The sequence below is a fragment of the Pseudorasbora parva genome, chromosome 7, assembly GCF_024679245.1.
Source record: "Pseudorasbora parva isolate DD20220531a chromosome 7, ASM2467924v1, whole genome shotgun sequence".
Taxonomy (NCBI): Eukaryota; Metazoa; Chordata; class Actinopteri; order Cypriniformes; family Gobionidae; genus Pseudorasbora; species Pseudorasbora parva.
Window position 1 is genome coordinate 4,127,109 of NC_090178.1, and position 144,179 is coordinate 4,271,287.

Below are 144,179 nucleotides of genomic sequence, written 5' to 3' on the forward strand. Positions count from 1 at the left end.
AGAGTGTTCGTATACAAAAGAAACTAAAATTAAACAAGCAGAAATGAGCGCAAACTGGACACAAGTCGAGACCACGGAGCTCCTTACTCTCCGCGCTGAAGCTGAGATCGCTCGCCGTTATACGTCACATCCGGGTGTCACGTGTCAACTCGATCCGGGACCGTTACGGGTTGTGTGTGAAAGCGCACATATTACGGTATTTCGCTGGCTGTGTGAATGGACCAAATCTAGCGGCCCGGGAACAAATCAAACCAGCCACACAGACTGATCGACTCCATGCCATGCCGCATGCCATGCCATCAGTTATAATCATCAAAGTAAAAAAAATAAACATTTGAAATACATCAGTCTGTGTGTAATGAATGAATATAATATACAACTTTCACTTTTTGAACGGAATTAGTGAAACAAAATCAACTTTTTGATGATATTCTAATCATATGACCAGCACCTGTATATTATTTCAAATAAATGCTGTTCTTTTGAACTTTCTTTTCATCAGAGAATCCTGAAAAAATGTATCATGTTGTAACATTTTAAGCAACTGTTTTCAACAATGATAATCATAAAAGTTTCTTAAGCATCAAATCCTCATATAAGAATGATTAGTGAAGGATCATGTGACACTGAAGACTGGAGTAATGATGATAAATTCAGCTTTGATCACAGGAATAAATTACATTTTACAATATATTCACATAGAACACACTTATTTTAATTTGTAATAATATTTCAAAAATTTTTACTGTATTTTTGATAAAATAAATGCAGCGTTGTTGAGCAGAAGATACTTCTTTAAAAAAACATTAAAAAACTGCAAATTTTGTATGATAGTGTCTCTATAGCATGTATTGTTTCCTGAGTTATAAATGTGTTTCTGTGTCCAAATAGACATCATTTCACACCATTTTTCCACCCTCTCTCTGATCCTTAAAATGTATCTTTTTTTGCATAATCACTTCTAAGATTAAAAATGGCCTTATTGTGACAGAGGTTTGCTTTTGGACTTATATATTTTTAACTGCTTTATTCTTTAACAACAGCCTTTTAAAAAAGCTGAATCAAACTGTGACCAATTCATAAAACAACTGGTACCTAAATATGCCTTTTCCATAGTATATCACTGAAAATGTGATTCCTGATTATGTTTAAAGCATATTGAGTTTGTGATTGATGTCACCTGGTCCAGTCCGATGCTGCTCTGACGGTTCTCCTGCGGTTCTGCCCGCTTTAGGGACGATCCTGAAGTAGTAAGTGTATTTTGGGTCGAGTCCTGAGACGGCTGTGTGTCTAGCAGAGGCCGGCATAACTCGGATGGTGCAGAAATCTGACGTGATGTTGCCCTTCACTTGGATATCAAAGCCTTTAAAAGTACAATGACACTTTTAATAAACACTGAAATGCAAAGACCCTGTTAAAGGGTTAGTTCATCCAAAAATAAAATTTATGTTATTAATGGCTCACCCTAATGTCGCTCCACACCCGTAAGACCTCCGTTCGGATCTCCAATGTCACCTGATTTCAGCAGTTTTACACACGATCCAAACTGCTGAAATCACGTGACATTGGCGATCCGAACCATTGATCGATTCACTGATTCATAACCATTTTAATCTTTATTTGAGGAACACAGAAGAGAAGACAATGCTGAATAAAGTCGTAGTTTTTGTTATTTTTGGACCAGAAATGTATTTTCGATGCTTCAAGAGACTCTAATTAACCCACAGATGTCTCATATGGACTACTTTGATGATGTTTTTATTCCCTTTCTGGACATGGACAGTATAGTGTGCATACACTTGCATACGCTCTCGGACTAAATATAAAATATCTTAAACTGTGTGTGAAGATGAACGGAGGTCTTTCGAGTGAGGAACGACATTAGGGGGAGTCATTAACAAATTTCATTTTTGGGTGAACTAACCCTTTAATTACTATTCAAACAGAGCGAGAGACCCGTGATTATTTTGCATGTACCTGTAATAACAGAGGTGAGAGGAACCTGCCACGCTAGAGATACTTCTGTCTGATCATCACTCAGGGAAACACTTGAATTTGAGATTTGAGGGCCTTTAAAAGATCAAAATTGCATGTTTTGAGATGAATCACATCTATCATTGTTTACTATAAATGAACAGAATAATGAAGAGAATTCAAAGATATGCACTGCCGTTAAGTTTGGGGTGAGATTTTTAATGTTTTTGAAAGGCTACTTTTATTTGATAAAAAATACAGTAAAATTCTGAAAAATTATTACAATATAAGCCATATGTTTTCTATGTGAATATATAGTAAAGTGTAATTTATTCCTATGATCAAAGCTGAATGTATCATCATTACTCCAGTCTTTAGTGTCACATGACCCTTCACTAATCATTCTCATATTAGGATTTGCTGCTTAATAAATAAATAATTATCAGGGTCTTTATATTTTGTGGAAACAGTGACTAATATATATATATATATATATTTTTTTTTTTTATGGCCCCAAACATCTGTCAATATATTTAGTTCCTATATATGGGCCTATAAAAGTTCACAATGCATTTGCTAAAGATTTTAGCGCAACCCATTATTGCTAAGGATAAATTTGTACCGAGCAGCGTCGTGTCCACAGTTGTGTTCCCCAGAGGGTTGACGGCAGTGCATGTGTAGGTGTCCAGGTCAGTAGAAGTGGCATTAAAATCATGAATAAACAGCTGAGTTGTGTTTGCACTGATCTGGTATTTGGACCCAGGTTGCAAGCGCTCTCCACTCTTGATCCAGCGCACAAGGGCTTCCGGTGTGGCTTCAGCAGAACAGTGAATCTCAACCATCGTCCGTTCATCTTCACTCACGCTGGTTAAAACTATGGGCAGAAAACCCACAGGAGCACCTGCAAATAAACATCATTTAAAAGAGTAGTTCACTTTAAAATTAAATTTACCTCATGATTTGAATACAGAAGGCGGTCTGGATAAAGCTAGATATTTTACTTTATAAAGTTTTAAATATTGATATTTTTCTTATATATATATATATATATATATATATATATATATATATATATATATATATATATATATATTTTTTTTTTTTTTTTTTTCCTCAAAAGAAAATTATTGATTTATTCAAAATCTAAATGTATTGAAAAACACACAATTAAGCAGTGGTGGGTGTAACTAGTTACTAAGTAATTAGTTACTGTAATTTAATTGCTTTTCCCTTAAGTAAAGTAAAGTAAGGGATTACTCTTATTTTTTCTGTAATTTAATTACAGTTACTTCTGATGTAACTGAACTAAATACTAAATATAATTATACATAATTAAATAGTGGACTTAACATCAACATTTAAAGTCTAACTTTAAAATGCATGTTTTTATGTATCCTTCTCACATTTGTAATACTTTGGTCAGTTTTTTGTAGTTTTATATTATGTATTTAAATTAATTAAGAGCCGTTTCATGTCTAACCTTGAATTGCTTAACTCGAGGGTTGATTTAAAAAGTAATTAAAAAGTAATTAGATAATTATTAAATACTTTTTGGACAGAGTAATTTGTACAGTAATCTAATTACACTATTAAAGATGTAATTAGTAACTAGTAATTAATTAATTTTAATAATAAAAATTAAATTAATTTTTTAGAGTAACTTACCCAACACTGAAATTATGCAATGCATATGCAGTTGTATTCTTATTAGGGTGGCTTAGTAACACACTTATAACAAACTGGCTTGCCATTATTAAAATGTATTTCATTTCTCTGTGCACTATTTAAACAACACTGAAAATCAAACACTTATCAGGTTACATTTCAGTTAAGATGCAAGAGAGTGATGTCTAAATTTGCTATATTAATTATTTTGTTACAAATTAATTCAGCTTGATATATCTAGAACGTCCTTATAATTTTAGAAGTCATGATGACTATTAGGTATTTTTTTTATGAATAACATTTACTTAAGTAATATTCACCATGAAAAACTTCTATAAAATAAAATAACTACAGAGCATGACCTACGGGGAATGACAGTGCATTGCGTCTGATTCAGAGGATGCTCAGCTTTACAGATGATTTCTTGTCCATGTAATCTCTGAATGTCATTTATAGTTGTGCTGTAATTGCCGTATCCACTGGTATTATGGCTCAGGCCGGGGAACGACACTCGTGCTTCTGGAGCGCCTCCTGGCCACAGGCAGAGGAACTGCAGCGCTGCGCCTTCATTCACAGCCTGAACCGAACAGGACGGCCCGTCTCTGGGAAGCTCTGCCATCATGAAATGAGATGATAAGACATTATGTATTGGCTAACATATGAACAGACAGGTTTGACTTTACATTACTTGCTTAATAGGCTCAGGGAAGCGGCATATTTAATTTCTGACATGAATGAAAATGAGAATATTTACATGCACAACATCCCAACATGCTTGTACTCCATATTATGCTCATATTAAATCTGAATGATAAACTCGAAGGGTACAACGGGGCTAAAGGCTCAATGGGGGTAAAAGGATCCCTTGATTTTATTTACCTCAAACACTAGATGGCACAAAAACTTGCCTCAGCACTGTCCAAAGCATCTGCTTCTCAAGATACACGTTGAAATTTGTGTAATATTAAATATTCCTGTATAAGCATGCTTCTATCTCATGTACGAAAATACATTTTTAAGATGTTTAAATAAAATCAACCACTTTTAGGATTTATTTTCACACAAAATCTGTTCCTCCCTAAATGCTACAAACATATATATTCTTTCCTGTATATCATACACTATAGAAGTAGTGAAAAGCACATTTTTCTTTAGGTGTGCTTTTTTTCTCTCCAAAAAGCATCTTAAGACGCATCTTTTCCAACTGCACCTGACCAATAAAGACTAGCACTTAACTATCCAATAAAATGTTCAGTTTGTTTGTCTAAAAAAAATAAAAATTGTGTACTGTGCTCGATTAACTGAGACTTCTTACAGCACTTGTAGGTTGTTGGCCTTGTTTGTTTCGCTGCTTCTATTGCTCTCCTCTTTTTATAAGTTGCTTTGGATAAAAGCGTCTGCTAAATGATTAAATGTAAACGTAGCCCCGTTGTACCCTACCATAGACAGTTACAGTGACGTTCCTCTCAAGCGTCGCCTCAGTTCTGGTGTTGACCATCACACAAGTGTAAGTGCCACTTTGACTCGTCTTCACATTGGTGAGATGGACCGCTCCAGTTGGAGACGCTGCAATAGACTCGCCGTTGAAAAGCCACGATGTGGAGGGGGCCGGTTCACCCTCGGCCTGACAGGAGAGGAACAGAGACTCTCCCGAAACAAAGACTGCTTTTGTGGGACTGACCTTGAGAACTGGCATATCGGGTCCATCTAAGGGCAGCCGAAGAGGGAAAATAAGATGTAGGAAATGAAACGGGCTACTGTTGGGAAAGTAGAGCTTCTTAATAAGTGTTGGGGGTAACGCATTACAAGTAACTTGAGTTACATAATCAGATTACTTTTTTTAATAACTAGAAAAGTAGCGCATTACGATTCAAATTTACAACAAAGTTACTTTTTCACATTTATTTGACTGACAGCTCTCTTATCCCCATGTTGAGATAAATCAAGAGTAAGTGCAAAGATGGTGTGTGTAAACAGGTTGTTGTAGTTCTAGACTAAATGTGAGCATTTATGTGAGCATCTCACTTGCACAATACAGTTTAAGTACTCCTCAAAATGAATAAAATCAGTCAAATGCAAAATCAGGAATACTATGCAAACCTCTAATATTTAAATATTAAATAAAACAAATATTTTTATGCGTTTAATCTACCTTAATTGACCAATGTTTTTCTAACTTTCGATGATTTAGTTAAAGCAGCACTGGGTAACTTTTGCTCTCGGGGTCAGACTGGGAAAAAATAATGTCCTCAACTACTGTCGTAAGCTCTGTCATCCTACAACAGGGGACGCCATCACGCGTGCATTTGTTGACATGACATCCCTGATAGCCCTGAACTAGTGATGCGTGGGTCGTCTCATAACCCGCGGACCCCGTATGTCTATTTAATGGTTGCGGGTGCGGGGCGGGTTGTAAAAATATATACAGTGGTGCGGGGCGGGCCAAATAACTTCATAAAAGCGGCCCGCGGGTTGGTGCAGCACTAACAGTTCCCCTGAACACTGCAGGAGGAGTTCACATGCAGGTGTTCTTCTGGCGGCGCGTGTGAAATGTCTTCATCCCAGGTACAGTCAGTGGCATGTTTCAGCATGTCATATGAATATCATTTCATGGGTTTTATTTTTTTCAAACGCCAAATAATCACGATGCTCACGTTTACAAGCCAGCGTCATTATAGTAGTCTATCGGTTAGCGTTTTCCAGAATCTATATACTTCAGTTCAATGTTTGAGTGGTAGATAATCACCGTAACAAGCAGGACAGCATCGGTCGGGCACGCCTCCTTCAGCTCACGCCGACGAGCAAACGCTGGTCACATGTTGATCCTCGTCCTGCCATTAATCACATCACTTTTTCGTTTCCTCTTATTGCTTTCCTCCAACAAAACCTTTTCTTTCTTATTTGTCTGTGCTGCTTCGGACATGACTATATTATCCGACGAACAAAGTTGGGCTCGCACGTCCGAATGTAAGGAAGTGTGTGTGTCGGTGGAAGTGACGTATATGCCGTAAAGCAGTCGAATTTTGTAGTTCTTTTTGTTCTCGGGTTACTACCCGAAACCCGAAGTTTAAAAGTACGATTAAAAACGATACAGACCCCATCAGGCTATGGCAGACGTGTCACTCAACCTATTGTAAGTCGATGTATCATCACAAGAGTCTTAAAAAATATATTATGAAGGTTGAAAAGTTACCTGGTGCTGCTTTAAACCAAAAGCAAAAATTACTTTAGATCTATTGTTTTTATTGGTGAAGTAAGAGTGTTCAACTTTTTGCTCTTGCATCCTACTCTTCCATTATCCAGAATTGCAGCACAGCTGAAAGGTTTGCTACGCCCTCTACTGTACCTGCGTGAATTTACATTTTTACCTCAGCCTGAGAAAAATAGAAAAATAAAACTTTTTTTGTTATAAAAAAAACAAAGGTGAAAAAAGGTAATGCAAAAGTAACGTGACAGATTACTTTTCTTAAAAAGTAACTCAGTTAGTTACATTTTAAAGGCCCACTGAAGTGCCTTGGAACGCGCCGCATTATTCAATGTGTTGACGTAATTTCCCCTGAAACGGCCTCAGCTGTTACCAGCTCCTCCCCTTTTTTGAAACAGCTAATTGCGTTTCGTTAATATACAGTTTGACTAGAGCGCAAGAGCGGACCTTTCTCTGTTTGGTAAAGCAGTTTCCTCTAACACTGTTTACCATCATAATCTCCTCCCTTTCGCTTTGAAAAACAGCATTCTGTGCAGAACTCAAATGGATCTATATATTTGTTCTCTGCGCTGACTTGCGCATAAGATCCGCGCTGCGCTCTCATGTCTGTAGTCTAGATTTAGACCAGAGCCGTTCACTGTAAAAAAATATTTAGAAAAAAAGTTACCTGGTTGCCTTAAAATTTTGAGTTAATTGAAATTAAAATTTTGAGTTAATACAATAAACATTTTTTCGAGATTCAACTACCTTTATTAAAATATTAATAAAAGATTTTGTAAGCATATTGGGTAATTGTGTGTGTTTTATTTCTGATGACACAGTGAAACACGCCAAATAGTGCTATTTTCATGATTTATCACATTTTTTATGTGGTTCAGATACAATAATATTTTGAGTTTCTACTTATTAAACAAATTTCCTTCATTGTATCAACTCAAATTTTTCATTTCAATAAACTCAAAAATTTAAGGCAACCAGGTTACTTACTTTTTTAAGTTAAACCAACAAAAAACAACATTTTTTTTTTACAGTGTCGGTGTGTGTGCGCTGCTGCGGTGCATGAAACTAACCTGAAAACAGACTTTATTCGCCTCAAATGAAAGCATATTTACACTGAATCGTCTCCTATCACATATATAGTGTGCTATGTGCCTTTCACCAAGTAAAAAATTAGTAAATGTGTGTTAACAACTCCTGACCCATTTCAGCCTTAGCTACGGCAGTGTAGGGGCGGGCTTTAGATTCTAGAGAGCATTTGATTGGACAGAAGATTTGACGAGAAAGTGAAGTCTGCGATGATGTCACTAAAATCTGAGATTCATTTTAACGGAAGTGGGAGACTGTAAATTTTGAATGCTTATATCTCCTAAATGCAAATTTTGTCATAGTTTTGGAGTATACCAGCTTATTCATAACTTTAAGGCTAACACAGTCATACTAAAAGCTAAAAAACTTAAATTTTGATTTCAGTGGACCTTTAAGGTTGTAACGCAATATTGTAACGCATTACTTTTCAATGTAACTTTACTCAAAACTGTTCTTAATAACATTCTGCCTAAAGGTAACAAGATGCACAGTAGGTGATTTAAACAAATGTCATCCACATTTATACTCACACAGCACTGTGATGTTCCTGTGTTGCGTCTCAGAGCTGAACGGGTTGGTCAGTAATACAGCGTAGCGACCTGTGTCATTCCTACTGGGCTGGTTTATCGTGAGTTTCCTTTCGCAGATAGAGTAATGAGATCCATTTTTTACCTGAAGCCCATTAAAAAACCACCTCACCTCTTTGGCGTCCCCTCGCATTGTGCTGTAATACAAGCTGACCTTATCGTCACCCTCGACGGGGTCATCTGAATCAGTGTGCAGAGATGCATTCATCATGATATCTATTGAGAAAGAGACTCATGGAAATGAATCAGAGTTTAAATCAAAGAAACATATTAAATACTCTTATATGCACGTGTTATGAGATCAGGAACAATCGCTAAACTAGTACATTAAGCTCAATACAAGTACTTTATGACAATTATTGCTTAATTTTATACATGAACACATTAGGGATGCACGATATATCTGCCAAAATATCAGTATCGGCCGATATATGTTCATTTTTAAAGGTGCACTATGCAAATTTTCGTCCACTGGAGGGCGCCTATTCTAAACAAAGGCGTAGTTTGATGACGCCAAGTGTGAGCGCAGTATCTTGGGACATGTGGTCTTCACATCACAGCCGGTGGAAAATAGGACTCGGGCAGAAATCACGTTCATTGCTGCGGTTATTAAAGGTGCACTATGTAGTATTTTTGCAATAAAATATCCAAAAACCACTAGGTCGGTGTTATATATTTTGTTCAGTTGAGTACCTACAATATCCCAATTGTTTCCAACTATTTGTAAATTGTGAGAAAATTGCTATTTTAACTAAGGACCGGGACGTGTCAGCATAGCGTTTGAGGGAGTCGCCTGTCAATCGCGTCATATCTGCGTTCCCCTCGGTTTCGGCTGTTATTTGGCAGGAGCGCTTTACTCTTAGCAGTGTGAACAAGTGAACGCACGGAGTAATGTCAGAACATCATTTTAAACACACTTAAATGTATCTAATATGATAAACAGTGCTGCTTTACCTCATAATCATAACCGGAAGAGCGGATCAGTGCAGGCGCCCGGCGACTGTGTCCCGTCCCGTCATAATAAAAGTCCCGGTATTTGTGAGGCGGGTATTTGTTTAACAATCGCTCCAGCGGCCGTGCTCTGCACCACAACACTCGGTCCTGCTCTGCTTTAGACTACAGTAACGTTAATAACCGCATCCATGAACATGATTTCTGCCCGAGTCCTATTTTCCACCGGCTGTGATGTGAAGACCACATGTCCCAAGATGCTACGCTCAAACTTTGCGTCATCAAACTACGCCTTTGTTTTGAATAGGCGCCCTCCAGTGGACGGAAAGTTGCATAGTGCACCTTTAACATTACTGTAGTGTGAAGCAGAGCAGGACCGAGTGTTGTGGAGCTGAGCACGGCCGCTGGAGCGATTGTTATACAAACACACGGATCGTGAGCACCGGGACTTTTATTATAACGGGACACAGTCGCCGGGTACCCGCACTATTTCCACGTTTCCGGTCATGATTATAAGGTAAAGCAGCTCTGTTTATCATATTAGATACATTTAAGTGTGTTTAAAATGATGTTCTGACGTTACTCTGTGTGTTCGCTTGGCGCTCCTATAGGGTAACGAGGGTAGCGCAGATATGACGCGATTGACAGGCGACTACCTCAAACGCTATGCTGACACGTCCCGGTCCTTAGTTAAAATAGCAATTTTCTCACAATTTACAAATAGTTGGAAACATTTGAAATATTGTAAGTACTCATCTGAACAAAATATATAACACCGGCCAAGTAGTTTTTGGATATTTTACTGCAAAAATACTACATAGTGCATCTTTAATGTTATCGTATCTACCTGATAAGAAGATTTGGCCGATATCTAACCATCATTTGCTTAAAATATGATTGGAATCACTTCAAAAAAGGAAAATACAGTTCAGTGCAACATACTATTAGCCCTTTATAGGCTACATAAAATCATAATGAAAACATCATAATTGTGTGTTTGGGACATGGCTTTTAATGGTGAGACTTTTGTTTTTGTAATCAGACTCTCAAAAATTATATAAAAAATTGGATTTAGATTTATTGGCCAATATATCTGTTATAAAATATAAAGAATTATCAGTTATCTGCCAATTTTCATATCGGTGCATCCCTAATTAAAACACGACAACCAATTTCAAATGTAACAAAGAATCTGCAAACATTATAATGCATTTTAAATTTGTTTAGAATTATTTTCGAAAAGATATAATGCATAACAAAGTAAATTATGAATATATTGCATTATACATAAAGGCTTCAAGTAAAGTGTTACCCATAATTATATAAAATAAATGCTTAATGTCATGAGTTCATGTACAGTACAGCACATGAGATTCATATATTTCACATACACATGAACTACTGATCAGTTAATGAGTGTATAGTGTTGTTAATGACATATTATTAGGGCCCAAGCCCTGAAAGGGCGAAGAGCCCTATTGTTCTTCTAAGGATTATTATTATTATTATTATTATCTTTTCGCCTTTTGGGCATTTTTGGGGCCCTTCCCATGCTCGAAAACTCTTGAAACTTTGCACACGCATCGGAATGCGCGGCCAACAGGGTCGGGCAGAGGCCTTTGACCCGGGCGTGGCAGGGGGGCTCAACAGCGCCCCCTTGATAAACTGGGTCTATATATTAAACACACTTGCACGTACATGTATGAAACTCGGTACACTTATAGATCTCATCGGGCCAAACAACTTCCGCACTCATAGTCATAAGCTTTGCCCAACAGGAAGTGAGCTATTATGGGTTGTTCGGAAAACGCATGCTCTGGAATTTGCGATACTCCTCCTGGACGATTCACCCGATCAGCACCAAACTCGGTCAGCATGAAGTCAAGACACTGAGGATGCTAAATTGCAAGCAACTTTTTGATATCTCAAACGGTTTGGCCGTGGCGAAGAGACAAATTTATGGCGAGAAAAGGGAAACAGGAAGTGTGTTATAACTTTTGCATACATTAATTCATTTTGATGAAACTTCAGCTGTGTGTTCGTTGTAAGAGGCCGATCACATGGATATGACTTTTGTGAGTCAAAGTTATAGCGCCACCAACTGGCAGCAGGAAGTGTGTCACTTTTGTCCAAAGTGGGGGGGTTAGTTTTATCTACATTCACCAAACTCAGTATATATATTGTACATTTCGAGCCGGACAACTTTCTAATTTACAGTCATTAGCTGTGACCGACAGGAAGTCAGATAATTTGGTTGGAAGATAACAAGAAGTGGCAAAGCGAGCTCTGAGTTTTTACCTTCTCCTCAAAAGCAATTCATTCAATCTCCTCCAAACTCGGACAACATGAAGTAAATATACAGAAGATGCTAAAATGCAAACGGTTATTGGATATCTCAAACGGTTTTCCCGTAGCAAAAGCCTAAAAAACACAAAATAAGAACACAAGTGCCTGGTTCATAAATAAGGCTATACTCCCACCTGCTGGTTATTCTATATATCACACTGTTTTTTTTTTTTTTTTTTTTTTTTTCAACACTTATGCTCTCACTTAAATGACCAGTAGAGGGCAATATTGTATAAGTTTTCAAGCAAAAAAACTTACCTCTGTGTGTGTGTGTGAATGGTTTTCTAGCCTGGTGGGGACTTAAACCTGAATGCACACAGACTCATTGGGACTTCCCAATGGGTACAAAAGCTTATAAATCAGACAGAATGAGTTCTTTTAAAAAGGTGAAAATGCAGAAAGTTGTGTGATGGGAAGGTTTTGGGGCAGGAGCAGTGTAGAAGGACAGAATATATGGTTTGTACAGCATAAAAACCATTACATCTATAGTGAGTCCCCAGAAAAAGATAGTGAACCAGACATGAGTGTGTGTGTGTGTGTGTGTGTGAGGGGTGGGGGGTGAAGGGGGGTGTTGTGGATGGGGGGATGGGCTGAGCTGATTTGAGTTGCCTGCAGCATACTTCAGCATTACTACTGTGTGTGTGTGTGTGTGTGTGTGTGTGTGTGTGTGTGTGTGTGTGTGTGTGTGTGTGTGTGTGTGTGTGTGTTGTTCTAGCCTGGTGGGGACTTCAACCTGAATGCACACAGACTCATGGGGACACGTCACTGTAGGGGCCTAAATTGAGGTCCCAATGGGTACAAAAGCTTATAAATCATACAGAATGAGTTCTTTTGAAAATGTAAAAATGCAGAAAGTTTTGTGATGGGTAGGTTTAGGGGTAGGGGCAGGAGGACAGAATATATGGTTTGTAAAGCATAAAAACCATTACGTCTATGAGTCCCCAGAAAGATAGTGAACCAGACATGAGTGTGTGTGTGTGTGTGTGTGTGTGTGTGTGTGTGTGTGTGTGTGTGTGTGTGTGTGTGTGTGTGAGCCAATCTTCTGTCTAAAAAGATTACCTCTCAATGCTGTGCTTTGGCCTGCATTAAAGGATAAAACATATTATTCTGGGTTTGAATAAAAAAATAAATGTATAAAACCAGTTTATTTGTAGGGCATTGACAATATTGTTTTATATAATTAGTTAAATAATTGTGTTAATACAAATAATTATTAATAAAACATAAATATAAATAAAAAAAATTACTAACAAAGGAAAAAACACATTTAATTGTCTTTTTCAACAAAAAGTAATTGGTGTGTGTAACTTAAAAATGAGAAGATTAATGTTTAAAGACAAAAATGATAACCAATGAGCTACCGGTATATAGAATAACCAGAAGGTGGAAGTGTAGCCTTATTGAGTAACCAGGTTGGATATGTCCCAGGGAACACTGTTTTGAAGATTAAACTATTGTTGTTATTGGAAAACAGTGTTTCCAGACAGTGAAATAAAAACAATGATCTCTCACTGTTTAGATTTTGTGTCTGTCATTCCCCTCCCCCCTCACTCTCCCTCTCTTAGGATCACTATGTGTGTGTGTGTGTGTGTGTGTGTGTGTGTGTGTGTGTGTGTGTGTGGAGGGGGTCTCTCTCACTCTGTGTGTGTCGCCTTGTTTCTTGTTTTTTTCATAATTTAACCCTTTCATATCATAGGCTATATCAGCAATTTCTATCACTTTATTGTGAAAAATAAGTTTTAAAAATGTATTATATATTATATATATATATATATATATATATATATATATATATATATATATATATATATATATATATAACACTGGTCTTCTGAACTTACAATATTTTGAGCTGCAAAAAATGCATTTGCACATAATTGAAAGTGACCTTTTATATCCTAATACTTTTAATTGTTTTCTATAACATGGGCTTTAAAGAAGGTCATGTGCTGTGTTTGCAAAGATCACGTATGACACCTCTTTAAACTAATTATTTATTGATAGAATTCAAATGGATAAAAAAAAAATTCACATGATCTTATAAAAGTGGCTGTTTATAATAAACTTCTATAAATTATATGCACGCATATTACTCTTACCTGACACTGATATTAAAATCATTGTTGCGGTCCTTGTGATTTGGCTTAATTTATTTTTAAGAGAAGTGTAAGGATAATACAACTTCAGCATTTGGACAGTATTCTGCACTCATTTTGAAATTGACATTTGACATCACCTGACATAAAATTAAAGAATAAAATGTAATTGATCTCATAGATGTGACTGTTGTGGTTCCTGGTCATAGCAGCACCAGTTGCTGCAGTTAATGAGGTGAATTCAAATGACTTTGACATAGTCCCTTTATTTATTTTTTCCCATATTAAATGCCTATTGGCCTGCTGTGCACAGTAAAGCTGATGCCACCGGGGTGGCGGTGCCACCGGCTTGGGCCCGTCATCGCTGCTCGCAGCTTTAATTACAAGTTATTATATATTATATTACCAGCCGACCGGTTTGGGCTTTTTAAATGGCGAACAAGGATATAATGGTTGAAAAATAAAAGGTTTAACACTCAGTTTACACAATACTTGCCAAAAATAACAAAAGAAATACAATGCTAAGTCTATTGACAAGGCTGCTAGTACAAACCACTAGGTTTTGTTAATCAGTTATTGATCATATATTATATTATTAACTAACTTCATTATATATTAACTAATCTAAAAATATAACGGTGTATTGCTAATTATAATGTTACAACACATACTGTATTCTCAGCAATATTCTCCATTCTCACCATAAACAAAGAGGTCAAATGTAGCGCTGACCTTTGCCTCCCCGATTTTTGTCATTTCCACAGTGTATGTACCATTATTTCTAAGAGACACGTTTCTGAAGGTGAGGGATCCGTCCTGTTCGGGTCTTAAAATGTCTGAAACACCTGAAAGTGAGCCGTCACCAATGGTCCATCTGGCGATCAGAAGGCTTCCCATAAACCACATGACCTCAGGCTGAGAAACACCAGCGTGAGACACAACGAGGGTCACACTGGTTCCCAAAAGAGCTTCAACTGATACGTGTCCCGTGGGTGAGATGGTCAGAACACACAGGTTACCTATAATATTAGGGGACAAAAAAAGAGAGCAATAATTCTTCTTGCAAAACTTTGCCATGATGCTACAATGTTTTGGGTGAAAATGTACTTCTTCAATGTACAGAATAACCCTGAAATCTACATTTAATAACTTAACCATCACATCCCGATTTGATTTTTGGTGTTATTTACTAAAAGTGGGGTAAATGATTACAACATATGTTGAATTAGAACTGTCAAACAAAACCCAGACATTAACTAGATATTGACTAAATGACTATATTACGATTTTTGTTTATGGATACTAAGAGAAATATATAACACTTTTGAATAATGGTCATTAGTTGACATCAGTGAATGTATTAACTAACCATGACCAGTGCATTTGTTACTGTATTTTTTCATCTTTGTTAACATTAGTTAATGAAAATTCAGCTGTTCATGGTTTGTTTATGTTAGTTCACAGTGCATTAACTAATGTTAACAAGACTTTAATAATGCATTAGTAAATTTTGAAATTAACGTTATCAAAGATAAATGTTTTATAAGTGCAGTTCATTATTAGTTAATGTTAACTAATGTAGTAAACTAATGTTATTCTAAAGTGTTACCAAGAAATATATTAGAAAGGCATTCATGAAATCCGAAACAAATTAACCAAAATGTAATTTAAACTTTAATTTAAAACTTAATTAAATTGATCATTGGCTGACATTCGTTGAAAGTAACAGTAATACTACAAAGTTCACTATCAAGTTATTTATTAGGACAAAAATGAAAAAGAAAGAAAAAAAACCCTAATACAATTATGATAGCACACCACACAAGGCCCTATGTGGTTTTACATGAAATATGCATAGTCTCAGGAAAGTTATTTTCATTGTTTAATAATACATTCATTAAACTTTTTCCTCATGGTTATGTTAAAGACTGTAATTTACAATAAAATGTATACGATTTTTATTTATAAACATAAATGATGAGATTTAATTTTCTCTTACCTGCAACGAAGAACAAAAGAATACAAATCAAACTAAGCATCGTCTGCATGTCGACAAACAACGTAAAGCTAAAGGTGTGGGTCTTTCACGGGTTTAATATTGGATGATGATATTCCTTGTATGTAGTTGTGAAGTCTCTCAACATCCCTGACGAATCGCCAAACTCCTCAGTACAGGTGAGATTTACCTGGAGTCAGAGAAAATATCCCGTCGCGTCATTTTAACTCATATAACCGTATATTCTGTTTACTCAGAAGTACAAATGTCGATTTTAGGTGTCTTTTCACGCGGTTCTTTTCAAGCAGTTTAACTGAATTGCACCTCATGAAAACAGGGGAATAATTACACGATATATATGAGTGGGCGGGGCTTAGATTCCTGTTTTTAAAGCGATAGTTCATCATGGCTCTGGTTCATATTAAAGGGATAGTTTACCCCAAAATGAAAATTAGCCCATGATTTACACACCCGCCTCAAGTCATTCTAGGTGTATATGACATTCTTCTTTTAGATGAATACAATCTGAGTTATATTAAAAAATATCCTGACTCTTCCAAGCTTTATAATGGCAGAGAATGGCAAGTCCATAAAAGTGCATCTTTCATCATACAAGTTCATCTATCCATCATAAAAGTGCATCCATCCATCCATCATAAAAGTGCATCTACCCATCATAAATGTGCATCTATCCATCATAAAAGTGCATCTATCCATCATAAATGTGCATCTATCCATCATAAATGTGCATCTATCCATCATAAGTTCATCCATCCATCATAAAAGTGCACCACTTTGCTTCAGAAGGCCTTTATTAACTAGAGCCATGTGGCGCACTTTTATAATGGATAGATGCACTTTTATAATGGATAGATGCACTTTTATGATGGATAGATGCACTTTTATGATGGACAAATGCACTTTTATAATGGATAGATTCACTTTAATGATGGACGAATGCACTTTTATAATGGATAGATGCACTTTAATGATGGACAGATGCACTTTTATAATGGATAGATTCACTTTAATGATGGACGAATGCACTTTTATAATGGATAGATGCACTTTAATGATGGACAGATGCACTTTTATAATGGATAGATGCACTTTAATGATGGACAGATGCACTTTTATAATGGATATTCACTTTAATGATGGACGAATGCACTTTTATAATGGATAGATTCACTTTAATGATGGACGAATGCACTTTTATAATGGATAGATGCACTTTAATGATGGACAGATGCACTTTTATAATGGATAGATTCACTTTAATGATGGACGAATGCACTTTTATAATGGATAGATTCACTTTAATGATGGACGAATGCACTTTTATAATGGATAGATTCACTTTAATGATGGACGAATGCACTTTTATAATGGATAGATTCACTTTAATGATGGACGAATGCACTTTTATAATGGATAGATGCACTTTAATGATGGACAGATGCACTTTTATAATGGATATTCACTTTAATGATGGACGAATGCACTTTTATAATGGATAGATTCACTTTAATGATGGACGAATGCACTTTTATAATGGATAGATTCACTTTAATGATGGACGAATGCACTTTTATAATGGATAGATTCACTTTAATGATGGACAGATGCACTTTTATAATGGATAGATTCACTTTAATGATGGACGAATGCACTTTTATAATGGATAGATGCACTTTAATGATGGACAGATGCACATTAATGATGGACGAATGCACTTTTATAATGGATAGATTCACTTTAATGATGGACGAATGCACTTTTATAATGGATATTCACTTTAATGATGGACAGATGCACTTTAATGATGGACGAATGCACTTTTATAATGGATAGATTCACTTTAATGATGGACAGATGCACTTTTATAATGGATAGATTCACTTTAATGATGGACGAATGCACTTTTATAATGGATAGATGCACTTTAATGATGGACGAATGCACTTTTATAATGGATAGATGCTCTTTTATAATGGGTAGATGTACTTTAATGATGGATAGATGCACTTTTATAATGGGTAGATGTACTTTAATGATGAATAGATGCACTTTTATAATGGGTAGATGCACTTTAATAATGGACGAATGCACTTTTATAATGGATAGATGCACTTTTATGGACTTTATATTTCAAAACAGAAACAGCCATTCACTGCCATTATACAGCTTGGATTAGCCAGGACATTTATTAATATAACTCTGATTGTATTCTTCTGAAAGAAGAAAGTCATTTACACCTAGGATGACTTGAGGATGAGGAAATCATAGGCTAATTTTTTTTTTTTTTTTTGGGTGAACTAACCCTTTAAATTGTAACTTCGAATCTGTACAACTTTTCACAAAAAAAGTATAGCAGATTAGTATAGTATAGCAGGAACTGACAGCGAACACCTCCACGTTCATCAAACAATTTGGTAAAACTAGCATGATAAATTTTAGAATTTGAGTACTTAAAAAATAAACAAACAACTGAAAAAGTTATGGAGGCTTTGAATATTGTTGTGGAAAATCGGGGAACGTGGGAGTAAAAAAAAAAAACGAATTATGAATACACAATTATTATTTTAGTATGCTTAATATAACGTTTTTAAATAGTTATTTTTTAGTTCGATTTCTGAAGAGCAACACTACAGTTGTGATGCCAAGTTCTCTCAATGCAGCATAGACAGAATGGCTCTGAAAAGTAATCATACACCAAAAAAAATTGAATTAAGACACCAAATTAAGAAGAGAAGTGACCCACTGTGAGAGATTACCTGATGTCTTCATTCAGCAGAGCCCACATGCTTCCCAGCTCTTCCTTTGTTTACCAGTAAACCAGAAAGCCTGGACACCTCAGTGTTTCCAAATCATTTTACCACACAACAGGTTGGACAAGGTCAAATCTTGACATAAATGGACAAAAACCACAACAGCATTTATCTACATGTCTTCTCTGTACAGTTGTCACAGCACTTGGAGAGAAAAAAGCAGCTTTAAGAGTGGAAAAACAAAAAAGATCCCAAAATGAATGAGACTTACAATAATGATATGCATATGAAAAAGACAACTTTTTATTGTCATCAAATGATACTGTACAATCAGGACTCATTTATGAGGCGCTTGTGGTAATGTGATTTACTCTTTCTTTGCTGAGAGACACTGTCCGGCTAAAAATGATGCTGCACTTTAAACATCAATAAACTCTAAGGCTGGTTTTTCATGACACAATAAAATGACAGGAAGCACAGACAAAGTGCGTCCAGATATGATTCTGAGGGACAAAAAACAACAACCATAATGGCTTATTAGTGCATTCAAAAGTGTTCCCTAGATATTGATGTACTCTTTCTTTAAATGCATAGAAGAACAGGTGAGCCCTCGCTGGGACGCATGGGCATTGATGGATCAGTGTCTCTCAGCATCCACATGAACAGAAGAGTCAGTAACACAGATACTATAAACTACACAGGTCTGGTCTGGATTTGTGACTGGCCGATGCAGACTTTACTGGCCTCAAGGTTCGGTTAACAGTTTGCTCCATCAGCAGTTATGAAAGACCTACAGAAAACAATAAAAAAGACAAAATACAATATGAAATACAGCTGCATGTAGGCATTAAGGGGTCAAGCACAAAGAAGGAACGATAAGTCATGCCATCATGGCTGGGAGCATCAGACCAAATGCAACAATGAGCAATAGGCAAAATGGCTGGAAAATCATACAGTTACTAGTTCATCTGCGTGTTTGTGTGCATTTGTGTGGGAGAAAGAGCGCATGTGCTTTCAATAGATAATGACACAGTGTTTTGTGTGAAAAACATGGAAATAATGTGTGGTTTTTATCCTATTGTTTAATATATTTCTTTTCTTGGTCAGGGTCGCTGTGGGTTTTGGTTCTTTTGCTGTTGAAAAGACATTTGATATAAATTAAATCATTTGGTGGAGTGATATGTCAAAACCTACTGGAACTACTTTGGAAAATAATAGCACACCTTAATGCTCGTCAACCAATCAGAATCAAGCAATCAAGAGCCATGTAATTTAACAGAAGTTAACAAACAGTTTTAAAGTCTTACCGTTTAATTTATTATTTATTTGTGCAAAACATGTTTGAGAAATAGGTAACTAAATGTCATATAATAATATCCTTACCTTCAGTGTTAGTCTGCATCTATATTCTTCCAGCCTCTTTGAGTTTTCCCACCAGATCCGCGACCGTCTCCACTTTTACTCCAGCTAGTCTCTGAGCAGGTTCGTCCACATTGAGCACCTCCAGCCGTGAGCTCACATCCACTCCTAGGTCCGCAGGCTTCACATTTGCAATCTTCTTTTTCTTCGCTTTCTACGGAGGCACAACCAAATAAAACTAATGCATGTCATATGGTACGCTTTTGCAGAATGTTTTCTGCCATGATTTCCACTAATGTTGGTCAAGGTTTCTTTTACGAAATGACTGATATTTGCCTGTAATGCTGTGTAGCTTGCCATTTAAAGGGGTTTGAAAAATTAAGTTTCGTCGTCAATTTACTGTTAACCACAGAATTTAATCAATTAAAATTAAAAAGTGCTTTTACATCTGAAAATCTGGAGGGAATTTGTGATTTGAAAATGCTAATTCTCCTTAGAAAATTAGATTATGCTTGCATTGAATCGTGAACATATAGCACAAAAATCCAGCTAAACCAATGACAGATCACTAAAACATCTTATAGTTTATATATAAATATAGATTTAGTTTTTCTATTTAAAAAAAGGAATCTTATACTCACCAAGGCTGCATTTATTCAATAAAATTAATAAAAAAACAGCAATACTGTGAAAGATTAAAATATTAGCACATTAATATGACTTCTGAAGGATCATGTGACTCTGAAGACTGGAGTAATGATGATAAATTCAGCTTTGATCACAGGAATAAATTACACTTTACTATATATTCACATAGAAAACAATTATTTTAATTTGTAATCATATTTCAGAATTTTTGATCAAGTAAATTTAGTCTTGGTAAGCAGAAGAAACTTATTTTAGTCTTACTTAGACATATTTTAATTCCAAACTTTTAACCAGCAGTGTACAGATTGACAAACCTGCATTTAGCAGACGGTTTTCAAAGTAAGCATTTGATCCACTCATGCATGAATCCATGATCTTGGTATTGCTACTGCAAAAAATGTACTTTAATCCCTATGGGCCTGCAGTGTTGCAATACTGTACCATGATGTTGGGCAGCGTGGCATATCTGGGAGTGTTGAGACGGAGGTCGGCGGTCACCACGGCTGGCATATTGATCGTAATGGTCTCCAATCCACCATCAATTTCTCTCACCACCTTCAACTTGCCTCCTTCGAAGGTCACCTCAGATGCAAAAGTTCCCTAGAAAATGACAGAATTATTGGGGGGAATTATTGATAACACTCAGTCCTGAAAGAAATGTGACGGGCATTCAGTTTGTACATTTTCTGAAGAATGCTGCCCATGCTAAAACCACCCCCATGAGTCTAGTGTGTTCAAATCAAGCCTGCAGTCTCCCTCTCATTTACTGAAGCTTTCGTGCCTCGATCGCCCCCCGTGACCGGTCCCAGTATAGCCACCCCTCTGTGTTTTCTAATGGACGCGAGGCAACCAAAACAATAAAATTTCACTTCAAATACACCCCCCCCCCCCCCCCCAAGTTAGTTTATGTCACTGAAGGCAGTTACCATCACGCTGATTTCATTTCAAGTGTTCGTTTTTAAAATAAGTTTAGCTTTAGTTAGTTATTTGATGCTATAAAAACGGGGTTTGTGACGTCATGATTGACAGCTGAGACTGACGGCTTCTCTGAGTGACGTTGTCACTGAGGCACTGACAGACTTTTTTGGGGGTTTTTGGGAGCAGATTGGAGCTTTAGCTTTAATTTCTACATTTCCATAACTGTTTATTTCACACCAACATAATTCATTGTTCTGCATCTGTGAGAGTGTGGATGGGCTTTTGATATCGTGACTGTACTTTCTGCTCTACTTCCTGCTCTCTACTGCGCAGACTCTGTCCCAAGATGTCAACGCCGTGCAGGCCGCCTGAAAGCTTCAACTCTGGCAAGCGGAAACGGATGATGTCGAGTCGTCCATATGTTTTAACGGTCTATGGTTCAAATCCACGGTAATAGTGATGCTTTCCTTATCTAACAAACCTGTGGCCAGTCCAACAAGGCTGCGGTCATCTGTCCAGTTTGATTGCAGTCATCATCTATGGCCTAAAAGAGGAACATCACACGATATCATGAAATCAACTGATGAATATCCAGTGATTTGTTGTACAACATTGTACAATAATTAACCGTCAGCTACCTGTTTACCCAGAATAATCAGATCGGCTTCCTCTTTCTTAGCCAGAGCAGCCATAATCTTGGAGACCTGGAGCGGACCAAGCGTGTCGTAGTCCTTTCCAGACACCTCCACATGAATGCCTCGGTCCGCACCCATGGCGAGAGCGGTCCGGATCGTCTCCTGCAACACGGATATTAATGGAACACACCCAGAAATTAATAACTGGGATTTAATATTCTTTCCTCATGTAGTAAAAAACATAAACACATGAAACTCTTAACATTTTAGTTGTCAAGTTGGAACTACGTTATCAAAATATGTATAATAAATAGTTTGAATTAAACTAATATATATATATATATATATATATACAAGAACTCTCCTATACTCCCAAAGGCTGCATTCATTTGATAAAAAAAATACAGTAATATTGTTAAATATTACAATATTTCTATGTGAATATATAGTAAAGTGTAATTTATTCCTGTGATCAATGCTGAATTTAACATCATTACTCCAGTCTTTAGTGTCACATGATCCTTCACTAATCATGAGCATATGAGGATTTGTGCTCAATTAGTAATAACGGTTCTTATTATTATCAATGCTGAAAACAGTTTATGCCGCTTAATTATTTTTGTGGAAAACGTGATACATTTTTTTCAGGATTTTTTGATGAATAGAAAGTTAAAAACAGCATTTATTTGAAATACAATCTTTTGTAACATTCACTTTTGATCAATTTAACACATCCTTGCAGAATAAAAGTATCAATTCATTTATTTAAAAAATATATTACTTGCCTCAATCTTTTGAATGGTGGTGTACCATTGTTTCCACAAAAATATTAAGCAGAACATTTTTTTTTCAACATCAATAATAATAAGAAATGCTAGCCTGGATGCCAGCCGAACTTAGCCCCGCCCACAAAATGTTTAGATCAGGCGGTTCGGTCTGGCCTCGCTCCATAGAGGAGTAATTATCCCCGAACAGAAACTGTTCAGACCAATGAAATCATCAGGGCGGGCTTTAGACGATGACAGACAGATGATCAACAGTAACGTAATCATCACGTCATTAAAGGGACTTGGATTATATTTTTTTGAATCCTAAACGGAGAGCTTGTTCGTATCTGCATTCACCATCACAATTTCTCTCAGAAATGATGATCATGTTGGGTAAGTACTCTGTGTATCATTCAATTATTTTACAACACTGGTAAAGATTGTGTATTCCAGCCTGATTTCAGCGCGTGTGCAGACAGGGTTGCCAAGTTTTTACAACAAAACACGGCAACTACTAAGGGGGTTCTCCGGTGAAATAATGGCGTTTGGGGAGTAAAATGTGTGTTATTTTGGCAAGGTTGCCTGCTAAAATTCACACTCCAGGGTCTATATATCACATAATAGTCGCTTCAACCCGCTGACATAGAAAAGAACCCGCGGAAAAAACGCGGACTTGGCATCATAGTGCAGTTGAGCTCTGTTGACATTTGACAAGTAACGTTATGCGTCCCTTCGTTGCTCTGATTGGTTGTAGGTCTGTCCAATTGATGTTTTTCCTGGTTCAGTTGAAACACGCCTCATAATCACAGCCCAATGGAGCATCAGACTCATATTCTGACTAGAATTGAGTATGACCACGTCAGGCTAAAGAAATGCAATAAATCAGCATAAAGGATCATGTGACACTGAAAACTGGAGTAATGATTATAAATTTAGCTTTGATCACAGGAGGACATTTACATTTATGCATTTAGCAGACGCTATTATCCAAATAAATGACATTTTACTATATATTCACATAGAAAACGGCTGATTTACATTTTAATATTTCACAATATTTACTGTATCTTTGATCAAATAAATGCAGCCTACCCCACACACACACACACACACACACACACACACACACACACACACACACACACACACACACACACACGGCATGTCATGCAACTAAAATATTTCAATCTAATTTATTACATCTGGCAATCAATTAATAGCAGATTAACTGCACATCAAATTTGGCTAACAAATTACACCAAAAAATCATTTAAATTCATTAATTTGTGTTAAATGAGAAAAGCATCAAATAGACATTACAAAAAATATTTTATTTAATTCAACATAGAAATTATTACACACACTCTTAGGCTACAAAGGCCAAGTTGTTGTTTTGAGAAGCTGCCTCTGAATTGGAAATTATTCAGATGCATAAATAAAGTCATACAGGTTTGAAATAACATGAGGTTGTTGGGAAACTATCCCTAAAATATGAACTTACGTTTGAATGGAATGATACTCTAAACTCCCTGCCAGTAGGTGGCAGTAAAAGTCTAAATGAGTCATTCATTCGATTGGTTCAAATGATTGATTCATTCAGGTATTAAGTAAATAGGTGAGCTTAACCGGGGAAAAGTGTCAGAAGAACTAGTGTATTTCTTACCTGAACCTGCTGAGGGCCACAGCTGACGGCCACAATCTCCTTAACAAGCTTCTTCTCCTTGAGTCTGACGGCCTCCTCCACCGCAATCTCACAGAACGGGTTCATCGAATGCTTGACGCCGTCTGTAACCACTCCTGTGTGGTCCGGCTTGACTCGGATCTGAGGTCGGACACAAAAACACAGAGACAGTGGTGTGAGAGTGTGAACAAAAAACACAAAGCCATCATATGAGCTTTTATCTAGGTCAGCTCATTATCATTTATAACAACACTGCTGGATCAAGACGGCGACTTTCACAAGGCTGAACTGGAGGCTGTCCAAAAACATTCACGGTAAGAGGCAACGTGTTTGACCTCAAATGACCTGTGCTCATACTATGCCAAGGGTGGCATGAAGGACACAGATTTTGAAACCATGGAGGCTGTTTAATAATCCACAGCATGCAGACGACACAGCTGATATTAGCAGTATGGAGGCCACACACTTCCGGATCAATATCCCTATAGGGTCGAGTCAGATCAGCGGTTTCATGATGTCAAATTACACCAAACAACATTTGACACTGAACAATCTGATTGGAAATGATCACAATGACACAGATTTGGGACATTTGATAACCAACCTGATCAATATGATCTGACAAATCAATAAATTACAACAGGGCAACTCATTTGTTATCTGATTACTTGATAATGGGCAAAACAAAAGGTCACAAGACCAAAGATTACAGACTAAACCAGAAATTAAGTATTTAGAAATTTTTTCAAAATGCTATTATTTCTTATAGAAAACCACAGATACTTTAAAACACTTTAACTGCAACTATACATGATTTGTGTGTGTGTGTGTGTGTGTGTGTGTGTGTGTGTGTGTGTGTGTGTGTGTGTGTGTGTGTATATATATATATATATATATATGTATATTATATATATAGGTTTTATTTTATTTACTAAAATGGTTTATTTATTTATTAATTTACACAAAAGGCAGTTTGATTGAGTCAAAAATATAGATGTTCACAGCTGATATTTCATTCAGATCTGAAATTAAAGATGACATACATTTTCGCACATTTTTGCAAATGTAGATCTGCATAGTTTATTAAACAAAATGTTACTAATTGAGTGAAAATAACTTTGTTGATGTAAAAAAAAAATCAACTTTTGTTTTCAGTTTTCTTATAATATTTTGTAATGAATGTTCATATAAATTCTGTATACAGATAAACTCACAAGTCTGTCCATTCTTCCCCTATATTTTAAGTAATTAAACAAATAACTTTAGATAAAAGTATCTGATAAATGAAGCAATTCTCACATATTAAATATAAAACTGAGCAAGTGCATATATAATGTGCATATGTATATAGACAACAGATGGAAATAAAAATAAATATGTCTATAATGGTAACCCACGAGTTTTGACAAGGGACATTAATAATATTAACTTTAACGAAATCAAAATTAAATATAAAACATTTTCCCTACATTATCACATTAAAAGATACGTATTTTATTTTACTTTTTACACTTTCATATGTATTATGTAACGAAACGTGCATGTTTATAAAACTACAGCTGGGCAGGTGATTGTGGAATAAAATAGCTCATTATTATGATCCCACGGCCATAATTGTAAGGAGTTTTATCAGATATTATTTAAGACAACAATATTAATAACGCTGACCTTCGTCAAACAACCCTGTTTACAAAACGATTCTCATTCGACAGAACAACTGGCCTATGTTCAGCTCTTTTCCGTGACAGAAATAGTCCAAAGAAGGACAACACCGTGTTTATTCATAATTAAAAGCATTAGCGTGAGTTTTATCGGATGTATACCTTGACAGCATAATCAATGACCCGTTTAACTCCGACCAGAACCCGGGCGCTCATCGTGGATCTTGCTGTTTGACACCGGGCATGAACTTCAGCAGAAGGATCCAGCCGGAGCGGTAGTGGAGTGACACCATTTGGGGCGGGGTTTAGCGAACGCCCATTCTGTGAGCCAATCGAACTGCTCAGATCAGGGAGCTGCCAATCAAAAGCAGAGCTGTGGCCAATCAGCGACTCCGTGTGCTCTTGCGCTCGAGCGCTCTGTCTGACTGAAACCTGACTGAAACAGACTTAAAATTTGTTCCTTCATAAGTAGGTTAAAGGTCGTGTGATTGTTGTGATTAAACGCAGCATATCTAGACCTCGATCAATATTTAACAAAATGATTACAACAAGTGGTGAGAGAAACGGAGTCTTTTTAAGACTTAGAAACTGATTTATATTGACAAACTGTTTTCTCAAGCACTCGAAAGGAGGACATCTGCTGGTCACAAGGAACAATTCTAAAGACTTAAGTCAAAAGTTACCACAGTGCCCTTATTTTTTTTTATGTAAAAGGGTTACATTTTTGTGTAATAGTATTTTGATTGTAGGCGAGTTTAATTAACACACATGTAGATTTCTTATCAAGTTGTTTATAATTATAAGTGTACTGTCAAAACGACTAATCACATATATAACAAAAAAGTTTGTGTGTATATTGTGTTAATATTGTGTTGGTCCCACTTTTGCTGCCAAAACAACCCTGACCGGTCGAGGTATGGACTCCACTAGACCCCTGTAGACGTGCTGTGGTATCTGGCACCAAGATTTTAGCAGCAGATCATTTAAGTCCTGTAAGTTGAGAGTTGGGGCCTCCTTGAATCAGACTTATACAGACTTATTTTGCTCAGCACATCCCACAGATGCTCGATTGGATTGAGATCTGGGGAATTTAGAGGCCAGGTCAACACCTCAAACTTGTTGTTGTGCTCCTCAAAAAACATTCCTGAACCATTTTTGCATTGTGTCAGGTGCATTATCCTGGTGGAAGAGCCACCAGGAATACCGTTTCCATGAAAGGCTGCACATGGTCTGCAACAATGCTTAGGTAGGTGGTGTGTGTCAAAGTAACATCCACATGGATGGAGGACCCAAGGTTTCCCAGCAGAACATTGCCCAAAGCATCACACTGCCTCCGCCGGCTCGCCTTCTTCCCATAGTGCATCCTGATGCCATGTGTTCCCCAGGTAAGCCACACACACACACCCGGCCATTCATGTGATGTAAAAAAAAATGTGTTTCCTCAGACCAGGCCACCTTCTTCCATCTGTGGTCCAGTTCTGATGCTCATGTGCCACTGTTGGTGCTTTTGGCGGGGTCAGGGGTCAGCATGGGCACTCTGACTGGTCAGCGGCTTTGCCGCCCCATATACGCAACAAACTGAGCTGCTTTGTGTATTCTGACAGCTTTCTATCAGAACCAGCATTAACTTCTGGAGCAGTTTGAGCTCCAGTAGCACGTCTGTTTGATCGGACCACACGGGCCAGCCTTCGCTCCCACCGTGCATCACTGAGCCTTGGCCGCCCATGACCCTGTGGCCGGTTCTCCACTGTTCCTTCCTTGGAGCACTTTTGATAGATACTGACCACTGCAGACCGGGAACAGCCCACAAGAGCTGCAGTTTTGGAGATGCTCTGACCCAGTCATCTAGCCATCACAATTTGGCCCTTGACAAACTCACTCAAATCCTTACGCTTGCCCATTTTTCCGGCTTTTAACACATCAACTTGGAGGGAAAAAAAGTGAATTTGCTTCCTAATATATCCCACCCACTAACAGATGAAGAGATAATCAGTGTTATTCACTTCACCTGCTATAATGTTATGCCTGATTGATGTATATTGACATATTTCACAATATTACTGTTTTTGCTGTATTTTTAATCAAATAAATGGAGGCTTAATGAGGAAAAGAGACTTCTTAAAAGTGTAATGTATATATATATATATATATACAGGGAGTGCAGAATTATTAGGCAAGTTGTATTTTTGAGGATTCATTTTATTATTGAACAACAACCATGTTCTCCATGAACACAAACAACTCATTAACATCAAAGCTGAATATTTTTGGAAGTTTTAGTTTTAGCTATTTTAGGGGGATATCTGTGTGTGCAGGTGACTATTACTGTGCATAATTATTAGGCAACTTAACAAAAAACAAATTTATACCCATTTCAGTTATTTATTTTTACCAGTGAAACCAATATAACATCTCAACATTCACAAATACACATTTCTGACATTCAAAAACCAAACAAAAACAAATCAGTGACCAATATAGCCACCTTTCTTTGCAAGGACACTCAAAAGCCTGCCATCCATGGATTCTGTCAGTGTTTTGATCTGTTCACCATCAACATTGCGTGCAGCAGCAACCACAGCCTCCCAGACACTGTTCAGAGAGGTGTACTGTTTTCCCTCCCTGTAAATCGCACATTTGATGATGGACCACAGGTTCTCAATGGGGTTCAGATCAGGTGAACAAGGAGGCCATATCATTAGCTTTCAGCTTGTGTGTCTTGTTCAGTGGTGGTCGACTTTCTGCCTTTCTTACCGTGGCCATGTCTCTGAGTATTGCACACCTTGTGCTTTTGGGCACTCCAGTGATGTTGCAGCTCTGAAATATGGCCAAACTGGTGGCAAGTGGCATCTTGGCAGCTGCACGCTTGACTTTTCTCAGTTCACGGGCAGTTATTTTGCGCCTTGGTTTTTCCACACGCTTCTTGCGACCCTGTTGACTATTTTGAATGAAACGCTTGATTGTTCGATGATCACGCTTCAGAAGCTTGGCTATTTTAAGACTGCTGCATCCCTCTGCAATATATCTCACTATTTCTGACTTTTCTGAGCCTGTCAAGTCCTTCTTTTGACCCATTTTGCCAAAGGAAAGGAAGTTGCCTAATAATTATGCACACCTGATATATGGTGTTGATGTCATTAGACCACACCCCTTCTCATTACAGAGATGCACATCACCTAATATGCTTAATTGGTAGTAGGCTTTCCAGCCTATACAGCTTGGAGTAAGACAACATGCATAACGAGGATGATGTGGTCAAAATACTCATTTGCCTAATAATTCTGCACTCCCTGTATATATATATATATATATATATATATATATATATATATATATATATATATATATATATATATATATATATATATATATATATATATATATATATATATATATATATATACACACACACACACATACATGCATACATATTTTAATATAATATATTTCATTTACACACTCCAGTTGGTGGCAGTAATGCTGCCATTAATCCTCCGAAGAGAAAGAAGAAGAATCTCACATGACTGGAGTGTTTGTTCCCGTGATCAGCTGTGAGAGAGTCCGAGCTCTGATGGATCAGCTGCAGCTCAGCTCACACTCTTCACCCAGGTAATGCTTTACACTGCCAGCGGCTCACATTCACACACAGAAAGAGCTATGACAAATGTGCCATGCATACAGGAACACACTGTAAGTTTGTGTAGAAATTATATCTTTAATAATGTAATTTGATTGTGCATCTTCTGCAGTTGGGTATACACACTATACTGCTGGTCCATAGTTTTGCATTTATTTACAGAGACCAACATCTGAGAAGTTAAACAGTTTGTGATTGTAAAAAAGCTGGCTTTCAGGGTCATCATGTACTTTTATGTCACAGGAACAAGATCTACAGTCACAAAAATCAAGAAGGCAAGGCAAGGCAAGGCAAGGCAAGTTTATTTGTATAGCACATTTCATACCCAATGGCAATTCAAAGTGCTTTACATAGAAATTAATTAAAACAGTGGTAACAAATAAGAACAGTTGTACAACTGTCTTAAGAAAAGACAGTTGTACAAATAGCTGAAGGTACGTCTGTCATTAAGTCGTGTTCATCACATGATGCTTTTTGTAATTGATCAAGACATTTGTTCCATGATGCATGCTTTATTTGTGACGGGTACTCTCTTTTCCTGATGTTCTACTTCCTTTCCAAGATATTTGCTTTAGTTCTGGGTAGTTGACATACGATTTAGCAGTTTCAGCAGTATGATATGCTATAATACATCTAAAACGTGAACATGTTGTTTTGTCATATTTACTGAGAGACTTATTAGTACTATTAATGATACATAATATAACCTCAAATTATTTGAATGTGTATGAGCTTTATTAAATCATCATGTTACATGTCTGCTGTGTTTTGTTGTTGCAGGTGTGGCAGTGGATGGCAACGTTCACTATCAGTTTCACACAGAAAACACTGGAGGACAGGTGAGTGTCGCCATAGATAAATCATATTATTATAGTCAAGCGTTTTGAGAGGAAGATTAAACCGATGTCTATGCCAAAGACTTTGACTAGCTGTGTGACATAGTTCATGGCTGGATGATTTTTGTCATTTTGTCTCTCTTAGTGGGAAACTCATAAACTCTTTTTTTGTTGTCATTTTTCTTTTTTTGTGTCATTTTACCCCAAAATGTATATTTCATTACTTTAATGCAAAAAAAAAAAAAAAAAAAAAAGAATACAAAAAATTGGTGATAGTATTTAATTTATGCTTGCTGATTAAAAAACATTAAAAACACATAATAGAACTTATGTATTAAAGTATTTTTTATACTTTTATACAGCCCTTGAGAATAATGGGAATAACATCGGGAATGAGAATTTAATGTAAAATAAACTTTATTTTCGTTTTCTTGAGTTTCTCCTATTTGCAGGAGCAGTCATGTGATTCTAATCTCTCACTGGGATTGGCACTGGGCCTGTGTCACATGTCAGTCAGTAGGCAGGTCACATGACATGATTTTTTGGGGGGGGGGGGGGTGCTATTAAGGGGCATTTACAAATGTGTATTCTTTCAGTGAACAACTGTGTCGTTCTAGACCTTTTAAATTAGATCATGCACAGCTCTCTGCAAGGACTGGAGGGATGATTATTAAACGGATGAATGGAGAATTCAGACAGGGGATGCTGGAAACTCTCCCATGAACACTTTAGACATTTTCCTTGCATTTTAGGTCAGCAAAAAGCTTCAGACTCTCTTGTTTTTGGGATGTTGAGATATTGCGATAATTTAATCACATCATATCTTGTGGTACAATATCAGCTAAAGTATCGTTTTAACAGTGTTTGTCATTTGAATGCTTGTTCCTTATTTTAGGGGCTGAATTTGATGGGAATTTTTATATTGTGCAAGTGTAAAAAAATACAAATAAACAAAATGAGAGTAGAATAGAATGTTTCCATTGCAACTAATTGAAATAAAATAAGCACTAAAATGACTAAATCTAATCTAATATATATATATACATTTACAACTTTTGAATGCAGTACAATATCAAATTGCATACTCTAATTTTAGTATGTTTAGTAGAGCTGCACGATAGTTAAAAGATGGCCATCTTGATTCAAACACCCACACAATCTTATTCGTAAATGACATTCTACTGTGTCTATTATTATGACAAAATCACACCGAAATCATGTATAGTATTACACAAATTCACAAACACTCTTATCAACCACTCAGTATCATTAATTAATATATAATATAATTAATAATATAATTAAAAGTTTACAGTTCGGATATCATATCATAATATAATTAAAAGTTTATAGTTCGGATATAAACACTGATGTCTTTGGAAGTGATCAAAATAAAGTAACATGCTGCTTCAAATAATGATTATATCGATTACACAGTAATGTATTTCAATGAATCATAAAATGGCCCTGATAATTATGCCACTAGACATTAAAAAATCATGTTAATTTCAAATACTTCTCTCACTGACAACAGTAGTCCGGCCAGGATATTGTCATTCTAAAGTTGTTGTTGAGGCCCTCAACTGATGTTGATGTTGACGTGTTGTGTTTTTGCCTGAAGCTCCGCCCTCCATCAATCGACCAATATCGAAGTCAGTAGTGTTTAGGCATCCGGGTTGCCAGATCTGCTCTAGTTACCACAGCTAGAGATCTACAAACGTTCCTGCTGATCCTGCAGCCAATCTGGCAACCTTGAGTCAGGGGGAGGGGGAGGGGGGAGACACCTGCAGTACCAGTTGTTTCAACCCAAATTTGGGTCAAATTGTATTGATAAACCCAACTGTTGGGTCTGTCCATATAGGTGCACCTATAGGTGGGTGTACAATGCCTGCACACTCTGATTATTACACACACAGGGATGCACAGGAGCACACAAACATGCCAAATATTAAAAATAAAAGGATTCCTCTCTGGAGAAGTGTTCAGTCTTTCCGCTCCATGTAAATACACTACAAAAAAATGCTCTTCTTAATTTATATATTATATACATTTATAAATGCTCTTCTGCATTTACTATGTAAGTAAAATGACATAAGATATTTTTTCTTGTTTTGTTGAAAATAAAATCAAAATGAAGTGAGTTTTTGCTTAAAACAGGCAAAATGATCTGCCAATGGGGTGAGAAAAAGAATCTTGTTTCTTGTTTTCGTCCCAAACAGAAATAAGATTATTCTTCTCACCCTATTGGCAGGTCATTTTGTTGTGCCTGTTTTAAGCAAAAACTCACTTCATTTTGATTTTTTTACCCAGAAAACAAGAAAAAAAATCAAGGCAAGGCAAGGCAAGTTTATTTATATAGCACATTTCATACACAATGGCAATTCAAAGTGCTTTACATAGAAAGGAATTAAAATAGGGCTAAAAAATGAAAACTAAATCAGTTATAAAAAGATTTAAAAAAATGATGCATAGATAAGATAAGGTGCAATCAGTCGGACGTACAGCGCTCAGAGCTCATTCAGTAAATGCACAGCTGTACAGATGTGTTTTCAGTCTGGATTTGAATGTGGCTACTGTTGGAGCACATCTGATCTGTTCAGGAAGCTGGTTCCAACTACGGCTGCCATAATAGCTAAAGGCAGACTCTCCTTGCTTTGAGTGAACTCTTGGTATTTCTAACTGACTTGATCATGCTGATCTGAGTGATCTGTTGGGTTTGTATTTAATCAGCATATCTGCGATGTATTGAGGTCCTAGCTCATTGAGTGATTTATAAACAAGTAATAGTACTTTAAAATCGATCCTAAATGTAACTGGAAGCCAGTGTAAAGACCTGAGGACTGGTGTGATATGGTCATATTTTCTGCTTCTGCTCAGCGTTCTGTATGAGCTGCAGCTGTCTAATGGTCTTTTTAGGAAGGCCAGTGAGAAGGCCATTACAATAGTCCACCCTACTGGTGATGAAAGCATGAACCAGTTTCTCTAAGTCTTGCCTGGAGACAAAGCATCTAATTCTTGCAATATTTTTCAGATGATAGTATGCTGATTTAGTAATTGCTTTGACATGACTACTAAAACTCAGGTCGGACTCCAAAATCACACCAAGATTCCTGACTTGATTTTTTGTTATCAGACCTTTCACCTCAAGATATGCGTTCACCTTGAGAATTTCATCTTTGTTTCCAAATGTAGTGATTTCAGTTTTGTCTTTGTTTAACTTATGAATCATGTCATTTTACTTATCTAGTAAATGCATCTTGATTTAAGAATAGTTAGATATTTGGACTGGAAACAAGAAAAAAAAACTAAATAAGAAGAGCATTTTTTGTAGTGTATTGAATCTGTCATGGTGTGAGCACAACTGGCTTTTAAAGGGAAAGTGAGATGAGACTAATTGGTTTATTGCACGTTCCACATAAAACACACCCATGAATAGGGACGACCCTGCACCTGGCACGGCGACTGTTTTTTTCAGTCGTTAAACTAGCAAAAGTGGATTCAGACACGCCCTAAGTGTACCTACGCCGTGTGTTTCAGACCATGTGCTCAGATCGTTAAAATCGGGCCCTCTGTGACATACATATTAAACCCCGCGGCTTCCGTCGAAGAAGGTCAAAATACCGGCGCGATCATAGGTATATTTACATAGAAGCCTCAATCGACCGATCCACGCAGGCTCTTATGAGGAAACTCTCTCTCTCTCTCTCTCTCTCTCTCTCTCTCTCTCTCTCTCTCTCTCTCTCTCTCTCTCTCTCTCTCTCTCTCTATATATATATATATATATATATATATATATATATATATATATGATCGCACCGTGATATTGACCAGATTATTCTACAGAAGTAATGGCGCTGGGAATACTAGATGAGATTTGTCTGATATGAGGTAAAAAAATACCATAAATACTTTTCTGTTTCTCTCAGAAACCGATCGTTTGGTGTCTTAAGACATCAATGTGTCTCCACGAGCCGTAGGGTTTAATATGGATTCGTATGTCTGTGTGTTTTTCACTCTCATAGAATTACACCCCATTGACATGCATTATACGAGCAACGGCTGAGTTAAAAATCTTCATTTGTGTTCTCCTGAAGAAACAAACACACTGTGATAAAGTTCGTTTGTGTAAGGAAGGAAGAGGACAAGGGGGTCGGTTTGACTGCTGACGCTTCTCTTTATTAGAACAAAAACTCAGTCTCTTCACACGGCTATTGCCCGTGTGTATCTCTCTCAGTCACTTCCGGGTTCCGGTTAAACGTTCCGCTTCCGGGTCATCGTGTCTCACAACTCAATGTCCGTGAGTGTGTGTGTGTGTCGCGTCAGCAGTCCCTCTCTCTCTCCTGGATCTCCGGTTCCACCTAGGTTTTATCCCCTCTCCGCGCTCATTACTGGAACGAGAGACAGGTGTTATTAATCTGCTTCCAACCCACTCACTTACCGCTCGTCCCGCGGCTCTCTCTCCCGCTGCAGACCTCGCTGAACCACGCCCCCCTTGCCACATACCCCCACCGCCCGACTCAGGCCGGGGAGCCGTCCGGCCTGCAGCCCCCCCCCCCCCCATTTCTGGAGAGGAAATCGGCCACAGCCATCTGAGCACCCGGCCTGTGGACCACCTTGAATTTAAACGGCTGAAGAGCTAGATACCAACGGGTGATCCGCGCGTTGGTATCCTTCATGCGGTGGAGCCATTGGAGAGGAGCGTGGTCCGAACAGAGGGTGAACTCCCGCCCCAGGAGGTAATAGCGGAGAGTGAGAACGGCCCATCTGATGGCCAAACACTCCTTCTCTATGGTGCTGTACTTAGCTTCCCTCTTGGAGAGCTTACGGCTAATGTACAGCACCGGCCGCTCTCCCCCCTCCACCTCCTGGGCCAGGACTGCGCCCAGCCCCCTGTCCGACGCGTCAGTCTGCAACAAGAAAGGGAGAGAAAAGTCAGGGGAGTGTAAAAGCGGCCCGCCACATAGAGCAGCCTTCACTTGGGTAAAAGCCTGTTGACACGGCTCCGTCCACTGGACCGTATCTGGTAGCCCCTTTCTAGTAAGATCAGTCAAAGGGCTGGTGAGGTCCGAATAATTTGGTATAAACCGTCTATAATATCCCGCCAGCCCCAAAAACTGTCTTACCTCCTTTTTGGTCTTGGGCCTCGGACAGGTTGCAATTGCGGCAGTCTTATCAATTTGGGGACGCACCTGACCATGACCCAAGTGGAAGCCCAGATACCTTACTTCCACCCGCCCAATCGCACACTTCTTTGGGTTGGCCGTGAGCCCCGCTCCCCTCAGCGACCTCAGGACCGCCCTCACATGCTGCATATGCCGCTGCCAATCGTGACTATAAATCACTATGTCATCCAGGTACGCAGCAGCATACGCAGCATGGGGGCGCAAAATCCTATCCATGAGTCGCTGGAAGGTTGCGGGCGCTCCGAACAAGCCGAAAGGAAGCGTGACAAATTGGTGTAATCCAAACGGCGTGGTGAAAGCTGTCTTTTCTTTGGACAATGGAGACAAGGGGATCTGCCAATAGCCCTTTGTTAAGTCCAGTGTCGAATAAAATCGAGCCGTGCCTAACCGATCAAGCAACTCGTCAACCCGCGGCATTGGATACGCGTCGAATTTCGACACAGCGTTCACCTTGCGGTAGTCCACACAGAACCTGACCGAGCCGTCTGTTTTGGGGACCAAAACTATCGGGCTCGCCCAGTCACTGTTGGACTCCTCGATTACTCCCATGTCGAGCATTGCGCCTAATTCTTCCTGAACTACTTTTTTCTTATGTTCAGGCAAGCGATACGGCCGGCTGCGAACTACCACGCCCGGCTCGGTCTCGATATGGTGCTGAATCAAGTCGGTACGTCCCGGTAGGGGCGAGAACACGTCAGCGAACTCCGCCTGCAATTTTGATAAATCAGAGAGTTGTAACGGTGAGAGGTGATCTCCCCCAGGGGCCAGCGCGACTGATTGCGCTTTAATGCTCGCCTCTGGCCCGAGATCATCCTCTCCCCCGATCACCGTTGCCAACAACACTGATTCCACCTCATTCCATTTTTTTAGCAGGTTGAGGTGGTATATTTGACGTGCCCCGTTCCTATCGGATCGTATCACTTCATAATCGAGCTCTCCTATCTGTCGTGCGACCTCAAACGGCCCCTGCCACTTTGACATTAATTTTGAGCTCGACGTAGGGAGTAGAACGAGCACTTTCTCTCCCGGTGTGAATTTGCGTAGTTTTGTACCCCTGTTATATGACCGGCTCTGGCGGTCCTGGGCTTGCAACAAATTCTCCCTAGATAGCCGCCCCAAGGTGTGGAGTTTTGTTCGCAAGTCCATGACGTACTGAATTTCGTTTTTGGCCAAAGAAGGTCCCTCCTCCCAAGTTTCTCGTAGGACGTCCAGCACCCCCCGTGGCTGTCGTCCGTAGAGAAGCTCGAAGGGGGAAAACCCCGTGGAGGCTTGTGGAACCTCCCGCACGGCAAATAAGAGGGGTTCTAACCACCGATCCCAATTTTTGGCGTCTTCCTGTACGAACTTACGGATCATGGATTTAAGAGTGCGATTAAATCGTTCGACCAAGCCGTCCGTTTGTGGGTGATAGACGCTTGTTCGAATGGATTTAATGCCCAATAATCCGTAGAGTTCGCTCATCGTGCGTGACATAAACGCCGTGCCTTGATCAGTGAGGATTTCTTTCGGAATCCCCACTCGGGAGATCAGACGAAACAGTGCGTCCGCAACACTCTTCGCGGAGATGTTGCGGAGAGCCACTGCCTCCGGATATCGTGTTGCGTAGTCCACGATGACTAACGCAAAACGATGTCCGCGTGCGGATCGCTCCAATGGCCCGATGAGGTCCATCGCAATTCTCTCGAAGGGGACCTGCATTAATGGAAGGGGGCGCAATGGCGCTTTTGGGGCGGCCAGTGGATTCACCAACTGACATTCAGGGCAAGACGCGCACCACCTGCGCACATTGTCATGAATGCCTGGCCAAAAAAATCGGGTCATTAAGCGATTCAGTGTGGCCGCCTGCCCCAGGTGGCCCGCCATCGGGTTCGAGTGAGCCGCCTGGAAAAGCATTTCCCGGCGGCTCTTTGGTACTAATAACTGGGTTGTATCCACTTTTGTCTGAGTGTCTTGGGTCACTCGATACAACCGATCCTTAATTATGGCAAAATAAGGATACGTGACGGGCAACGCGGGTTGGAGAGACTGACCGTCGATAGAGCGGACCTGCTGAAATGCATGTTTTAGGGTCTCATCTTGAGACTGCTCCAGAGGGAAGTCATCGCGGTCCGAGAGAATCAGTCTCTCGACCCCGCTCGGTTCCTCTGAAGCTGTTCCCAAGGGTCCCGTATCAGTCTCGCCAACCTGCACTCGCACCGCCCCGTTCCTAGCCTTGTTTTCCCAAGCGGCATCCGCGCATAACGACCCCAATAATGCCGAAAAGGCGGGCCAATTCGTCCCCAGAATTAGCGGATGCCGGAGGTGGGGACTAACCGCCACCTCAACACTATGCTTTTTCCCCCTAAACTGTATCGTGACTGGGACAACCGGATATTCCACCACATCCCCGTGCACACACCGCACCTTAACCATGCGGCTTGTATCCAATGCCCCAGGCTGCATCAGGCTTTGATGGATCGAGGTTTGGTTACATCCTGAATCCACCAAGGCCTGATATGTACCCCCCTTGATACTTACAGGAATTTGGTACTCTCCTGCTTGATCGGGGGTGGTCCGCTGGACGTCCGGGATCCGGATCATTGTCCCGATGTCCATCCTCGGACATCGGTCCACAAAATGATCCGGATCACCGCACCGCCAGCAGGCCAGCCCAGGCTTACCCGCCACCCCTGCGGCGGGGAGTGGGTTGGAAAATGAGCGCGGGGAGGGTGTGCAACCGGAGCCATTATCACCACCCGCCCCCAGCGGCCCCGCCCCCCTGGGCGGAGCCCGCGAACTCCCGGACGGTCCTGGGCCCATCCCACCCCGACCTCTGGGGGGAACGCGAGGAGGGCCTGGAGGACGGGACCTGGGGAGAGGGACAGGGCGAGAGGGAGAGACAGAGGGGGGAGAGAGAGAGTGAGAAGTTAGTGAGGGCTCGCCGACCCCCGGGCACGCCACCAGGTGGTCCTCCGCCAGCTGGATGGCCGTCTCCAGCGACGTGGGCCGGTGGCACTGGACCCACTCGGCGGTCTTTCTTGGGAGCCAAGTGATGAATTGCTCCAGCACCACCAGATCGATGGTATGGTCCACGTCGCTTCCGCCGGCCAAGAGCCATCTGCGGCACGAGTCCCGGAGCTGTTGGGCCATAGCGAAGGGTCGGCCGGCCTCGCCCCATTCCAGGGAGCGGAACCTCTGGCGGTGTTGCTCCGGGGTCCGACCGACCCTCTGTAGGATGGCCCTTTTTAGATCCTCGTACTTCAGGAGGTTCGCTACCGGCAGATGTTGGGCGGCCGCCTGGGCTTCTCCTGTTAGTAATGGAATGAGGCGCACCGGCCACTGTGCCCGGGGCCAGCCGGAGGCCTCCGCGGTCTTCTGGAAGAGGTCTATGAAGGCCTCCGGATCGTCCTCTGGCCCCATCTTGTGGAGGGGCATGTGGACCGATGCGCTAGCCCGCCCGGCGGCTTCGGCGCGAACCTCCCAATCCATCCAGCTCCGGAACCGCTCGCGGTCCTCTTGCTGGCCGCGGACAATCGCCTCGAAGCGGCGCTCCTGGTCCGCCCGCAGGTCCAGCATTGCCTGATGTTGGTCTTGGTGGAGGACCGCGAGGGAGGTGATGATGTCCGCAAATGGCGAGGCGGAGGGCGTTGTCATGGCGGCGGCGCTGTCCTACTTCCTTCCCGGGTTTCGGCACCAGTGTGATAAAGTTCGTTTGTGTAAGGAAGGAAGAGGACAAGGGGGTCGGTTTGACTGCTGACGCTTCTCTTTATTAGAACAAAAACTCAGTCTCTTCACACGGCTATTGCCCGTGTGTATCTCTCTCAGTCACTTCCGGGTTCCGGTTAAACGTTCCGCTTCCGGGTCATCGTGTCTCACAACTCAATGTCCGTGAGTGTGTGTGTGTGTCGCGTCAGCAGTCCCTCTCTCTCTCCTGGATCTCCGGTTCCACCTAGGTTTTATCCCCTCTCCGCGCTCATTACTGGAACGAGAGACAGGTGTTATTAATCTGCTTCCAACCCACTCACTTACCGCTCGTCCCGCGGCTCTCTCTCCCGCTGCAGACCTCGCTGAACCACGCCCCCCTTGCCACACACACCTACATCTCTGAGGCCCTGGGGGTCAGCAGATAAACATCACAGGCTCATTTTTGAGTGAACTATCCCTTAATTGTTACTTCAGTCAAAACAATTAAAACAAAAAAGTAGCCTTGGCCAACTGCATGTATAAAAGTCTAGTTCCGCCACTGGTCTGTTCAAATGTATTTTCATCTTTGGATGAACTATCCCTTTAAGGTTTATGCATTGTGAAATGTTTTACGCCTGTTTTCTCCCAGACAGTAATTCAAAACTCTTTCAGTACTGGAGGCGGTCCTGCTGGAGAAGATGACGGAGAGGAGGCACGATGTGTATATTTCCCAGCATCCTCTGTGAGCGAGGGAACCGCCACGGCCATGTCCATGCAGACAGCAGCTGACCACACATTCACACACGCGGCAGGTACGCACACGATTTAGATCTGCCACCACACACACATATAGAATCACATGCAACTTAGATGGAGTAGTTACATGTACTGATTGTTACAGTCATTTCACTTCAATTAGAGGAAGTGCTCAAAAACCATGGAAAGTGGAAGAATGGTTCTAACTATTAATGATCAGAATGTAATGTAGTTGATTAGTTTACTGTTTTTTTAATTTAAGGTGTGTTGTTATGGTTGTTATGCATTTCACCACGATTTTAAACACAGTTCATGCTGTCTGGTGCTTAAGAGTCTGAAATATCCATGTGATGATACCAAACCTTAGACAAGCCAGACCCACATCAAGATGTTTGGTCTGGAAACTCACCATTGACAGCTCAATCTGAGGGGCGGATAAACGGTCGTCTTTCAAACTCCCTCTGCACGCGATAGGATAGCGCTACACCAACCAGAGCAACGTAGGTGAAATCGATGATAGATTAAACATTCGCCGTATCCGGCCAGCAAAACTCAGAACACATCTTCCCTTTTTAAGAATGACTTCAGTGCCGTTCTTTGTTCTTTTCTCAGAGAAAAGCTTAACTCCAAGTCTTCCAGAGTCGCGGTCAAAGCTGATTCGAAAGACCGCCGTTCGCCAGTTTCTGTGTTTACTAGAAGCACGTAAACGCAACTCGGCCGTCGTCATTATGGCCCCGCCCACCGACTCTATACACGACGTGATTGGCCAGACCAGATTGTGAGGAAGGGTATTGAGAGTTCCTAGACGACACTTGCGGGCAGAATAATTTGCTGCCGCTAGGGTGCGTCTAGATTTCCAAGCTAACCAAACCTCTTATTGATTTGTTTTAAATAATTTGATAATGAATGAATGAATGAATGAATGGTGCTTTAACTCATTTTTTTATCTGGGAAATATTTAGTTAATTAAAAATGTCAGGGTTATTTGAATAGGAAGGTCAACGAACAGCATCCTTTGGAACATTATACATGTTTTATGATAAATGTGTCCTTGCTGAAATAAAATATTACTTTCTTAATTTTTCTTACCTTACCGACATATTTTTTTGGTAGTGCATCACATTTTCCTATATAATATTGTTCATGATAATAATGTTTCTTGAGCAGCAAATCCTCATATGAATGATTAGTGAAGGATCATGTGACACTGAAGACTGGAGTAATGATGATAAATTCAGCTTTAATTACAGGAATAATTAAAATATATATTCTTTTAAATGTTAATATTTCAAAATGTTATTGTTTTTACTGCTTGCACAGTTTTGATCAAATAAATACATTCTTGGTAGGCTTATGAAAGTTATTTCACAAAAATTGAAAACATTTCAATTATTCTTTGTTGTTTTTTACTGGTAGTGTATATAATAATGACAATTATTAATATTATTATTATTATTAATATATGCGTGCATATATATATATATATATATATATATATATATATATATATATATATATATATAAAATTTTATAATAGAATTATTCATTATGTATGTTATATGAATATAAATAATATTGTAGTCATTCTGTCTATCGCCTTGGTTGTGAATTACAAACGCTGCATAATCATACAATACATTTTGAATTAACAGTCTGAATACTCAATTCTGATTGGCTGGATGAAACTGTTTAATGCACAGATGGTTCCACGTCAGTTTAATCACTTCGTATCGGGCGGTTCTTTGCCTCCACATCGTGCATTATAATCGTTTAATGCACAGCTCTCCATGGATTATCCCTTACATAAATTTAAAATAGATTTGAATTTAGTATGTGCGGCAATACAACATCTGTCGTCTCTCTCGTTTAGGTCAGTTCTACGTGATGATGACTCCTTCAGATGCTCTGCATTCTGCCTCTCAGCGGACTATAGCTCCACGCACACATACGTACACTGTGTAAGTAAGTGTTATGTTTTTAAGCTCATAGGATTGTCCCTCAGTCTACAAAAATCTTAATTTGCATTTACTACCTTACTGACAGCATGCCACAGGTGTCCATTAAAGGGTTAGTTCACCCAAAAATGTCAATTCTGTCATTAATTCCTCTCCCTCATGGTGTTACAAAACTGGAAGACCTTTGTTCATCTTAACAGCATAAATGAAGATTTTTCTAATGAAATCTGAGAGCTCTCTGACCCTTTATAGAGAGAAATTTAAGACCTTTCAAGGTCTAAATATTTAAGCTTAATGTTATGAAGTGACGAGAAAACTTTTATGTCTTCACTGCTGTTTAGATTCTCAGATTTCATCAAAAATATCTTTATTTGTGTACCGAAGATGAACGAAGGTCTTAAGGGTTTCAACATTAATGAATAGCAGAGTTCACACCATCTATAACGATAAAGGCAGATATAATCTTTGGAATCACTTGCAGAACCAGGTGACCAATAAAAGAAAAGTGTTTTTAATACAAAAAAAAGTCAACCTTCAAATAATTATGTTCAGTTATGCACTCAATACTTGGTGGGGAATCCTTTTGCAGAAATGGCTGCTTCAATGCGGCGTGGCATGGAGGCGATCAGCAGGTGCTGCTGAGGTGTTCTGGAGGCCCAGGATGCTTCGATAGCGGCCTTAAGCTCATCCAGAGTGTTGGGTCTCGCGTCTCAACTTTCTCTTCACAATATCCCACAGATTCTCTATGGGGTTCAGGTCAGGAGAGTTGAGCACAGTAATACCATGGTCAGTAAACCATTTACCAGTGGTTTTGGCACTGTGAGCAGGTGCCAGGTCGTGCTGAAAAACCAAATCTTCATCTCCATAAAGCTTTTCAGCAGATGGAAGCACTTGCACTTGACTGTGGGTACTTGACACAGTCTTCCTCCAGACTCTGGCACCTTGATTTTGGCTAGGCAACGTGGGGGAGAGGACGCTGGCGTTGTCTGTTCGCCGCTTCTCCACCCACAACAAATCATGTTAATGTACTATTAGATTTACATTTTATTTTATTTCCTTATGTTTGTGACTAGTCTAACAGTCAGAGCTACAATTGGGACTGTTGCTGATTGCTGGCAGCCACTGAGAGGTCGTTGTTCGTCGTTTCGCCGTTTTCCACCGCTTCTCTGATGTTTACGTTTGAATTGCTGCGGTTGGTTTCTGGTTTGGAGGACATTTGATGTTTCTCGCCGCGGGTGCTCACTGGTGGTCTCCCTTGGGCTTAAGCTGCATGGTGGCTGAAGTTTGGACCGGGCTAGCGTCATCCGGGCTCTCGTCGTCGGCGTCCGGCATGATGTTGGGATGTTCTGCTTCTCGGCTGCGCCGCTGTTCCGTCCTGCATTGCGACCGTGGAGCGACATCTGCGCCGGCCCCGGTGTGTCCACAGAAGTGCCCGGAGGAATGTTCTGCCTCCTGCATGGTGCTGCAGCGATCCCCATCGTTTGAATCATCATGAAGAAGACCCATCATCTGGTCTTCAGCTGTCGTGCCTCGGCGATGTCATCGGGACACTGCCGCTGGGAGAAATCTGAAACATGGACTGGACCACAGTGTGCTGCGGAGCTAACAGAGACTTCCACTATCAGCTGTTTTCTGTCCACCATCAGCTCTGTTTCTGTTCTGTTTTCTGTGTTGGTTGATTGTTTGTAGTATTCTATATTTTTACTTGTTATTCATTTTTTGTTGTTATTCCACCCCCCCCCCCCCCCCCCCCCCTTTGTTGCACTTTGAGATTCTTCGGAATAAAAAGTGCATTATAAATAAAATCTATTATTATTATTATTATTATTGATTTCTGAATGACATGCAAAATTTGCTTTCATCCGAAAAAAGTACTTTGGACCACTGAGCAACAGTCCAGTGCTGCTTCTCTGTAGCCCAAAAGTGTCTTGACCTGGGGAATGCGGCACCTGTAGCCCATTTCCTGCACACGCCTGTGCGATTATGTTTACAGTGTGCAATATAACATGAGTTCATGTTTCGCGTGTAAAAAAACTGTATTTTTCACACAATTGACTTATCTGTACAGCGTTGTTTCCTCTGTCCTAAAAACGGCCTGATGATTTCCTTGTTCTATGAAGACCCTCCTTCAGAAACACGTAACGCGCACTTTGCCTGGAAAGGTCCCGCCTCTTACCATAAAGGATAGATGCAAGCACTGAATGTGCGTTCTTCTCCCCGTGGGGGAGCAACAAGACCACGCCCCCTATTTTGTGTGTTCTTGTGCGCGGAGGGTTAGTCAGCAAACGGTTCTAGTGACGTCATTAAAGCAGGAAGTGCAGCGGTGTAGTCCAAACCGGCCGTTCTCTGTAGGCTTTGAAAGGGAACTTCTGTTAAATAAAATATCTCGCTTGGCATTGAACTTTGAGCTTTATAATGTTACAGGTATTATTTATGCTCTAACAGCAACATTACACACTAACTAAAGTTTGAAAGATGGAATTGCAAAGAACGGAACCTTTAAAACACCGGTAACACTTTAGCCAGAAGATATTAATTGCCACACATCCAATGTTCCAAATGTTTATTAAGCCCGCACACACACACACACACACACACACACACACACACACACACACACACACACACACACACACACACACACACACACACACAGACAGACAGACACACACACACACACACACACACACACACACACACACACACACACACACACACACACACACACACACACACACAGACACACCACACACACACACACACGCACACACACACACACACACAGATTACGTTTACATGGACAGCAGTAATCAAATTATTGACCTTATTCTGAATAAGACAATATTCTGATTAAGGTGTTTACATGACTTGCTTTTTGAATAATTATTCACGCTCATAGCGTGACTTTGGCAGGTCTGTTCAAATGTAATGGTCTCGGGAAACCCGCTGTAACTTCACCTGTGGGTGTCGCTGTTGGACAGTGTTACTTTGCATTAAAAAGTATAAAAATCACTTGTTTTTATGTTTTATATACATTCACATTATTTTATTTTTGTAATATCTAGTCTCTTTCAGTATTTATGAAGAGACTCTGTCCCTCTTTGCTCCTTATTGACAGCCTACATTTAGAATAATAGCTCTGATTAATGATGAAAAAGGTTTAAAAATCGCGACTGTTTGGATTGTTTTTCCTGCCGTCGAGCCACAGCGTTCACTGAATGACCCATCTGGTTCGCGATTACAGATACAAACTTATTATATTTTACTTTTTCAACGAGCATAATAATTAGAACAAAAATAAAAAATATAGAGGACGCAGTGTTCAAAATGAACAGTCAAGCAAAACACACACCGCTCATAGCAACGCGCGTTATGGCAACGACATTTCAGACTTACAGATACGTAAAAGATAAACTTTAAAAATATTATTGATAATTGTTGAAAGGGGCAACTTTTGATTAATTTTCAAAAAGGGCAGGGCTCGAATCCTCAAAGCCCTCCCCTTTGCACTAGTGTGTGCGTAACGTTATGTGTGCTGTCACAAAATGCGGCGAAATCTCCGACACAACGTTAATAGTTAATTAAAGGTTTGTACATGTCTGTAATGCTCTCCGATAATGAGACTAAAATAGGCATACTCCACGTGTCTTAATCTGATTTGCGTTAAGTTCGATTATGACTTTAATCGGATTAAGGTCATTAGAAATCGTATTGTCTTAATCAGATTAATATCGGAACATTGTTGTCCATGTAAACGTACTCACTCACTCACTCACTCACTCACTCACTCACTCACTCACTCACTCACTCACTCACTCACTCACTCACTCACTCACTCACTCACTCACTCACTCACTCACTCACTCACATACTCACTCACTCACTCACTCACTCACTCACTCACTCACTCACTCACTCACTCACACACTCACTCACTCACTCACATACTCACTCACTCACTCACTCACTCACTCACTCACTCACTCACTCACTCACTCACTCACTCACTCACACACTCACTCACTCACTCACTCACTCACTCACATACTCACTCACTCACTCACTCACTCACTCACTCACTCACTCACTCACTCACTCACTCACTCACTCACTCACTCATGTGTGTATGTGCTTGGATCTATAATTGCAGATTGCACTTGGGGATTCTCTCTGGGTTTCTTAATCCAGCTCAGCCAGATCCAATGGAAAATACTTTTTGAAGAAAGCACTCATTTTCGTGTCTTTAGTACTTTCTGAAAAAATAAGAAAATAAATTATATGTTATTAGAAACATCACTGACCACAGAACTGAACAACTAGTTGTTAATGACGTTAAATGCGGTCGTCACTCCTGAAACTTTACAGTGTGTGCGTGGCCATTGTGATGTTGCATCTCAAATGCTCTGTTGACATTCACCTTCTGGGCCGTTGATTTCAGGAGAAGCATCACTAACATCAACCTTCCAACCAGACACAGGTTCAGTGTCAGGCGCATCCAACGGGAAATACTTTTTGAAGAAAGCCCTTATTTTCTTCTTTTTAGTACTTTCTGCAAAAAAGAAGAAAACACATAATATGTTATTAGAAACATCACTGACTGCAGGTCAAAAATGAATAATTAGTCCAACTTGAAAGAAATTTCTGTTTGCATCTCATTCGTTCTGCACACACAGTTCAGTAATGTACAGCAGTGTCGACCACATTTACTCAAACTATACACAGTGTGTACGGACAGAACTGATAGTTGTTAAATGACGTTAAATGCAGTCGTCACTCCTGAAACTTTACAGTGTGTGCGTGGACATTGTAATATTGCATCTCAAATGCTCTGTTGACATTCACCTGTTTTTGGGCTGTACTTTTCGATCCCACTGCTGCTCCCTTGCCAGCCGACGCTAACCAGATCCATTTCAGCTGTTGGCTCTGGAACAGCCGGATCCAACCCAAAAAGCATTTGGAAGAATTCATTAATCTTTTTCGCCATCCACTCTGTGGTAGTTTCTGAAAAACAAATAATGTGTTATTAGAAACATCTCAAACCACAGATTAGACATGAATAATTAGTCTGACTGGAAAGACATTGCTGTTTGCTTCTCATTGTAATGTTGCATCTCAAATGCTCTGTTGACATCAGGGTTGGGAAGGACACTTTTAAAGTGTATTTCACTACAAATTACAAAATACATGCTTTAAAATGTAATTTGTAACATATTTCATAAGATAACACAAGCTTTGTAACTTAATCTAAATAAATACTTTGGCAATATTTGCGTCACTGGAGTAATTTTTCCAGAAATAAAATGCATAAATCTCTCGTCTCAGGGGGATGTGAGAGGGGGGAGCACGGTCATTAGAATATACTCCAGGGTTTCTACTGATAGAAAGCCATATGCTAATCGCTGAAGTAACGCTTTAATTAAGGCATGTAACACAAAGGGACCACCAAACATAGGACTGGGTTTTCCTCTGCAAATTATTTTAAACAACATTAGTTGTCCACAATATTTCCGGAAGCAAAAAAATGCTGACAATCTTAAGAAATAAAATAAAATAAAAATACTGCTCAAGAAGGCAACATGACGCATTACGATCTGGGGTGTGTAAACTTTTTGAATTGAATTTCTGTTTGCATCTCATTTGTTCTGCACACACACAGTTCAGTAATGTACAGCAGTGATGACAACATTTACAAAAACTACACACAGTGTGTACGGACAGAACTGAACAACTAGTTGTTAATGACGTTCAATGCAGTCGTCACTCCTGAAACTTTACAGTGTGTGCGTGGACATTGTGATGTTGCATCTCAAATGCTCTGTTGACATTCACCTTCTGGGCCGTTGATTTCAGGAGAAGCATCACTAACATCAACCTTCCAACCAGACACAGGTTCAGTGTCAGGCGCATCCAGCGGGAAATACTTTTTGAAGAAAGCCCTTATTTTCTTCTTTTTAGTACTTTCTGCAAAAAAGAAGAAAACACATAATATGTTATTAGAAACATCACTGACTGCAGGTCAAAAATGAATAATTAGTCCAACTTGAAAGAAATTTCTGTTTGCATCTCATTCGTTCTGCACACACAGTTCACTAATGTACAGCAGTGTCAACCACAAACTATACAGTGTGTACGGACAGAACTGAACTGATAGTTGTTAATGACGTTAAATGCGGTCGTCACTCCTAAAACTTTACAGTGTGTGTGTGGACATTGTAATATTGCATCTCAAATGCTCTTTTGACATTCACCTCCTGGGCCGCTCATTTCAGGAGGAGCATTCACACCATCACTGACATCCACCTTCTGATCTTCTGCAGACACAGGTTCAGTGTCAGCCGCATCCAACGGGAAATACTTTTTAAAGAAAGCCCTTATTTTCTTGCCTTCAGTACTTTCTGAAAAAAGAAGAAAACAAATATGTTATTAGAAACATCACTGACTGCAGGTCAAAAATGAATAATTAGTTCAACATGAAAATACATTTCTGTTTGCATCTCATTCATTCTGCACACACACAGTTCAGTAATTTACGGGAGTGTCGACCACATTTACTCAACTTACACACAGTGTGTACAGACAGAACTGATAGTTGTTAAATGATGTTAAATGTGGTCGTCCCTCCTGAAACTGTACAGTGTGTGTGTGGACATTGTAATGTTGCATCTCAAATGCTCTGTTGACATTCACCTCCTGGGCCGCTCATTTCAGGAGAAGCATTCATGTCATCACTGACATCCACCTTCTGATCTTCTGCAGACACAGGTTCAGTGTCAGGCGCATCCAACGGGAAATACTTTTTAAAGAAAGCACTCATTTTCTTGCCTTCAGTACTTTCTGAAAAAAGAAGAAAACAAATAATATTTTATTAGAAACATCACTAACTGCAGGTCAAAAATGAATAACTAGTCAACCATGAAAGAAATTTCTGTTTGCATCTCAATCGTTCTGCACACACACAGTTCAGTAATTTACAGGATTGACGACGACATTTACAAAAACTATACACAGTGTGTACGGACAGAACTGAACAACTAGTTGTTAATGACGTTAAATGCGGTCGTCACTCCTGAAACTTTACAGTGTGTGCGTGGCCATTGTGATGTTGCATCTCAAATGCTCTGTTGACATTCACCTTCTGGGCCGTTGATTTCAGGAGAAGCATCACTAACATCCACCTTCCAACCAGACACAGGTTCAGTGTCAGGCGCATCCAACGGGAAATACTTTTTGAAGAAAGCCCTTATTTTCTTGCCTTCAGTACTTTCTGAAAAAAGAAGAAAACAAATAATATGTTATTAGAAACATCACTGACTGCAGGTCAAAAATGAATAATTAGTCCAACTTGAAAGAAATTTCTGTTTGCATCTCATTCGTTCTGCACACACACAGTTCAGTAATGTACAGCAGTGATGACCACATTTACAAAAACTACACACAGTGTGTACGGACAGAACTGAACAACTAGTTGTTAATGATGTACAATGAGAGACCTAAGAGATGACAGATGATAAGACCAGAGATTTATCTCGTCTGTATGTGCAGTGCAAGAAATCCTAGGGAAAGTGGTATGAGCCTTGACTTATTTGTGTTGCCAGATCTTGCAAGCAAATCAGCAGAAAAGCTCATAAAAAAACTAAATAAATTAAATACTGCAACCCACACCAGAAGACATTAATAATGGCATAAACTCGACCGCTGTATGAGCCAAGCTTAAATAAAATGAAATAAAAACAGCTTGGACATGGCAACACAGCGAGAGTGCGCTCTGAAGTTTCAGGAGTAAGTTGTGGTCCGTATACACATGGAATGATCATTTTGGGGACTCACTCCTGCATTTAAATGTATTTATAACTCCTGAAACTTTACAGTGTGTGCGTGGACATTGTGATATTGCATCTCAAATGCTCTTTTGACATTCACCTCCTGGGCGGCTCATTTCAGGAGAAGCATTCACACCATCACTGACATCCACCTTCCGATCTTCTGAGGACACAGGTTCAGTGTCAGGAACGTTTGCATCTGGGACACACGATTCCTTGGGTTCAGGCAGATCCAATTCAGGTTCCGTCACGGGATCAGACAAAGGCTCAGCCGGGTCGATCGGAAAATACTTTTGTAAGCAAGCACTCATTTTCTTAATCACTTTAGTAAAAAGAAGAAGAAAACAAATAATCTTTTATTAGAAACATCACTAACCACAGATCGAAAATGAATAATTAGTCCAACTTGAAATACATTTCTGTTTGCATCTTATTTGTTCTGCACACACACAGTTCAGTAATTTACAGGATTGACGACCACATTTACAAAAACTACACACAGTGTGTACGGACAGAACTGAACAACTAGTTGTTAATGACGTTAAATGGAGTCGTCACTCCTGAAACTTTACAGTGTGTGCGTGGACATTGTGATGTTGCATCTCAAATGCTCTGTTGACATTCACCTCTTTTAGGGCTGTAGTTTTTGTTCTCTGGCACTTCTGCTGGCCAGCGGACAGTAACCAGAGTCACTTCAGGTTCAGGAGCCGGATTCATCCAAAAGAGTGTTCTGAGGAATCCACTAACTTTTCTCCCTATCCACTCTGTGGTAGTTTCTGAAAAACAAATAATGTGTTATTAGAAACATCTCAAACCACAGATTAGACATGAATAATTGTCAGAGTCTGAGAATCCCCAATTGCTTTCTACATTAATTGCCGTTACACTTTAAATTAATGTTTAAATGAAATAAATGACAAGCAATCACTGTGGCAATCTAAAGAAAATATTGGATGTGACATTAACTAATTTAATTACCACCCATTTAAAATATAAATGTTGTATTTTAAACACATAATTAAGTTACACCCCGAACCCAGGTTGACATTCACATTCAATTTATATTTATTTGTAGATGTGTCTACATTACAATTTAGATTAAACTGCTATCAGAGGTGACTGTGTCTAAGACCCTGTTTACACCTGGTATAAAGATGTGTTTCCGTCGATCAGATCACAAGTGGACGACACTCATTACAGGTGTAAACAGTTTGAGCTTGTCCATTTTTGACCACTTCTGGAGGTATTCAGAAACACATCTGTCCTGTTAGCATTATGGGAAGCGCAGGATTTAAACTTTTGAGTGGAGACCGAAGCTTGGTTTGAAGATGAAAAAACATACCAAGCACAATTCGTCGCGGCTGTCAGAGCAGAAATGAAAGCTGCTGCTCTGCGAATGTTCTTTGGTTTTATCTGGTTGGTTTCATATGTAAATTGTGTGAGCATATTTCATCCAAAACCCGCCCACAGACCCTCCCCTCAAAGAAATCAGGACAGAAGTGGTTGAAACAAGTGGACAAAAGAGACGGATTCAAACACGGTGCAAACGGGAATGTGTCTCCCTCGTATGACGAATGACCAGAACGCATCTTAATACCAGGTGTACACAATACAAATCATGCAGTTTGCTAACGTCATGTATTCATTTAAGCAGAAATAATGATTTCATTAAAAAAAGTTGTGATCATCGTAATGATTACAGCAAGTTATATGGAAAAGTTGTGAGTGGTGCATATTGAGCATTCACCTGTCGAGTTACAGATTATGTCGATCTGCAGATCCTCGCCCTCTAAAGCGGCATGACTGACTGACATGCACTCATCGTCGTCCACCTCCAGCTGTGCGGTTATGTCGCCTGGTAAGCACCCGAGAAGATCGTAAATGCTGTCGGTGACCATAAAGTCCACCTGCAGATTCTCCTCATCCGGGATCCAGACACTGTCAATTAAGAACAACTCGCCGTTTACGTAAACCTCCAGAGGTACCTCTCTGTAGTTTGAGATTGAAGCCATAGTTTTGTAAGCTGATCAAATCAAATTCAACGGAAACGGGTGATATCAGATCAGATCAGATGTCCAAAACTGTATGTGTGATGCACAGCACACTGTGTGTGGCTGTACAGTGCAAGTCTATATTCTGTGGGTATGCACGCGCTGAATGTAGACTCTATATAAAAAGATGGTGCTTGTAAAGTTGTTTCTGAAGTTAATATCGGTAGGTTATTGCTGTAAAATAGTCAGATGTGTAGCTCAAAATCGCTCGGATTATCGCTGTGCTGAAGAATCTGCAAGTGAGAGTCTTTATAGTAAATGCCGTCTGTGACGCAAGTGCTGTCTGTGACGCAATCATAGATGACGCTCCACGGTTGCCATAGAAACGGATTGATTGACAGTAGCAGGTTTATGTTGTTACCGACTCACTAATGATCATCTATATATTATTATTAATGTAAAATAAATAATTTAACACAATTTCCTATACTCAGATTACATTTACTGACTGGATTTCAATCACCTTAGGGGTGGGTAAATAGAAAATGTAACGTTACCAGTTTTCCAGTCAGTGTTTGCGATGCAGACTCTCCCTCCAGCGCCACCATATTTAAAACACAAAAAAGAAACAAAACATTTATTTACTAGACTTTTTAAAGGCCGAATTGTGAAGGCCGAATTAAATGGGATGATAAAAACATCGCGTAAATCAATAAGTTGCCTTACAAGTTGTCCAGTCCTCCTCGCGAGCTGCGTGAACACCAAAACAAACAAGTGTAGTCCGATTCACGAGCAAATGACTCATTTGAGCAGATTCTTTTCATGACTCGTTTTATTTTCACTCACGTAACGTTACACTGGTTTTAATCTTGAATCAGCTCTAACGAATACGAAACGAATCGTTCTGAATGAACTTAAGGAATTCGTCAAAGCGATTATTAAATCAACATTTGACACACTGAACCGATTCGCAAGTTAAAGAAAGCTCTTTCACACCACAACTACAGATAGTAACGATACAGTTCTAAAAATCTCTCTCAACATTAATGAATAGCAGAGTTCACACCATCTATAACGATAAAGGCAGAGATAATCTTTGGAATCACTTGCAGAATTTTTTTTTTTCCAGGTAAGAAAAAACATTGACAATCGAATCCATAACGACCTCGAGCATTTAAAGCGGCAGACAAGCAGAATGAACAGAATGATATTGTCCACGGGTGAGGACGGAAATACAGGTCCTTCTCAAAAAATTGCATATTGTGATAAAGTTCATTATTTTCCATAATGTAATGATGAAAATTAAACTTTCATATATTTTAGATTCATTGCACACCAACTGAAATATTTCAGGTCTTTTATTGTTTTAATACTGATGATTTTGGCATACAGCTCATGCAACAAAACAATTAGCATATTTCATCCGACCAATTAAAGAAAAGTGTTTTTAATACAATAAAAGTCAACCTTCAAATAATTATGTTCAGTTATGCACTCAATACTTGGTGGGGAATCCTTTTGCAGAAATGGCTGCTTCAATGCGGCGTGGCATGGAGGCGATCAGCCTGTGGCGCTGCTGAGGTGTTATGGAGGCCCAGGATACTTCGATAGCGGCCTTAAGCTCATCCAGAGTGTTGGGTCTTGCGTCTCTCAACTTTCTCTTCACAATATCCCACAGATTCTCTATGGGGTTCAGGTCAGGAGAGTTGAGCACAGTAATACCATGGTCAGTAAACCATTTACCAGTGGTTTTGGCACTGTGAGCAGGTGCCAGGTCGTGTTGAAAAAACAAATCTTCATCTCCATAAAGCTTTTCAGCAGATGGAAGCATGAAGTGCTCCAAAATCTCCTGATAGCGAGCTGCATTGACCCTTGATAAAACACAGTGGACCAACACCAGCAGCTGACATGGCACCCCAGATCACTGACTGTGGGTACTTGACACTGGACTTCAGGCATTTGGGCATTTCCTTCTCCCCAGTCTTCCTCCAGACTCTGGCACCTTGATTTCCGAATGACATGCAACATTTTTCTTTCATCCGAAAAAAGTACTTTGGGCCACTGAGCAACAGTCCAGTGCTTCTTTTCTGTAGCCCAAAGTGTCTTGACCTGGGGAATGCGGCACCTGTAGCCCATTTCCTGCACACGCCTGTGCACGGCGGCTCTGGGTGTTTCTACTCCAGACTCAGTCCACTGCTTCCGCAGGTCCCCCAAGGTCTGGAATCGGTCCTTCTCCACAATCTTCCTCAGAGTCCGGCCACCTCTTCTCGTTGTGCAGGGTTTTTTCCCACACTTTTTCTTTCCTACAGACTTCCCACTGAGGTGCCTTGATACAGCACTCTGGGAACAGCCTATTCGTTCAGAAATGTCTTTCTGTGTCTTCCCCTCTCGCTTGAGGGTGTCAATGATGGCCTTCTGGACAGCAGTCAGGTCGGCAGTCTTACCCATGATTGCGGTTTTGAGTAATGAACCAGGCTGGGAGTTTTTAAAAGCCTCAGGAATCTTTTGCAGGTGTTTAGAGTTAATTAGTTGATTCAGATGATTAGGTTAATAGCTCGTTTAGAGAGACTTTTCATTATATGCTAATATGAGCTGTATGCCAAAATCATCAGTATTAAAACAATAAAAGACCTGAAATATTTCAGTTGGTGTGCAATGAATCTAAAATATATGAAAGTTTAATTTTTATCATTACATTATGGAAAATGATGAACTTTATCACAATATGCTAATTTTTTGAGAAGGACCTGTAGTTCTTTATAGTTCTCTTTAAAGATATTGTTCTTGTGTGAACCGTTGTTTCAACGATGCTCGTATCAAAAGAGTTTAGGGGAGAGTGGGACACAACCTATAGCCTAGTTGACTGTTTCAGTTTGTGAGGGTTCCGATCATTTTCCCCCACATTAATTTCTCAAATATCTAGTTCAATTGTGTGGTTTTGTTTTATTAATACAGTGTATACTTGTTTTCTTGATTTACCCAAAAGAGTGGAAGTGAAATAGTGACATGCCTCATAGGCTGGAGTAGGTTGCCTACATACAGTAAAATGAGCATATGACAGCTTAAAACGTGATCTGATATAATCCCAGAAATATCTAAGACAAACTTAAATATTTTGTTTATAAAATACAATTATTATTATTTTTTAAAAGTAAAGTAATAGCATTTTAAAATAATTAGCCTAATAATAATAATAATAATAAATAATAAGATCCATTTCATTTAGTAGAGATATCAGTCTTCCTTCAGTATTGGTAGTAACAAGTAGCAAGACTTTCAGGGCATCATGCGTATGTGCAAGAGCTCTTGTACCTCTCACTTTACCTCTCCCACTAATGTACTGCACATTTATATAGTGTACCAGTAGGTTTCTGTCAAAGGAATAGTTCACTCAAAAATTCTAATTCTGTCATAATGTACTCATGCTCATGTTTGTAACAACATGAGGGCGAGGAATGAATGACAGAATTTTCATTTCTTGGTGAACTAACCCTTCAAAAGCCTAATCCATAACATTCATTAGTATTGAACGAGACATGTTTACACATTTTATAGGTCAAATAATAACACGTCAAGGGTCTGGGTTTTGTATTTTGGATGGTATTTACCCAGGGAGTGATTGCGTCCAGGCACCTTTTGCATATTCTTTGTGCCTTGCTCTCCATTTAACCTTGAGATCCTGCTCCATATGAAAACAGGGCTGTTTGTCACGATTCTCTTTTTTGACAGGATCATGCGCTCAGATTCAGTCATAATTCATGGGAGAGCGTGGTTTGTTGTGCTTCCTTTTTGAAGGTGCCGTTGTGAAATTGGGTGACGCTCACGCGTTTGTGCGGTTGCAACATTCTCATCCTCCACAATAGGCTCAGTAGAAATATTCTGCTGAAGAATCGCATGTCAGAGGTGTTTGTTTCAGTTTATTTCCTTCTTTTGGACACACAGCTTTTGCAGCTCACACATAATGAATTGCACAAGAATCCTAATCTTTCTTTCTTAAATTAGACTTTCAAATCCCTCAGGTTATTAGTTCCTGGGATATAAGCCACTGTAGTTAGAGAGTGTGGGTTGCATGCCAAATAAAATGCTGATCACACAGATACACAGTACTTATTTTAGTATTATTTATAGTATTTACTAATTAATTAGTTTTTGCTCTGTGTTTTTTCCTTTTTATTAGTTTTTTATCATTATATTTTGTGTAAAAGGGCCTCAGTTTTTCAAAGTTTGGTCAAATATGATGTTTTTTTGTACCGTTGTACACCCTGAGATTTTAACAAATGTAGTATGTTATTTAAATCATCCACGAATAAACCATTTTCGCTACTTTAAATACTATAAAAATTGTAGGTGGCATGCCATTCCAGTATATTTCTTGAAGGATATTTCTGTTCATGTTAATATCAGTCAGATTTACTTTTTTAGCAAAGATGGTAACCATCCAATCAAACACTTCCTGCAATGTCATTCATTTTGTAATCAAAGCATGGATTTTTGAAATGTCTGAAATAAATGTGCCCCTTTTCTGCAGAGATGAACTCAACACAAGACAGCATGAAGGTTTTAACTGGTGAGAAGAATTTTTACATCCCCTTAAGACAAAGTAAACCCAAAGAAACCCATCATTTCTGTGCCACAACATTACCGCCTGATGGCCCTTACCTACGAAACAAATGTACGTCAGAAATTTGAACGCATGGGCATTTATCAATATGGAAGTGAGCGGTGGGTACGATCAAATCTCATGCCTGTCAGGTTAGCATGAAGCATATAAAATCAGCTGGAGAATTGTAATGAGAGAATTTTGTTCATTTAGATTATTTACCTGTCAAATTAAACAAGGATGTAATATCTTTATTTATTTATTTTTCATTTCCCCCCCATTTCATTATTTAGTTTCCTTATTTTATTCTAAGTTTTTCTATTTTATTATGTTACAGTATATTATTCTGTTATTTTATTATTTCTTCTATTATTTTCTATTTCATTTTATTTATTTTGTTTTATTTTGTTCTGTTTTATTATTTTATTTCATTATTTAATTAATTACTTTTTAATTATTTTATTTTTAATTATTATTTTTTCAATTAAATTTTATTATTTCTTCTATTCTATTCCATTCTGTTTCATTTTACTTATTTTATTTTATTTTGTTCTATTTTTTATTTATTCTATTTATTTTATTACTTTCTTTTCTGTTATTTTAGTCTGTTATTTTATTGTTACAGTATATCATTCTGTTATTTTATTTTTTGTTATTATTATTATTTTTTTTTTTATTAGATTTGATCTGATGTGATTTATATCTGACAACTGATGCTTTTTAACCGATCATTATCCGTTAAATGACGATTATGTCAAATTAAAATGAAAATAGATGGGTCTGTGACCCATTAAAAATAGGCCTACCACAAAAGTTTTTTTTTTTTATTCCCCCAAGGGTTTAAAGCAGCACTAGGTTACTTTTCAACCTTCATAATATATTTTTTAAGACTCTTGTGATGATACATCGACTTACAATAGGTTGAGTGACACGTCTGCCATAGCCTGATGGGGTCTGTATCGTTTTTAATCGTACTTTTAAACTTCGGGTTTCGGGTAGTAACCCGAGAACAAAAAGAACTACAAAATTCGACTGCTTTACGGCATATACGTCACTTCCACCAACACACACACTTCCTTACATTCGGACGTGCGAGCCCAACTTTGTTCGTCGGATAATATAGTCATGTCCGAAGCAGCACAGACAAATAAGAAAGAAAAGGTTTTGTTGGAGGAAAGCAATAAGAGGAAACGAAAAAGTGATTAAAGGCAGGACGAGGATCAACATGTGACCAGCGTTTGCTCGTCGGCGTGAGCTGAAGGAGGCGTGCCCGACCGATGCTGTCCTGCTTGTTACGGTGATTACCTACCACTCAAACATTGAACTGAAGTATCATATAGATTCTGTAAAACGCTAACCAATAGACTACTATAATGACGCTGGCTTGTAAACGTGAGCATCGCGATTATTTGGCGTTTGAAAAAAATAAAACTCATGAAATTATATTCATATGACATGCTGAAACATCTGCCACTGACTGTACCTGGGATGAAGACATTTCACACGCGCCGCCAGAAGAACTCTGAACTCCTCCTGCAGTGTTCAGGGGAACTGTTAGTGCTGCACCGACCCGCGGGCCGCTTTTATGCAGTTATTTGGCCCGCCCCGCACCACTGTATATATTTTTACAACCCGCCCCGCACCCATTAAATAGACATACGGGGTCCGCGGGTTATGAGACGACTCGCGCATCACTAGTTCAGGGCTTTCAGGGTTGTCATGTCAACAAATGCACGTGCGATGGCATCCCCTGTTGTAGGATGACAGCTCTTACGACAGTAGTTGAGGACATTATTTTTTTCCAAACTGTAGGGGGACCCCGAGAGCAAAAGTAGCCAAGTGCGACTTTAACAGCATAAACAACATTTTACACACTTCACCTTTAAGTTGCGCTTCTTTAGTTTACCATGGCACAGCATTCTGTTCTGTGCATTTACTGAAGTCACTTCCTCTGTATAAAGCTTGTTTATATAAAAAGACAGAGAAACAGACTTCCTGCAGAGTAAATGAAAGCATCTTCAGTTCTTCACTTTTTATTTGTTTGCATTAGAAAGCCTCTGACTTCCTTCATGCCGTCGCTTTACCTTACCCCGTGTTGCGCGTTCTCTCTTCTGCGGTGTGACAGACGCGCCGCTGCGGAGTCGTGACTTAATTAAGCGGACCTGAGGGAAGACTCCACGTGGAGAACAGTTGTGTGTGATTAGGCTGAAGTCGGGCCTTGTCGCAGACGGCAGCTGTTTGCAGCACTGCGATCTATAACCTAATGAACACGGCCGATGCCGAGACTCCCCCGAGATCACACGCGAAGGGCAGAGAGACCTTATGGAGATATCTGCCAATCCACACTAACACCAGCTGCGACCTTACTGAGCTTCTCATACTCGTCCCGGGACATACTCACGAAATAATATAAAAGCAAATGAGATCCACACAGCATTACTTTGTTATCATTACTTTACTATGAAATGAACACCTTAAATAATATGAAATAATACTGACTGATTAAAAATGTTTTGCAAGTAATGGGAGAAAAAAAATGCATTGACTGTCTGTAGCTTTTAAAAATATATATATTTTAAATTATCATTATTTATAAGACATTTATTTTTTTAAATGCATTTATTATCCTTATTAATACCCCAAAGCATTATTACTTAACAATTCTGAATAGTATTTTGCAGCCTCAACTTACAGAAATATTTTATTTATTATATATATATTTTATTTTATTGTATTGTAATTAAATTTTATATATGTTTTTTTGTCTTTTTAGTGCTTGTTCTTTAATTATATATATGCATGTATTTATTTACTTATTTACACACACACACACACACACACACACACACACACACACACACACACACACACACACACACACACACACACACACACACACACACACACACACACACACAGCCCCTAAACCTACCCATCAAAGGAAACATTCTGCATTTTTACATTTAAAACACAAACATCATTTAGTATGTTTATAAATCCATTTACATTGTGGGGAGCGCTGGCTGCTGATCTCAGGTTTATATTACATTGTGGGGACATTTGGTTTCCTGCAATGTAATATAAACAAGTACACACACACACACACACACACACACACACACACACACACACACACACACACACACACACACACACACACACACACACACACACACACACACACACACACATATTAGTTTTATTGTTTGTAATTTTTTTTTAAAGATAATGTTGCAGATGCTAAGCCTTTAAAATGCCTTTATTGAGATACTAAACCAAAGAAATATATGAAATAATGCAATATGACTTTTCTTCTCCATTATAATTGTAGGAAAATGGACAGTCCGCGCACCCCTAGAGATGAGAGGAGAAGAGCACAACATAATGAAGGTCAGTGTGTGAGTCTATACTCTGTAAATGAAAGCAAAGCAACAGACGACTCTCGGTGACTAAAACTGTTCCCATCCCAAAGTCTCAGCAGGCATTGATGTACAGTAGATCAGCCTGCAGGTGTCAGTAGAGCGTTGATAGACTGAACACAGATTGCAATCTTAGTCAATATGGCCCAGATTTTGCCTCTGATCTCCTTCTTCTTGTTGTTGATGTGCAGTTGAAAGGCGGCGGCGAGACAAAATCAACAACTGGATTGTGGCGCTCTCCAAAATCATCCCAGACTGTGGTATAGATGGTACCAAAACTGGAGCAGTGAGTTGCAGGATACATTTTCACCTAAATGACAATCTGACCTTATTTACAATACATGCTTTGAAACGGCATCCTCTCTAAAATGCAGTGCATGTTTTTATTGCTCCTCCAGAGTAAAGGTGGGATCCTGTCAAAGGCGTGTGATTACATTGGCGAGCTGAAGCAACACAACCAGAGGCTGCAGGAGAGTTGGAGAGGAGTGGAGAGACTGCAGATGGACAATGAGCTGCTCAGACAGCAGGTACGCCGCTCATGTGTAGTGAGCTTTGTTACGAATGTCATTGGCCTTCCTATTCTATATACCTATAAGCTGTTTTTCTCATGGGGACCAAAAAATGTCCCCGCAAGGACAAGGATTTCGGATATTGCTATCTTTGTTGGGATGTTTTGTCCCCATAACGTAGGGCAGTGGCTCTTAATCCTGGTCCCCCTGGGCACGGGCTCCGCAGGATCAGGATTAAGAGCCACTGACAAGGTATACCTGAAACACACGCACGCACGCACACACACACACACACACACACACACACACACACACACACACACACACACACACACACACACACACACACACACGTCTGGTTCACCATCTTTGTGGGGACTCTCCATTGACGTAATGGTTTTTATACCGTACAAACCGTATTTTCTGTCCCCCTACACTGCCCCTGCCCCTAAACCTACCCATCACAGGAAACATTCTGCATTTTTACTTTCTCAAAAAAACTCATCCTGTATGATTTATAAGCCTTTTGAAAAGTGGGGACCGCTGGCTGGTTCCCACAATGTAGGTGATCTCAGGTTTTACTATCCTTATGGGGACATTTGGTCCCCACAATGTAATATAAACAAGGGCACACACACACACACACACACACACACACACACACACACACACACACACACACACACACACACACACACACACACACACACACACACACACACACACACACACACTCATTCTCACGCTGTCCAACATATGAAAGCCACATAGGTCACTAATAAGCCCAATCACACACACGAACCCGTCACTGGGCTGAACATGCCAAACAGCGCCAGAAGAGGGAGCTAAAACATACCTGTCAAATAAAACAAGGATGAAATATCTTTATTTTATTCATTTCACTTTATTTATTTTTTATTCTATTTAATTACTTTTTCTTTTCTTTCTATTTTATCATTTTATTTGTTCTGTTTTATTTTGTTCTATTTTATTTATTCTGTTTTGTTTTTTCTATGTTATTCTATTCTATTATTATGCTGTTCCTTTTTTGTATTGTATTTTATAAATTTTTTAATGTTATTATTTTATGTTATTAAATGCTATTTCATGTATTGTATTAATTTATTCTATTCTATTCTATTCTATTTTTATTATTTTATTCTGTTTTATTATTTTATTTGTTTTGTTTAATTTTGTTTTGTTTAATTTTATTATTTTGTTTTATTATATTCTTATTCTTACTCTGTTCTTTTCTTTTCATTTTATTTTATTCTATTTTGTTTTATTTATTGTATTATATATATATATATATATATATATATATATATATATATATATATATATATATATATATATATATATATATATATATATATATGTTATAATATGTATAATATGTTATTTTATATATTATGTTTTTCATTTAATTTATTTTATTCTATTTTTTATTTTATTTATTTTGTCCTATTTTATTATATTATATTATTTTATTCTATTCAATTTTCTCTATTTTATTTTATTTTATTTTATATTATTATTATTATTTTTATTTTTATTTTTTTTAGCTCAAACAGTAGAGCACGGCTCCAGCAATGCCAAGGTCATGATTTTCAGCCATAGGAATGGATGAATTTCAAAATTAAAGTACACCTTTATCAATGTTCATGAATGCTACCGTCAATATTATACAAAGCACATGTCTCTACTTCTTCAGATTTAATAATCAGCTTAAATGTTGTTGTTTTCTCAGTTGGAGGAGCTGAAGAGCGAGAACGGCCTTCTCCGAGCGCAGCTGGAGCATCACGGCATTGACATGTTCACCGCGGCTTCGGCACAATGAGCTTCATGCGTTCTGGGAACAACATTCTGGCCGTTGACAAAAGTCCTTCAGAGAATGACACAGGACTGAATGGGCCGAATTACACATGTTGATTTGTGCTCCGTCTGTGCTGAATCGAGAGTCTCTCATTGGCTGGATGCTCTTCAGTGCTGTGTGTCTGATACACTGAAGCCAGCCTTGCTGCAGTGAAGGTCAGAGGTCAAGAAGTTTTCAATAGCACCGACACAGGACCCTACGATCCTGAAAGCAGCTATTTCTCTGCCTTATAATACACCCAGGACATTTTCCTTGTGCTAATTTTCCAGTTTTGTTGCTTACCAATTTTGTCTTCATTCTTTTTCCTGAAGTATTAGTTGTTTGTTCAGCGCCTCATTTAATTTAAAATTCTCCCGGAGAAAATCTGCCGCTTTGTGGTGTTCTGGAAGGTCGTTACGGGATGAATGAAGCCGTGAAGAAATGTCATTAGCGGTTCCGGTGAAATTTACTGTTAAAATCGGAAACAAAAGCACCTGCACGTATGAGTCCCTCTAAAAGAAAGCACGAAAATGAGCTCCGTCTGGGATTATTAGCTTCTTATCTCGGATCGCCTTTGGAAGACATCACCTAATCTATGAAGCAAATGAGAAAATATTCACAAAGCTATCGAGTTTGCTTTGTAGCTAAATGCTGGATGTCTCAGGACTGAGAAAATGCTTGTTAATGTGTGTTAGAGTTTTATTCTGTTAACTTAACCGATTCATAACACGATGGACTGTGAGTTGGTAATCCGCAAATGTGTCAAATAGCCACTTTGTTCTTAGTTTTCTTGGATGAAAGTGGATGATGAACTTTTTGTGTCATATTTATATAAACTACTTTGATTAATTTTGGTTCAAGTCATTATTCACTCATTTTTACACGGCTCTGTGAAATACTTGATTCTGATTGGTCAATCGCGCATTCCAGCGGTATGATATTTCCAGAAAACACCCTCATACGGGTACTACGAGTTATCTTGACCGGTACTACTTCTGTGCTTAACGCTGGCGCCATCTTGTGGCTGAAACAGCCGTGGGTTTCAATGGAAGACTTCAAGGCAGGTTTCCTTTATAATGTTTTTAATATGGATATTTTTCTTACACAAACGCATCGATTCGAATCAGAAGGCTCTATTAACCCATCGGAGTCGTGTGGAGCACGTTATTTGACGGACAGCTGCATTTTCTTCAAAAAATGACTTCAAACACAACTACAACTACTGCTAGGATTAACGTTAGCCTGGACTTTTTAAATATAACTCCGATTGCATTCGTCTGAAAGAAGAATGCCATATGATATACACCTATGATGACTTGAGGGTGAGTAAATCATAAGCTTGGTTTTATTTTTGGGTGATCTAACCCTTTCAGCATTCATTTTCAACATTTAGCAAGGGCATATGGCAAATCTTCAGCAATAGATAAAGGCTTATTAAAGCAGGTTGGAACTGTTTTTTTTCGCGGAAGATTTGCGTAAGAGCTAATAAAATATTTAACCTCAAGACAATATTTTGTGTCTAATAATTATTTTTTTGAGACCATGTAATAAGCGGGATAATGTAAACCCAGCTGGTTTTTATCGCCGAATAAACCTCTTCAGAGAGTGATGCTCCGCTTCGCGTCGGGGTCCTGATCACTCTGAAGGGGTTTATTCTGCGATAACAACCGGCTGGGTGTACATTATCCCTTACTTAACCAAAGCTCAGATGGCAAGAGACGTGCAAAGATGACAAATTTAATGTGATGCATTTAAAGGCTCCATATTTGATTAAAAAATGTCGATTCTATACGGTCCATTCTTCCGGTAAATATGCCGTTCAACATGGAATATGATCAATATTTTTTTTTACATTGTTTGTTTTATATTTATTTTTATTGACAAACAGACATACAAACCATAATAGTGCATTAACTGACAATCAAGTAATTACATAATTCTAGAAAAATAAAAGTGTATAAATGTATAGGTGTGTGTGGATGAGTGTAGTTGTGAGTGTGTATTCATGAGTAAATTACCCATTTACTATTTATTATATTATCACTACCATCACTCCTCATCACCATCATACTGCCATTATTGTCCTTTTTTTTCTTTTTCCCCTATGTAGTATTTACCATTGTCACCACTTTCAATGGATCAATTAATTTGAGATATTATGATAATAATATAAGATAACCCAGTGTTTTTTTACAGTGTTTTTATGGTGTTTTTGTCCTTTTTGGAGCTTGACAGACTATTGTGATCATGAAGATTCTTCACTTCTCCTTTTGTGTTCAATTGAAGAAATGACAACATACGGGTTTGCAACGACAAGGGTGAGTAAATAGGTTTTAATGTTTATTATTGGGTGAACTGTTTCTTTAAAGTGCCCTATTATGCTATTTTAAAGGCTCCTCATTTTGTTTTGGCGTGTCCTACAAAAGGTTTACATGCGTTCAAGGTCAAAAACACTTTCATTTTCTCATTATACATTGCAGCATCAGCTCTTTCCTCACAGTGCTTGAACCGATCAATAACGAATTCAGGCTCTCCAAACTCCATGAGCCTGCTCTGCTCTGATTGGTCAGATGGCCCAGTCTTTTGTGATTGGTCTACTCTGCTCTGATTGGTCAGATGGCCCAGTCTGTTGAGATTGGTCTTTAACGGTTGTGCCCTTTGATCTCCAGCACTTTGGAGACCTTTTTACATTCACAAACTTTATTTCACTGCATGAAAGGTATTATTCGAAAATGCATAATATGGGCACTTTACAGCGAATGAAGCAAAGAAACAATAAAACTAAAAATAACATTTTTGTCTACCGTACTGATTACTATGCAGGTGTAATATTAGACTGCAGCGTCTGTTTTATGTGAACACTTCATTTTTGCAAGATAAATATCACGCCTCCTCTAAAGGTCTGTTCCCAGATTGCTGCCTTATGATGATTATTTTGCAATAAATGTTGCACTTATGCAGTGATTACCCAAGTGGCCTTACAGTTGACCAAAAAATAAACAGTGAAAAATAATTGCCGGCATTTTAATATTTTCGTAATCCGTCCTCAGAGAGGCAGTGAAACTGTTCAGCGTCACTTTCACGGTCACTTACTAAACTTTGTTTCATAGTAATGGTCTGTGAAGGTCTCATAATTGACACTGATATTAAGCATGTTTCATTACAGCTAAGGTTATTTAAACATCTCCTTGAGCTTCATTTGCTTTTTACGTTTGAAATCAGCAGCCTAACAATTTGCTCTTGTAAAAATGAAAAGATTGTCTACAGACTTTGATGATTTTGAAATACTGAATTTATTTCTGTTATCTATGAACAAACATTATGAAGAGCAGCCATTCAAATGACTAAAGCCCTATTCGCACGGGACGAGTATTATCTGGGGACCTCTGGTGATTTGTAATAATTGCAGAGAATGTCTGCGATCTTAATCCCGTGCGAATCGGCCATGTCTGTAATTTGTAAATTAAAAAGTCCCCTGCAAATGACCTACCATATTTCGCTGAACACCGAGGTCCTGTGATGATAATATTAGTCCCGTGTGAATCTGCATCTCTGTGCTTTGGCCACGAAAAGGCGGATGGTATATCATTTTTGCAAGGTTTTTGTTTCCTGTGCGCATTTCTATATTTCACGAAGAACGGCTGCATTCATAATGTGCAACGTTATGAATTCCCGCGTGGCCGCACGGATTAAACTTCACAATGAGTACTAATTTGGGAGAAAATTGCTTGAATTGTGTGTTTAATAATAATAGGCCTACACTGTAAACAATTATTTAGAAAAAAGTCACCTGGTTGCCTTAAAATTTTGAGTTCATTAAAATTTTAATTTTGAGTTAATACAATGAGAATTTTTTTGAGATTCGACAACCTTTATTAAAATATTATTAGAAGATTTTGTAAGCATATTGGGCAATTGTGTGTGTTTTATTTCTGATGACGTAGAGAAACATGCCAAATAGTGCTATTTGCGTGATTTCCCAAATTTTTTATGTGGTTTAGATACAATAATATTTTGAGTTTCTATTTATTAAACAAATTTCCTTCATTGAATCAACTCAAATGTTTAATTTCAATAAACTCAAAATTTTAAGGCAACTATAGGTTAGTTACTTTTTTAAGTTAAACCAACAAAAAACAATTTTTTACTTTTTCTTAATGAAAAACATAACAACAGAACAGTACAATAACAAGCTAGCTTAAATGGGCACTTTTACATGTAGGCCGAATCTTCCGCCGTATATTGTCAGCTTCTCACTCGTGATGAATGAAATCTGACTCCTGCCGCTGGTCTGAGCTCAGTTCAGTTTTTAATTGTAGCGTCTGTTCTCTAACTGAATGAAATTATTTGTATTACTTTAAAACAATCAAAACGATATACATTTAACTGTTTATGATTTCATACAGCTATATCTATAACGAAAAAACATTTACAAGTCTTGACATCATATCCGGGAGATAAGTCAGTAAACTTGAGTAAAATCACAGGCTTTGCTTATCCCGTGCGAATGTGCCACGCAAAACTAAGATGTGGGGGGAGTTATTTCTAAATCACAGAGGTCAATAGATAATAGTAATCCCGTACGAATAGAGCTTAATACATACATTGATGGCTGCTCTATCAAGTCCTCGTCATCAGTGAGGAGTCTTGGTGTGCTCTTTGATACCAATCTTTCATTTGAAAGCAATGTTTTTAGCATCTGTAAAACCGCATTCTTCCATCCTAAAAATCTATCTAAACTACGGCATATGCTCTCAATGCAAAATGCTGAACAGTTAGTGTAGACGTTCATGAGCTCAAGGCTAGATTATTGTAATGCTCTACTGCAGGGCTATTCAAATCTTACCCTGGAGGGCCAATGCAGTGCAGAGTTTAGCTCCAACCTTAATCAAGCACACCTGAAAATGCTAATCAATGTCTCCAGGATCATTAGAAAATCACAGGTGAGTGTGTTTGATCAGGGTTGGAGCTAAACTCTGCAGTGCATTGGCCCTCCAGGGTAAGATTTGAATAGCCCTGCTCTACTGGGTGGTTGCCCTGCTCGCTTAATAAACAAACTGCAGCTGGTCCAAAACGCAGCAGCTCGAGTTCTTACTACAACCAGGAAGTATGATCATATTAGTCCAGTTCTGTCAATACTGCACTGGCTCTTGAACTGAGCTGGATGATGACATCACTGTTTTATCCAGAGCATCTGTCCAGACAAATCAAATTTTGTTGCTGTCACATGCCGGTCCTGTCTTGTGTGCACATGTGGGTTTTGTCATGTCTAGCATGTGCTCCTGTCATTGTCTGATCCCTCCCCCTTGTTATCTGATTAGTGTTGATTTCTCCCACCTGTTCCCTCTTGATTTCTTCCCTTTATAAGCTCCTTGTGTTTGTCAGTCTGTGTTGGATCCTTGTGTAATGTCTGCGTCTCCCGTCTTCCCCGTGATTCCAGTTTGGTATATTTTTGCGTTTGTTTTGATTATGTATTTTTGCCCCCTCGTGGGTTTTGTTTTCTGTTTCTGTTTATTTTTGTAAATAAATTATCCTCTTCTTTTCGCACGCTTTTCCTTTGTGTGTAACGTGACAGTTGCATTATTTTCCTGTTACTACTGTAAAGCTGCTTTGAAACGATCTGTATTGTAAAAAGCAATATATAAATAAAGGTTACTTGACACTATAAATTTATATTTTTACATTGTAAATAAAACAAATTACGCTGCAAAAATTTTGTATTTTTGTCTTGTTTCTAGTCCAAACATCTAAAAATTCTTAAAACAAGAAGTATTTACTAGACAAGCAAAAGTAATTGTCTGGAAAAATAACTCAAAATTAAGAGAGTTTTTGCTTAAAATAAGCTAAATAATCTGCCTGTAGGGTAAGAAAAATAATATTAAAACAAGATCATTTTTCTTACCCCACTGTGAGATTATTTATCTTATTTTAAGCAAAAACTCTCTTAATTTTGAGTTATTTTTTCCCAAAACTAGACAGTAATTTTTACTTGTCTAGTTAATGTTTCTCAATGTAAGCATTTTTAGACATTAAGACTAGAACCAAGACAAAAATACTAAGTAAGAAATGCATTTTTTGCAGTCAAATTTGACATTTTACTATTTCAGTTTTTCTACTTTCAAATAAATCATGTTTAATTCAATGCGTTACTTGCCGTTTTGCTAGCACCATGCTAATTATAGCTAACAAATGTTAAAACATGTTAAATCATGCTAACAACATGTTAAACATGCTATCAGCATGTTAAATCATGTTAGCAACATGCTAATTCAAGCTAACAAAATACTAAATAATGCCAGTGACATGTTAATTCATGTTAATTCAAGTTAACAACAAGCTAAAACATGTTAGCAACATGTTAATTCATGTTAGCAGTGTGTTAGAACATGTTAGGAACATGGTAATTCTATGAAACCTATGAAAACATGTTAGCAAAACATGCTAATTTATGCTAGCAATATGTTAAAACATGGTAATTCATGTCAGCAATCTCTTTCTACTTCACTTAATTTAAAGCTTATAAAACTTTCTAAATATTTTTATTTTGCAGTAAATGTTGCACTTAACTGTCAGGGTTCTAACCTGGCAGCTCTGTCTGTTTTGTCTTTGTTTAATGTTTTTATGTTTGTGTTGTGTCTTAGTGCATGGATCTGTCTCTCTCTGTGTCTGTCATGTGTTCCTCTTGTCCTACCTCCTTGTTTGCTGTTACCACGCCCCCTTGTTTAGTCTGGTCTAGTCCTCGTTTCACTAATTGTGCTCACCTGTTCCTCATGTGCTCTGGTCCCTTTATATTGTGCTACCTTCCCTCATGTCTTTGCTGGTTCGTTGTGAATGTTTGTGAGCACATGTCTCTAGCTCCTTGTCTAGCCTAGTCTAGCCTTTTCTAGTTTTAGTGTCTCCTGTTTTTCTAGCTTTGAATTTATTTTCAGTTTTTTCTTTGTTCCTGAGTTTTTGAGTCTAGTGAAGTTTCTGTCTTTATTTTGCTCGTTTTCTCCAGGTTTTATTTTGGTATTTTTCTTCTAGCCTTATTGTTTAGTTATTTTGGTTTTGATAGCTTACCATTTTATTTTTCCTGTTTTCCACTTATTTTTTAGTTCAGTCTTTTTATAGAGATTGTTTTTTGTTTTATTTTTTCATGTTTTCTAACTCCAGTTATTATTTTAGTTTTTGTTTCATTTAGTCATAGATCTTAGTTTGTCTGTTGTTTCTTGTTGTCTCGTCTAGAGTCTTGTCGTGTGTGTGTGTCCTGTGTTGTTTTCTGTCCTTAGTTTTTCCCTGGCCGCTGTCTCCACTGCCTGTCAGCCAAGAAGGGAGCTGATTCTGAGAGACCATCAAGCCTCAGGTTCCTGCCTGGATTGGTCCACCATCGCCCTGCCTGGTGTTGCCTCACAAGCTGTCGTCTTTCATTGGCTACCTGGACTGGTCTCAGTGGTCATCCTCCCCTACCTGTCGTCGTGGTGTCTGTCCCCTGCCCTGGTGTTTGGACTGTCACTCATCCACTACCCTCTTGTGTCTTGTTGTTCTGTCTTATTAATAAACTGTCCTTGTTGATTCACTCTGCATCTGAGTCCTCCACTTCCTGATCCTTGACATTAACTGCAGTGACCAGTTAAGTGCACTTAACTTACAGTTGACCAAAAAATAAACTAATAATTGCCGGCATTTTAATATTCTCGTAATCTGTCCCCGGAGAGGCAGAGAAACTTTTACAGCCACTTTTTCACGGTTCATTTTTATACGACTTTGTTGAGTCAACATCAAAGTTTGTTCCAACAAACTTTACTCATGTAGTTTGAAGATTATATTTTATGTATTTGTTTATTTCAACCAATAAAACATTGTATATTTTTTACTAATCGGGCCATTAGGTGATTTGTTTGTAACACAACCAAATGAATGAACGGATTCATTGACCATGAAACCAACTCACTGTTAAAAGCTTTTAGCCTAAAACACATTATGTTCTGTACGTTTGTTTAATGATGAACTGGGAAAATAAAGATGCAGTTATTCACAAAGTCGCTTAATTTTACATAACCAGCCAAATCATTGTGAAGGTACTGTGAATATTCGATATCTCTAAAGGTTTTTCCAGGCTACTGGATTGGCAAATAATTCCTGTATGCCTTCCTGTGATTGATGTATTGTCTCCAATATTTTAAACGTAGGCCGGTCTAATACAAATGACCTCAGAGATAATAGTTTCTAAGAGCTTCTGTGGAAACCACAGCTCACTCAATCTCTCTCAATTCAGAACTGTCTCTATTGTGTCTTTAAATGAGGTTTGAGTCACAGCTGGGACTATTTTATCAGATTGTTCATGAAAACAGAGCGAACACTTCGCTAATATCTTTTCTTGTTTCAGACATCATTATTCTCAACCATCTCGCCATCTCCAGAGATTCGTTATTCATTATAATTCTCCTCATCATTCATCATTGTTCACACCTTGGTTTGGAAATGACTCTCAACTATCGGAGAACGGCACGTGACGCCAGAGACGGGCAGGTATTCTGCATCCTATTGTAGCGACTCAGGCGAATCAAACACACAATCGCCAGTTACATTTAACAAATATGTTTTGAAAGTGTGCTCACTAGCAGACCTTCCCCCAACACAGCAGAAGGAGATTCTTCAGTCACCCTGGAAACCATCTGATAAGGTGTTTTTATGGCCCCGAAAGGAATTTGGCCACATGAAGTTTCAGACACAAAGACACAGAGCTTTTGCCTCAAATTATAGACAAACCATCTATAAATGAACATGCACCCCAGGACATTATATGTAAACACATAACTGTCTTGTAAAATGTTTATTCTGTATGGTATTTTGCATATTTTTATCTTTGTCTTAACAAATTACTAGTTCAGATAACCTCATATATGTCATGTCTCCTATCAAATTAATGCTCACTTCACGACTTACACTTCCATGTATATCACTTATTCAGAAAATGCAGTGTGTGTTTGTTGCATTAATTATAGTATGAAGACTCAGAGACCCACTGAGTCGAACCTTCAAACAAAGAGCCATAAATCTGCTGAGGAATTTCCCGCCGGGAAATCCCAACACTCTCATTGGTTAAGTTTAACCCCAGAGGGTGGGACTACTCCCAGACCTTAAAAGAGGTGCTCGGATGCCCTCCCTCCCTCTTCTCTTCTCTTCTCCGAACATCTCCTGCTCTTACTTCTTCAACTCTCCTGTGGGAGCCAACACCCACGGGGGGGGGGGGGGCTGGCACTTAAGCCATGCCACCAATGCAGGCCCTCCAAGCAGGCCTCATCTCTTCCAAAAATCTTCTCTTCTACAATCCGATCTTCAAGAACACGAAGCATCGCTAAAGCAAACAGCCGCTTCCCTCCCAACCTCGGAAAGGACCGCCGGACATGCAGGACATTTGAACACGCAGAGACACATACGCACACAAGTGAGAAGCCAAAACGAAACCAAAAAGAATGCAAGTATTCTATTTCTTACTGCTGTAAAGAGGGTGTGTTATTCTCCCGTTGGGATAAATTAACTCCGTGAAGGTCGTATTGGGTTGAACTGAAGGAAAGTTGTGTTTCTTACCCTCCCCCACTCTCTTAATGTCTCTCTCTCTCTCTCTCTCTCACTCTCTTTGTCTCTCTCTCTCTCTTTTATCTCTCTCTAACTTCAGTCTATTCAGTATTCTCTTTTATGTATTCTTTCGTTAATATCTATATTTCTACTCTCTTGATGCATATTTAGTATGTACTTTCTGTGTGAATTGTAGTGTTATTTTTAGTCTGTGTTTATTAAACCTTCAAAAGACATTTAATGAGTTGAGTCTGTTATTCTGCCACATACACAAAGTCAATGAAACTTGCGATCTAAACGTTACCTAACTGCTTATGCTACTATGTTAGTAAAGTAAACTGTATGACCATTTGAAATATTGAACTTATCCTGATCAGTAAAGTTAATGTTTCTTATGCGCTCGTAAAGCAGTAATCCATTATTGAGAATTGATTTGAAAAGTCTATAACTAATTTGCAGGACAAACTTAGTAGGATAATTTCAAGCAATTTCATAAAGGGTTACTTGTATTTAATTAAACAATTTTCCCTATCGGAAAATTTTAATACGTAATGAACAACTGGCAAATCATATTCATAAATTCATGAATATTGAATATTAAATCCCTTTTGAGTTAATTATTCCCCGAGACATTAAACTCATGAGTCGTTGTTGTTACATTTTATATGGTGGAGAAATATCGGGCAAGTTTCAAACGTTTGTGTATGTGTGAATGATATTCATATTCTATTCATTGTGTATTTTTGAGGTATTAATAACCTGCACGCGCGTTTTTGTTTCGTTTTGTTTTGGTGTTGTTTTGTGAATTGAACGGTACGCGCAAGGCGAACCCAAGCATAAACAGATGCTGAGAAATGTTGAAGTAGCCGGATTATATTAATAAAAATATGAACGGTACGAAAATCCGCGTGATCTCCGAAACCCCCTGCAGCCGTAGGCGCAATAGGTTTTATCCGCGTGATTTCCAAACAAATGTATTGTAGGAAACCCATACATTTGACTCGAGCAATATATTATGTGTTCCATCAAAATAATGAGATTTTGATGATGTCTGTAGACACGTACGTTGCGTTATCCCGCTTGATCTGAACTACAAAAAGTTTCTATCTGTGCGGAAGATTGGGACAGGACGAGACTCTCCTGTACAATATAAGGGGCCTCAGAATAATTATTATATCGTTAAGATAAACGATAACTCCTGGTTTAAGTCTGGCTTAGCTAACCAAAGACCTGAGACCTAAAACATTTGAATCAGAGATGCTGAAAACCGTCAGCCATATTGATAAATGTCTATTGGAGTCCATGTAAAATGCGTGAATAGGCAGAAGATAAATTCCTGTTTTTCACCCGTTTCGTTGAGTCATTTGTAAATGATTTGCAAGAGCCAGTAAAGCGCAGAACGCCAGGGCGACCCAGAAATTGCAACGCCGCTTGCAAACCGCCAGAGGGCGACTCAAGAATTGCAACGCCGCTTGCAAAACGCGAAGGCGACTCAGAAATTGCAACGCCGCTTGCAAACCGCCAGAGGGCGACTCAAGAATTGCAACGCCGCTTGCAACCCGCCAGAGGGCGACTCTAGAACCAGACAAAGCCATCTGGTGAGCATTTTACGCCTAACTAACTCTAGTCTAGGGCGGGCGCAATAGCGCCATCGTGTGGATAAATTCGGATAGTTTCACTCTCCGTTATGTGATTCTGCCTTAACAAAATAAGTTTGAGCCTATAAATTGTTTATTGCTTACTGTTGTACACAGTTTCATTTATACAATTTTTCTAGCAACAACCAAATCTCCTTTCTCGCTGATTAAACACCCTTATTCGAATTTGAAGTTTAAAAAGAAACATAACTTCCTCTAACTCAAAGTGAAATTAGGTTTAAGTCACACAGTCCAATTGGAAGGAAGGACGCCACCGTGTGGTTATACCCTGTTAAGTCAGCGCAACACTAAATCACTACTCCCTTTCTGATTAATTCTTTTATTTGGATAACTCCCACTTAGAGATTAATCGTTATAGGATAAGATTTTTGATTGGCTTTCTTTTATTTGATTTTCCTTACAGGCTTATTTAAATTTCATTTAAACTTGCTTTGAATTTAATTTGAATTAAGTTGAGCTTCTAATTCTTTTATTTTATTTTATTTATAATTTTATTTTAATTTTTAATTTTAATTTTTAATTTTAATTAATTTTTTTTTTATTTATTAAAATTTTTATTTTTATTTTTTATTTTTATTTTTCTCTGCAAAAGTTTTTCTGTTCCCCTCCCATTGGGAATAAAGCTCAGTCTGGTAATTACAAACGGTATCAAAAGTGCTTTTTGTTTTATCATTACTTGACAGAAACTTTTGCCTTTTTCTAAATTGCTCTTGATATTTAATCTTCCACGTAAGCGACCTCAATTCACCCCAGGATGAGCTAAATGGGATAACCCATAGTACAAGCCGAATTTTAGTATATCTTGAGCATTTAGCCAATTAATTTCCCTAACACTCCCGGCGCGCACGCTGACATTCCTTTCATTACAGACCAATTCATCTTGTGTTTGTTTCCACTGTGCTCTTTCCTATCCTCACTGTTGGACTATCACGATTGTGTTTCTTTCAGTTCACCAAGAGACCCCAAGGAGAATTAAATAGTCCCGGGACGACCGAGCAGCAGTTCACCAAGTGACCCCCCAGGGCTACCGCCCACCTAATTGTCTGAATTGTCTAATTATCTAACTGTCTAGATCAGTTAGCCAAAATTCCCAGCTATCCGTACGATAGCTCGTTAGCTTAGAACAAGCTTGCATTGGCTCTCTCTCTGTGTGTGTGTGTGTGTGCTGTGTTTCTTTCGTCCGCAGTAATGTTCCGTGCACCCAGTTCCGCCGTCCCGTGGGACCGCCTAACGACATGGCTGGAAGCGCTAACGGCCACCAGTCAAGGAAGTCTGGAGCAGCCGAGCCAGGAGCAACTGGACACCGAGCTAGACCAGCTGATGACACACGACCCCACGCACAGCTACTCCAACAAGGAAGTGGCCAAGATCCTCGGAAGCCTCGCCCACGTCCTCATCGCACAGGCACGTCTAAGCAAAGGGAGCTACGACAACCTGGAACAGGAGGCAGCAACGCTAAAGCTTCAAGCCAAGGAGGCCCGGAGAGACCAAGCCCTCACCCAGCTTCGTCTAGATCAGCTTCTAGACACAGAGAAAGACGACGAAACAGACAAAGAACACAGACAAGAAATAGAAAGACTTCAGGAGACCCTGAAGGAGCTCCGTCGTGACACCGACCGACGAGTACAGTCAGAGAAAGACGCCAGGAAAAACCTCAACGAAAAGCTTCGGCGTGGCGAATCCCTCCTGGAGAGAGCCCATGATGAACTTAAAGACAGAGACATTACCGCTAAAGTCTATGCAAAACATTTGCAGTCGGCACAAGCCGAGATCGACGAGCTCATCCAGCAAAGACACGAGCTCAAAGATGAACTTGACATGGTGCAAAGAGAACTGAGACAATCATATATAGTGCAACGTTACCGGAAGGGGGAAACACACAACACACAGTTTCCCCTGACCAGTTACTCCGCACATTTTAGCCATGAAGCTACGAAGGGGAACGACAGCCCCCTGTTTAAAAGATCACCCGCCAGTCTCCACGAATCCCCGTCAGCAGCAAAGGAAAGGACGCCCTTCCAGGAAGTCAAGGTCAACAGCCACGAAGCTTCAAAGAACCTTGACAAGCTGGCCAGAAATATTCCTACCTTCAGCCCAGACCCGGCAGGAGGATACGACGTCCACGCATACTTAAAAGACATAGACTTTTATTTGCAAACTGTCGCTCACGCGAACAACTGGGACAGACTGTACCTGCTCAGGGCCACGTCTAATCGTGACGTACGCAGCTTTCTGGATCGACAACCAGAGGCCATCAAAGCGGACTACTGGCATCTACGACAAGCTCTAATTCGTGAGTACTCCGACCCCGAGTCAGACCAGGGGTTCATCACTGCCATGGACCTCAAGCAAGCTCGACGTGAGACCTCACAGAACTTTTATAACAGACTGCGACGTGCCTACTTCGGGGCACGTAACGACCCAGGCATGGAGGAGGACATCAACTTCAAAACTCTTTTCCTCCGAAACCTGCACCCTACCATCAGTTACCACCTGGGGGTGCTGGCGTGCCCGCGCAGCATGGGCACACAACAGTTAAGAGACTTGGCTCACAAAGCTTACGTCAAACAGAAAACCATTTCTGAGAAGACTGTAAAACAGCCCACCATCTGCCCTGTCTCTGAGCACCACCCAGAGCTAACCCTAGAGGGCGCCAAACAGAACCACAGTTACCGACCCGTCAACAGAGAGTCCAAACCACTCCAAGCCAGCAGAGGGCAGCGTGGTCATAATGGCAACCGTCCACGGTACCAGAGCGATCGCTCTGAAGGATCCTGGGACCCGCCTCGCCCAAAAAGCCAGCGAAGAGGCCACTCTCGACGGGACAATGGTAGGCCCAGACCTGAACCCACGTCTGGCAAAGAAAGTGTAGCTGCTTCTGAAGTTACAGAGCTCATAAAGATCCTGAAAGAGCTCCTCCGACAGAAACCTCACAAGGACGACAAGAAGGACGGACCAGGTACAGCACGACTAGACATGATACCTGAAATCAACCTTCCCGCCCTTCCTGCAACTGAATCATCCACCCTGAACACTGTTCCCCAACCACGGACTAGTGTACTAACTGTTGCACCCCCACACGTCAGCAGCACACACTCACTACAGCTGACAGCAACAGCCTCTAATCAAGACAGCATCATGGGACAGCCCAGCGTACCAGAAAGCGCTGCTTTGATTGTTTGCACGCATAATGAGACACTTGACACATATCCAGACGGCTTATCAAGCAACACACAGGTCCCCACACCAAGACTCCTGGGAAACCTAATCGAGAAGGGGATGGCTCGAAAACTCTATCTGACTATCACTATGGAAAGGGAATTTAAGCTCGAAGCCCTAGTTGACACTGGCTCCGACCTCACGCTTATATCCGCCCAACTGTTTGAAAGACTCAGATTTGAAGCACAGAGGAAAAATCGCACCCTTAACCTTCACACTTGTAAGCTAAATGTGCAGTCCTATAGCCAAAACGACATCCAGCTCAAGCACGTAGCTTCCATCCACCTGACAATTGGACCTATGAGGCTGATACACCCAGTCTATATCTCCCCTATGAACACTTATCCGTTTCTCATCGGAAAAGACCTGCTGGACCGCTTCGAACCCGTACTGGACTTCAAACAGCTGAAAGTCTGGGCTCAAGTGCGTGACCCTCTGCCCCTTCAGACACACACACCGTCTGAGCAAGACTGTCAAGTCACAGAGGTCACGGGAACTCCCACAGAGCCAGACTGCCAGGTCACAAAGGCCACGGGACCCCCTGCAGCACACTGTGACAACACAGCCTCAGCCCCAAAGCCAAGTTCAAGTTCGCTACTTTGCACATTTCAGCTATCCAAAGACTCTGATGCCTTCTGCCCCCAGGTCATGAATGACCTACAGCTGAATGACATTGTCACAACGAACAGTATCCCTGCACTGTGGGCAGACAACTCAACAAAAAGTCTACCACTGTGCAATACAATCAGTAAAAACACACCACACGGCGACATGTGGGCACCCCCGCACCCCACATCCAGCCCCATTGTTGCAGTGCTAACCCACAGCAAGCGATCGACACCGGCTACAATGCCTCCCTTGCAGCTGCTATCGCTAACGCCGCAGTTTTCACACAACGATATTGCGGATACGCAAGCCTCTGACACTGCAACAAAGACAATTCTTGACCACCTCTCAGACCCCTCCAACCACCCTATCACTGACTCTGAGCTCATTGATGACTCTAGCCACAAGCATCTGCATAACTCCAGACACATGATGCGTATTATGGACAACATTCTCTGGTTTGCACCCGATGGTAACACAGCGCCACAGCTTGTAATGCCACGGTCGCAAAGGGGGGTGATGCTAATGTACGCCCACAACACACCATGTGCTGGACACCACGGCACCAGAGCCACGTATGACACACTGAAACAGGTGGCATATGGGCCTGGGATGCATCAAGAGACGGCAGAGTATGTTAGAGAATGGCTAGTTCGCTGCCGGTTCCAACCAGCAAACCCGAAGCACAGAGCCCCACTGCAACACAGAGGGACCACGTTCCCATGGTCAAACCTACAAATCGACCGGGTAGAACCCCTGCCCAGGTCCACAAAAGGCAAAAAGTACTTTCTCACAGTGGTGTGCCAGTTTACCAAGTGGGTGGAGTGTCAACCAGCACCCAACGACACCGCCCAGACCACGGCATACCACCTGATGAATCACATCTTTTTCCTGTCAAGATTGCCACTGAGAATCAACTCAGACAGAGGCATCCACTTCACTACTGAGGCCATGCAACAGATCTGGAAATGCCTAAGAAACGCGGCCGTGATCATGCTCCTGTGCCTCCAGACAATCAGAGGCCAGCCACCACCAGACATCATCACACCGGGTCCAACCTCGGGCATCGCACTGAGAGAGCAACCTGGACTGCTGATCACCAACTGCAAATGAATCCTCAAAAGAAAGACGTACTCTCCTGAACTTCACATCAGCAGCGCAAGCTCCTCCAGCCCTGCACACAAACGCAAAGGGGGGGAGGAGCCCAAGCCCTCTGCCTAACCTTACACCAGCTTCAAGAACCTTCTCCTCCAACACCAGTTAGTCACCTTGTAGGCAATACTGCCAAGCCCCACACTATGTCATGCATGTGATTTGAGAAAGAAGGCCTTAAACGAACACAAGGCCGCCTCTGAAGGGATTCTCAAAACCCCAATGACTTTGAACTTTGAAACAGAGAAACCAAAGTGGATCACCAGAAGGCACCCAGCCTGGCCACAATGCGAGGCACCCTCTGAAAAGTTCCTAGTCAGCATAGGACATAAAAGTGTCAAGATGCAGTCCATCTTCCTAGGCAGGAGACCTAAAGGACTGACTGGCCATTGCGAGGAACATGGTTCCACCCAGGGCTGCAGAAAGCCCACAGCACACCTGCACCACACAAACGGACTTCTGGATGACAGGTGACGCACCGTCAGGGCACCTGCTGCCTCGACACCTGCTGCACAAGCACAGAGACCTGAACTGGCTACTGTCTGCCTTATCTGCCGTGGAACGACCATCACTTCAGGAGACACAAACAACTGGAGCCTAACATGGCTATGGTGTGTCTGATCTTCCTGAATCTTTGATATCGCTCGTTGTTGTCCATAGGAGGGACAACAACTAGCGAAAGGGGGGATTATGTAGCGACTCAGGCGAATCAAACACACAATCGCCAGTTACATTTAACAAATATGTTTTGAAAGTGTGCTCACTAGCAGACCTTCCCCCAACACAGCAGAAGGAGATTCTTCAGTCACCCTGGAAACCATCTGATAAGGTGTTTTTATGGCCCCGAAAGGAATTTGGCCACATGAAGTTTCAGACACAAAGACACAGAGCTTTTGCCTCAAATTATAGACAAACCATCTATAAATGAACATGCACCCCAGGACATTATATGTAAACACATAACTGTCTTGTAAAATGTTTATTCTGTATGGTATTTTGCATATTTTTATCTTTGTCTTAACAAATTACTAGTTCAGATAACCTCATATATGTCATGTCTCCTATCAAATTAATGCTCACTTCACGACTTACACTTCCATGTATATCACTTATTCAGAAAATGCAGTGTGTGTTTGTTGCATTAATTATAGTATGAAGACTCAGAGACCCACTGAGTCGAACCTTCAAACAAAGAGCCATAAATCTGCTGAGGAATTTCCCGCCGGGAAATCCCAACACTCTCATTGGTTAAGTTTAACCCCAGAGGGTGGGACTACTCCCAGACCTTAAAAGAGGTGCTCGGATGCCCTCCCTCCCTCTTCTCTTCTCTTCTCCGAACATCTCCTGCTCTTACTTCTTCAACTCTCCTGTGGGAGCCAACACCCACGGGGGGGGGGGGCTGGCACTTAAGCCATGCCACCAATGCAGGCCCTCCAAGCAGGCCTCATCTCTTCCAAAAATCTTCTCTTCTACAATCCGATCTTCAAGAACACGAAGCATCGCTAAAGCAAACAGCCGCTTCCCTCCCAACCTCGGAAAGGACCGCCGGACATGCAGGACATTTGAACACGCAGAGACACATACGCACACAAGTGAGAAGCCAAAACGAAACCAAAAAGAATGCAAGTATTCTATTTCTTACTGCTGTAAAGAGGGTGTGTTATTCTCCCGTTGGGATAAATTAACTCCGTGAAGGTCGTATTGGGTTGAACTGAAGGAAAGTTGTGTTTCTTACCCTCCCCCACTCTCTTAATGTCTCTCTCTCTCTCTCTCTCTCACTCTCTTTGTCTCTCTCTCTCTCTTTTATCTCTCTCTAACTTCAGTCTATTCAGTATTCTCTTTTATGTATTCTTTCGTTAATATCTATATTTCTACTCTCTTGATGCATATTTAGTATGTACTTTCTGTGTGAATTGTAGTGTTATTTTTAGTCTGTGTTTATTAAACCTTCAAAAGACATTTAATGAGTTGAGTCTGTTATTCTGCCACATACACAAAGTCAATGAAACTTGCGATCTAAACGTTACCTAACTGCTTATGCTACTATGTTAGTAAAGTAAACTGTATGACCATTTGAAATATTGAACTTATCCTGATCAGTAAAGTTAATGTTTCTTATGCGCTCGTAAAGCAGTAATCCATTATTGAGAATTGATTTGAAAAGTCTATAACTAATTTGCAGGACAAACTTAGTAGGATAATTTCAAGCAATTTCATAAAGGGTTACTTGTATTTAATTAAACAATTTTCCCTATCGGAAAATTTTAATACGTAATGAACAACTGGCAAATCATATTCATAAATTCATGAATATTGAATATTAAATCCCTTTTGAGTTAATTATTCCCCGAGACATTAAACTCATGAGTCGTTGTTGTTACACTATCTGTATGAGAATCATAAAGCTTCTTTTCATTGATCAAACCCCAGATGTTTCAACTATAAAGATATCATTAGCATATTGTTATTTTTTATTTAGTTCTGCATGCCATGTCTTGGATCTTCAATATAATGCAATGGTTTGCTCCATGCCAGAAGCATTGCAAATTATGTTCTTCCATGCTTTGCAATAAATATTAAATATTGCATGCTATACTACTCATAAATAACTTACAATCAGTCATTTTATGTCACCTTTAACTTGCACTTTTTGTATTTTTGTTTCATTCAAATCAAAGGTTGCAATGTTGTGATTTTCTCTGGGAAGGCTCATGAATTTATTATGCCTTTTTTCCATATTTGAACTCGCTGAAACGCCTCCATTGTACTCTTGAGTTTTCTCTGGGAACGAACATGTCACAATATTCCTTATTTAAATGATTCACATGCAGAATAAAGGGGCGGGCCTGGTTGAGTGAATTAGTAGTGTGTTGAAACCAAGTGTGCCACACAAGTCCTGAAAAGTGAAGCCAAAGCGCCTCGATCGCCCCCAGGTGGCTGGATGCAGTATAGCTCATAAACCCTCTTCATGAAATGTAATGGGACAGACAAACTAAACCATCAAATTACACTTCAAAATAATTTTTTTTTTTCAAAGATGGTTTTTGTGATTTTATGCAGTTTTTATCACGTTCTATCACGTTTATTAGTTCTCTGAAGTTTTCATTCTTCAAAGCTACACTGTGTAACTTTTTTAGTTTATTCTTAGCTAAAACACTTAGTTCTTTCAAAAATATATGTGCTCATTAATGTATATTTACTTCTTTCAAGTAATAAAGTATTCTCGTAAGTTTATAATATGCCATTGAAAATACATACGGGTGAGGGGTTCGAATGCCGGTCGCCATGTTGCTCCTCCATCTTGAAAGTACATTTGCCAAAGAGGGACATACCCGTAAATTCAAGCTTCACCTTTCGCGTTTTAACACTCGATGGCACCGTGTCGAATGTGAAGAGGAGGATTGCTTGAGACTGCTATATGAAAACCTGAAAGCCTGTTGCTGATGGAGGATCACTCTTATTCTTGAGGATATGTATCAGAGTCGCCAAGGAAGTGAAAAAGCGAATTAAGACGGAAACGCAACAGGCAAATCAACAAGACAAAAGTGAATATTGGAGTGGACTTTCCAAGATGGAAAAAAGCTCATGAGGAGCAACGATTTTAAAAAGGACGCCGACATTGCCTGCTCTCTTCTCGACAGGTAACGTTAATTCAGCCTAGTGTTGTCAAAAGTGACCAGTGAGTACAATGACCAGTCAGAGGTGTTTACGATTACAGCTCAACAGCGCCCGAAGCGTCACATTTTTAACATTTCAGTACCGATTTGGTATCGCGGTCGGTACTTTTGACAACACTAATTCAGCCTATTTGTGTATATTGGAAGTTTTATTGTTGCTTGGCTAATTGTATCATAGTGTGCTGTGCATAACACTAGAACGACATCTAGGATAGTTTTCCTCGCGTCAATGATGAAAAAGTATTGTTTATCTTATAACATAAATCTGTGTTCTATGACGGATAACATGAGATTCATATTTTAATAGCGCTATAATTTGTAGGCTATATATAATTAGGCACTTTAAACTAACTAGGCACTGGTAACCTGATAGCTGATGTAAGCAATGAAATGGTAAAAAAATTATGAAAACGTGAAACTATTATTCATTTTACATAGATGTCATAACCTACATGTTGTGTAACAAATTAAATAACTGCAAATTATAATTGTTTTCTAAAGTAACTTCATCACACTCATGGAAGAGGTCGAACTGGAAGCCATTTTAATCTTGGACTAAATCGGCCGTAGGAGTTAAAATGAAAACGGAATTGAGAGGAACAGAAACTAATATTTACTGGATGGTCACTGCTAGATGGGGGAAAATATTACACAGTGTAGCTTTAAAGGTGGGGTAAGTGTTATTTCAAAATAGTTTTAGAAAAAGGACTCAGACCGAGTGGAATAACAAACTTGTAGCCAATCAGCAGGTAAGGGGCGTGTCTATGGTGAGAAGAGAGTGAGCCAATCAGCAGGTAAGGGGCGTGTCTATGGTGAGAAGAGAGTGAGCCAATCAGCAGGTAAGGGGCGTGTCTATGGTGAGAAGAGAGTGAGCCAATCAGCAGGTAAGGGGCGTGTCTATGGTGAGACAAGAGGCTCAGTGGACGCCATGCGATCGTATTGTGTCTCACCTCAGCGATGATAAAGACCCGTTCATTTCCACACCATATGGAGCATCTAAATCTCCTCAGTGTTTCAAGCGTCAGCTCACAAAATGTGTCCGACAGGTAAGATACTATACTCCGAATATATGTTTGTTTCCTCTTTTCATCTATATTACCCATCCGGCCTTAATTGTAATATATCGTTAGCTGGACTATCGAGCTCGTGTACTATCGAGTTGTTCATGAGAACGGTTTGTGTTTTTGTGATGGTAGGGATTACTTTTTCATTGAATATTCGACCTGGATTAGTTACACACAGATTCTGCCGTAGTCATTGCCTGGGTTACGTATGTGTGGGGTGGAGCTATCAAAATAGGGCCGAGACCCTTTTGGTGGTAGGGGAATTTGTTTTGGTGATTTGAAATATCAACAACGGTTACCAGATAGCACTTATCCCACCTTTAAATAAGTTTTGTTTTAATTAATTTATTTGATGCTATATAAACGGGGGTGTGACGTTATGATTGACAGCTGTGATTCTCTCAGTGTAGTTACTTAGGCACAAACGGACATTTTTCAGGAACTTAGGGAGGAGATTGGAGATTTTACTTTAATTATACTTTTCCATAACTTTTTATTTTACAAAAAGTTGTTGATTAGGCGGGAGTGTGGGCGGGACCTTGATATCAGACTCAAGAACCAAGATGGCAGTGCCTTATTTGAACACTGGCGGCTTCACTTACATCAATGGAAGAAAGATGAATGTGCGTTATCCATCTTTTTTTTACAGTCTACGTTTGAAACTGGCAGTTATAGTAATAGGTGGGACATTTCTCAAACTCGATGGAAGCGGTTGACCAATCACAACGCACTGCTTCAGCCGACCAATCAGAGCACAGTGTGCTTTTCAGAAGGAAGGGCTTCATAGAGACAGGAACTAAAGAGAGCGTTACTGACAGACTGGGAAGAGAGGAGCCGCAACAATGGAGAATATGAGGAAATAATCAACATTCAAGCAGGAAAACCTGCTCAAGTGGAGTACAAGAACAACATCAAGAGTTTTTAAAAAGGCCTAGTATGTAATTTGTAATAGAAAAGAAAAATACCTTTGATGCTAAAAAACTTCATATCCTTTCTTGATCCTTCCTTGTTTTTGTTTTTTTAAAGCCATCCCTCCGTCACCTTGACTTCCTAGCCTGGTGCTTCCTGCCTTGTCTTTTGGCACGTCTGCCAGTCGCCGGTCAGACAGGCGTCTGTGTGTCCCCTGCTCTGTTTGACGTGATTGATCTATGGACCCGTGTCCCGTTAGGACATCAGCGTCTCTGCCGGCCCTCTGGTTTACGGCTGCAAACATAAACATTTGAGGTAACACTTTACAAGAAGGTTCATTAGTTTACTACATGAGTTAACATGAACTAATGATGAACTGCACTTATAAAGCATTTATTTGTTAATGTTAATTTCAACATTTACTAATGCATTATTAAAATCTTGTTAACATTAGTTAATGCACTGTGAACTAACATGAACAGAACAGCTGGATTTGTATTAACTAACATTAACAAAGATGAATGAGCTAATGCTGGACAGAGGTGTTGATCGTTGTTCATTATCTGATGTTGGAAATCAGGCTTCCTGGATCTTTCTTTAAATGCTTTGGTCTCTGATGCTCTCTTATACTGTATATTAATTTTTTTTTTAGTTTTGGTAAAAAGAAGTGTCTTTTGTTCACCAAGGCTTTATGAAATAGAATTACAATTTGAAATAGTTGTTCTATTTTAATATATTAAAATGCTATTCCATCCATCCATCCATCCATCCATCCATCCATCCACTGTCTGTCTATCATTCTATCTGTCTAACACTTTTTCTATCTGTCTGTTTCTGTCTGTCGTTCTTTCTTTCTGTCTGTCTGTCTGTCTTTCTGTCTTTCTATCATTCTATCTGTCGTTCTCTGTCTGTCTGTCTATCATTCTATCTGCTGTTCTCTCTGTCTTTCTATCATTCTATCTGTCGTTCTCTGTCTGTCTTTCTATCATTCTATCTGTCGTTCTCTGTCTGTCTGTCTATCATTCTATCTGCTGTTCTCTCTCTCTGTCTGTCTGTCTGTCATTCTTTCTGTCTGTCTGTCTCTGTCTATCATTCTGTCTGTCATTCTTTCTGTCTGTCTGTTGTTCAATCTGTCTGTCGTTCTTTCTGTCTGTCTGTTGTTCTATCTATCACTCTTTCTATCTGTCTGTTTGTCTGTCATTCTCTCTGTCTGCCTGTCATTCTTTCTTTCTGTCTGTCTGTCTATCATTCTGTCTGTCATTCTTTCTGTCTGTCTGTTGTTCAATCTGTCTGTCGTTCTTTCTGTCTGTCTGTTGTTCTATCTATCACTCTTTCTATCTGTCTGTTTGTCTGTCATTCTCTCTGTCTGTCTGTCTATCATTCTGTCTGTCATTCTCTCTGTCTGTCTGTCATTCTTTCTGTCTGCCTTTCTCTCTGTCTGTCTGTCATTCTTTCTTTCTGTCTGTCTGTCTTTCGTTCTCTCTGTCTGTCTGTCTGTCTGTCTGTTATACTTTCTGTCTGTCGTTCTCTCTCTCTGTCTGTCATTCTTTCTGTTTGTCTGTCATTCTTTCTGTCTGACTGTCTATCATTCTGTCTGTCATTCTATCTATCACTCTTTCTATCTGTCTGGTGGGATGTCTATATAATTCTTCATGTAATGCACAGTTAAACGATGTGTGATTAGAGATTATGGGCAGCTCTCAGAAGCACACTAGAGCGGTCTGTTTCGCGCACTACAGAGACGTTTGAGGGCTTAGGGCCGGCGGTCGCCTCACACCTCTCTGTATCTCGCCGTGTTCTTGCTGAAGGACTTCATTGTTGCAGCTCGACGCTTCAGCCTCCCTGATGTCAGAGCGCCAGTGAACCGGCGGCTCGCTGCCCATCTCTTTTGTGTTCACGACGATGGGCTTTACAGTGGCGTAAAACCGCTTCAGCAGAAACCATTGTTTGCCGTCTGTCTCTGCGGCTCTTTCCAGCGGTTGGTGGGTTTTGTGTGGCGTGATTACAGGCAGGAGCTTGTCGGTCTTATTTATTCATACAGGTTCATGCCTCTATTCCCCGCTGCCTCTCATCTAGTCTTAGTGTAGAACGCTCTTCTATTTTCTACAAAAGAGGTTGTGGCGTCTCACTTTACTGAGCAGCCGAGTGATTTGGAGCGGGAGGAGATGTGCTCAAGGGCCGCAGGCAGAGCATCACACTCATCGCACTTCCTCTTCACTTTTCGGTGAATTCTCATTATTGCAACAGTCGTTTCATTGTCTTTCGCAAGAATAAATGCGAAAAGGTCAAAGGCAAACAAATTTAGATGAGTGCATTCGTCTATAAAATCGTTGTACCTTTTTATTTATTTAGTAGATTAAATTAATTTTTATGCCAGCTGATAAAAGAAGTGGAAACTCAGAAATATAAGGTCAGACGGGTGGATAAAGGCTAATAGAAAAACAGAAGGTCGGGGTAAAATATTAGAAAGCAGACTATAAACAAGGAGTGACAAGGAAAGGGTGAGAACATCATTTGGAGTTCAAGAGAATTTGCACCAAAATATTGTAGAGTTTGATTGGACACGCAAACTTTGACATTAGCAACAAAAGAAAAGGAAGGCGGTTCCTCTTTTATTTATTTATTTAAATATTATTTTATTTATTTACTTAAATTCTGTGAACTGATGCAATTTAATGCACAGAAATTCAGTTCGGCCAACTGAAAAATTTAGATGCGATCAGTCACTAGAAAATGTTCAATTGGAGACCTGAATTTTTTGTACAGTCTAGTTTCTTTATTTTATTATTTATCTATTTTATTATTAATTTATTTACTTTCTTTAGCTATTTATTTTCTTTAAATATTTTATTAATGTATTTAATTCTTGTATTTTTTTGTTTTAATTTAATTTAATTAAATTTAATTTGTTTTAATTATTTAATTTGTTTAATTATTAATTTAAGTAAGTAAATAACTAAATAAAGAAAGATTTATTCACATGTATTTATTTTATTATTTGTCTATTTTAATATTAATTTACTAATTATTTATTTAAAAAATATATATTTCATTGTTTATTACTTATTTATCTAATATCATTTACCATTAAGATTTGTTCCACAATCATGAATGAATTTTTTTCCCCTTTCTTTCCATTAAAGATCCCTGTGTTTTACAACAGATGAAGCAACTACATTTCCCCCTATAATCTGATTATCTGACACATTTCATTTCCTATCAGCTTCGTTAACAGGAAATCTCTGCTGAAGCAAATCGTGAACACATGGCGTATGTAGGACAGAGGTCTTTAACGGCTCTCTTTTAGTATTATTTAGTTGTGCTTGCTAATGTGATTTCGCAGTTATGATTGGTTAGTAATACTATTAATTGCGGGGCTTACAGCTGCAAATGGCGTCCTTGGGCTTATTGCTTTATGTTGGAGCTTGAACATCAGAGCTGTTCCCAGATTACTGGCCTCTGTTCTCCATTCTCCCATTAGCTGAAGATGCTGTATTTAATGGGACATGTTCTGCACTACTTCCACCATCTGTTGTTCTCCAGCTGAGTCGGTCAGGTGTTGAAGGTCAAGCAGCTTCACTCACCTCACCACAGAGACATCATGTACCTAAAACAAAACAGAACAAACTAAAGATATCAACCGACATGGTGAGGCCGTTCTACATGACTTCTGTGCCCACCATCTCTCTCTCTCTTTTTGGTTATATATTGAGACAAAAATTGAAAAAGCAAGCATACAAGCAACATGACAACAACTGCTGTGTAGTAAAATGAATGTGACTTACAACAACTAGCTCACTAGTGAGCTGTCCATTGATACATTTATGCGTTTTTTTTAAAAGGGATACTTCACCGCCCCTTCATAATAAACTGTTATTCCATTAACTAAGACGAGTTGATTCATACCTCTCTCGCCTGAGTGAACTTTATCGCACTGAAACGCGGTGACGATCTGATAGCATTTAGCTTAGCCCAATAAGCCCGGTTAAGAAGCGACCAACATAGAATAAAACGTGGCGAGGGGGAGATGTGAGGGAGGATTTTTCAACCGGGACTTTTTACTACGCCGAGTCGAAGTACTCTCAAAAGTGCTATTCCGCCACACATTATAGTTCTCCTTTTTATTCCGCTTAGAAAAGCGCCACGTTTTATTTTATGTCACCATACTTGATAATTCAACTATTGGTGTAACTGTATTTAAATAAGGAAAACGTGGAGGTGTTTGGTCGCTTCTAACTTGATCTCTGTTTGGTATCATAGTGAATGAACTGGGCTTAGTGGGCTAAGCTAAATGCTATCAGATCGTCACCGCGTTTTAGTGCGATAAAGTTCACTCAGACGAGAGAGGGATGGATCAACTCCTCTTAGTCAAGGAAATAACATAGTTTAATATGAAAAAGCAGTGAAGTATCCCTTTAAATTCTGTTATATTATATTCTACTCTACACTGTCAGAAAATAGTCACTGGGGCGGTACCCTAAGGTACAAAACTGAAAATGTACTAATATGCATGTTTAAGGTATTATGTACCTTTTAAGGTACTAATATGTACCATTTAGGGGTGAGTAAGGTACAAAGATGTACCTTTTCACTTTTCTACCTTAGGGTACCGCCCCAGTGACAGTAATGCACCTTTTTTCTGAGAGTGTATGTTTAATTTCTATTGTTCAGTTCTGTTCTACTCTATGTTTAATTATGTTTTATTTTTCTGCTCTATTCTACTCTACTCTGTTCTGTGGTATTTTAATGTACTCTGTTCTATTTTATTCTACTTTTCTCTCTGTCATATTCTATTCTACTCTACTCTATTGTGTACTGTTCTACTATTCTCATCTCTACTATGTAAGAATGGATTTCACCTGAGAACAAACTCAAGAGATCTAAGCTGCAATAAGGCAATATAACTTCTATAAGAGATCTAAAAGAGAAAACAAGACTCCACCTGACCCAGTCTCATCCCCCCAGCCCCCACCCCGAGTCCTGACCCTCTCACCCTCTCTATCTCCAGGCCAACACAATCATGCGTATCTCACAGATACTGCCACAAGCTGTTGCTTTTTGGTCAATATGAATACCTTTGGTAAACAGGTTTCATTCCCACATTAGTTGAACAGGTCATAATGAAGACAGTCATCTTGTTCCCCTGGTGCTCATAAAGATCTTTTGATAAACTTTTGCTGTCCTCCCCCAAGGATAAATGTGACCATTTGGGAATGAGAAAAGTTTCCGCTAATCTTTCTGTCAGGTCTGATTGGAGCATGACGCTAAGCATGAGGGAAAGCCTGATTTCAGACTGTCACTGTTACATTGTAAAAAAAATTTTTTGTTGGTTTAACTTAAAAAAGTAAGTAAAATTGGTTTTCAATGTATTATACTTTAAATGCTCATTTATTTCTGTGATCAAAGCTGAATGTTCAGGATGGTTCATCAGTCTTCAGTGATCATGATCCTTCAGAAATCATTCTCAGATGAGGATTCATTTTCAAAATTGGAAACAGTTGTGCTGCTTAATATTTTTTCATAACCTGTGATACTTTTTTATAATCCTTTGATTAATAAAAAGTAAAACAACAATATACACTACTGGTCAGTAATTTGGGGTCAGTCATATTTTTTTTGAAATAAATCAATAATTTTATTCAGCAAGGATGTGTTAAATTGATAAAAATTATAATAAAGGAGATTTATATTATTTGAAAATATGTTTTTATTTTGAATAAATGCCGTTCTTTTTAACCTTTTATTCGTCAAATATATTAATCAGCAGAACTGTTTCCAACACTGTAAAAAATATTGTTGGCTTAACTTAAAAAAGTAAGTAACCTGGTTGCCTTAAAATTTTGAGTTCATTGAAATTAAAAATTTGAGTTGATACAATGAAGGAAATTTGTTTAAAAAATAGAAACTCAAAATATTATTGTATCTGAACCACATAAAACATTTGATAAATCATGAAAATAGCACTATTTGGCATGTTTCACTGCGTCATCAGAAATAAAACACACACAATTACCCAATATGCTTACAAAATCTTTTAATAATATTTTAATAAAGGTTGTCAATTCTCAAAAATGTTCTTTGTTTTCTGTCAAAATTTTATTTTCAATGAACTCAAAATTTTAAGGCAACCAGGTCACTTATTTAAAAAAAATGTTTTTACAGAGTAGTAACAAGTCGCAGCTTCGTGACTATTGCTAAAATTACACTTTTTGTTATGAGTAAACGTGTGTGACTCTTAAAGATAGATTAGCCACTCCGCCTCCTCTGTAATATCAGAACTGAATGTGCCTCTGTGAGGTAATGTAATTCCAAAGCATTAGCCTCTGAGCGACTCCACGTCCCATGGTGGAACGAATATTTGAAAATAAGAGATACTAATAAAATCAACGATCTAAATCAAATCACAACTAATCATGTGATCAGTTAATGAAGAAATGCAAAAAACGTGACAAAATCACATACAGTTAGAGTACGATTAAATGATTCATGGAGCAGAGCTGGACAGTAACTAAGCACATTTACTCGAGTACTGTACTTAAGTACACTTTCTGAGTATCAGTACTTTACTTGAGTATTATTTGTTCTGGAAACTTATGACTTTAACTTCACTACATTTGAAAAAGAGTGCGGATCGGGCCGCATTTTTCTGTCCGAGCCTGACAGAGCAGTAACCGAACCCGACCCGAGCCCGACAGGCATTAAAATATTTATGTCCGAGCCCGACCCAAGCCCGACAGTTAAAATCTATTTTTTTTCCTCATATACTAATGACACGTACTTTTGTTTGTGTGGAAAGCCCACTTTTATTAAGCAACTGTAGGAAGGCATTCTGAAATGTTTACAGACGAGCGCATTAGCGCGCACACGGTGCATCAAACCTTACACAGAGCCCAATCAAATAGCCAACTGAAATTAAATGAACAAAGGTCTGCTAAAAATGGCCCAAGCTAACAGAACAAAACATTAACGTAACACAATTGAAATGCTTACCTATTGAAATGAAAGTCATCTTACCAATTTTCTCAAACTGTATGGTTCCTAAACTGCAACATTGGATCTATTTACATAATCTATCCATCAAAGTTTAGGCTAATCAAGGTTTTATGCAGAAAAAGGATTGCATCACCTGTGGATGGCTTCAAAGCTGTCCTCCTGCCAGCAGCGCTGAAGTTGCGCTCACTGGAGTGATACGGATGCCGCAGGAAATATGCACGCATGTGTTGCGCGTTGTTGTCACGGCGACATAAACAAATTTCCACATGCAGGAAGACGGATGTTAGCGTAATATTTTACATCTATTTTAATCACAAAAACAAACCATTGCATCAAGTTAAACAGGCCCATTGGCTACTTGCATAATAAGCAGTTTTAAATTTAAAAGGTTCAATGCCTTATCGCGCTGACGTGACCGGGTCGGGTCGGGTCGGGTATCCATCCTCTAATTTGAAAGACAAATATTGTACTTTTTACTCCACTACATTTCTATCAAGGTCCTCGAATTTGAAAGTCGTTTCTGTCGCAGCTCTGAAAGTCAGCGGATGATTTTTTTTCTTCTTTAAAAGGTGTTTGGGTTTTTGCAGAAAGCCTTTCAGGAATCACTCTTGTAGAGTCTCGTGAAGTTCAATGATTTCACAGCATTTATTAAACACTGATTTATAGTTTAGAGCAAAATGGAAGACGACGGATGTCAAAATACTCATTTTGTGGAGTATTCACATGAATAAAGTTGATTAAGTCTTAAGTGAAGGTAAACAGTTGGAGAATATCAAATGTGTATCAGTGTATTGGATCCGTGCATTCGGCCTTAAAGTGACAGCAGCTTTGTAACTTTTATACAAGTATTTAAATGAGTTTGTTAGTCGTATGCTAGTATGTCGGATGGCGCATCATTGAATGAATGAATGAATGAATGAATGAGGCATTTATATAGCGCTTTCATATGTACTACTGTACACCCAAAGTGCTTTACACTCATGTCAGGGGTCTCTCCTCAACCACCACCAGTGTGCAGCATCCACTTAGATGATGCGACGGCAGCCACAGTACAACGGGGCCAGTGCGCTCACCAGCGAGAGGTGGAGAGGAGAGAGGGTGATAGAGCCAATTCAGTGGATGGGGATTAATAGGAGGCCATGATTGGTAAGGGCCAATCGAGGGAATTTGGCCAGGACACATCGGGGTTACACCCCTACTCTTTCACGAGAAGTGCCATGGGATTTTTAATGACCACAGAGAGTCAGGACCTCGGTTAAACGCCTCATCTGAAGGACGGTGCTCTTTGTCAGTATAGTGTCCCCATCACTGTACTGGGGTGTTAGGACCCACACAGACCACAGAGTGAGCGCCCCCTGCTGGCCTCACTAACACCTCTACCAGCAGCTCCTGGTTTTCCCAGTTGGTCTCCCATCCAGGTACTGACCAGGCTCAGCCCTGCTTAGCTTTAGTGGGAAACCAGTCTTGAGCTACAGGGTGATATGGCTGCTGGCATCACTGACTGGCTTAAACCATGATGGCATAATGTGCATTTATACAACAATGATAAAATGCGTTTACAAAAGAAAAAAGAAATGTACTTTTGATACTTTTAGTACTTTTGAAAACAAAGAAGTAAAATTTTACTTTTGAAGTAAAAATCAGTTTTTACAACTTTCACTTGTAATGGAGTAATATTTGACCAGTCATACTTTTACTTTTACTCAAGTAATGAAGTTGTGTACTTTGTTCACCTCTGTCATGGAGTCAGATCGAAAATTGGATCATCACTTTTGAATAAATTAAAGTTATTCTTCTATAGAAGCACCAGAAATGTACATGCAGAAGTCCTTCAACCAGATGCTGGATTCCTACACTGGGCCAAGTGGGTGCAGTTTACACTATGTTCTATTCTATTCTATTCCGTTCCGTTCCGTTCCATTCCATTCTATTCTATTCCATTCCATTCTATTTATTCTATTCCGTTCCGTTGCGTTCCGTTCTATTCTATTTATTCTATTTTATTCTGTTATATTCTATTCTGTTCTACTCTACTCTACTGTACTTTATGTTCTAATCTGTTCTATTGTTCTGTTCTATTCTAATGTATTCTACTCCACTCTGTTGAATTGTTCTACTCTACTTAGCGCTGTTTTATTCTTCTCTACTCTTATCTATTCTATTTTAATCTATTCTCACAGTGTTTCCATTTACTCAACCAATTTATGTGTGTGATGCATTTCAGATCGCTCACTTTTAATTCACGCTTCAGTTTTTATGTAAGAAAAGAAAATAATCATAAAAGCAGCCTGTGCTAAATCTGTGCTGAAATTTCAGTTATGATGTATGATGTTTCTATGACGGCAGCTCCTTTCGTTATTAAACAAATCAGTTACGAGTTGTGCTGTTTTGATGATTTTAGAGGGATTTGGCCACATTGGCCTCAATAAACCATCTTCAGCGCGACGACTCCAATCTTTCGAATAATAATATCTATTTACCTTATATGACCTGCAATGTTGCCAGAATTATAATCATAGACTGTCTATTTGTCGGCCAGAAGAGAACTGAGCCTGGTTTCTCCCAAGTTTTTTTTTCTCCATTCTGGCCCTGAAGGAGTTTTAGTTTCTTGCCACCATCGCCTTTGGCTTTTGGCTTGCTCATTTGGGGACAATACATTTTCAACTATATTACTGATCTGCCCTCCTTGACATATGATATATGATAATTGAAATGAGCTGATAATATCACCGTTTTCTCCAGAGCGGCTGTACAGCCGAATCAAATTCTGATGCATTATCTTCCTGTTAACACTGTGAAGAAACAATTGGACTGGTAAAAAGCGCTATATAAATAAAGGTGATTTGATTTGATTGGGATAGCTGGGGTATCAGGTGCTTAAAACCAACCAGCACCATATAGAAGACCAGACAAAACCACCAAAGACCAGCAAACCACATTTTAATCTGTTTTGGCAGTAAAAGCTGAAAAAGAGCTATTCACTCTGGTAGTCTTCTCTGCTGTCCTCTGTCATGTTAAGTGTCTGTTTTTATCAGAACAGGCTTTTTGGCTTTTTTGTGTGAAGGCTAGGTATCGATCGTCATGTTTTGGTCAAAAATTGCTTTTTCGATAAAGCGCAGGGGAGAGCGAGGGGAGACGCAGTCAGCATCAGTGTAGGAGAAGAGGGGTCATTGGCCCGGGACAGAGCGGGAAAGCGGGCTGTGGCGCCTGTCAGGTTGACAGAAGTCGTCGCGCTGGAGCCTGTGTGTGTTTGACCAGAAGATCCCCGCCGATAGCACTGGCGTCACTTCACAAACGTGTGTGTCCCTGTTCTCTTGAGAAAGAATACTCACCTGGTAAACACAACCACCACGGCCTAAACTACAGACATATTCATGATGCAAACTTAGGATTTCTAGAAACTTTCTTTGTCTGATTCACGGAAATCAATCATTTAATTTTGTCTTTTAGATTTCCCATAAACAGACTTACTGCACATTTTGACAAATGTATTCCATGCATACTGGGAGTTTGCACACTGTGCACTGTATAAATACTGCATAAATACTGTAAAGCTGCAGTTCTGAATAAAAACAAATACAGATTTCTCAGTGCAATCTATTATGATGCCTACTCTCTGAAAAATGCTGGGTTAAAAACAACCCAAATTGGGTTGAAAAGGGACAAACCCAGAAATTGGGTTGTTTGAACCCAGTGAATGGACCCTTTGAAACAACCCAATTCCTAGGTTTGTCCCTTTTTAACCCAACTTGGGTTATTTTTAACCCAGCATTTTGATCATAGATCATTTACTGTGATAATTATACCAGTGAGAAGAACCAGAGGATCCTCAAAGTGCATTTGACTCAACATTTTTTTAAATATATATAAATACAACTGCTTAGCCAATATTTAATGTTGTAGTGTTTTTATATATTTGAGCTATTATATAATAAATAAGATTTCCCCTCGTTTATTCTGACTGTTATTCTGGCCCAGACTTCGGTCTCTGTTCTTCTGTGATTTCTTCTGTTTAAATACTTCTGATGAGAAGAAAAGAAGAACAATAACTGAAAGCATCATTGAGGTCCATCATAAGGCCATTCTCACTTATTCTTATGGGTGTTATTTACAGATGGCTGAAGGTTATCAGTCGTTCACACACACCTGAGAACGAGCCGATGTGTGTGTGCTCTGATGGGACAGTTCAGCTACAGAGAGTTTATGTTCAGTTATTCTGGAGATCAGTCCAGACGCTCCTCCTGATGTTCCTGATTCAGGAGTCACACTTTCTCTTATCCATACATTCATCCTGTCTGTCTGACATTCTTTCTGTCTGTCGTTCATTCTGTCTGTCTGTTGTTCATTCTGTCTGTCTGTCGTTCTTTCTATCTGACTTTCTGTCTGTCTGTCTGTCTGTCTGTCTGTCTGTCATTCATTCTGTCTGTCTGTCATTTATTCTGTCTGACGTTCATTCTGTCTGTCTGACTTTCTTTCTGTCTGTCTGTCTGTCTGTCATTCTGTCTGTCTGTCATTCATTCTGTCTGACGTTCATTCTGTCTGTCTGTCGTTCTTTCTGTCTGTCTGACTTTCTTTCTGTCTGACGTTCTTTCTGTCTGTCGTTCATTCTGTCTGTCTGTCTGTCTGACATTCTTTCTGTCTGTCTGTCGTTCATTCTGTCTGACGTTCTTTCTGTCTGTCGTTCATTCTGTCTGACGTTCTTTCTGTCTGTCGTTCATTCTGTCTGTCTGTCTGTCTGACATTCTTTCTGTCTGTCTGTCGTTCATTCTGTCTGACGTTCTTTCTGTCTGTCGTTCATTCTGTCTGACGTTCTTTCTGTCTGTCTGTCGTTTATTCTGTCTGTCTGTCGTTTATTCTGTCTGTCTGTCTGTCGTTCATTCTGTCTGTCTGTCTGTCGTTCATTCTGTCTGTCTGTCTGTCTGTCATTCTTTCTGTCTGTCTGTCTGTCTGTCTGTCATTCATTCTGTCTGTCTGACGTTCTTTCTGTCTGTCTGTCATTCTGTCTGTCTGTCTTTCATTCTGTCTGACGTTCATTCTGTCTGTCGTTCTTTCTGTCTGTCGTTCATTCTGTCTGTCTTTCTTTCTGTCTGTCTGTCGTTTATTCTGTCTGTCTGTCATTCATTCTGTCTGTCTGTCATTTATTCTGTCTGACGTTCATTCTGTCTGTCTGACTTTCTTTCTGTCTGTCTGTCTGTCTGTCTGTCATTCTGTCTGTCTGTCATTCATTCTGTCTGACGTTCATTCTGTCTGTCTGTCGTTCTTTCTGTCTGTCTGACTTTCTTTCTGTCTGACGTTCTTTCTGTCTGTCGTTCATTCTGTCTGTCTGTCTGTCTGACATTCTTTCTGTCTGTCTGTCGTTCATTCTGTCTGACGTTCTTTCTGTCTGTCGTTCATTCTGTCTGACGTTCTTTCTGTCTGTCTGTCGTTTATTCTGTCTGTCTGTCTGTCTGTCGTTCATTCTGTCTGTCTGTCTGTCGTTCATTCTGTCTGTCTGTCTGTCATTCTTTCTGTCTGTCTGTCTGTCTGTCTGTCATTCATTCTGTCTGTCTGACGTTCTTTCTGTCTGTCTGTCTGTCATTCTGTCTGTCTGTCTGTCTGTCTGTCATTCTGTCTGTCTGTCTGTCTTTCATTCTGTCTGACGTTCATTCTGTCTGTCTGTCGTTCTTTCTGTCTGTCGTTCATTCTGTCTGACGTTCTTTCTGTCTGTCTGTCGTTTATTCTGTCTGTCTGTCATTAATTCTGTCTGTCTGTCGTTTATTCTGTCTGTCTGTCTGTCTGTCTGTCGTTCATTCTGTCTGTCTGTCTGTCTGTCTGTCATTCTTCTTTCTTTCTTTCTTTCTTTCTTAATTTCTGTCTGTCTGTCGTTCTTTCTGTCATTCTTTCCGTGTCTGTTGTCATTCATCTTATCAGTTAAGCAAATATCTAATATTATATTTGTCTCACCTCAGAAGAGGAGACTCAGATAATACAGTTCAAAGGGTTTTATTGCCAGGAAATCAGAATCAGCAACAGGTAAGACACTTAGCTTAAAGGGAATTCTTGTGCTGGTGTTTTGCAGGTCGAGCCACAGGAGAAGATGAAGAGATAAACACAGTCCAAGAAGGAGAGAGAGCAATGCAACATATCACTGACGGGACCAGACAGAGTCCATGATAAGTGTTAGTAGGCGTGTGTGGATGGAATGATGGGATCTGGTTTTTGGGTGGTTCTGTGACAATATTTCAAAATACACTATATTGCCAAAAGTTTTAGACGCCTGCATTACATGCACACGAACTTAAATGACATCCCATTCTTAATCCGTAGGGTTTAATACGGAGTTGGGCCACCCTTTGCAGCTATAACAGCTTCAGCTCTTCTGGGAAGGCTTTCCTTAAGGTTTAGGAGTGTGCTCTGATTCATCCCAAAGCTGTTCTATCGGGTTGAGCTCAGGACTCTGTGCAGGCCAGTCAAGTTCCTCCACACCAAACTCGCTCATCCATGTCTTTATGGACCGACGCTTTGTGCATCCCCAAACTGTTCCCACAAAGTTGGGAGCATGACATTTTCTGCAACGTTTTGGAATCTGAAGCATTAAGAGTTCCTTTCACTGGAACTATGGGTTCAAGCTCAACCTCTGAAATATAACCCCACATCATAATACCCCCTCCACCAAACTTTACATTTGGCACAATACGGTCAGGCAAGTGTGTTCTCCTGTGTTCACTGAGCTCCTGAGAGTGACCCAATCTTTCACTTGTGTGTGTTGAAGCGTCTGCAGGCCTAGAGCTTGATTTATACACCTGTGGCCATGAAGTGATCGAACACCTGAACTCAGTGATTTGGAGGGGTGTCCCAATACCTTTGGCAATAAAGTGTATGTTTGTACAAATTATTTATTTATTTACAGATCTTTCTTTCTTAGAATAATATCGTTTTTCTTGCTTTGTAACATCAGAGAGACAATGTATATGCTTACTGAATGTAAATAGATGTTTTTCAGTAATATAATTTGGTGTCATATAGGAAAAAAAGGTTAAACTTACTGTTGAATTTTTTTCTTGGGAAAGCAAAAATGTCATTATATATGACCATGAAAGAGAAAACTGTGAAGACTGGCAGCATTGATGTTGATTTTGTTTTCAAAGGTCTGGTTTATATGATACTTCAAGAGTTTATATTTATATAGGAGTATGAAGGAAAATATGCAATGTGTCACTCAAAACATGACTTTTGACAATATATAAGTTTAAACTTGCATTTTATCAGTATCAAATGACTTGAGCTCTTTCTGAGATCATGTAAATTATATTGTTGGCATTCAAAAAATAAATTTGACCTGCTTGACTCTTCCCGTCAGCTCTTACCCTACACTGATAACAGCCCAACATGTGGAAATTACTGCAAACTTTCTGTATGGAGATTAATAAACCAACCAAATGAGGGAATGAATGAATTTAAGAAAAAAAGGTTATATATATATATATATATACAGTCTAAAAAATGATGGGTTGTTTTAACCTAATGTTGGGTCAAATGATTGGGATGTTTTATCTCTGTGGTTGGGTTAAATATTTGCTTAAGACAACCCAATTGCTGGGTTAAAACAACCCAATTGCTGGGTTAGTCCATATTTGACCCAACATTGTTTTTTTTTTTTTACCCAGAATTTTTTAGAGTGTGTGTGTGTGTATATATATATATATATATATATATATATATATATATATATATATATATATATATATATATATATATAGTTTGCATGCTTTATAAAAAGTGTTAGCATAACTCTCATGTATTTATGTATGCATGCATTCATTCATTCCCTCATTTGGTTGTTTTATTAATCTCCATAGAGAAAGTTTGCCGTAATTTCCACATGCTGGGCTGTTTTCAGTGTTGGGTAAGAGCTGACGGGAAGAGTCAAGCAGGTCAAAGGGCAGAACCGACGCTCTCTGAGCTCAATAAATACCAGTGCAGTGCCTTCAGTGAGCAGAAGAAAGAAGAGCAGCAGATATCATCCTCAACTCCTCAAGAACAACCTTCAGCGTTACAGAAGAGAAGATGAAGCGCGCACACGTGGCTCTCGCTGCTGCTGTCGTCATCGCATGCGTCTGCATCCTTCAGACCGCAGCCGTCCCCTTCGCACAGGTCAGCTTCTGCCGCGGCTCTTCATTGGGCAAATCTGTCATAATTATATTATTTTATCCAATCATTATTTTAAAATGTATTTCTAAACTTGTGTGTGTCATCATCAGGAGCAGGGTGAGCATCATGTGGAGAAGGAAACACACCAGGAGAACGAACACTTCACAGAAACCGCACAGGAACAAACAAACCCCCTGGTGTGTATTCACCTGTTGACATATAATATATGCAGTATTGGTAACACTTTACAATAAGGGTTTGTCTGTTAACATTTGTTAATGTATTGACCTAACATGAACTATGATCAATACAGCTGTTCATCTTTTGTTCACAGAACTCATGATGATAAATGCAACTTTTGATTTTTATTAATGTATTAGGGAATGTTGAAAATAATTTTGACAAAGATTAGTAAATGCTGTAGAAATACAGTTCATTAATAGTTAATGTTAACTAATGCAACCTTTTTGTAAAGTGTTACCACTATATATACAAGAGTTATTGAGTTGGTCTTTTTTTTTAATTAACACTATTAAGATTATTAATAATCCATAGACCTAGTAGTATATGAATAATTTTAATAATGAATCTTTTAATATGAATTAGATTTTATTAAACCGTTTTTATTGTATTATGTTGCTTGTTTTAGTAAACTTGTTTTACTAGTTTAGTTATATATTTATATCTAAGTGTTGGTCATTTAATCAAAAAACAACAACAACAAATAAATTCAAAAAATTGTTTTATTAATAATGAATAGACTTAATATTAATTATATTTTACTAAACAGTTTTTTTTATAAAGCTTGTTTTTAGTAGGCCCTAAATAAAATATATTTATATTATATTATATATTTATTATATTATATTATTTGTATTTATTCTATTGTATTTATTATATAATATATTATATTATATATTATTTTTATTTATTCTATTGTATTTATTATATATTATATTATATTATTTTTTATTTATTCTATTGTATTTATTATATATTATATTATATTAAAAATTATTTTTATTTATTCTATTTTATTTATTATATATTATATTATATTACATTACATTTATTATAGTGTTGGTCGTTCCAAAGAATTCCAAAATAATTCCCCAAAATTATACACTAAGTACACTTATGTAATACAATTAAGTGCATAAAATAAATGCATAAAAACTGTTTTATATTATGTTGCTTGTTTTTTAGTAGGCCCTAAATGAAATGCATTTCTTTTTTTCTCTCCCCATAGGCATTTTTCAGGGCAAAACGTCAGAGCCATATTTCCCTGTGCAGATACTGCTGCAACTGCTGCCGCAACAAAGGCTGTGGATACTGCTGTAAATTCTGATCTCACGGCATTGGAGTGAAAAGAGTTTCTTAGAAACATTAACTTATTTGGAGTTTTGTCTTCAGAATCCCTGCTGGAATGATTTTGTTGTTTAAAACGGGTATAAATGCAGGCTGTGTGTTCATGCATTCTGCTTTGTAGAAGTTGCAGCTACTGAAATCTAACAGACAATATGAGGTGAACTCACTCTGTTATGATTATTTTATACATGTATATATATATATATTTTATGCCTGTGTACATAGACATGTTAAACCAATGATTTTTTTAGTGTAATGAACATTTTTTTTAATAAAATGATTTTTAAACATTGATTTAGTTGCTTGAGCTCAGTCAGTGGTGAAGCTGTAGGGGGCGCTCAACACTAAAACACAGACACATTGATAGATGTTGTATTAATGCACCTCAGAGACAGTCCGAGCCAGACTACAACTCATGCATCACACAATTATTGATTCTATACTGATTCTCCTCACTAGCCTATAGATTGAGTTTGGCATTAGCAAACAAGACAACTTTGAGTAGGCCTATAGAAAATACACACATACACACACACACATTTGTTTCACTATATTATACACCGCATAGACTTCCATTAGATTGTATATGAGGTTAATGATATTTTCTATCACCTGAAGGGACCCCTGCCCCATAAACCTACCAATCACAGAAACAATATATAAAACAAGTTTTGGCCGATTTTAAATCATTTTAACTAGAGCCAGTAAAATGTCCCCTCTAGTCGGTTGTCATATTTCACTATGGCTAAATAAGTACATTTAGACCTCACAAGAAGCCAAACCGAAACACTACCCCTAAACCTACCCATCATGGGAAACAATTTGCATTTTTACTTTCGCAAAAAAACGTATCCTGTTTAAATTATAAGATGGTTTTCTCAGGGGACTAAAAAAGGATTTCAAATATTTCCATCTTTGTGGGGACATTTCGTCTCCATAGGGTTTACCAGCACACACACACACACACACACACACACACACACACACACACACACACACACACACACACACACACACACACACACACACACACACACACACACAATTTGGTAAAGTCATCTGTTATTAGCTTTAACTATTTTTACATTAATTAAAATAATATTATGATTGCTCGCATATAGTTTGGACATAATTGTCTTTTCAAATTGGATCCGTTGCATCATGAGAACCTTAAAACACAGGCTGTGTCTGAAATCTCATACTCTCTCAGTAGATACTTATTTTGAATAAGTAGCCTAATTACTTCACAACCGCTATGTTTCCAAGGGGGTAATCTAGCGCTCGGAAAGCGTTCCACCCCTAGGGGCTGCCATTGCTAACCAAGCCATCACCTGCTGTTAGCATCCCATTGACTCCCATTCATTTTTGAGTCACTTTGACAGTGAATAACTTTACATTTGAGACGTTTAAAGACTCCATTTGTCCATTGTTTATTTCTAAAGAAACACGACAATGCATAAAAGGCTCCATTACCTTGTATCTTACACTATCGCCCCGTAGAAGCTGTTTTTGTAAAAATAGGCTAACGATTGCGTCATAACCAACGCGACTCTTAGAAATTACCGTATAGACCTGAGGAGACGCTCAGAAGCAATCTTTTACTGTCTATGAGACAGTCGGGGGGACGTGGAGATATAAAGTCTGATAAAGTCAAGGGAAAAGAATGGGGAGAAGCCCATAGTGAGCCAAAAGCAATGGGAGAAAATATTTAAACAACGTGATTCAGCTTTCCCTTTCCACATCTACTAGAAGACCTACAGCTGTCAGACAGGAGGCTCACGTCACATCTACGTCGTCAAGCTCAGTCTGAGCCTGCGCAGTTCGCTCAGCCATCAGGAAGTGAGTGCTCCTTTACTGACATCACTTAACGCCGTAGAAGGCAATGGGATCGCTCCGTCCATTTCTTTTACTGTCTATGTATGTTTATATAATAGCCTATTAATGTGTGCGGCATGAATGTAATCTGGACGTAATACATCCGCCATGTTGTCGTTGTCATGTGACCTGCCGGCGTCAGCAGTTGTTTATCTCAAGAATAGACCCTTTTACTGTTTGTATGTTGATGACGTAGCAACGTATGCGCGCGCATTTTGGCAACAAACTGTGGCGAGAATCAGCAGCATGTCAAGCTACGTGAGCGGATTAAGCTACACAAACCGAGAAAGTTATTTTAAAAAGTTGACTTTATCAAATGGTATTCGGCTACCAGATCCGTGTACTATAGTGGAGTGGATAGAAGACGTTAGCAGATGGCCAGATATAACTTAGTGGTCGGATATATACGTATTTAGTTGAGAAACCGAGCGTGTTCACCCGAGACAAGCATATAAATCACTGGATGCTTATGAATACGTTGTCTGTGGGCATCTACAGAATGTCCAATACAATTTTCTGCATTTATTCTTATTCTTCACACCGACATACATTTATCCTTTTCCTTACATTTTATGTTGTTATTGATTCGTGTCGACACACTTCTGTTTAAAGTTTAATTTTGTAATGCTATAGTATTTTAATAGCAACTATGTTGCTTGCATACATTTCTCAGATGGTTATTTTGCAATTAAACTATTAATAAAATCCTTACAAATGAAATTGATAAGTAGTGTGATTATTGATATGATAGTCTGGGGGTGGGGGGTACATTAGACACACCAGTGGCCGCCAATGTTGGGAGGTTTAGTTTCAAGTGCAGTAAATGTTTTACAAATGAATTTTTTTTATGCGAGCATTTTTATGTCCTCGTTCCAATCAATGCATTATTCACCTGCAGCCACAGGTACCATCGGTTCTTCTGAAACGGCCGTGATCCTGTCGAAATCCTATAAAACTTAAGCCCATTGGTGGAATAGCGATTAGTGCAACCGAAAACGCAACAGCCAGACATTTTGATGCTGGGAAACCGTTTTGATAAACTTTCGGAGTTGCTCACACGTTAGAACCGCTAGGGAACAAAACCACTTCCGTTGCCAAAATGCGCGCGCAACTCTTTGATCACGTGGGCTGTAAAAGGGTCTATAGCCTATTCAATAACGCTGTTAAGTTCAGCGAATTATATAAAATGCAAGATGCAAAAAGCTATTGAGTCTTGAGAGGGCACTTAAGAAACATATCAGAGGGCTATATTATGCACACGCACAATTTGTTCATTATAAACCCTCTCCCGTAGCCTCATGTAGTAAAGCGTATGCCACTTCAGAATCTGGCCGGAAGTAGTAGGTCGTCTGTATAACTTTTGCCTACTCTGTGAATTCAGACATAGCTGCTTCTTTTTTCAACATACTGTTTTTCGCCTATATATCAGCCATTCCCTATAGGTGTCTCTAGGTTTTATACCGAACAAATTGTGCATGTGCATGCTACATAAAGCTTCAATAGCCCCCTGTTATGTTTCTTAAGTGCCCTCTCAAGACTCAATAGCTTTTTTCATCATGCATTTTATATAATTCATACTGAACTCAGCAGTGTTATTCAATATTCTTGAGATTCCTAAGCAGAATGGATGAAGACTTTAATCAAGGCAAACCACCAACGCAAACACGCTGCCTGGCTCTTCGTTAAGTCGTTCGCAGGCCGCACCTGGACTCGTTAGTTTTAATTAGTCCAAAGGAATGCTGCCTCTCTCTCTCTCTCTCTCTCTCTCTCTCTCTCTCTCTCTCTCTCTCTCTCTCTCTCTCTCTCTCTCTCTCTGTGGGTTTGGAGTGATTTCTTTTTATTGTTATTATGATTTTGTCATGGGAACATTATACAGAATGTGTAAAACATGCACTTCCTTCTCTGATTTCACATGAAGACGCACATGCACAGAGATAAAACAACTACATATTTTCTCTTGTGTTGTGAGCCGTTATTCAGATATAGTATAAAGCAGAACAACATTGATAATAATCATAAATGTTTGTTGAGCATCAAATCCTCATATGAGAATGATTTCTGGAGGACCATGTGACACTGAAGACTGGAGTAATGATGATTAATTCAGCTTTGATCACAGGAATAAATTACACTTTACTATATTTTCACATAGAAAATATTATAATATTTCTACATTTTTACTGTATTTTTGATCAAATAAATTCAGCCTTAATTGCCGTGGTACATTTATGCATTTGGCAGACGCTTTTTATCCAAAGCGATTACATTGCATTCAAGGTACACATTTTTGTCAATTCTTGCTTTCCCTGGGAATCGAACCCATGACCTTGGCGTTGCTAGCGTGATGCTCTACTCATTGAGCTACAGGAAAGACTTTGTAGGCTATGTGTAGCACGCGTAGCCTATGACGTACTCTGACGTTCACCTCTCCAAAAATGTAACAACATGTCAATGCTACAGGTCCGCAAGCGCTGCGATTGGTCTGCCAGAACCCCTCCCCACATGCATGTGTATATGACGCAGAAGTATAAATGAAAGTCAACGCGTAGCCCATGGCATACAGGCTACACCACAGGTCCAGCACAGAATATAAATTAGTCTTAAAGGGTTAGTTCACCCAAAACAAAATTGATGTCATTAATGACTAGCCCTTATGTCGCTCCACACCCGTAAGACCTCCGTTCATCTTCAGAACACAGTTTAAGATATTTTATATTTAGTCCGAGAGCGTATGCAAGTGTATGCACACTGTACTGTAAAAACATCATCAAAGTAGTCCATATGTGACATGTTGCCAAATTCGTATCAATTAAGACCTACCTCAAACCCTGCCCCAAAATCTACCCATCATTGGGGGTTTAGACAAAACGTACAAATTCGTAAAAGTGAGATCGTACAAATTTGCACGAATTAGCCACCTTGTAAAATACACTCTTAGAAGAAAAGGTTCTATCGGCGCTACGTATTTGGAACCCTTAAAAAGTTATATATAGAAGTATATAGTTGAGTATCTAAAGACCCTTTAATGCTAAAAGGGTTCTATAATGACAAGAAAGAACCCTTTTGGCACTTAAAAAGTGTTCTATATAAAACATATGCAGAAAAATAATAATTTCTTATCTTAGCAAAAACTCTCTTGAGTTATTTTTCCCCAAAATAAGACAATTACTTGCTTGTCTAGTAAATACTTCTTGTTTTAAGAATGTTTAGATGTTTGGGCTAGAAACAAGACAAAAATACTAAGTAAGAAGAGCATTTTTTGCAGTGCACCTTTTAGGGGTTCCAACTACGTAGCACCGATAGAACCTTTTAAGGTTCTATATAGAACCTTTTCTGAGTGTACATACAAATTGGTCGTGAGATAGTGCTGTCTGAGAGCATGGTCTGAAGCTAATGGTGCAGCTGCACTTAGGGCATGTCCAAATCCACTTTTGCTAGTTTAATGATGGAAAAAATGGTCGGAGCGCCAGGCAGATGATCCTAAAGGGTTGTCCCTATTCTCTTAATCTCCCATTCCCTTTAAAAGCCAGTTGCGCTCACGTCATGGCGGATTCGCTATTTACATGGAGGAAAGACTGAACACTTCCTCAGAGAGGAATCCTTTTATTTTTATATTTAAAAATGTGTGTGCGCTGCTGCGCATCCCTGTGTGTGTAATAAGCAGAGTGCATCTGCATTGTGCACGCATATAACTTACACACTCTTTAAATAACATCAATCCTGCACTATTGACATTTAATGCAGGTGTGTGTTGGTCAATGATTTTCAGTTCCTCACAATAGCAACGCTCCAACAATGCTCCTGAACACACCTGGTGTTCAGACCAGAGGGCCATCAGTGAACAGATGCGCCAGTGCATTTGATATTTAAATAATGAGGAGCTGGACGTGAACATGAGAACTACTTCTGGTTGAAAGTAGCAAAAAAAAAAAGAAGAAAAAAAAACATTGATAGGGCCCTTTGTAACACATCTATCTGTCTGTTGCCACCACTATCCTTCACTAGTTTGGCCCTGTTATGTTAATTAGTCATTATCTGTATCACCTGCCCCCCTCATTATCTTCCTCATCAGTGTGTGTATTTAGTTTCTCTGTGTTCACTCTGTCTTCGTCCGTCGTCGTCAATACACCCGTCTCTGTACCGGTCCTGATTAAAGTCTTTGTGATCAGTGGTGAAGTTGCATTAAAGTGTTGTTTACTAAAGTCATCTTCCTCGTCCTTCTTCTGCGTGCATTATCATCACACCCTTATTGTTCCCAAGGCTCAGAATTAAAAAATGTCTTATGGACAAAGATTACATTTAATACATAATTATTAACATTTATAAAATGATTTGTACTTTTTGGAGTTTTATGGCAGTCATGATCACAATGTATGCATTTTGTAATCAGACCAAAAATGATCTATAAACTGTTTTTTGTTTTCTGCCTAAATCTAAGTGCATGATTTGAATTATCTATGGACTGTAAATTCAACAGCTGTGGACACAGTCCCCTGTGAGAACATCATTAAACTGTAATGAAGAACCATGTATTTTTTGTAAAACTGCCTTGAAATGATATACATTGTGAAAAGGGATATACAAATAAGTGTGCATTGATTTGAATCGAACTATGAGCTCTCGCTGTATGCAAAAAAGTAATCAATGTGTTGCACAGAAGAAAATAACAGCACACTGGGTTCTGAATGAATGAGGGTGAGAAAAAAAATTTGTATTTAGGGGTGAACTGTCCCTTTAAGACCGGGGTTTAATACTCCAGTAGTTTCATTTGTATGTAAAGTCTTATCTTGGCTCCAACAACTGGAACTTCTGCATGAATCCAGAGCAAACTTGTGTTTGTTATCCGTGTTGTCTCCTCTCTTTCTATTGCTCCTCGTACAGGATGTCTAATCAAGCTCTTCCGTTTCAGCATCTTTCTTTACACTGGCCAAACACAGACGGTCGCATTTCACACAACCACACAGCAGTGCACAGATTAATATATAAAGGCTGGTCTCTCATGCATAATTTAGCATGCGCATGTGTTCCATAGCCATAAATTGAGGGCAGTCGTAAAAAACGTTTATATTACAGTGCTGTTCTAATGCCGCGCGTAGCCTACCTTTATCTCGGAAAGTCGGAAGTTGAAATGCAACAGAATACAATTCCGAATTTATGATGACTGTCCTGCGAATAAAATATGCACCAATCTGACAATACACGCAGTTTAGCAACCGTTTGGAGAGGCAGGAGGGTAAAAACACTGTAAAGGATCATCTGGTACACACACCTACAACTACTACACCTGCGTTAAACAGCATAATTTAAATAATTTGTCCGTCAGAGACGTCTTTTCTGACATTTGAACACCTGCACAACTGGAGAACCTTTTTAGAGAGCCGTTTAGAGATCAAGTAGGGATATAAGGCTACTTTGAATGCAACTAAAAACATTTAATGCTCCAATTACATTAATTCACTACAAGTGTTTCCTCTCAGCAAATTTATCAGTGTTAAATTTCCAGTGTTAAGCCAATTCAGAGTAAAGTGTTGAAGTTATAGCGTTATATTTAGATAAATTAACACTATCAGTGTTAAAAGCTTGTTTGCTTTGGTGTAATCACTGAGTTACAGGTATACAACACCCCCCAGTGTTATTTGGATCATCCGGGCATTTATTCAGCAATCTCGCAGAAAGGCGCCAGACGCCATTTTTTGTGACTTGCGGAGGATACTGAGACGACCAATGGTGAGTGAAAGTTACTTAAAAGTTTGGGTTTAATTGACATTTTATATCAAAATTATTATCGTAGTGTTAGTTTTAGATATTTTACATACAAAGATGCATTTACGTTAAGCGCAAATGCTTTATTTGTCCTTGTTCGTGGCGAGTCATGCAAAGCAGTTTTAAATATTGCTCCTGTCAGGTTTAAGTATCTATAGTGCATTATTCAGCTGGAACTTACACCATGAAAAAAATGAAATGGCCTAATGCAAATATAGGCCTACAGTTATGTAATTGGTCACAAACTTTTTTTCTCATTTTGGGATTTACGGCTCAGGTGATTGGCTCAGAAATCCCAAGCAAACATGGCAGCAGGTTGCATACTTCCCATGTGCCAATCAGACAGATTCCTTTTGGATGAATATGAATGCTAATGGACAGATCAACACAGAAATAGAAAAGTGTGCGGTTTAACAGTCCGTGATCACTGCTTTCTATACATAAAAGAGCACCTGGGGCATTCTGCTAAAACAACTGCTTTTGTGTTGCAATGAAGGAAGGAAGGAAGGAAGAAAGAAAGTCCTGCAGAACGACATGATGGTGAGTAGATATCTTTCTTTCTTTCATTCTCATATGAACTTTTCCTTTAACCCTCAATACTGGGGTGACCCCAAGGGACTTTTTCATAGTTCAAAAACATGGTTCCTTTATCTTAGCTGCATAAAACACTTTTTCTACATTTACACAAAACACATGGCCTTTGATTCGCTTGTTCTAAAGGTGTGTAATAAAATAAACCTAACTGAAAATGATTAGGAAAAGCAGGAAAAAAATTATTTTTTTTTTCTTCATTTGTTTTACATAATAAATCCATGCATAAATCGGAAAATTCCCACACATAAATGAAGACCTGGCACTAGAGCACAAATGCAATGTGGAATGAACAAACACACACACAAAGGTTTTATTTATTTTTATTTATTTATTCCTTATTCTAATGTGAATTATTTTATACATTTGAATTATTGAAAGAAATGTTATTACAATCAATGCTTGCATTTCAGTGGCAAACACAAAAACAAGGCACATCAAAATACCTAAAACTAGAATAACAAATTATAAGTAAACTACTGATTTAAAGGGTTACTTCAGCAATTAGCATATGGTTTTGTATCAGTAGAAACCCTGGAGTATATTCGAATGATTGTGCTTTCCCCCTCAAATCCCCCTGAGACAAGAGATTTATGCATTTTATTTCTGGAAAAATTCCTTGCATGATATAAATATCGTCAATTTGCGCCATCAGAGGAATTGGTCGCCAGAGGCTAAAGACTACAACCAGCAGAGGGAGCTATTTCCGCATGTTTTCAACTCACGCGTGGGGGGTGCAGATCACACTCACAGCACTCAGCTCGCAGCCTCAGGCATTCATGGAAACGGTGCGGCCGGCAGAGCAAAGTAAGTCTTTCAACTTCTCAAACTAATTCCTATGAAAGTTAAGCTTTCAAAGGCATGAACTGAAAACGCGCCAGACTGAACATGTGCTGTGAAATCTATGCCGCGGACGCGTTTACCTCAGCTCTCATCACGAGCTCATCCATGACTGTCAATATATCTGACTCCTGCAGCGTTTTGGGCTGTGAGACTCCCTCAGCGGCTAAATCACATATTGAACAGACATGTTCAGTTTTTAATTGTAGTGTCTGTTCTCTAACTGAACTGATTTTATGAAAATGAACGCGGTCGCGGTGGGAAAGCGATCAGTGATTCAGTAATCCAGTAGCAGTGGCTTTGGGAGTGGCCTCGTAGGGCAGCGAAGCATTCTGGGAATTACAGTCTTTCATCCCCATGAGACAAAAATACGTTTTCTGTCTTTTCTCAGTCTAGAAAGCACTAAATTAAAAAATAATTTCACAATTCTACTACATTAATGACCCAGTTTAAATACAGATTCATTTTCCAAGCGCTGAAGTACTCCTTTGATGTATTTTATAATGTGTATTCGCAAAATATACATGATAGCAGCTGTTATGGGAGCAGTTAGCCACATGATGCCAAATGAATGGATTTCGATGGGCCTCTGCTGGACAGATGTGGTAATTACATCTATTTTTATAAAACTGTAATTCCTACAAGCTTTTCTCTAACTAGCAGATAGCGGGATTCTGCATCTAACACCTAGATTAATATCCACAAACTACTCATATTTATTTTTGATCATTAAAGGTGCACTATGTAGTATTTTGCAGTAAAATATCCCAAAACCACTAGGCCAGTGTTATATATTTTGTTCAGTTGAGTACTTACAATATCCCAAATGTTTCAACTAATTGTAAATTGTGCAAAAATTGCTATTTTAACCAATGAGCCGGGACGTGTGAGGGCATGGCCTGTCAATCGCGTCATAAACTTGCTTTCATCAAACAACGCCTTTGTTTAGAATGGAGGCGACCTGTAGCGGACGGAAAAGTTTGCATAGTGCACCTTTAATGTCCTTTTTCTTATGCATGCTAATGGTTTTGAGGGATTTTTCAATAAATAGGTTAAAAAAAAATATCCCCCAAAACACAGCATAGATTTATAGATGAGAAGAAAATAACTACAACATTTTGTATATTTAAAAAATCTTTTTTATACAAACCCCATTAAGGGGCGTCATATGCTCACGCTGATGGTGCAGCGGATTTTAAAGTGACACAGAATGGTCTAATATTAGTGAGTCACGGTTTTGCTTAGTTTTTGCTGACTATATCACTTCGGCAGGCAAATGCGTGCTGCACAGCTCCTGCACAAATAACTCAAAAGAGAAGCAAAAAAAATCAAAAAAGCTCATATATTCCTCCTTCTCCTCTCCCTCTCTCTCTCGTCCGTCCAGCAGTCTATCGATGCATGGCCTCTTTCATTCCAGGACAAGAGAGCAAAAAATGCTTCTCTTCATTTGTCTCGACGGAGATGCATTAGAGTAGCTGTTCAGAATGTGCAGAAGATAAGAAAAACAGGGCTGGATGATTGTAGACGTGCTCCTGAGGGACAGGAGAGATTGAATTTGCTAGAATAGGACCGCAAAGTTCCACTGAATATATAATCAGAAGCGAAGCCGTAGATGCTCGATTCTTCAATTACAGAAACTTTACTGTCCCCGCGAAGAAAAACAATAGTTTTAAATTCTACACTATAATAGCTTTTAATTTTTTTTTATCTTTTTTGTTGTTGAAAGGTTACATTTTGGGTTTGTGCCCTGGCTATGTGTTATAACTTTACCTCAGGAGTAATTTTATTAAAAGTCTTAAAATCAAAGACATATTTGCAGCTTCATAAGAACCTTATTGTGTGACCAATTTGCATTTTTTTCATAACAAATAACTCCATCCATCCATCCATTGATATATCCATCCATCCATCCATCCATCCATCCATCCATCCATCCATCCATCCATCCATCCATCCATCCATCCATCCATCGATATATACATGCATCCATATACACATCCATCCATATACGCATCCGTCCATCTGTCCATGCAGACACGCAGCCATCCGTCCGTCTGTCCAAATATTGTTAAATAAATATATTTATTTACTTAAATATTTCAAAAGTTTTTATTTTATAATCTGAAAGTAATGCTTTTAAGAGGCCAAAATGGCACTGTTAAAATATTAACTTTAATATAATCAAGTATTTGTGATTTTTATTTTATTTTATTTTGCTGGCAGATAAAAATACCCAGCTATTTAAAGGGGTGATGAATTGAGAAATCAACTTTCCCTTGAGCTTTTGATATAAAGGTCATGGTAGTATAAGAATATCCTGTAAGTTTCAGAGCTGAAAACTTCCTTGTTAGTCAAAGAAAAGCTTTTATAGACACCAGGCTCAGCAAACGATCGTGTGTGCATCTTTACACCATTGAGTGACGAAACACACCTCTACAGCATCTAATCCAGTAGCCCCGCCCACCAACTCATCTAATCCAGTAGCCCCGCCCACCGACTCATCTAATCCAGTAGCCCCGCCCACCGATTCATCTAATCCAGTAGCCCCGCCCACCGATTCATCTAATCCAGTAGCCCCGCCCACCGACTCATCTAATCCAGTAGCCCGCCCACCGATTCATCTAATCCAGTAGCCCCGCCTACCGACTCATCTAATCCAGTAGCCCCGCCCACAGACTCATGTAATCCAGTAGCCCCGCCCACAGACTCATGTAATCCAGTAGCCCCGCCCACAGACTCATCTAATCCAGTAGTCCCGCCCACAGACTCATCTAATCCAGTAGACCCGCCCACCGGCTCATCTAATCCAGTAGCCCCGCCCACAGACTCATCTAATCCAGTAGCCCCGCCCACAGACTCATCTAATCCAGTAGCCCCGCCCACAGACTCATCTAATCCAGTAGACCCGCCCACCGACTCATCTAATCCAGTAGCCCCGCCCACAGACTCATCTAATCCAGTAGCCCCGCCCACCGACTCATCTAATCCAGTAGCCCCGCCCAACGACTCATCTAATCCAGTAGCCCCGCCCACAGACTCATCTAATCCAGTAGCCCCGCCCACAGACTCATCTAATCCAGTAGCCCCGCCCACAGACTCATCTAATCTAGTAGCCCCGCCCTACGACTCATCTAATCCAGTAGCCCCGCCCACCGACTCATCTAATCCAGTAGCCCCGCCCTACGACTCATCTAATCCAGTAGCCCCGCCCACCGACTCATCTAATCCAGTAGCCCCGCCCAACGACTCATCTAATCCAGTAGCCCCGCCCACAGACTCATCTAATCCAGTAGCCCCGCCCACCGACTCATCTAATCCAGTAGCCCCGCCCAACGACTCATCTAATCCAGTAGCCCCGCCCACAGGCTCATGGAGCTGCGAAGAAGATAGCAAGACTGCGCTATTCCTGGTTGTGGAAGAACACAGTCGCTGCATAAGCTTCCTTCTGATCCTAATATTAGGAATGAGTGTTTGAACTTTATTTTTAATGAAGCTCCAGCTCACGTGGGGTAGACATGTTCACTTCAGTTCACTGCGGGATCGTTTGTGAACAAATCTCCGGTCGATGCTGGATTTGCAGCAGTGGCGGCTACTGGTCTGTCAGAGAGGGGAAGCTCATTTTCGGCCTACATCATAAAATTGTCTATTTATTTAAAAATAAATTCTGCCCTACGTTCCTTTTCAAGAAAATGGTCTGTGACCCTGTCGTAACTACCAACTAGGAGTCTTTTCAAGTGACTTGACCAGTGTCCTCTCAATGGCCAGCAGAGCTATAAAAAAATATTAAACTCTGTAAAACTGAAACAAGGAATGTGGTGTATAATTGTGTGAAATGTATGAAGAAAATCAAGCAATTTCGCCAAACAAATATCAAAGAAATAGGTTGCAGCAGTTTTTATTTAGACTGAACTTGATAAATCCGCGATGGGACTGAGTGCGAATAGGCTAGCTTCAGTGATTCCTTATAGTACAGAATCGCTGTCAGTCAAAAGGAGATGCAGTCTTTCGACAGACCCTCCAATCATCACGCAGAAGCTCGGAGTCCGGGCCAGCCCACTCCCCATTCACCCCCAGAGACGCTGAGCGTCCGTGGGCGGGACATAATCGCAGCGTTTATCCAATGACCGTCTAGTTTCTAAGCACTGAAAAAAAAACGTTCAAAGCTGCCCCCATTGAAGTCAATGGGCGCTGGGCTTCAATAGGGAAATGCACTGTGACGCTGCGGGAATGTATGAGAAGAGTCAGCCGACCTGCTATATGTAACTGATTCTGAACGAACTCGTCTTTGAGATGATTTCTAGAATGATTTCTTTTGTTTTCTAACGCATTTTTAGTCAATAAAATGTTAATACAATAGTACATATTTGACTATTAATTTTGTGACATTATAAGGGAAGCCGAGCTTCCCTTGCAGTCTTAAAGAAATCGCCACTGATTTACAGACATATTGAGATTAAAACACAACGCTGTTGCTTCTATATGGGATCCGACAGGAATTGTCCAACACGTGAGTAAAATGTGTTTTTTATATGTGATAATGTTTGATTGTTATAGATTGTTTTGCTTATGTGTACATGTCTGACAGAGCATACCTCTAGTACGCTGGACTTGCACTCGCAAAGCCCAACATCCCGGTGCTGTGTGTTTTCCAGACGGGCTACCAAAACGTAAGCCCATCGGCAGGCCGATGAATCTCATAATATTTCCTTTCTTGTTCTGCTGTTCTCTCTCTCTCTCTTGACTTGACATTTGAAGGGCGTGCTCATGCGTGCGTGTGTTTGTGTGTGTGTGTGTGTGCGCAGTTCACGCTGTATCGACCGATTGTGCAGGCTATGCAATACAAAAATAATACCCAATCAATCGTGGGTGGATGAGAAATAAATCATTGTTTATTTGATAAAGACGTTTTTTTTCCGGTTACCGCTTTATAAACAATCCCTCATGTGAACTGACAGCGGAGCTGAAACTCATTAAATATGCAAATCTTATCCAATCCTAGCCGTGGGCGTAATTCCAAGTCTCCAGTGCGTCACGCCCTTCAAAACCCAGCGTTCAGGAGAGAGCCTCAAAACCAGTGCAGAAAATAGCCTATTACTTATTAGTTAAGATGTTTTTGAATGTAAAAACCACATGTACGTTATTAGTTGACCTCAGACAACAGTAAAAAAAATTTAAAAAGCCAGGTACTGACACCTTTAATGAACAGCTATCTATTTAAATCAACCATAATCTGTGCACGTAAAAACAGTAAAAGTGATTGTAATGTGCAGTGTGAAATCAAACAAAGGAGCAACACTCATGCACCTCTTTACTAACAGGGGAGCTGTCCTAATTACAGTCTCTGTCTGAGCTTTCGTATTCGCTCCATCCTGCGTCATGTGTAATGTGTAAACTGCTCCCTGCGCCGGCTTACGCAATACTCATCTGATCACTTGGAGGTTTAGAGAGCATCTGCACGCGTCTTCAAAGCAGAAGCTTAATGGCAGCAGCACAGCACATTAAGCAATCAAGTCCTGCGCTCGCCTCCGAGGGACCGGTGCAAGGTGATCTGAGCCCTCTCTCCTGATCAGTCCTTCACTGTGACAAACATGATGACTCGACAAGCCAGTGGCCATTTGAGGATTTGCATTAATGCCAAAGGTGTGTGTGTGTGTGTGTTTGCTGTAAGGCAAAATTCACAATTTCAGAATTGTCCACCTTTTTGATTCAATAGTTGAATTGATCACGTCCCACAGGATGTTGAATTTGAGTGGCAGGAAGAAGAATTTATTAATTTGCACGGCAATGAAATTCAAGTCCCACTGCTGAGGGATTTCATTACATATTCGGTGACAAATCATAAATAATAGTTGCTTAATTCATATATATATATATATATATATATATATATATATATATATATATATATATATATATATATATATATATAAATAAATAAATAGTGTTTGGAGTTATACCTAAATATTTAGTTATTTAATTAAAATATATATTTAATTAATTCATATTACTTATTAATTATATTATATTAATAGTATAAGATATGAATTAGTTTATAACATAATGAAGTGGTGTTTGGTTCAATTTATTTATATTGTTTAAAAAGTCTCTTCCCACAGAAGCTGCATTTATTTAGTCAAAAATGCAGTAAATCCAGAAAAAAACATTTGAAATATTACAATTTAAATCATCTGTTTTCTATGTGAATATATAGGAAAGTGTAATTTATTCCTATGATGAAAGCTGAATTTGTCATCATTACTCCAGCCTTCAGTGTCACATGATCCTTCACAAATCTGATGATCAATATGATGATTTGTTATAGCCTGACAAGCCAGACCCACATCAAGATGTTTGGTCTGGAAACTCACCATTGACAGCTCAATCCGAGGGGCGGATCAACGGTTGTCTTTCAAACTCCCTCTGCACGCGATAGGATAGCGCTACAACCAACCAGAGCAACGAAGGTGAGGCAGAGCTCGCTGACAGATTAAACATTCGCCGTATCCGGTCGGCAAAACTCCGAACACATCTTCCCTTCTTAAGAATGACTTCAGTGCCGCTCTCTGTTCTTTTCTCAGAGAAAAGCTTAACTCCAAGTCTTCCAGAGTCGCGGTCAAAGCTGATTCGAAAGACCGCCGCCGTTAGCCAGTTTCTGTGTTTACTAGAAGCACGCAAACGCAACTCGGCCGTCGTCATTATGGCCCCGCCCACCGACTCTATACACGATGTGATTGGTCCGGCAAGAGTTAGGCGAATAGAGCTCAGAAGGGTATTGAGAGTTGCCAGACGACACTCAGGGCAGATTAAATTTGCAGCCGCTAGGGTGCGTCTAGATTTCCAGGCTAGATTTGTTATTAATCAGAAACATTTATGATTATTATCAATGTTAAAAACATAATAATTTCATGGAAAACTTGTTTCAAAAACATTAATAATGCACTGTAAAAAATTATTTAGAAAAAATTTACCTGGTTGCCTTAATTTTGAGTTCATTGAAATTAAAATTTGAGTTAATACAATGAACATTTTTTGAGATTCGACAACCTTTATTAAAATATTATTAAAAGATTTTGTAAGCATATTGGGTAATTTTGTGTTTTATTTCTGATGACGCAGTGAAACATGCCAAATAGTGCTATTTTCATGATTTATCACATTTTTTATGTGGTTCAGATACAATAATATTTTGAGTTTCTATTTACTAAACAAATTTTCTTTATTGTATCAACTCAAATTTTTAATTTCAATAACCAGGTTACTTACTTTTTTAAGTTAAACCAACAAAAACCAACACATTTTTTTTACAGTGTGGTAATTACCCACATGTGTATATCCATCTGCTCTTCAGATGAGACGTTAAACCTTAAACCGGGATCCTGACTCTCTGTGGTCGTTAAAAATCCCAGGATGTCCTTTGGAAAAAGAGTAGGGGTGTAACCTCGGCATCCTGGCCAAAATTTGCCCATTGGCTTCTGTCCATCATGGCCTCCTAATCATCTCCATATCCTGATTGGCTTCATCACTCGGCCTCCTCTCCACTAATCAGCGGGTGTGTGGTGGCTGTTCTGGAGCAATATGGCTGCCATGGTGGTGGTGGTTGAGATTTTATATATAAATATAATGTGTGTATGAAGATGTTTAAGGGCAATTCAAATGTAGCCTTCTTTTTAAAAACAGTAGGCTGCAGTAGTTTTAATGATTTGCAATCTATTTTAACAGTAGATGCAAGCATACATTTGAATGTTGGCCACATCAAATAAAATTCAGGGATTTATTTGGACTGTTTTAGGCATTCTCAGTCCAGTTTTAGATGCCGCACAACACCAGTTTGCTGAGTGGGCCTCGGATGAGCTCAAGCCGTCCGTTCCAATGTCTTTTTTTGTACATCCACGCCCCACTGGAGCTTCTTTGAGTTATTTCCACACAGGGGTGCAGAGACACCTAAACAAATGGGCCTTTGGTGGAATTACGCATGCGGCTGTGCTGAACGCCATACCGCACGCTGACTCAGCTCCCGCGAGGACTGCGGTTTTTATAGGTGAGCAAGCAACCCCCTCCACCTGCCCTGCCCACTTCATCATCTGAGCTGCTCATCCACTGCAGCTGCCATCGCCATGTCTTCCACCATCTGCATTCGTGGATGTGTGGTCTCTCTGGTCTCTACAAAAAGCCTTTCCCCTCGAAGAGCTGCCGCCGTCTGTGCCCAGTCCAGCGTGCAGATCCAAATGCAGATGAACCGCAGACTGAAACTAGACTCGGATGCCCGAATGTTGCTGTAATTTTCGAGGCGACGAGTAGGCAACGTTTTTAGTCTTGAGAGATAAGCAAGATGTGAGGCATTACTTAAAGGGTTAGTTCACCCAAAAATGAAATTTGTCATTAATGGCTAACCCTAATGTCGCTCCACACCCGTAAGACTTCCGTTCATCTTCACACACAGTTTAAGATATTTTATATTTAGTCCGAGAGCGTATGCAAGTGTATGCACACTATACTGCCCATGTCCAGAAAGGGAATAAAAACATCATCACAGTAGTCCATATGAGACATCAGTGGGTTAATTAGAGTCTCTTGAAGCATCCAAAATACATTTTGGTCCACAAATATCAAAAACTACGACTTTATTCAGCATTGTCTTCTTTTCTGCGTTTGTTTTCAAACCTCAAATTAAGATTAGAACGGTTGTGAATCTGCATTCATGTTTCAGATCGCCAATGTCACGTGATTTCAGCAGTTTGACACGTGATCCGAATCATAGCTTACAACTCGCTGAGGGCGGAAAATATGGTAATGCAGGGCTGTCAGTCAGCAGCCGTGGGCGGAGCGTTAGAAATGTGACATCAAATTTGGTTTGCAGTGCGTACGTGATGCATATTTTTTCCCGTACCCATATTAACCAGTTACAGTTTTCACACTGCATGCGGATGCGGTCCGGCGATCCGTTCCAGGTGCGGTGCGGATACAGCAGTTCGGATCGTTTCCGCACAGAGTCTATTTTTTGCTGTGCTGGATGTGCTGAATTAAAGTGACAGTACATTGCTTGCATTCAAATAAACATGTATTGATACGAAAATTGGTAATTTCACCAAAGATGCATATAATTTGAATATATTTTATAATTCTACTGTCATCACATGGCTTTTTTGTCTCGGGTAAAGCAAGGACAACGACACCATTCCTGGTGTTTAGCTAAATAAAGAGTATATAAAAGCTATAAATATAAAGGAATTGAATGAAACGTTGTTTATATTCAGTTATATTCAGGATCAGTTACACACCACAAATGCGGCATATGTGAAAGATCAACTCGTGCGGCTCCTGCACCGCATACACACTGCAGACGGAGTGTGTGTGAAATGGGCATCAGAAAATGAAACCACATGGATGATGAGTGAGCTTTGGTTTCATGGGGATTTAAAAAAAAGGAGTGGGTGGATTTTTATCATTGTAGGGGGATTGTGTTCACACACTGCCAACACACATTTATGTCCAAATAGCATGTAAAAGTGGATTTTGCGTAATGGGTGCTCTTTAAAATGAATTGCATGTCATTTAGCAACAGTCGATTAGTAATTGTTTTTACTAATATGATATTCTAATATCGATCTAGATAACAAGTGTCGCTTAGCAACCACAAGCGAACGCACAGAGTAACATTATATCGTAACTTTCACCACTCTCAAATGTATTTAGCATGATTGTTTTAACCATGTAAAACAGCGGTGCGTTACCACACATACGCAACGGAAAGAGCAGAAGGTCTGAGACCGGTGTTCTCTCTCATTAGCATTCGCTAAGGGCTCTCGGCGCGTCCTGTTTATCACTGTAACCTTAATAAAACTTTAATACATTTGCTCATGAACATGATTCCTGATTTCTTCCCGTCGTTCCTTTCCATTGGCTGTGGAGGTGAAGAGTTAAGGCTACAACCATGATTCCACGCTCATTCACAGGTCATCAAGATACGCCTTTAGAGTGACCTCTAGCGGCCAAACTTACATAATGTGCCTTTAATATACTATATTTTCTTCTATATATTATGTAAGCCATATGTTATTTTTTATTTTTTTACCAAATGTAAGTCAATAAAAACTCAAATGGTATTTCATTCGATGATCCAAAAGTCTAATTTGACAAAAAGAGGTTGAATCTCATTTTATAATAGTTTTTATCTGATTTTATTGACATTCATTTGACACGGGTAACCATACATATTCTACTAAATAGCATGCTTTCCCTTGCATATAATGTATAAGATTTTATGACCAAAATGTAAATCAATTTTACTTAAAATCTGCAATATTATTTATTCACATCTGGAGTTGGGGAAATATAATTTGAAAAGTAATGCATTAATTACTCCCTTAAAAAGTAACACATTTTTTATGTCTAAAAAATAAAAAATTTGGACAAAATTAAAATAATCAGATAAAAAAAATTAGCTGAAGGAAATATAAATTCACATGTGTACAGTGAGGGCGCAGTTTTCAGCTCTGGATGAAGGAAGAATAGGATGCAGGGGAAGAAAGTTTTACTTCACCAATAAAAAGTCATTTTTGCTTATGGTTTAACTGGATCATCGAAAGTCAGAAGCAAGACACTGGCCAATAAAGTGAGATTAAATGCATAGAAATACAGACATTAACCAAGAAAGAACTAATATATGCTGCTTTTGCCTGAATATGCTCGTGTCTTGTTCTCTAGTTTGTCCATTTGCGATCGTATTGTGGCTCACTTCAGCGATGATAAAGACCCATTTCCACACCGTATGAGCATCTAAATCTCCTCAGTGTTTCAAGCGTCAGCTCACAAAATGTTTCCGACAGGTAAGATACTATACTCCTAATATATGTTTGTTTCCTCTTTTCATCTATATAACCCATCCGGTCATAATTGTAATATATGTCGTTTGCTGGATTATCGAGCTTGTATACTAACTTTATCGAGTTGTTCATGAGAACGGTTTGTGTGATCGCTATAACTCTAATCTGGTCATAATTTTAATATGTCGTTAGCTGGACTGTCGGCTCGTGTACTATCGAGTTGTTCATGAGAACGGTTTGTGTTTTTGTGATTTTACACAAAAGGGGCGATTTTTTTATTATTATTATTTATTTATTTATTTTTTTTTTTCATTGAATATTTGACCTGGATTAGTAACACACAGATTCGTCGTTGCCTGGGTTACGTATGTGTTGGACGGAGCTATCAATATAGGGCCGAGACCCATTTTGGGGGTAGGGGCGTGTTTGTTTTGGTGATTTGAAATATCAACAATGGTTACCAGATTTCACTTATACCACCTTTAATTATTGGAGATTTGCTGTATTCTGAGTTTTTTTTTTTTTGAGGATTACTGAATCTTTTTTGTTCAAGTGAGATTAGTAAAAGCACGCTCACATTTAGTCTAGAACTACAATAACCATCATGTTCACGCGCAACGGCTCTCCACTCAACATGAGGACAAGAACTGTCATTCAATAAATGGGAAAATCAAAAGTAGCCTGCATTACTTATTTGTAAAAGATAAGGAGCAACAGTTTTGTTGTAAATTTTAAAAGTAATGAGTTACTGTACTAGTTACTTAAAAAGTAATCTGATTACATTACTCAAGTTACATGTAATGGGTTACCCCCAACACTGTTCACATCTGACCAAAAAATTAGGCCAGTCGAATTCTCATTTTTATTTATTTATTTATTTATTTATTTATTTATTTATTTATTTATTTATTTATTTATCTATCTTTCTCTTTAAGTAAAGCTATTGGCTTATCATAATTGATAATGATTCATTTGATGTACATGTCTGATTAAACCCAAAAAACACAATGAAAATATTTTATATATTTTTTAATATAATATATTTTAATTATTATATTTTTATATGGTTAAGGTATTTATCAGACACAATAATTTGGTAAAAGAGGCAAACTGCAGCTTCAGATTTTATTTTGAACAAAAAGCTGACAGGAAAAATCATACATTGAGAACAAAATCATCAATTATTAATATTTAGTTGGTTCTCCTGTTTTTGCATGTTCTTTGTTTGACAGACTGGATAGACATTGTCAGCACAATTTGGCATGTTTCATTGTGTTATCATCACAAATAAAACAATAAACTCCATACACTAGTCAAAGCAGGTCATCTTTATTCATACGGCGCTTTATACAATACATATTGTTTCAAAGCAGCTTTACAGTGATAACGTGATTCAGCGACGCAAACAGGGTTCATTTGGGCTGTACAGCAGCTCTAATTGTTCAGCGTAAGTCACTTCCTTCAATTCTGTTTCAAGATCAATTATTATAAAAAAGTTCTGCAGAAAACAGTGATGTCCTCGTCCAGCTCAGTTCAATTCTCCTCCAATGGTGTCAGTGCAGTCAAATCAATATTGTTGAATAAAGTGTCCTCGATAAGCAAGCCAGATATACTTACAAAATCTTTAACAAATTTTAAACAGTATTTGAACAAAGGGTGTAAATAGCCTTTATATTATATTATATTATATTATATTATATTATATTATATTATATTATATTATATTATATTATATTATATTATATTATGTTCCATTTAGGCATAACATAATGACCACCTTCCTAATATTGTGTTGGTCCCCCTTTTGCTGCCAAAACAGCCCTGACCCGTCGAGGTATGGACTCCACTAGACCCCTGAAGGTGTGCTGTGGTATCTGACACCAAGATGTTAGAAGTAGATCCTTTAAGTCCTGTAAGTTGCAAGGTGGGAGTTTGTTCAGCACATCCCACAGATGCTCGATTGGATTGAGATCTGGGGAATTTGTAGGCCAAGTCAACGCCTCAAACTCGTTGTTGTGCTCCTCAAACCATTCCTGAAGCATTTGTGCTTTGTGTCAGGAGCATTATCCTGCTGGAAGAGCCGCAGCCACCAGAATACCGTTTCCATGAAAGGCTGAACATGGTCTCAGCAATGCTTAGGTAGGTGGTGTGTGTCAAAGTAACATCCACATGGATGGAGGACCCAAGGTTTCCCAGCAGAACATTGCCCAAAGCATCACACTGCCTCCGCCGGCTTGCCTTCTTCCCATAGTGCATCCTGGGGCCACGTGCATCAATGAGCCTTGGCCGCCCATGACCCTGTTGCCGGTTCTCCACTGTTCCTTCCTTGGAGCACTTTTGATAGACTATCTATCTATCTATCTATCTATCTATCTATCTATCTATCTATCTATCTATCTATCTATCTATCTATCTATCTATCTATCTATCTATCTATCTATCTATCTATCTATCTATCTATCTATCTATCTATCTATCTATCTATCTATCTATCTATCTATCTATCTATCTATCTATCTATCTATCTATCTATCTATCTATCTATCTATCTATCTATCTATCTATCTATCTATCTATCTATCTATCTATCTATCTATCTATCTATCTCTCTCTCTCTCTCTCTCTCTCTCTAATATAAAATATAACTGGAACATCTGCTGGCTCTCAAATATAAAAAAAAGTGTAATACCTATAAAGCCAACAATTGTCCGATTGCCGGTCTTTCTGCCTGCAGTTGTGTTCAAAGCCTGTTCTCCGTGTGTGCCTTGCTCTTCCCGGCGTGTGATCCTCTGTAATGTCAGTCACACACGTACACCACTCTCTTCTTCAACACAATGCAGGGCACAACACTGGAGTCGCCATGCTTTGCCGAGAGTGTTTTGTATTCTGTCATCATTCAGGCTCAGGAAGGTTTTATGAGGTGCTTCATTTTCAAAGAAACATGTCTTTCTCTCTCTATGGCTTTTAGAGCAGCCCAAATCCACTCTTAACGGCACGCTCCGCGGCCCAAACCGCTCCAGACGTCTCTTAGATTAAAGCAGAGTGATCCAAACAGCTTGGTAGCACTTTCCTCTCACACTGCAATGATTTGGAAACTGATTACCACATACTGTAGGACCAAACAGCCTCCACGAGCAACATCTTATCATATGATTTTTTTTTTCTTTCTCAGAGAGGTGTGTAACGAAGATTGAGGAAAAAGAGACAAGTGCGGGGAAATAAAAAAGATGAGGAAATTAGGGGAACACGCAGAACGAGAGATTCAATAGGCCATAGATGAGGGCTTCAAACGGGAAAGAGGCTGCTGAAAGAAATGGATCTTACCTGAACTTGATAACCGAGTGCTTAACTGGAGTAACAACCAAATGAATAAAAAGGATTGAGGGAATGAAATAAATAAAAGCACTCAGGTTTCGCAATGTGGATAATGTGTAAGTTCTGTATGCTCGGATAGGGATGGGAATCGAGAACTGGTTTCATTAAAAAAAAAATACTGGGATGATTTGAGCGATGGACAGCAGAGTTAACATCTGTTTTGTCACTAACATGGAAGGAACACTGCAGTAAAATAAATCTCCATCGAAACTGTTGTCATTACGATCAGAACACTCCTTGTTTTCGGTTGAAAAGTATCTTGAGCATGTAAGTCATTTTTAAAGTGTTACCTTACAACTTCATCTCAAATTCTGCATAAAGGTCTATTTAGATTCATTGAACTTTAAAGGTGCAGTATGTAGTATTTTTACAGTAAAATATCCAAAAACCCCTAGGCCAGTGTTATATATTTTGTGTTATATTACAATATCCCAAATGTTTCCAACTATTTGTAAATTGTGAGAAAATTGCTATTTTAACCAAGGACCGGGACGTGTCACCATAGCGTTTGAGGGAGTCGCCTGTCAATCGCGTCACATCTGCGTTACCCTCGGGTTTATTCTGCAGAAGCACTTTACTCTTAGCAGTGTAAACAAGTCACAGCAGCGCCGAGCGAACGCACAGAGGAACGTCAGAACTTCATTTTAAACACACTTAAATGTATCTAATATGATAAACAGAGCTGCTTTACCTCATAATCATGACTGGAAAAAGCGGAAGTGTGAGCGCCCGGCGACTGTGTCCCGTCATAATAAAAGTCTTGAAGAAAAATATCACCTGTCCAATAAACTGTACAAATTGTGAATAAAAAAAGAATGCAATAATTTACAAATCTCATAAACTTACTTTTTATTCACAACAGCATATAGATGAAACTAAAACAACTAAAACAAAAATGTTTTGAAACTAAAACATTTTGAAATGGCATGCCAAATATTGGCTCATTTTGGATTTCATGAGAGTTACACATTCCAAAAAAGTTAGGACAGGTAGCAATAAGAGGCTGGAAAAGTTAAGTGTACATATAAGAAACAGCGGGAGGACCAATCTGCCACTTGTCAGGTTAATTTGGCAACATAATTGGGTATAAAAAGAGCCTCTCAGAGTGGCAGTGTCTCTCAGAAATCAAGATGGGCAGAGGATCACCGATTCCCCAATGCTATTGTGAAAAATAGTGGAGCAATATCAGAAAGGAGTTTCTCAGAGAAAAAATGCAAAGAGGGTGAAGTTATCATCTTCTAGAGTGCATAATATCATCCAGAGTTTCAGAGAATCTGGAACAATCTCTGTGCGTAAGGGTCAAGGCCTGAAAACCAGACTGGATGCCCGTGATCTTCGGGCCCTTAGATGGCACTGCATCACATACAGGAATGCTACTGTAATGGAGATCACAACATGGGCTCAGGAATACTTCCAGAAAACATTTGGCGCATCATAAAGAGGAAGATGCGACAAAGAAGACCCAAGACAGTTAAGCAACTAGAAGCCTGTATTAGACAAGAATGGGACAACATTCCTGGCTTTCCTGTAGCTCAACCAGTAGAGCATGGCGCAAGAAACGCCAAGGTCATGGGTTCGATTCCCAGGGGAAGCAAGAACTGACAATAATGTAAAATGTGTACCTTCAGTGCAATTTATGTCGCTTTGGATAAGAGCGTCTGCCAAAAATGCATAAAAAAAACATTCCTATTCCTAAACTTGAGCAGCTTCACTCCTCAGTCCCCAGACATTTGCAGACTGTTATAAAAAGAAGAGGGGATGCCACACAGTGGTAAATATGGCCTTGTCCCAGCTTTTTTGAGATAAATGCCATGCAATTTAAAATCTTATAAAAAACTTAAATGTATAAATTTTCTCAGTTTAAACATTTGATATGTAATATGTTTTATTCTGAATAAAATATTGAAATTTTAAACTTCCACATAATTGCATTAATTTATTCCTGTGATCAAAACTGAATTGATCATCATTACTCCAGTCTTCAGTGTCACATTATCCTTCAGAAATCACTCTAATATGCTATGAATAAACATTTATGATTATCAAGGATTATTTAATGAATATAAAGTTCAAAAGAACAGCATTTATTTAAAAATAATCTTTTGTAACAATATTGTCTTTACTGCCACTTTTGATCAACTTAATGTGTGCTTAATTATTGAAATTTATCAAATATATATATATATATATATATATATATATATATATATATATATATATATATATATATATATATATATATATATCATGTTTAATAATATATTATGAGTGTGAGTCATATAACATCAGAAATACAGACTTCTGAGGGGTATGAGAGCAGTTTATCATCCAAGCGTTCTCCCTCAAAATGACGAAAGCACAGTGAATTCACAATCAGAACAATTCAATTTCCTCAGATTCCTATATGCACAGTGTTTACCCGCAGGTTGAGCTCACTATAAGGTCCAGCCATGGTCCAGAGATCTCAGGTAATTTGAGCGATTACCAGTGCTCTGGGAAGGCTCCCTGGTGAGGGATCGTTTCCCCGGCCTGTTTAGAAAAGCTGGCAGCTGCTTGAAAGATGGATGGAGCCTCTACACCTAGCTGTCTGTCTCTGATCCGCTGCCACCCAAGGTCAGCCAGCTGAGAGGGGCCTAAGCGGCGTGAACCAGAATCCTGAGGAAATGTTGGACACTTCTGTGCAAAGAAGACACTTCATTTAATCTTGGATGGCTAATTTTGTCAGGATTTGACCTGATTGTCCTTGATGCTGCATAAACACCCTGCAGAAAGTCATCGCTTACATTTTTAAGAGAAATACTTAAACCAAATGGACAGAACGCTGTACTAAAATACTGTGACTATAACAACAGTATTTGCCAAATCTGGAGCAACGGGGCAAAGTAAATATTTTCTCCTGAGTTGCTGTGTGAATTGAAAATGATGAGAGAAAGAATGGGCACCTCAAAATAATATACAGATAATAGACAACACCTATTTGTGTTGTAGACTTCATTACAACTTCTCAGCTTGGTTCGTCAACCGTAACGCCGTCCAGGAGAGCCAGGAACCTTGGAGTTGTGATTGATGATCAGTTAAACTTCAAAGACCACAGGGCAGATTTGCCTTATACAACATTAGGAGGATCAGGTCCTTCCTATCCGAGCATGCCACACAACTCCTTGTCCAAGCTGTTGTTCTATCAAGATGGCACTATGCTCTCTTAGCAGGCCTTCCAGTATGTAACACAACCTGATGAAGACATGTTTCATCAACACTTGACCCATTAATACTAACACTTAATATTCTATATCTATAAACGGTGTCATGAACTGGCTTTATTTTTGTATACTGTTGTCTGAGGTCAACTTAAAACGTTTGCATGGTTTGTATATTAAAAAACATCATAACTAATAAGTAATAGGTTATTTTCTACACTGGTTTTGAGGCTCTCTCCTGAACGCTGGGTTCTGATGGCCGTGCCGCACTGGAGACTTGGAAGTAAACGCCCACGTCTAGGATTGGATAAGATTTGCATATTTAATGAGCTCCAGCTTCCCTGTCAGTTCACATGAGGGAGGGAATGTTTTCAAAGCGGCAACCGGAAAAATTATCTGACGGGGCTCTCAAAACATATTTATCAAACGAATACAATGATTTATCTCTCGTCCACCTGCAACTGATTAATTTTTTTATTACTTGGCCTGCCCTATCCGTGGCTATAAGCGTGAAGGTATGTTCTGTTTGTCACGTACACATATTTAAAAAGAACTGTAACAATGCAATACTATCACATACAAAAACATGTTACATTAGTGTGCTGCACCATTCCTGTCGGATCCAATATAGAAGGTACAGCATTGTGTTTTAATCTCAATGGCCCTCATTTATCAAAAGTGCGTACACCAAATTTCCAGCATACACCTTGCGTACACCCAAACCCACGGTGACTTTGAGATTTATCAATATGGACGTTGGCGTACGGTGCGCTCAAATCCTACGCCAGCTCAGGAGGTGGTGTACGCACGTTTGAGTTAGTGCGAAAATGCGCAGAAAAACAATTCCTAACACCACAAAACGCACTGGCAAGATATGCTATATTATGACCCACTGTTAAAAACCACAAAAACAACATTCAGTGTTTATTTTTGTGCAACATGAACGTCAATGTTTAATTTGTGTGACTTTACCAAAGAGTTTGATTTGTAGGCATATGTATTCCTACAGTCGCGAGCCTGTGCGCTTTACCGGCCCGCCTGGCCCAGCAGCTGCGCACGGACTGGGACTAAAATAATTCAGACTAAATAATAAAAATGACCTTCTTCTTTTAAATAATAATAAAATCAATAAAAAACGACATTCTTCTTCTAAATAACAAGCGTCATTAATAATAATAATAATAATAATAATAATAATAATAATAAGAAGAAGAAGAAGAAGAAGAAGAAGAAGAAGAATCTTACAAATTGTCATGTAATTATTAATGTGAATGAATACTCCACATCACATCATCATCACTGTCGTACACCCCAATACATGCCGTGATACGAAATCAAATGCTAATTGTTTCAAAACGTGCTGTAAAATAATGCATTGGGATGGTAATTTCTTATCCAAACAGCTTTAAACTGCTGGGGTGCGCTTCTCAACCCCCACACTATTAACAGCTCGTAATGTTATAACGTATTTCAAACTACTCATATTATTACTCATATGAGCTCGTATTTCAGCTCGTAATTACTCGTAATTTGGGTCCATATTTTGTTTTTGTGGGTGCCTTTATTCCCACTCTTTATACTCTTAAATAAAACAATTTCGTTTTTTTTTCCACTTCCCTGGTGATCTCGATGGGTGCGTCTCAATCATCTCAATAGTTCAGTAGTCAGAGCACTGATCAGGGAGTCAGCCCATTGACTTATGTCCTAATCAGTGCCCTGACTAGTGGACTAGTGAGATGATAGAGCGCGCCCGATCTCCACGTCGGAGAAGTTTCGCTTCTTTGCCGTCTTCCGTGTGTCCATGGCGTAAAATGAGGGCGTGCGGGAGGCGGAGACTTGAATATATAGGGGCGTGTTATTCTAATGACGATCGTTTTCAGCCGCGGGATTTATCAAGGGCAAGTATTGCGTACACCTGAATTGCAGAGGTGCGCACAGTTTCATAAATCAGGCGGTGAGAGGAGTGTAAGCATAATCTTACGCCAACATATACGCCTGTTTCTACGCAAGATTGATAAATGAGGGCCAATATGTCTGCAAATCCAGCTCGACCTGTGTCTTGTTTACAAGCGATTATCTTGCTGTCTTCCGCATTTTTATTGCTCGTTTAGCTCCACGAGTCAGTGGGCAGGGCTACATAAACAGATGGGTGTGGTTATATACACATGTGGGCGGAGCTACATACACATGTGGGCGGGGCTACATACGCAGGCATACACATCTGGTGGCGTTTCCCCCTTCTAATACATCATTGATTTGAGAGCCTCGTTTTCTGGGCCTGGTGTCTATAAAAGCTTTTCTTTTACTAACAAGGAAGTTTTCAGCTCCGAAACTTACAGGATATTCTTATGTTACCGTGACCTTTTATATATCAAAGGCTCAAGGGAAAGTTGACTTCTCAATTCATCACCCCTTTAAAAAAAAAAACACTAGGGACTGACTGAGACTGGTCACGACACTTGCATATTGTTGCCCTATTGTTGGTTCAACTGCATCTTACTCTCCTCATTTGTAAGTCGCTTTGGATAAAAGTGTCTGCTAAATTATTAAATGTAAATGTTTTTGAATTGTAATCATAAATATAACAATTTTGGTAACACTTTATTTAAAAGTGTCCTGGTTACATACCTGGTTATTACCTGGTTACATGGGCGTATAACATAAATTGTTATCAGTTTGCACTGCATAAGTTATGAATTATATATATAGATTAATCCTTATTAAAGGTACTGAAGTTACTTAGTCAAGAGCAGAGCATATTTAGTGAGCAATTACTTTAGTTCTTTCCATTGTCATTATAAGTGGTTACTGTCACTTTAAAAGATTTTCCGCTGTCGCACATGATGTGGATGTGAAATGCTGAAGTCGCAGTTACAAAACTTACCAAACGCGTGACTGTCCCCCACCTGCTCCTCTTCAGAAAATTAAATTCGCTGTCCCATTGATCACGGTATTTACACGAAGGTTTTGGTTTTTGGCAGGAGTGCTTTCCGTCTCGATCGTTACGTCGATCATCCGTCTCTGTTTTGTTTTTGTTTTTTCCCCGCGTTGTCACTCGTCATCTGACCTCACACACTAACCTCGCGACAACGGCCACCTACATTATTGTAGGCTACTGCAGATGGCAGTTTTCGAGAGGCAAGTTACAGAGCTCAGATTATAAATGTTTTAGTTTTTTTCCTAAATACTAATACGGGAGGACGGCAGGAAAGAAGGGTAAAATACGGGACTTTCCCGGCCAAAACGGGATACTTGACAGGTATGGTAAGAAGGACACCTTAAAATTAAGTGTACCCAATAGTTTTTTTTTCTCCAGAAAAACTCAATTTCAAACGCATAGGATGGTCAACTAACAAGAAACATTGATGGAATTAGTTGCAAATTAATCATATATATATATAGTATAATGTCAAAAGTTTTGGGATGCCTTTACATGGACATGAACTTTAATGGGATCCCATTCTTAAACTGTAGGGTTTAATATGGAGTCAGCCCACACTTTGCAGCTCTAACAGTTTCTTCAACAACTTCTTTAACAACTCTTCTGGGAAGGCTTTCCTCAAGGTTTAGGAGTGTGTTTATGGGGATTTTTGTCCATTCTTCTAGAAGCTCATTTGTGAGGTCAGGCACTGATGTTGGACGAGAAGGCCTGGCTCTCAGTCTCCGCTCTAATTCATCCCAAAGCTGTTCTATTGGGTTGAGCTCAGGACTCTGTGCAGGCCAGTCCAGTTCCTCCACACCAAACTCGCTCATCCATGTCTTTATGGACCGAAGCTTTGTGCACTGGAGTGCAGTCATGTTGGGACAAGTAGGGGCCGTCCACAAGCTGTTCCCACAAAGTTAGGTGCATGAAATTGTCCAAAATGTCTTGGTATGCTGAAGCATTAAGAGTTCCTTTCGCTTGAACTAAGGGGCCAAGCCCAACAACTGAAAAACAACCCCACACCATAATCCCCCTTCCACCAAACTTTACACTTGGCACAATGCTTGTTTTGCACAAGGCAAGTCTTGTTCTCTTGGCAACCCCCAAACTCAGACTCGTCGATGTGATTGTCAGGCAGAGAAGAGTGATTGGTCACTCCAGAGCACACGTCTTCACTGCTCTAGAGTCCAGTGGCGGCTGCTTTACTCCACTGCATCTCACACTTTGCATTGCTCTTGGTGATGTAAAGTTTGGATGGGCTGCTCGGCCATGGAAACCCATTCCATGAAGCTCTCTACGCTGTTCTTGAACTCATCTGAAGGCCACAGAAGTTTGGATGTCTGGAGCTATTGACTCTGCAGAAGGTTGGTGACTTCTGCCCACTGTGACACTCAACATGCGCTGACCCCGCTCTGTGATTTTACGTGGTCTAACGCTTCGTGGCTGAGTTGCTGTTGTTCCCAATCGCTTCCACTGTGTTATAATCCCACTAATAGTTGAGCGTGGAATATTTAGTAGTGAGGAAATGGAATATTTAGTAGTGAGGAAAAGTCAGGAATGGACTTATTGCACAGGTGGCAACCTATCACGGTACCGCGCTTGAGTTCATGCCTAGAGCTTAATTTATACACCTGTGGCCATGAAGTGATTGAAACACCTGAACTCAAAGTTTTGGAGAGGTGTCTCAATACTTTTGGCAGTGTTGTGTATCTTAAAATATCTTGGTGCCATTGTTTTGTCTCAAGTTACACACCAGTGATGTTTTTTTCTATGGCATGTTTATAAAAGATACTTAAATGTCCTAATTGAACTAAGGCCTAATCCTGGTTTAATCTGAGCCCTGTCTGTGAAACCAGGTCTATATATGTTGTTGTTTTTCTGTGGTTTAAGATGTCAGATGGTGTAGTTACAGCATCGACCAGCAGGGGCTAACAGGGCAATGCTAACCAACCAATCCTTGACCCCTTGTTCCCATCCCTCCCTCTGCTCTCTTTCACTCTCTTCAGCTGCACGTGTGTCAGCTATTTCTCCCGCTCAGTCATTGATCAGGCCTGCAGCGGTGAGGTGCGTGTCTCTGCGGGAGAGAGGCAGATCAAAGGCTTTAATTACCGAAGGCGTGTAGGTGCCACTGGCTGCATGCGCTAATCACGTACGCAGAGCAGGTGAGCCGTGGATGAAGGTTTCGCTGCCTTAACAAGACAGATACGTTCACAAGCCAATGCCAATGATGAGACAGTAACATTTGCATGGAGATGTAATCATATGCACACTACAAACAGACCAGAGAACATTAGCTAAACACAAGCGTTCACAAATGAGCGACCGACATACTGTTACATGCTCGCGCTGCTACACCAATGTAAATGAGCTCTTTCGTGCACATATGCACGTACACAAACATCCATTTTCCGCCAAGCATTTCGCCCTCATAAATTGCAGGCCTGTCACATCGAAACAATTTAAGTTCTGTCTTAAAGGGGTAAAAGATTATTTACTTCCAGAATTACGCAAGTGCCTGGTGGTCCGTACCACCATTTACATAATCAGCATTATGTCACGTTGTGCGTGGAAAACATCAGGCGGAGGGAGGGTTGGCACGCTCACCGTTGGCAAACACTCGCTGGTTGGGATTTTGCAGAGAGTCTGGAGGCCGTGCTGAACTCTTTTGGGAACTGCTGCAACAAGGGAAATGTTCTATCAAACAACACCTATAATTTTCTGTAGTTTTGAGGCCTGATAATATTTCAAATGGGTGAAGGTAACTTTTTGTCCCTAAGGAGAAAAATAAATAAATAAATAAATATATATATATAATATATATATATATATATATATATATATATATATATATATATATATATATATATATATTCACAAATATATATTCACAAATATATATATATATATATATATATATATATATATATATATATATATATATATATATATATATATATATATGTATATGCTTATAGAGATATTTTTACTTAATTCATAAAGTATAATTTTTTTTATTATAAACTAATATACAGTATGTATATGAATGTTGACCAAGGTATTTGAAATATAAATACTGAAATATAATCTGAAATAAATAATATTATTTTATTTTATACATTATTATATAATATATATGTATATATATATATATATATATATATATATATATATATATATATATATATATATATATATATATATATATATATATATATATATATATATATATAAATATATTAATGTATAATTTTCAATTATATTATATTCAATTAAATTATAATCATATTATATTATATAAAACATTTTATAGCAAAAAAAATACTTTTTCTGGCATGCAAAAAATATTTTTATTATATTTTTTTAATATCATACTGATATAATATATATTAGTAAAATTAAAATTAAATTGTTTTAATAATAAAATTGTTATAAAATAATAAAGTATATGTTGTTAAATATATAAAAATATTATTCTTAGTTGATGAAGCAAGTATTAGTTGAAATATACTGAAATATAATCTGAATTAAAGAATTTGCAAATCTAACAATGTGACTAATGAATATAAATTAGGTTACATGAATGGAGGGTCCATTAAGGTTATCTGGGTTGAAAATGGACTAACCCAGATATTGGGTTGTTTGAACCAACAGTGAATGGACCCATTGAAACAACCCAATTTCTGGGTTTGTCCATTTTCAACCCAACGTGACTTGTTTTTAAAGGGTTAGTTCACCCAAAAATGAAAATTATTTCATTAATTCCTCACCCTCATGTCGTTGGACACCCGTAAGACCTTTAAAACGCAAATGCAGATATTTTTGTTGAAAGCTGATGGCTGAGGCTTCAAAAAGGTCTCCATTGGGATTCATTACATTTCCACTGACCCACTCACAAGACCCATAAAAGGCACTAAAGACTTCGTTACAAAGTCCATCTCACTACAGTGGCTGTACAATAATTGTACCAAGCTGCGAGAATAGTTTTTGTGCGCAAAAATAATCAAAATAATGACTTTATCTGCCAAGATATTGTCTTCCGTGTAGGTCTCAGACGTGAACTCAGGCGATAGCGGCGCTCCTCCTCTTCCGGGGCATGTATTCGCTATGATTTGAACGGCGGAGCTGCGTCATATTCTCGCGCATGCGTCGAGTTCACGTCAATAATTTGGTGGATTATATCGTTATTTTGATTTTAGTGCGCACAATAACTATTTTCGTCGCATTGTAACATTATTGTACAGCGACTGTAGTGAGGTGGACTTTGTAGCGAAGTCTTTAGTGCCGTTATGGGTCTTGTGAGAATGTCAGTGCAAGTACTGAATGCCAATGGAGGCCTTTCTGAAGCCTTTCTCATCTTTCAACAAAAATATCTTCATTTGTGTTCTGAAGGTGAACGAAGGGCTTACGGGTGTCCAACGACATGAGGGGGAGTAATTAATGAAATAATTTTCATTTTTGGGTGAACTAACCCTTTAACCCAGCATTCTTAAGAGTGTGAGCTAAACCATAACTGCTAAAATCCATCAATGATTTCCAAAGTTTGATGTTTGTCTTTTCTGTTTAGCTTTTACTTCATGGTGCACGTCATGTCCGCTGGTATTGCGATGACTGCAGATGAAAATGCAATAAATGTTTCCCAGAGAGCAAACCATAAAACGGCATCCCGCAAGTGCAGAATTATCACCAATCAGGCATAAAGAGGCCATCAAAGAAAGTGTGGCAAATCCTGTGGAAACAAATGCATCCAGGTATTGTTTTTTGTTGTTTTCTGCATGTTTTATCTCGCTCTTTATTTCTCTCTTCTAAAAATGCCGTCTATGTCAGCTAAAAAGATTCTGCTCTTTATCCGTAGTTGTCCAGCGTGCTCTAAAGTGAATTCTTTTTTTCATTGGAGGTGATTTTGCTCTTTGATTTGTATGGATCATTCGCTCAGAAGTGCTTTTTCTGTCCCCTTTCTCTGGTGGAAACTCAGCCCAGATGGGTGGGAGAGATAGATAGCCAGAGAAGATGTAAAATATGAGTTCTGAAAAATAAAAGCAAACATAAAAAATAAGGCGAGAGCGAGATGGGGAGAGGATCTGGGAGGAATGAGAAAGTGTGTGGAACAGATGGAGTTTGAGGCAGCAGTGATGTCGGGCAGAAGAATAAATATTTATGTCCTGTAATGTTTCTGCTTGACAGATTCTATATAAAATTGAATGCAGTGCCACGTCTGAAACATGAGAAATGTGTTGGCGATACAACGAACGCTGCACCAATAAAGCACATTTGGGATTTGAGCGAGAGTGTGGGAGAAATGGAGAGAAATGCACCGAGGAAGGAAATAAAGAAGGGATGATGGTAATGGGATAAATAATGTAGAATATGAGGCATACGAGTGAGAGAGGGGAAAAAGTGCAAATGCTTGCGAATGTAAAAAGATCAGATTATTACTGATTTGAATTTTTAGATGACATTGAGACAATTATTATCACTGAAATAAGGAAACACACACACACACACACACACACACACACACACACACACACACACACACACACACACACACACAAACACACAATTGCTTGTACAAAATAGAAACATAGAATAGAACAGTAGTACTTCTTGAATTTCTTATATTTCCGCCTAATAAAAATGTACCCAATATTTGGGTATGCTGTAGTTATATCATCATATGTTAACATTAAGCATTACAAATGTTTCTGTATGAGGATGCATTTCATTTAAAGTATTATGATTCAACTGTTTGAGCATAAACAACATCTGCAAAGTTACAATGCTTAAAGTACAAAGCAAAAGGAGACATTTACTTTTACAGAAATCGCTTTTTAAATGGCTGGTAGGGACTACAATGAGCTTCTTCAGGGGTTAGTGACATCATAAACCCTAAAATTTACATAAGCCCCGCCCCCGGGAACATTGAGAAGAGGAAAAGTTGTTGCCGAGCACATTTAATAGTCGCTCAAGTTGTCGTTCGTCTTTCACATTTATTGCCACAAACACAAACGCAATAGCATGTCATAAAGCAAGATGACAACATCAGTTATAACCGTAATTAAACCAGAACAGGTATAGTTTAGTTTCTCTTGTCTCATTCTACATGTTGTCACTTCTTCTTGAGACTCTCCATTATTTTCCAACTCCGGTTTGATCATGAAAGGCTGAACATTTTCTGATATTTCAACCCATTCTCACTCCCAAGGCGTCAAAATCCGAAGCATGGTCAAGTGCCTTCCGCGTCACAATGAAGACGCTAAAGGTGCCCCTAGGCGTCATTTTTCGACGCGCTGGGTGCTCCATTCATTACAATGATAAACCTTTGCCGTCATACACAGACGCATTTAATTCTTTGTGTTTGTAAAAGCAGACATGATTTTATTAATATTTAAAGGCTACTTTTATATTTTGGAGCAACTAATGCTGACGTAATGACGCGATCGGTCACAAGACACACGAGAGCCAAGGACATTTCACTATGAAATCTGACGTAACGGGCGGCAATATTTGAAATTTGATGCGTTCATGATCTTCAGCGGATGGCGATGCTGATCGCTTTTGGGGATTTTCTTCATGCAAATCAATCGTTTGGCCTCGGAAAACTTGGATTATTTAACTTTTTGAATAAGTCGTGGATGCAGTCGTATGTTATATCCTGTGTTTTATATCATGTTCACACAAACGGGTAGGTTTAGGGATGGGGTGGGGTTGGGTTACATGTTAAACATGTCTAAAAAGTGTAAATAAAATAAATGTAAATTAAATGATGCTTGCAGATTAAATTGAGAATCACACTCCAACATGTCATAATGGCAAAATTATAAACCAATAAATAATTTCATTAAATAAATAAATTTCACCATGACGATAATATTCCCATACCCAGTGTCTGTGTGAGGTAATCAGTGCTGCTAACATGAGCTCTTGAAGCTCCGCCCTCTTCTAGATAAGGGTGGGAGCTGCACCTCATTTGCATTTAAAGGGACACACACAAAAATGGTGGGTTTTTGCTCACCCTCAAAAAGTGGCAATTTGAACATGCTATGAAAAAGCTGACTCTTCCCATACCCACTCTGGGGACATCAGAGACTTATTTTACATCTTGTAAAAAGGGGCATTATAGGACATCTTTAAAAGGCATCTGCTATGTAGGCAGCACACATCAAGGCAGCTCAATAGGCTTTGGAACAGAAAAGCTTTTTCAATCACAGTCTGAAGGAGAGAGACAGATATATCCAGTAGGATGAATACATCGGGTCAGTGTGTCATGTGATCGGAGCAGAGCCACAAGAGGGAGAGATGCTAGGAGGAATGGAGACAGGAGAAGAGGACATGGACCATTAACACTGAGAATATACCTGACCACTGGACCTTCAGAGCGTGACCGGGGACATCTCAACTGTAGGAGTGTGTCTATGTGGAGGAGCTGAGATGGGTGGCAGATACTGAACATCCTGCAGTATGCACTGCAATGGATTTAAAGGGGTCCTATTACACCCATTTACATGGATTTTTAATTATTTTATTTGTTTATTTTAGAGCTTGATTAAATAAATACTTTGCTTATAAGGAGGACGTTTTAAGATATGAAACTTGCAGGATGTTTTAGTGGTACAAAGACCTTTTATATGTTTTAAGATTAACCCTTTAGGCGCCAGAGGTTTTTTCCTAAAGCGCCCGAGTTTGACATCTTAATTTCAAAAGACTATATCTTAAAAGTGATAAAAGATAGAAACGTTCTATAACTTACAGAAATATTAAGGATGACCCAAAGTTTATGTAGGGATTACATTTTCCCATCTAATTTGCATATTCATTAATAATAATAGTAATAATAATCTAATGCTTTCTAATCTTTTGTTTGCACTGATTCAGTGCGCTCTTGCTCGAAGATTTTGTAGTGATGTTTTTTTTGAGTCGGGGATGAAGACATGTCTGCCATCTAGTGGAGGGGAAGTTGAACGAAATTTGACACCCTATTTGACAAAATCGGCCGTTTTATTCAGTGCCGCATCTTGTGGAGTAAACTTGACCGTGGCGCCTAAAGGGTTAAGGCAAAATTAATTTTCTAATGTCATGACCCCTTTAACTTTCAGTGCTATTGCAGCACCTGTTTTCACCCTCTGTCTGAAATCTCTATTTTAGCTTTGGTTTCTTTAAAACCCGCCTTCCGGAAAGCACATTCTGCTCTGATTGGTCAGCCAGCCCCAATCTGTTCATTTAAACAGGCTTGTTGTAGAGATTGACGATTTATTTCTCTCTGCCAAAAAGTTTATTAATTTCCATACTGGAACAGGATGGTTTTTGCTGGTTGAGCTGGTTGACAAGTATCACCAAGCTGTTTGCTGGTAAATCTGGCCCTTCAGGTTGACAAGCGATTTCCTATAGGAAAGAATTGCAAATGTGATCTCATTAGTCTTAATAGTTTCTCCAAGACAGAATGTGGTTAAATAGATTTTTCTCCTGAGCAAGAGGTTCAGGCAATCTCACGTGTTTGCTTTGTTTCAGAAGAAATCTCAAACAGTGCTTGGTCAAGTTACCAAAGTCTGATTTCAATACAAAATCAAACAATTACATTTGTGCGTTTGGTAGATGCTTTTATTTAAAGCAACTTGCCCTGCTTTGAATATATGCATTTGATCAGTTCGTGCATTCTAGTGTCATGCTGTTCTCTTTGAGCTACAGTAATGCTTTTATCATGAAATCCACCCAAAATTTCTTAGCTGTATCTCGGCTGCATTCTCATTTGTTTGTCTATTTTTATTTCTTCAAAGGATTTTTTAGAGAAACATCTGAAAAAAAGGTTGATACAGTACATCTGATCAACTGAGAATGAGCTGTGCATTTGTTTTATTGTTGAGGATATTCAGTCTGTATAACGCTATCATATACAGCTCCTATGGACTAGCCTACTTTTATGGTGATTTATTTGTCTCTTATGGAGCATTACAGTGCAAATCACCATCCATTAACTTGGACATTCTGCCTAACATCTGCTGCATTTCAACCAAAACAAAATAATATGGGGTCAGAATGACATGGGGCCATGAAAATACACATTTTCTTTGTGCAAACAATGGCACTTTTAAGCACACAAATCCTTGAATGACTGTGTTGGTCAGACTGATGCAGTGACCTGTATGTTCTCTGGCAGTGCTTTGATGCTATAGGGGGCGATCACTGATCCGTGGACGTCTGTCTTTGCTGCTCGACTCCATGGAATCACTACAAGCCACTGGCCCACATTGAAGTCCCCTTAAATGAAGGAGGACAGAGGAGATGAAAGATTGAGGCTCTGTTCCAAAACCTAGTTAGCTGACCAGTATTTTAAGGCATAATTGATGCACTCTTTTGCAACAGGTATTTAGGGATAGATTTATTCAGCAAGGACACATTAAATTGATTAACAGTGACGATAAATACATGTTACAAATATTTCAAATGAATGTATTTCTGTCATGACAACTCTTGGAGTGTTTGGCACGGTAATGCATTTGACAATGATAAACGGTTTGGTCTTGGCAGAATAGATCTTCGATGCTACTGTTGTTTATTAATGCTGCTGCTGTTATTGCTGCTGCTACTGTTGTTTATTAATGCTGCTGCTGTTATTGCTGCTGTGGTTGTTTATTAATGCTCCTGCTGTTATTGCTGCTGCTGTTTATTAATGCTGCTGCTGTGATTGCTGCAACTGTTGTTTATTAATGCTGCTGCTGTGATTGCTGCTACTGTTGTTTATTAATGCTGCTGCTGTGATTGCAGCTACTGTTGTTTATTAATGCTGCTGCTGTGATTGCTGCTGCGGTTGTTTATTAATGCTGTTGCTGTTATTGCTGCTGTGGTTGTTTGTAAATGCTGCTGCTGTTATTGCTGCTGCTGTTTATTAATGCTGCTGCTGTTATTGCTGCTGCTGTTTATTAATACTGCTGCTGTTATTGCTGCTGCTGTTATTTAATGCTGCTGCTGTTATTGCTGCTACTGTCGTTTATTAATGCTGCTGCTGCTGCTGCTGTTATTGCTGCTGCTGTTTATTAATACTGTTGCTGTTATTGCTGCTGCTGTTTATTAATACTGTTGCTGTTATTGCTGCTGCTGTTTATTAATGCTGCTGCTGTTATTGCTGCTACTGTTGTTTATTAATGCTGCTGCTGTTGCTGTTATTGCTGTTACTGTTGTTTATTGCTGATGTTATTGATTATTGCTGCTACTGTTTTTGCTGCTGTTAATGATTATTGCTGCTGCTATTGCTGCTGTTATTGATTATTGCTGCTGCTGCTGTTGGCTATCACTGTTTTTTATTACTGATGTAATTGATTATTGCTTCTGTTGTTGCTGCTGTTATTGGTTATTGCTGCTGCTGCTGTTATTTATGTTGCTTTTGGTTATTGCTGTTGGTGCTGTTATTGCTGCTGCTGTTATTGATTATTGCTGCTGGTTATTGCTGTTACTGTTATTGATTATTGCTGCTGTTATTGAGTATTGCTGCTGCTGTTATTAATGCTGCAACTGCTGCTTATTGCTACTTCTGTTATTGCTGTTGTTGTTTGTTATTGCTGCTGCTGTTATTGATTATTGCTGCTGTTATTGATTATTTTTGCTTCTATAATTGCTGATGCTATTATTGTTGCGGTTATTGATTATTGCTGCTGCTCCTGCTGCTGTTGTTTATTGCTGCTGCTGTTATTGATTATTGTTCCTGCTGCAGTTATTGCTGCTGTTTTTGATTATATGTTTTCAGTCAAAATTAATTACTCTGTAATCATGATTTTTGCATGTAATAAAACAAACTGTAACATCAAAAACATCAGAGAACTGCTTGTTTGAGATGCCTTTTTTTTTACCTAGCTCATTTTCCTTTTTAAATCAATTCCGTAGGGGAGAAGGCAGTCCCATAACGGGGTATTCCTTTAAATATTGTATTCCTTAGGGGAGAAGGCAGTCCCATAACGCACTGAAACATGTATCAAATGTTGATTACAAATATACTTAAAATGTATTTAATATCAAAAAAGTTATTAAAAATAGTTTTAGGTAATTGAAATAAAGAAGAAATAAAACAAAATAAAATATAAATATTAGATACAAATGTATTGTCTTGCAGTATAATACATGACAAATCTAAAATAAATATTAAGCTAAATAGAACACTAATTAAAAAGACAGATGCACATAAAATTGTTAAAATGAAAATCAAAAATGTATAATATTCAATCTGTCCTCCAAAAAAATACGACTGTATAGGTCGTTTTTCAAGCACCTTATTACGACCTATATTTACGTTTTAAAGTCATGCGCCCTCTAGCTGGCGTAAAAATAATGACAGTGTCGCGTTACGTCTGACGTCATGAAATGACGTATGACTATCGTTACCAATCAAAATGCATGTTCATTTTAATGCAATGTGTGGACTTTTTATCACCATTTGTCCTTTTTCCATTTAGCAAAAATATTGTTTTTAATTTACAACTACACCCACCCCATCCCTAAACCTACCCAGTGATTTATAGTGCATACACACTTTATGAGCACGTTCCCTGGGATCAAACTCACGATCGCATGATCACATGTTGTTGCATAGTGCAATGCTTTACCAATTGACCTAAGCAAAACCTGAAATATTAAGCAGATAAAAGGGAAAAATGCCTTTAAATGAAAGTGTCCTGCTGTCAAATGGAGGAAACCTTTAGAAAACGCTCCTGTGCGTCGTACTTAATTAATTAGAATATTATCGATAGGGGCGCAACTTTAGTAAACGCTCATATGGGTCGTATTTCAAGGAAGTGACAAATTACCTATGTAGGCGTATTGGTTGGAGGACATGTTGATAATAATATAATAGTGTATAATAATACTAAAAAAGAAAAACTCCTAAGGGGCAGTGTTTGGTATTTTTAAGAGAGGTTCTATTTCTGTAAAGATAATGTCTTAGAAGGCAGCTTCCTATGTAGGGAGCAGACAAGGCCGCTCAGTAGGCTTTGGAACAGAGCCTGAAAGTGAGAAGGTTTAGTCGGGGGATTTAGGGGATTTATAAAGGAAGTCGAGAGTGTTGCTATAGAGGTGTGGAAATGGACATATGCTAAGCTGAAGGGGGGTGAGGCTGAAACGCGGGACCCCCTGCTTTATGTGTCATCTGTCGGATGATGGGTAGAGAATGAAGGAGACTGTATATGTGCAGTAGGAAGGAGACCCAAACGCAAGATTTCTAACATTCACCAGCTAAGATCAGTGTCAAACGCAGAACAAACACATCACACTCCCTGCCAGGCAATGAGCTGCTATGATGGGTCGGACAGGCCCGTAGCACATGCATATGGAAGAATTCCTGAAATGATTTGATTTTTGTTCAGCTAACTGTCAGAAAGGAAAATGACCCATAGATGAGAACTAGCACTCCACCGATCAACCAAAAGCAATGTTCTGTGTTGAAAACTTAAGGTCAACATGAAACAGCATTTGCAATATGACAAATGTACAAACAAAACAGGAATTTCTATGAGAAACAACGCAGGACTACCTTGATTGTATCCGTCAGGAACTGAAATGATTGTGAAAAGTGCATTTTATTTTATTGTATATTGGCTTGACTTATGAAGTAACTATTAATGTTTTTTTTGCTTTGAAGGGCAAATCAGAATGCATTTTTTGTGGTAATCAAAATGCTATTGAACCCAGAAGAAATGAAATGAAGCCTGGATTTGGAATAAAAACAGTTTGCATCTACTTTCCATGATCTTATTCATAAGATAATTTGTGTCATGGTGTCTCTCAGGGTCTGAGGTTTGTGTGTTGTGTTTGTTACACATCATTCTGAGTGTCTCTCAAACCATTAAGTGCAATCAGAGACTGTCAAGTTAATAGGCACTTCTTGGGCTCATCCACAACCTTAATAAGCTTGAGTCTATTAAGATCAACCCAAGATTAGATAAACGAATTACCAACATCTTTCCAACAGCATCTTTAAGAGGATTGCATGAGAGCCGAACGTCCACAGGCAAATCCTGGGATTGGACAGACTGTTTGTCACAGAAACATTACCATACGGCTCTCCTACATGCACCATCATCACCCTCATGTCTTTAGACGGATGAATACACTTCCTCCAGTCCTTCATCATTACTGGATATATTTAATAATTTTATAGTCATTTAAAGGGATGACTTTTGTTTGATATATGAGTCCCTAAAATTGAAGAGATGTATAGAATTAATATAATTGTTCATAATGTTTACTATACAACTGGTAAAATGTTGCCTGGTCTGATGAGTCTCGTTTTTTGTTGAGACATTCAGATGGTAGAGTCAGAATTTGGCGTAAACAGAATGAGAGCATAAATCCATCATGCCTTGTTACCACTGTGCAGGCTGGTGGTGGTGGTGTAATGGTGTGGGGGATGTTTTTTTGGCACACTTTAGGCCCTTTAGTGCCAATTAGGCATTGTTTAAATGCCACGGCCTAACTGAGCATTGTTTCTGATCATGTCTATCCCTTTATGACCACCATGTACCCATCCTCTGATGGCTACTTCCAGCAGGATAATGCACCATGTCATAAAGCTTGAATCATTTCAAATTGGTTTCTTGAACATGACAATGAGTTGACTGTACTAAAATGGCCGCCACAGTCACCAGATCTCAACCCAATAGAGCATCTTTGGAATGTGGTGGAACGGGAGCTTCGTGCCCTGGATGTGCATCCCACAAATCTCCATCAACTGCAAGATGCTCTCCTATCAATATGGGCCAACTTTTCTAAAGAATGCTTTCAGCACCTTGTTGAATCAATGCCACGTAGAATTAAGGCGGTTCTGAAGGCGAAGGGGGTCAAACACAATATTAGTAATGGTGTTCCTAATAATCCTTTAGGTGAGTGTATGTATGTATGTATACTATAT

General features: G+C 39.0%; 5 protein-coding genes across 5 annotated transcripts in view; 2 read left to right on the forward strand and 3 right to left on the reverse strand.

Annotated features, from left to right (window-relative positions):
• Positions 1–16,026, reverse strand: part of vsig10l (V-set and immunoglobulin domain containing 10 like) — a 34,967-nt gene extending 18,941 nt beyond the window's left edge. Inside the window, exons 1-8 of the mRNA XM_067449497.1 lie at positions 15,910–16,026; positions 14,612–14,929; positions 8,461–8,733; positions 5,080–5,346; positions 4,006–4,251; positions 2,597–2,875; positions 1,978–2,070; positions 1,181–1,363 (exon numbers count right to left, since the gene is read on the reverse strand). Coding sequence (XP_067305598.1) covers positions 1,181–1,363; positions 1,978–2,070; positions 2,597–2,875; positions 4,006–4,251; positions 5,080–5,346; positions 8,461–8,733; positions 14,612–14,929; positions 15,910–15,958 — 1,708 coding nt within the window. The 5' untranslated portion in view covers positions 15,959–16,026. The remainder of the gene's footprint in view (positions 1–1,180; positions 1,364–1,977; positions 2,071–2,596; positions 2,876–4,005; positions 4,252–5,079; positions 5,347–8,460; positions 8,734–14,611; positions 14,930–15,909) is intronic.
• A 2,932-nt stretch (positions 16,027–18,958) lies between these two features.
• Positions 18,959–26,664, reverse strand: etfb (electron transfer flavoprotein subunit beta). Its single transcript, XM_067447802.1, has 7 exons — positions 26,509–26,664; positions 24,668–24,826; positions 22,241–22,399; positions 22,084–22,146; positions 21,126–21,284; positions 20,061–20,250; positions 18,959–19,467 (listed from the first exon to the last, which is right to left on the reverse strand). The coding sequence occupies exons 1-6, from the start codon at positions 26,560–26,562 to the stop codon at positions 20,080–20,082; spliced, it is 765 nt and encodes a 254-aa protein (XP_067303903.1). The 5' UTR covers positions 26,563–26,664; the 3' UTR covers positions 18,959–19,467; positions 20,061–20,079.
• Positions 26,665–29,866: 3,202 nt separating this feature from the next.
• usf2l (upstream transcription factor 2, c-fos interacting-like) lies at positions 29,867–97,907 on the forward strand. The gene is made up of 15 exons (XM_067447805.1): positions 29,867–29,955; positions 30,227–30,252; positions 30,388–30,417; positions 30,764–30,822; positions 40,315–40,477; positions 42,292–42,379; positions 56,716–56,754; positions 60,119–60,177; positions 60,398–60,492; positions 60,605–60,733; positions 62,466–63,892; positions 64,798–64,888; positions 70,936–71,078; positions 84,531–84,728; positions 97,465–97,907. Exons 1-11 carry the CDS (start codon positions 29,867–29,869, stop codon positions 62,553–62,555), a joined length of 867 nt encoding a protein of 288 aa, XP_067303906.1. The 3' UTR covers positions 62,556–63,892; positions 64,798–64,888; positions 70,936–71,078; positions 84,531–84,728; positions 97,465–97,907.
• LOC137082556 (neuroblast differentiation-associated protein AHNAK-like) lies at positions 46,484–53,214 on the reverse strand. Its single transcript, XM_067447804.1, has 10 exons — positions 51,944–53,214; positions 50,823–50,972; positions 50,297–50,518; positions 49,509–49,640; positions 49,064–49,210; positions 48,625–48,771; positions 48,206–48,337; positions 47,219–47,377; positions 46,794–46,925; positions 46,484–46,629 (listed from the first exon to the last, which is right to left on the reverse strand). Exons 1-10 carry the CDS (start codon positions 52,206–52,208, stop codon positions 46,556–46,558), a joined length of 1,560 nt encoding a protein of 519 aa, XP_067303905.1. The 5' UTR covers positions 52,209–53,214; the 3' UTR covers positions 46,484–46,555.
• Positions 97,908–99,359: 1,452 nt separating the features above from the next.
• On the forward strand, positions 99,360–101,198 carry hamp (hepcidin antimicrobial peptide). The gene is made up of 3 exons (XM_067447807.1): positions 99,360–99,539; positions 99,647–99,733; positions 100,786–101,198. The coding sequence occupies exons 1-3, from the start codon at positions 99,453–99,455 to the stop codon at positions 100,882–100,884; spliced, it is 273 nt and encodes a 90-aa protein (XP_067303908.1). The 5' UTR covers positions 99,360–99,452; the 3' UTR covers positions 100,885–101,198.
• Positions 101,199–144,179: the final 42,981 nt, after the last annotated feature.

Bases quoted from the DNA above. Each gene is read 5' to 3' on its own strand.
- etfb (XM_067447802.1), bottom strand. From the start codon at position 26,562: ATGAGCGCCCGGGTTCTGGTCGGAGTTAAACGGGTCATTGATTATGCT. The intron at 22,400-24,667 runs GTAAGAAATACA...TCCGTGTTGCAG, and splicing joins GTGGCCCTCAGCAGGTTCAG to GAGACGATCCGGACCGCTCT. The intron at 21,285-22,083 runs GTTTGTTAGATA...GTCATTTTCTAG, and splicing joins CCTTGTTGGACTGGCCACAG to GGAACTTTTGCATCTGAGGT.
- hamp (XM_067447807.1), top strand. From the start codon at position 99,453: ATGAAGCGCGCACACGTGGCTCTCGCTGCTGCTGTCGTCATCGCATGC. The intron at 99,540-99,646 runs GTCAGCTTCTGC...TGTCATCATCAG, and splicing joins CAGCCGTCCCCTTCGCACAG to GAGCAGGGTGAGCATCATGT. The intron at 99,734-100,785 runs GTGTGTATTCAC...CTCTCCCCATAG, and splicing joins AGGAACAAACAAACCCCCTG to GCATTTTTCAGGGCAAAACG.
- usf2l (XM_067447805.1), top strand. From the start codon at position 29,867: ATGACTGGAGTGTTTGTTCCCGTGATCAGCTGTGAGAGAGTCCGAGCT. The intron at 29,956-30,226 runs GTAATGCTTTAC...TTTATGTCACAG, and splicing joins AGCTCACACTCTTCACCCAG to GAACAAGATCTACAGTCACA. The intron at 40,478-42,291 runs GTACGCACACGA...TCTCTCGTTTAG, and splicing joins CACATTCACACACGCGGCAG to GTCAGTTCTACGTGATGATG.
- LOC137082556 (XM_067447804.1), bottom strand. From the start codon at position 52,208: ATGGCTTCAATCTCAAACTACAGAGAGGTACCTCTGGAGGTTTACGTA. The intron at 48,772-49,063 runs GTGAATGTCAAC...TTCTTTTTTCAG, and splicing joins TGAAATGAGCGGCCCAGGAG to AAAGTACTGAAGGCAAGAAA. The intron at 46,926-47,218 runs GTGAATGTCAAC...TCTTTTTTGCAG, and splicing joins AAAGTACAGCCCAAAAACAG to AAAGTACTAAAAAGAAGAAA.